The sequence below is a fragment of the Buteo buteo genome, chromosome 7 (assembly GCF_964188355.1).
Source record: "Buteo buteo chromosome 7, bButBut1.hap1.1, whole genome shotgun sequence".
Taxonomy (NCBI): domain Eukaryota; kingdom Metazoa; phylum Chordata; class Aves; order Accipitriformes; family Accipitridae; genus Buteo; species Buteo buteo.
Window position 1 is genome coordinate 19794574 of NC_134177.1, and position 128240 is coordinate 19922813.

Genomic DNA, 128240 nt, shown 5'->3' on the forward strand with positions numbered 1-128240 from the left:
AACCTGCTGGGAAGTTTTTCTTAAAACCCTGATTCTCTGAATTCCACCATAAATATATTTTTGACTAGTTAATAAGGGGGGGGGGGAGCCAGGCTGTCCCCTTGCCTGTATTGTATTTCAGCTGAAATCCCTTCCTATTATTTATTTGCTCAAGTAAAAGGAATTTGCTCACTTTCTCTTCTACTGATATGTTTTTAGGAGAACTTCAAATCTGGCAGAGGTGGTTCTGGGATCAGGGATAGCTTTTGCTGTTCCTTCAAGAACATTGACTTAGTATGAATTTGATCAAAGTTAAATATCCAAACATTTTGGTTCAGAATTGCTCAGTAGAAGCAGATGACTTCACCTAAGGTTGAGTGCTGCCTTAAGCATCACCCCAGGGCATCCAGGTGCTGTGCTCGTTCTCCTTGTGATCACCTCTCCTGGCTGTGCAGATGTGGGACAGCATATCAGATAGAATTATGGTGCAGAGAGGATAAGAAATGAGCAGAACTGGGGGGACAAAGGTGAGGAGACCAGGATTAAGGTCTGTGCAAGGTAGGAAGAAGCTGAGACTGGATGAGGCAAGCTCATTTCTGATGAGGTGACGTTGAGACTGCAGTGATGGTAGGAGCTAAACTGGAAGAAAAGGACATGGTCAGGAAGACAGAATGAAGGATAAATGAGAACAAATAAGGAGTTAGAGAGCTGGGGTGGAAGTTGATTAGCTGCAAATGGTGGAGACAAGAGCTTGGATAGATGGAGTGGCACCTGGGTCAAGAAGAAGGCAGGAACTATGACAAGATACTGGGAGTGATCATATGTTGTGGTTTAACCCCAGCCAGCAACTAAGCACCACACAGCCGCTTGCTCACTCCCCCACACGCCCAGTGGGATGGGGGAAAAAATTGGGAAAAGAAGCGAAACTCGTGGGTTGAGATAAGGACGGTTTAATAGAACAGAAAAGAAGAAACTAATAATGATAACACTAATAAAATGACAACAGTGATAATAGAAGGATTGGAATGTGCAAATAATGCACAATGCAATTGCTCACCATCTGCCGATCGACACCCAGTTAGTCCCCGAGCAGCAATTCCCCCACCCCCATTCCCTCCCAGTTTATGTACTGGGCATGACGTCCCATGGTATGGAAAACCCCTTTGGCCAGTTTGGGTCAGCTGCCCTGGCTGTGTCCCCTCCCAACTTCTTGGGCCCCTCCAGCTTTCTCGCTGGCTGGGCATGAGAAGCTGAAAAATCCTTGACTTTAGTCTAAACACTACTTAGCAACAACAGAAAACATCAGTGTTGTCAACAGTCTTCTCATACTGAACTCAAAACATAGCACTGTACCAGCTACTAGGAAGACAGTTAACTCTATCCCAGCTGAAACCAGGACATCATAGAAAAGTCATGTCTTGCAAGGGTGATATCCAGTGTTCCTGAGAATTAAATTTGTTCTTTTCATCATAAAAATTTTGAAATCCATTGTCAAAGCACTTGTAGTATCTTCCCTCCAGTGGCTGGCCAATATAGAAGATGACCAACATACTACTGATTTATAGGCTGTGCTTTCACTGTACTTGGCTCAGTGTAGTGCTCATGTGGTTCAGTCACCCTGCTTTTGGAACTGCATGATAGTTTCTGTTGTTGTTTCTTTCATTCTTTCATGTAAACTTGCTTCCTGGGCAATCTAATTAAAGGCATTTTCTACCTTTTGGTAGAGTGACTTTGCAGATGTGACATGGTTAACATAATCTGTAATAAATCAGATTTGTACATTCTTTAGCAATCAGTGGTGACATTAGTTTACCACTGGGTGGTATTTCTCCTGCGTCAAATCTTGAACTGTCACTGTTTGCCAGGACTACTGTGTGCTTCACTGCTACACAACAAAAAGGCAGCTCACTCCTCTGAGAGTTTAGGACAAGTCTAAAATAATTGTTGAAAATGAGCCTGAGCTGACTCTGTTTGCATGAATGTGGAAGTGGAGGGGAATGACAGCACTGGTAGAGTAGTTAATGTTCCAGGTCAGGGTGTGCTGCATTTCAGCAGTAAAGGGCTCTTTAACTATAGGCCCTGCTGAGATTCCTGGGTTAGACTAATCCAAACTGGATTGGATTGGATTGGACCTGTGCTGTTAAGTCTTCCTGACATGACAGATTGTGTTATGTCATGTGAGTTCACTAGTGGGACTCTATACAATATCAGACAGCTTGGTACTACACTCTTATTTCTATGTATTCACCTACATTTAAGTATGTAGCCTAAATTCTGCTCTTAGTTAAAGTCAGCTCAATGCTGAGGAAGTTAACTGAGTAAATAAGGGTAGCATTTGCTGTAACTGTCTTAGAATTTGGCTTCATATTGCTAACTCTGTTTTTCTCCAATGTACTTATTATTTTAGAAAACACTTCAAGTATGTCAGCTAGCCCAAAGGCTACAGCTGCAGTCTGATCATAAATACAAGCTAATGAACAGAATTTCACTATCTGTAGTGCATCTCTCTATTCCAATAGAACATAAACACCTACTAAATAGGGCATAGGATCTAATTTTCTACACTAAGTGCTCCAATTTAGTGGCTTCCTGAGGAACTAACAAAAATGCTCCAAGTCCACAGGGAACTTGTTTGCTCTTAGAAGCACCTCAGAAAACACTAATGTGAGTAGTAGAATACCACAAAAAATTGATAGAATTGCTGTATAAGTGAAAAGTATCAGCATAACATCTTTTAGGAAAAGCAGTTTTAGTATTCAACAGTGAAAGAGTGTTAATGTTCTTTGGGAAGTTGCCCTTAATGGCAGTAGAGAATGAGCATGCTTTGCATCTCATAACAGGACACTTCTGAAAATATAAGCACCTCTAATGCGTTTCTGAAAGTCAGTTGTTGGAAACCAGAATGTAAATAAATGTAGTTGCCAACAGGCAGGCTTAGTGACCTTTAATGTTCCAGTTCTTAGAATAATTAGATTTATAATAATTGTTTTGGTCTTGACTAATATTATTATGAAGGTTCAAAAATACTTGCACAACATTTCAACAGATAATTCTTTCAGCAATAAAATAATAAATATATTACATTACAGTGAAATTATTAAATGTCAAACTTGCTGAATAATATATTTAACAAATATCTCTTACAGTATTCCACCAGGTCTGACTATCACCTGAATTTTGAGTTTGCAGTTTCATATTGTGTTTGTGTTATTTTTGCTGCTGCAAATATATGCCTGGTTTGATAATATGTTGACAATTCAAGGCTTAAATTGTAAATTCCCAAGGGACTAGAGCCGCTCTTAAGTGTGTAAAATACTAAGCAGCAAAAATGCTTCCTACACTATATTCCTATACTCCCTGTGGGGTTGTCACAAGCACAACTGCTTAAAAGCTAATATCAACTCTTTGGAAAGCCTGTATGAAAGTTTTGCTATCCCCTCTCAACTAAAACCTCCTCTGATGCTGTGTTTGAGGCTGTCTTTGAAACAAGAATGAGTACTCTGGGTTACCAAAAATGGTTCCTGAAGAGCAGTGACTGAGCCCAAAGCTATTCTGGCTGTGGCTCTGGGATGGAGTTGTTGATTTGTGATAAGTAATCCTCTGAGGTTTTTGTGGTGCAGACAGCTATGTGTGTTTCTCAGAAAACTTGCTTGTTTCCTATGGGATATATAAGGCTCAGTCGCACCCTGACTTCTGACACGCTGAACTTCGCTTCACTGGTTGCTCTGATGCTTGCCAGGATCCCCTGCAGAAAGAGCCTGCGCTGACTCTTGGGGGCAGTGGCTGGGCTCTGTTTCTCCTTGTGTGAGACAGGTGAGCACAGTGTGGGCCAAACAGCCTCGCAGCTTGCTACTGCGTCTCTGGAGCCTGACATGTCCCTGCTAAACCCCGTAACTAATACTGTGCAATGCATCTGAACCAGTTGAAAAGCCAAAGTTGGAAGGCTTCCAAAGATCAACAGAAACATGCTATTTCTGCTTCCTCCTCTTTTTCCCCAAAGACTTTTCAGGTGTTATTTGAGGCAGAGGAGCTCATGAGCTCATTGTCTCATTGCCTGCTTTTTGCCTCCTGCAGGTTACAACTTCCCAGTGCAGGGGGATCCCAGTGGTTTCCCCTCGAGAAGGGGGGGGGAGGAATTTAAAAGGACTTGGTTGGCAAACAGAAATGTTAGCTAATGGCTGGCAGTTCTAGTATTTGATAGGGCATATTTCTGTGAACTCCTCAGCACCCTTAATCTGTCGATAAAAGCCAGCAGGCTCTCCAGGTTGTTCAGCAGTACTGAAAGATGTGAGGCCAAGAATGCATAACTATTTGAGGGACGGATGTTGCCGTGAAGTGGAGCAGAATACACAGAGATGTCGCTGTCACATCACCCTCAGTATATCGCTCTTGGATGATGCTTACAGAGAGGATACTGCCCCTTACCTGGTCTCTGTCTTCATCTTAGCCTACGTGATGCAATTGCCCAGAAAACAAACAGCAGACCAGAGTTCATTGCTAAAGAAACACTAGAAGGAGAACCACTCAAAACAGCTCATAGGAAAAGAAGCCATGGCCACTGCATTCCTTATCCATATCTCTGGTCATAACGAAATCCAGGCTGTTGGTGCATACCAAAAAGAATGTGAGTCTCATTCATCACTTCCTATTTGTCTTAAAGTGAATGCTGTAGATGGGATCCAATTACCATGGCACAAACCCCTTTTGTGTTATTTTGTGGTGGGACAATTTTGCGCCAAGATTGTATGGATCCTGTTTTCCCAAGAGGTGCCTGTGGCAGCTGGGATTTCAAAAGCCTTAGGATACTTTCCAGCACAAATGGTGTGTCCCTCAGCAGCCCTGCAGCTCCCATGATCCAGGGAGCAGTGGGAGACCAGAGCCAGCTGTGGAAAAGCCTCTCCTCAGCTGAGGCGGCAGGGTGTGCCCTGGTAGCGGGAAGAGGTGGCAGAGCTAATTCCTCTCTATTGCATGCTCTTTTTACTAAAGCAGGTTGAAGAACTGGTAGTAGTGTGTTTAGCAGCTAGTTTTTGCTATTTTTCTGTACATCCAACTTTCTGTGAGTAACTTTGTTGTTTTGTATGTGTTTACAGATCAATTTGGGGAAATAAGTTTCCAAATTGTTACTTACATTGGCTGCATGCTTCATTCACTGTTCATTATGTGTAGTGTGTGGTTGGTCACAGAAATCCTAGGCTGTTATTTGCTTCATAAACAAAATTCTTTTACAAGAAGAATAATGAACACCAAGTAGCACACAATGAATAACCATAAATGCTCTTATTTATGCATGAATTATCTTTCCAGCATTCTAATATGGGCAGTGGTATGAAAAGGAGTGATTCCTACAATATTCTGAACCAAAACTTTTGAACAGATATTTGTCTGTTGAATATGATGAGAATACTTTAAACATCTGGTATTTGAATAGTTGTACACGCTTGCTTTTGGTATTTCATCAGAGAGAGCTCAGAGGGTGATTTTCAAAGGCATAAGGGCATTGAAAACAGAAGAACTAGCTGAGACTCAGAAGTTTTATGATGGGGAGGGGTGTTGGAGGAGACATGAATTCCAGTATGTTTTTGTACTGAATTGGAACAAAAAATGACATTTCAAAATTTTCCACTCAAAGGAAAATGGGACAATTTTCAGTTCAGGAAAATCAAAAAATGTGGTTTGAGTTTTCCTAAATGAAACAATCAACAGCTGTCATAACTTCTGACTCCTGGCTCTGTCATGGCTCCCTGGGGCACCCTGGGAAGCTCCCGTCCTGTTGGAAGCAGCTTGGGAAGCTCCCTGAAGTTTAAAGCATTGCTCAGGTGGGAGCCATGATGGCTGTCAGGCTCCAAAATGTGTGGCAGGAAATTGGGAAGCCCTGGATATGCCAGCTGTGATTTGAGGGCTTCCAAGAACTATCCTGCTGGTTTGCTCTGGCAGTCATCGTGGCAAGGTTGTTGTCCGATGCAGAATCTGGGAAGGTGGGTTTGCAGCAGTGGATCGGATGAGGTGGAAGAAAACCAGTTTTGTTTCCAACAGGAATCTGCCTGTCTTGGGAAGATGTCACACCACTTCCATGAGATATTAATACATCAGTAATGCCCATGGGAAAGCTTTTTCACCAAGAAATTCACAAGCAACTGTTGGAAAGGCAATGAGTTTTGGATACCAAATTGTTACGATGTTTTGGAAAATGTCACTTGAAGTTAAAAATGACTACATTAACAATCATTTCACGTAAACACAGCCCTCCCCACCCTGCCCCATCACCTCACTGGGAAGTACAGCAATTGGGCTTGATTCAGTTTGCATTTTTGCTTTGCAGCTTATCTATCCTCACTCCTGTACTTTATATACCCATAAACTTTAAGACATTATAGCTTTTGCCTGTGAAAACATTTGGAAAATGATTTTCAAAAAGCTATGCTAGTTTGTACCAATTGGGGGTCTGCTTACTTGCTCATTAGGGGATAATTGCAGCCTTGTGAAGTGTTAGCAGTATTAAGGGGCAGTTAAAAGATACATGATAGGCAAAATTTAGATAATCTGTAATCTTTTTTTTTTTTTTTTTTCCAAAATGCATGCGGAAAATTATTTTATGACATTGTGTGTCATGGGGAACCAACTTGTCCATTGGGCAATGGTTTAAAAAGTGGAAAACCAGGCTCTTGTATTTGAAGAGAAAAATGTATCTCTTGCAGAAAAATGGGGAGGGCAGGTGAGGGTTGAGCTGAAGAATGTACCAGCATGGTTCAGTTGAAAAAGGAGTCCGGGATGATTCTTCATGTAGGCAAAGAGACTTCTGACATTTATTTGTTTCTTTCAAGCATTTTACCTTGAAAACTGGAGCTATTTTTCATCTTTATTTTCTCATAAAATAAGCCAAACATTCAGAAGAGGAGAGTTGGTGGACTTGTTTTAATAACGAACATATGCCTGCATGTGTGTGATTTCTTTTCTATGCTTTATAATTGACATAAAGTCCTCAAGTGACAAGTCTTCAACTTTAACTAATGAACTTATGCCGGCACCAAAAGTCATTGTGGAATTTCAGACCTTTGAAGTTTAGTTTAACAGAGGAGCTGATGGCTGCTAAGGAGTACAGGAACAAACAGATTTTCTAGGTCTCATCACACATAACTTATTTTCTGCTCATTTCTGACATTCAAAGTTGCACAAATGTTCTTCGTGGTGCCTAGTTGTATGTGCTTTTGCTGTTTCTGATGTTCAGAATGAGAATTTGGCCTAGAAAAAAAAAATCTTTATAGAGGTAGAAAAATTAATTTAGGATATTAAAACCAGCTAAAACCCCCCAAGAGTTCACAATGTTTTGTAGTGACTTTATAGATATTTAGTCTTTTTTTAGTCTTGCATATCATATTTTGCTTAAATTGTATCTTTCTGACCCCTTAAGTGCTCGTGGATGTGTACTCAGTTGCTTTTCCTAATATTAATGTATTATCGCTACAGAAAAGAGTTTAAAAAAAAAACCCAACAACCCACCAACAGACCCAATTCCTCCCCCCCCCCAAAAAAAAACCCCAACCAACCCCAAAACAAACCCCCAAACCAACAAACAAACCATATGTGCTATTTGAAGGCATGCACCTAGGTTTGCTCTCACTTTTTCCTCCCATTTATCTCTCAGTAATCCAGATTGCTATTTTGGTGCAAGTCCAAGCAGAATCCAACACCTAAGAGGAAAGTGTGTGCCTCCAATATATGTGGCACTAGCTACGGGGTAGCTCTGTAGAGTGCATAAACTATTCTTGAAGTAGCACAGGTAGGGAAGATGAATTAGAGATGGCAAAGGAGGTGAAATTGCAAAAAGGAGGAAAAAAATACAATGGCTAAAGAATGAGGATGAAAGATAAAAGGGGAATGAAAGAGGAAAAAAGAGAAGAATGGGAGAGAAGACAAGGAAACATGTACAGAACTGCGCTTGTCTTGCTTAGGCTGCTGTTTAAGTTGCTCTGCAAAACAGTGACATACTGGGTGGATCCAGCTGCTTTTGTGTAGCAGAGTTTGCAAGCAGAAATTCTGCCGGGTTCAAATGACCTTTTGCAGAAACAAAAAGCCATAAAAAACTGAACAAAAGAATAAAAGAGAGTTTGCTGTTAGTCTAGAATCTGCTTCAGAGGATGATCCCCCTCCACGCTGTGGCTCTTGAGTGGATTTGCCAGGAAAGGCCAGCTTAGCATTGCACATGAGGCCCCAGTGCCTCATGGGATCTGAAACCCAGCCTGTGTATGAGCCTCCGGAGAGAGCTCCAGCCATACTGTCAGAAAGCAGTCAGGATGCCTGTTACTCTGTGTGCTGATCCGCTCTGTGCATACAGTCTGCTGACCCAGTCCATGAACTTTCTCTGCTCACGAATGCAGGCGTGTCTGCTTAGTTTCTTTTCCCTTACCTTTGTACAGGCATGGATTGTTTCTGCCAAATACAGCACTAAGCACCTTAGGAGATTTCTGTGCTTGTGCGTATTTAAGTAAGAGGATTAAAGACAATAGTTCAGTGTCTGGGACACTCCCAGAATGGTGTCCTTATTTAGCTTCTTGCTGAGGTGTGAATATTTTTTTGATGATGGAAAGTCATTTTCATCAGTCTTTCTAAGAGGTTTTCAGGCTGAGACATGATTGTCTGGACTTTTCTGAGTAAGGAATATGAGGACACATTCTTGCTGCTTAATATGAGATATACAGTGCGTGCACTGGTTTATTTCTTTAGCAAGTAGCCATCGCTGCATAGCATCTTGAAGGCTTTATTCTCCAAGCAGCATCTGCAATCTGCTTGATTCTCTTGACTGCTAGTATTTGTGTTTGGCTTTAACAGATCTGTAAGTGCATGAACTGTCCTGTGTTTCCAGCAACAACTGCTGATTATCATCCTATCTGCAGAGACTACTGAACAGCAGTTAATTGAGCTGATGGAAATTTTCTGCTAGATAGAGCCCTCATTTTCACAGCTGTTATGGTAATAGTATCTGTATCAGCAGTGTGATGGTTCAAAGATATTCCGCCCCGTCCCCCAGCCTGCCCAAGTCATTTCATGAAGAATCCATAAATGCAGATATGTTGCCCTTCTTGGGAGACACAGAAATACGTGAACAGGGTTCAATTCATCAATTTCAGATAAAACGGTTTATTCTTTGCTTATCTTGGCTCATCCCCCTGAGCATCATAGACACATGAAGCCTACAGTCTGAATCCAAGTTATTCTCTGGAACAACAGGCAGTATTTTCAATCGATTCTGCAATAAACTCAGCAATACAGATGTTTCAGACAGAATGTAGCTCCCTGAGGACAAAAGTCCACAAAAGGATTTAAGAAGGTCCGTAACCACCATGCAAGGGCTTGGAGCAGCAGCAAGTAGGGTTTTCCAGAGTTCAAAGACCCACCCTAAAATAGGTGGCCCATCAGGGAGAATAACACCTGGAGGAATGATGTGTGGTCAGCTGCAATAACCAGGTATTCACTGACAGCTGAATCAACTGGGATTAGACTTTCAGGTGAACAAACCTTGAGCAAAGCTTTGAGCAAAGCTTTTGGGTCCACAGCAAGACACTTTGCCTCTCCGTCACTAAGCATAGTGTCTCTAATTTAGTCCAAGTGGTAGGTGGAAATGCCTACAGAATAGCTTCAGAAAAAGGAGGTGGAAGAGACACAACAAACAGTTATAGCCTGGTGGTAAGGATGCATGTCTGACAGGACAAATAGATGAGTGTGAATTCTTTTTGGTATAAGCAGGGTAAATCAGCTCAGGTGGAACAAGTACACTAGAATGGCTAGGTCACTTCTGGTTCATTTAGGACTATTTTACAAAGTAAGGGCTTAAGTTTCCACTAACAATGGCTTGAAGGGTATGCATACCTTTGAACACCAATTTAAGTTCCTAAACCACAAACTGTAATTCTCAAAACCCCATTCTACTTCCAGTGCATGAGGGAAGTGCCTAACTCGAATCCTCGCTGACACTAACTGTTCTGCTACTGCATCATATTGAGCTCTGCTGCTGCCAGGTAGCCAGAAATCTGTCTGGTGCTTCTGTTTTGACAGAACTGAAACACCTGGTGATCTGTGAAAGCCTGGATCACCAGCAAGCTGAAAACTCAGCAAACTGAAGGTTCTGCACAACACACAGTGGGTTTGTAAATCCTACCCTGCAATGTTACCTCTGTAATTGCAATAGGAAAGATGCAGTCTCAGTGACACGTGTGAGGGGAAACAAACTGCACAGCTATTGCAAGCTCCAAAGGCAAGTGGGGAAAGCAGTAGTAAGGAGATAGCTTGTTTAGCTTTACTTGTAAATCTGTCCTGAATGGAGCTCTTGCCCTGTGTTGCAAACTGTGAAATCGGATCCTATGTATGGTTCAAAGGGTGTTCCCTCATCTGCTTTGTCCAGCAGGCTCTAACCTATTTTGGTACAGGGAGGTTGAGGATTAGCAGTCTCTTTCCTCCCCTCTTTTCAAGAACTGTTCTGCTTCATATTCCTCAAGTCAGAGAGAAATAGTGACTCTTATTCTATTCTCCTCCAGATATTCTGTATATTTACATAGGAAGAGGGAGATCTGTTGCTCCAGAAACAATTTGTGCATTTTTGCTACTGGGTAGTGTAGAATACAAAAATTGCCTTTAAAGCATGAACTGAAATCTAGGGATTCTTTTCCACCAAACCAGAGACTACTTCCTCTAGTATACTCTTTCCCTCTTTTGGGCTGTAGAGAGAGTATGATGTTGTGTTGATTTATATTTCCAGGGATATTATGCTTTTGTGATCATCCATAACAGGGCAAGTACTACCCCAGTCTGCGAAGTCATTAATCATAAAATGTAACTAAAGCAGGCTCCCCTTTTTATTAAAGGGAAGGATTTGAGCTCTTGGACTTCATTTTATTTTTCTCACAATGAGTAATTAATACTTCTACCTGCTGTTCAGATTCTTTTATGAACTAAATCAGCAGCTGGTTTAAATCATCACTATTCTCTTGAAGCCTGGCAGAATGATGCCAGTGTAAACCATTGAACAACTTGGCCCCATTTAACTTTTTCAAGTATTAAAAAAAATAATTGTATTACTCTTACTAAAAAATAAACTAACAAGAGCCATAGAGCATATCCTTGAGGAGTCTACCCATAATAAATCAGGTTCATAAACAAGTGACATGGGGAGCAGGACTGAAAAGTTGGCAGGAAACAGATTTTTCTCCAAGCTTACAACTGCTCATAAGGCAAACTGAGAAACAAACATTTAAAAAACATTAAATATGTGTGGTGTGTGTTGTCTTTATCAAATCAGAGACAACACTGTTAATAGAATCATCTGAACATGCTCATCACATAGCACCAGGAAATTAATTAAAATTTGCTAGGACACTTTTTGCAGGTAAAACCCATTAAAAGAAATGTACACATACAGAATGCTACTACAGCAAGAATGATAAATGCTAGAACATTTCAGTTGCTAAAGATTTTATTTTGCTTATGGTAAGGCATTCCTTTCCAGTTGGCCAACGTCTGTTGCTGTACATGGCAAGATTAAAGTTTGTACTGTGGGGCATGATCCAGTTTAGTACATGGGCCATGAATGTGCACAGTCCCATTTGCTCTGTACCTCCAGACCCCTTGTATCATTACATGCTTATTGTAACTGACTTATTTATTAAACATTGGCTCTAAGTAAAAAACAAAGAGCTTACTAAAGCAATGATTGCATGCTTTCTTATTCCTGATTGTTCATATTTCACTTATTCTGACACTCAAAAAAGCCTGGACCTTCCTTTGTAGAAGATATTTGTCATTTACCTTTACCTAAGCACAGTGTACAATGAAGCCAGTAATCTGTATCTTCACTGCTACGGCTAATGGATCATGACATGAAGGGGTTTTCAGGGAGTTGGGATGCAGTTAATGATACCATCCATGATCCTTTTTCTCTTAAGCACTTAGCATTTTGAGTCTTGAAGCTATATTTGAGTGTGTACAAGCTAATCAAGACTGAGGAGATAAGTTACACATCTTTAATTTTTACATTAGTGGTCAGGGTGGGAGTTATAAGTTGCATACAGCAGAGAGCATGTAACTGTGTTGTACTTAGAGTAGCTAGAAACCAATTTATACCACTAAGAAAAGGTGTATCTCAAGTATGACAGCCTTCATATTTGTCACTCTCGATCCCTCTTTCTTCCTACATGCAAGTAAAGGAAGCTGATCTGCCATTGATATTCCTGATGATGCTTTTCTTTACTAGACAAACAAAGACTTAAAGTTGCCATGGAAATACCCAAATCTCTCAGTTCATGCATTTATCAAAGAAGGATCATCATCATCAGATAATATTGATAGAGTGCATGCTGCCTCTCTTTAGATGTTTGTCACAAGACTCTTGATGTCAAAAGAAAGAAAAAGAAAAATGAGGTGCACTATTTCATTAATGTCATGTCCATCGATCAGTGTCTAAATGACCCATTTCTTATTTTAATGATGTTTGAAGTGAAAATCACGCTCCCCAAACCCCAAATATGCAGGTATTATTTCAGTGTGCCTTCATTTAAGAAACGTGATGATTTTGAAAATCTCAGCTTTCCAGAAAGACAACTCATGACAGAATCTAATGTCTGAGCTTTTTATGGTTTTGCATGTTTACTTTTACTAATGGACATTTCTCTGATTGAATTTGATTTTAGTCCCTATCCTTCTCCCTCTGTAAACATAGAAAAGGGGGCTAATAATTTGTTTTCTATCCTCATTTGAGATGCAGTAGTTCTTTGCACCAGCTGTGTAGTACTGCTGTAGAACCTTCTAATGTCTTTAGTCTTCCTAACTGTTTTCTACGTTTGGATCCCCTTTGATCCATAGAGGCTGCTGGAGCAAATGGGTACGTTTAAACTATAAACTAGCTTCCACAGTTTGTAAGTGTGAGTGCTGATGAACTAAAGCCCACCAACTTTCTGTGTTTCTGTAAAGTGGATATAGACATGTCATCATCCCTTGTCTTGGTTCCAGTTTTCAGATTTATTTCTGAATGGCTTTTACATGAGCTTTTTGTTGCATATTTCAATTTCACAGATTACCGTCACCATCGGAGCAAATCATCTGAGCACTAAATGTGTAAGCAAAACTGAGATATCCAACATTTGTGTAAAGGCAGATACATTTTTAAAAAGCATCAAAATGAGCAAATCCCCAGAAGAAACTATTGAGTTTATAGCCTTGAAGAAAAGGAAAAAAAAAAAAGGCAAAACCAAAAATAGTTGTGAATTTGCAACATAGGAATGGCACCAATCCAAAAATGTATTGGGATATTTTGGTAGTGGAGTTTTTAGTGCTGTAATTTCAAATGTTTTTTTTGCTTCATAGTGCTGTATTTTCATTGGCATTTAATGAATCTCTGAAGCTTCTGACTTTGTGATGTGGTCAGAACCCCAAACCCCTGGTTTTCAGGTGAATATTCAAGTTGCCTAGGTTTGCAGGGATGAACTGAAAAGCTTGAAACATGAATAGAGTGAGAATTTTAGCAGCAGGTGAATCCAGATGCTTCTTTGTAGTCTGGTTTCCTGAGGAAACAAGGCTTGCATGATTGTAATTTGTGGTTAATTTCAGTTTCCCAGGGATGAGATATCAGAAAAACATTAAGTCTCCAAAAAGTTTGAGTAGTAGATGAGAGGAGTATACATAAAAGAGATCCCATAATTACATCCTGTAAGTTTTCTAGCAAAGTAAAAGGCTACATGCTGAACTTATATGTTATTTGGCATTGGTGTCCATATTGGAGAAATACTTTATAAATGTCCTAAATTCTGAAAAAATCTTCTGTCGGAGTTTGCAGAACCCAGTTGCAGAAGTGCAATTTTACTAGTTCTGATGTCATGGCACCATTTGCTTGTTCTTGTTTGTGTGTTTCCCTCATCTGTAGAGAAAGTTTTCAGTAAGTAGGTGGTCAGTCTTAAAGAAAAGTCAAGCCAGTTTCCAACATCTCATATGAAAGTATTGTAGTTAACTGCATTTCATTCTGGCAAGAATTAAATCATGGTATAACTTGCTTCATGTTAATCAGTTAAATAGGACTGAGGCATGATATATTGTACATTGGCTAATAACAGCAGATCTAATTTCCATCAGATACATTTCTCATCATTACTGTACTTCCTTGCAGTCTGCTCTGGGGGTAGCAAGTGGAAACACAATTGCTAGCCTTGGGTATAGTATTTTCTTTCTTATTCTTAAAATGTTGTTATTGATCCATAATATCTGTACTTAACACTTAGTTTCCAGGGCCAGTGAAGAAGACATGCACTATTTGTAGATTCAGTGTGTATTCTTTGACAAGGATTTCTGTTTTCTGTACCCTTTTTAGCCAAAGTGTGTTGTCTGTTCTTTGGCAGTGTAGTGGTTGGCCTGGATAGTGGTTGGACAGACTGGTGAGGATACAATTTCTTATAATTAAAAGGCAAGATCTAATTTCATTGTACAACTCAGCTACTTGTTATCGCAATTGTCTTTCCTTAATTAATTGTATTTCAGGGTAGGCACATTATAAACTAATCAGTCTATTGTCACATGCCTGTTAATTTTGTAATTAATTATCATGGCTAGAGCTGAGTGAATAATTTCTAAAAAATAACTTATTTGGTGACTTTTGCAACTCTTCTGTTCATTAATCCTGTGCAAACATCATGATTTTCTGAAATTGGCTTGTTATTTCACTGTTATTCATTGAGTTATTCTTGGTCAGTAAATACTCAACACACACTTTGTTACAGTCCTTTAAAGCCTGAAATAAGATGAATTTTGATCACATTCAAATGTTCACATGGTCACATGTTACTTATCAAACCCCTTTTGTAACACTGTGTTTCTTGGAGTTGGGTTTTTTTGAAAAATTGTTATAATCAATAATCTGACGTTTACTTTGTATTAGCATTCTTCTACCATTTAATTATTGTTCTTTTTTTATTTGGAACGTTCTTGCCTGCTAACTTGTTTGGTAGAACATCAAAAGGTAAGGCAAATGCAGGAGGAGCCTGGAGAGATTTCTTTTGAAAGGCTGTAAGATGTGCAGTTTTGCTGCTGGGCACTGTACCTAGTTAAATAGTTTGTGGAAGCAGTTGATGCTAATTCAGCTGTGCTATATCCTGATATGAATTCAATATCTTTGCCCAACCAGTATCTTCATGATTTGAAGAGTATTTATAGGCTTGCTTAGCACTACTTCTGTTGTGGCAGTAATGGTGTGTTATAGACATGTCCTTTCGTTTAGCTGTGCTTATCCACTGTCAGTTCATCCCTCTTTAATTGCTGTTCTGCTTTCTCGGCAGAGTAAAATAACTGGGAAGTTGGGCCCCACTCGAGCCAGGTTTGCATTCTGTGTTTGGCTTGGGCCTGAATCAATGTTTATGTCGCCGTTTACCAACCATCCACGCTGTTAAATAAATAGTGTCATTGCCCTCAGTCTGGTCAGTGACACTGAGGTTTCTCTTCTGAGAAGCAAAGATCCAGCCTTCCTGGACTTGAGGTGCACTCAGATGCTTTGATGCAATGTCAACACAGAAATTAGCATTAAGAGCAGAAAGCAGCAGCTGAGAGGTGGTACGGCCCAGCTTCTCGGTGCCTCTCAGCTCTACCTAATGGAAGGTAAGCACTCCCTCTGCCCTGCTGTGGGCCACAGGGATTTGGGCTAACCCATACTGACTTTGCATTGGAGCTTAGGAGGAGCACTCATACACTTGGAGTCCAAACTCAGCTGAGAAGTGGGTTAAGGAGTTGTTCCTTACTGCCTCTCGGCTCTCAGTTGCCTCCTCTCAGCAGGGAGGCATGCTGGTTGTGTGCTAATTTGGACTCTAACAGCAATCAGTCAGGAGATTGGCCAGGCCAAAGCCCCTAAGCTCAGGCTTCAGGCCAAATATGCAATGTAGACGTGCCCTAAGAGACGGGAGTGAAACTGTAAGCCTGAATTTCACTGGCAGAACCCACAGAGTGATTTCAGCCCCCTGTATGCAATAACTCATTTTGGACAAAACTGCTTCCCCGTTGGCCTGTGTGTGTCATTACAGTGTGACATTCCTGGTGAGTCCCCAGCTCACACCCTTGGGCTCTGTTGCCATAGCTCTGTTTTGCTGCTGTTTGCCATTCCTAGCTAGATAACCTTCTGAGGTTCCCATTACTTCACACTCTCCATGGGTGCCCAGAATTCAGTTCAATTGTTTCCCAACTTTTTTGGTACGTGTTTACAGTCCCTGAGCTCTCCTGCTGCCTTGTCAGATGACACTCTACCTCAGTGGCTCCCTGGAGGCTCTTCAGTTTCCAGGCTACCTATGGTATTTGTTTTTCTTGGTCTCCTCATTCCCAGACAGGCAGAACTTTTATGGAATCGACTTGTCTCACAGCAAGACCAAACCATTTGAATTTTATTTTTCTCATCTCTAATGAGCTGTTCAGGGGTGCAATAAGATTGTTATGTTAGGGCACAGTGTTTCTTACAAACATCTTTAGCAACCATCCAATGGCACCAGATGTGGCGGTGTGTGCATTGCAATATTTTACAGATAGCACTTGCTTTTTAGAATGACAATTGCTTTCTGACAAAATAGCTGTGGTTTTCAGCAAGTTGGAACCAGTACAACTGCATTGGATGTGGCTAGGGAAGACATGAAATGGGGAGCCTCTACCACCTCCTGAAGCCCATGGTGAAACTATCAGACCAGTTCTGCATGAGCATTGGGGTAGGTTTGGATAACCAGGACATGGATCTGAAAGTATTCTGGACAGAAAGACTGCAGGTGAAACCCTTGGTTACTTTATTTCACTGCAGGGACAAGCTGTCAGCCAACCTAGAGGGAAGGATTCTGTCTCTCCTTGGGAAATGGGTGGTGGACTTGGGAACGTCCAGGCAGGATTTCGCCTTTGCTGAGTAATTTTGCAGTGGTGCTGAGGTGAAATTTTATTCACAGATTTCTGTCTTTCAAGTCTACATTTTCTCCTGTAATGTATGCCCACAGTATTTCTTTACAGTTTTTATATTTAAAGGAGTTTCTTTTCCATACTTTTTGAAGTAATCAGTGTTGCGTGGGTCTGGAGTTCTTCTAACATCAACTTCACACTAGTGTATCACAACTTATTACAGTGGAGTCCAGACTGCTTTTCGCTAGATAATCCATTTGTTTCCTAACAGCAATTTCTTAGCATTAAGCTCCTTCTTTTTACCATATGCCATCCTTATAGTAACTTCTATTTTGCCATTGATATTTTCACATGAATGGAGGCTGGCTTTTCTAGAAGTATTTGTCTATTTGTTAGCTATAATTTAGCTAGGCATTCCTGAAATAGGACTCTTCTATATGTTTTGTTCTTACGCTGTATTAGTAGGAGCTTGCTTCTTCAATATTGTGAAATAAAGTGTCCCATCTCAGAGGCACAAGGGGACATATTTCCTCCTATATTTACACCCCCCAGCTGTCTGTGCTTTACCCTGTGCCTCCAGTCAATCCCTGTCTCGCTCCAGGGTCTTCCAGCCACTACTGACACCTTAGTGCTTTCCCTCCAAGATTCTCAGGGTTTTTCACCTCCTTGTATTGGAAAGCAGCAGCGCCAGGTAGGTTTTGAGTGGATTAGATGCTATTTCATACCCTTCCATGGTTACAGCTTTTGTGGGCTCAGTGATGGCTTCTGGGGCTAAATATTAGGTGTGTTCTCCTACATGAATAGCTGGTAATAGTAACATTTCTTCCTAGCAGTCCAGAGTAAAGCCATAACAGGCAGTCAGAGGGTCAGGCAGAATTGTCTTTTAGGCCATCATAAACCATTACTCTTATTTTGCTCTAAAAATAATGTTCTGAAACTCAGGCTTGGCTCTTTCCTTTTTGTGTTATGCTATAATAAGCTCTTCAAATACTTCAACAGAAAGTTGTGTTAGACTTGAGCCAAACTACGATCTGGATAGAACACCAATGCAGGTTTACAATTTGTAAATCAAGATAATGGATTTGAAATAGCATGGCGTTGCATTTTTCAAATTTATTCATATTTATAACTCATATCTATTTCAGTATTATTCATGAGTGTTACGGGATTATGGGATATTTCTGTTTGGTTTCTGGCCTGGAAATGTTTTGAGTTGACTTGAAACATTTAATTTGTCATGAAACTAAATATTTCATTCCATCTTCTTATTGCTTTACCCTTTTGAAACTTTTAAGAAAGGTCATTTGAAACAAAAATCCTAAATTTATTTTGTTTATTTTGTATTCCTTTTTTACAGTTGGAAAAATTTGCTAAATTGATCTTGTATTTAAAAACTATTTTTTGCAGTATACTATTTGCCAAAATAATCACACTAGTCCCTCTGGATTAATCCTTTACTTACATTTGTATCTGTGAAAATTTTATGATTGCATTTGCACATGGCAGATTTGCCATATGACCTTTGCAATTAAAAGAAGTGATATACTTTCTTAAAAAAAAAAAAAAAAGGCTTCAATATGCTATTTAACATTGCATCTATTCGGGGACTATTATAGATACATATTTAATAATAGTCTTCTCTGTGGTAGATGACCGTGACACTCAGAAACCTGACTGTGACATACTGACAAGCTAAACCTGGAGTAGCTTTGTGTCACTTTGGGTAAAATTTGCCCCATAAATAATGAACAACTAAAAGTTGTTTACAGTGATGTGCTAATCCCATAGCAGCTGCTACGGACTCTGTGAGCAATCAAAACTTTCTCTTCTTATGAAAGTAGCAACAAAAGAAAGTGATTAAATGTAAACAAAAAGCTCTGATAGGACTGTTGGGCTGATTAACAAAATCTTGATGGCTAGGACGTTAGCATCCTGCAGGTTGGCTCCTGGACTAGGATGCAGGTGTCATCTCAAATCCTCACAGCTGGCAATGTTTGCAGTTCCTCCCGGAAGCAGGATGGGCTGAGCAGGAGGCACAATAGCTGCTTCCAGTGTGCTGGGCCTGGCTTTTGTCACATTCATCTTTAGCTTCATGCTAATTTAGGTTCAGGTATCTAATTTCATTTTTTTTAGGATTTCATGTTTATCTGGTAACCCTTGCCAAAGTCATCACACACATGTTTTCACATTCATGATACATGACATGCATACACATATTTTATAATAAACAGAAAATGTTGGAGGACTGTATTAAGAAGTCTTTTATTTTAAAAATGTATTGAGTTACCGTCTATATCAAAAGCAGGTATTGAAGTCTGGTGAGAAAAACACCTGATGGCAGCTGCACAGATTCTGCCTTGAAGGTGGGCGGTTAGATCCAGGTTTGCTTTAGTCAACAGGAGCTTTTCAGTTGCCACCAGTTAGGAGATAGTGCCCTATAGCTGGCTATGTGGATGGGACAAGCTACATCGAAGAGCTCACTATGTTATAACCTGTCTGCTGGCCCAAGCAATATGAATACCACTGCCCAAGTCAAAGAAACAGGGTTGTGGTGTAGAGAGTGAATGGGTGGATTAATGGACAACAGGAAATTCATATTGAGACTGACACATGTGGTAGCATCGGCTCAGTGTTGGTTGCACCTGGCTGATAATGTGCATAGCTAAACCAGATTGTACTACTCAGCTTACACAGCCTCATTACTTGTGCCAGGATTTGTTATTGAGCTTTAGCCCCGTGTCTGTCATATTGCACCTGCCACTCCTAGGAATGGGCACACTGGAATGGAGTTGTGGTTTTTGGTTTTTTTTTTTTTTTTTTTTTTTTTTATGTGTATGGAAAATATTTGTTTAGATGACGCCAAGTGCTTCCATCTTTACCATAGATCTAATCATATGCAAACAGATACAGATGCATACACTTGCACACACATCTGTTTACATAATACAGGCCGCAGAAAATATATTTTTTTTATCAATGAAAGTGTTTACTTGCTGCTTTTTCACAGCTGGGAGATTTGAAAAAGGAATATGGAGTACCTGTGAAAACAGACACTGGCTTAGAACTCTGTGTTTTAACTGAAGCTGAAAATACTTCTGTGCTAATGTGTGTTACCCATTATATAGGGTTATAAAGATGAACCTGAGTTCTTTGCAACGACTGATTAAAAGTAATAGCTTCAAAATTATTTAAATGCTTTTACTACAGTCTAAAAAGAAAGCTTTGTTTCACAAAGACAAATAGGGGATCTTACACCATTTATTGAACTTGTGTTTCTTAACAAATTGCCTTTTGATTTTTTTCAAGGATTCATGGCTAAAGCCGTGAACTCCTTGGTGTGTATGGAGCCTGCGCCTAACACAGCAGGCTCCCTATCCAGAGGGGAGTCACTGCATTTTGGCACATCATTGTTGTTGTGGCATCTCTATCAGGACTGCACAATCGTCTCCGTTGATAAAGTGGCCTGGCATGAGTGGTAACACAATGTGAGCCACTGCCTCTGTAGACATTTCCTCACTTGTATTAATATTTTAGCAATAAAATGTTAGATATTTAAAAGTAGGAACTATGTTCACCGGAGATTTCCAATAGTGCCTGAGCATTTCCTCATACAGGTAAAAATGTATCATTGATAAGATTTAGCAGGTTCCTTCTAGGGCTGAACTTCCTCACAGGCAGGGAATTCAATACTGTTTCCTTCCAAGGGGTGGAAGAATGATAAGCTGGAGCTTCTGGGGTCTCCTCCATCATAATCTTAAATAAAATCAGAGGGAGCCTTGTGGCAGTGGGTTCACAGGGCCCCATTCCCCAGACACCAGCAAGCAGGGCAGCATGGCTGGTAGCCACAGGGCACGAGAGCAGCCTCTTGTCCCTTCCCTGGGTCAGAAATGGAGCTGCCTCCATCCATGCCTGAGACACCAGTGGTATAAGCCAGGTACAAAAGCTCAAGACGAGAGCTGTATTGGGTCTGGCTGAGATGGAGTTAATACTCCCCACAGCAGCCCTCATAGCACTGTGCCCTGCATCAGTAGCTAGAAAGGTGTTGATAGCACACCAGTGTTTTGGCTACTGCTGAGCAGTGCTGGCACAGCATCAAGGCTGTCTCCCCAACATTTTTGCCCTCCCCTCAATGGCAGGCTGGGGCAGGGCAAGATCTTGGGAGGGGACACAATCAGGACAGCTGACCTGAACTAACCAAACAGATATTCCATACCATATGACGTCAGCTCAGATATAAAAGCTAAGTAAAGGGAGACAGAGGGGGGGGCATTTTTGTCTTCCAGAGCAACCACTACGCGTACTGAAGCCCTGCTTCCCGAGAAGTGGCTAGACATCGCCTGCTGATGGGAAGTAGAGAATAACATCATCTGTTTTTTTCTTTGCTTTCGCACGCGCGACCTTTGCTATCACTGTATTAAACTGTCCTTATCTTGACCCACGAGCCTTCTGTTATATTTTCTTCCCCCCCAGCTGAGGAGGGGGAGTGATAGAGCGGCTTTGGTGGGCACCTGGCATCCAACCAGGGTCAACCCACCACAAGAGCACAGACAACTAAAGGCAGAGAATTAAAGACACAGTAGTTACTTCTGGTCTAGATGAGCTTTTCTTTTTCAAAGGCTTTTTCTAGCATGTATTTTTATGTATCTTTTTTCTACAAGGTGGCTTTTTTTAGCTTGAAAGTTATGCTTGTTTTTCATGGTATTTTAAAATAGCTCTAATTTCTTTGGAATCTGACTGCTATGTAATTTAGTTACCACTGGTACAGCATCACTTTGGTTTTGAAAAGGTGTTACGTGTGAATACATTGTACCATGGCTGCTACCAGAAGGGCTTCCCTGCATTTTTATAAGGTAGTCAGAATTCTGTTCGTTCTGGTGGTATTATCTTATGGTTCATATATATGTTCATGTTCACATATAAGTGTATATATTTGTGTATATATGTATATTCATAAATACATACGAACACATACTTATGAACACAAATATATATGTGTATATTGATTTTTGAATGTCACTCTTGGGGATGTGGAGAAGTGTATCTAGAAAGGAAATATGGACATTTCAGTTTCAGGTGTGAAGACAGGAAGATCCTTTAAGTTCCAAACTAGGAACTGATTTGTGCAAAAGAAGATACAGATTTTTATACGGACTGGCAGACATGGGGATCAAGATGTTCTCAGTGCTTTTATCGTTTCACCAAACCTTATCATTATTTTGCATCAAATGCAAAGAGATAGCTTTTTGAAAAACAATTCCAATGTAAGATAGTTTCCACTTAAATGTTCCTGTAAGAATCTGTATGATTAGTTTGTACATGTTTCTGAACTGGATTAAGCCTTTTGAGGTTTAACAAGCTAAACATCAAGGAGCAACAAGAGATGCATAGCCATGCTCTGCAGTATGTGATAGTGTTCCTTGTTTGTATAAGAGGTTTCTGTATCAAATAACAGGATTAGAAAGATCTTGTATACCATCAGTTGTTCAGGATCATAGAGTTAGTTGATTCTGAGACATTTATCATGAAACTCAGTGGGAATAAGGCTGAACCTGATGAGAAGCCTGATGAGCAACATTTTGAAATCTGCACAGCTAATTTGAAAGGTATGAGTCTAACCAAGTAATCTGATTTTCAGAGGTAAGCAGCAGTGTCAGTTCACAGTAAATGTAATGGGATCTCCACATGAATTGGTACTTTAAAAATCTTTTACTTCAGTGACTAAACATAGATGCAGGTGTTTAACAACAGCAGCCCTGAAGTTTGAAAATGATGATGTGCAATAGATATCGGTTTGGGATTTATGTGTTTTTGCTGTCTGATGACACTGGTTTATGAGAAAGATGTTTGATAATCCCAGGATTATCAAGATCTCTTAGTAATAGAGATAATAATTCTTTCTGAGATTTTAATGCTTCTAATATTCTTTAGATATTTTCCATTTTGCTTGCCCATAACTGCTTCAGTCCAGCTCAGGAATCCTGAGTTTCCTTTCTCCACTGTGATCCATTTTCACCGTATGGGCTGTTTCAGTGCATGTGCCTCTGTCCATCTTCACTTAAAACCTGCTGGCCTGAGCACTGTGCTGTTAGGTAGCAAATGTGGATTTCTCCCTCCTTGGCTGAATTCAAGTCGATGATAGAAAAAAGGTTTTGAATAAAGGAGGCACGGCTTCTTCCAGTGGCAGAAAATTGTGTTTAAATAGGGCCACTTTTTCCTTATAAATTATCTGAAAGGACTGATGCTAGCACCCATGGGCAAATCTTCAATCTGTGGATCATGGTAACGGGGAAATGATTCCTTTATAGTCTAGAGTCAGGTGCGTCAGCTTTTGCAAGGAGCAGTCGTATCCTAATCAGTGAGTGGGATTTTTTTTGTCAGCTTCTGTTGTGGCATCTCACTTTTTACATGCACAATTTAACGATTGCACTCGCTTTATGCATCAATCTGGATTGAATTTTGGACTAGGGCCTGAAAGGTAATGGGTGATAACTGACATGGAGGCATTGATTTCTATTATCAGTTCTAGCCCTTCAGATGCACCTTGACACATCATTATAGCTGCATGGCAGTCTAACAGACTTACATCTCTGATGTAAAATTTTAGGGATTTTATTAATGCTCAGCTATTTGCACCCATGGAACATAACTCCGTGGAAGTAAAATCATAGCTACAACTTTATAGCCTAGTTTGACATCCCCTTGAAATACTGACTCTGAAGCTGTAATTGATAACCTAACCTTCTTACACTTGAGATTTTTTATTTTTTTTTTAGAGACTCTTTGGAATAATGAACCTCTACAGACATGTAGCCTAGGGCAGTAGGTGCTCATTGGAATAATCTAATTGAGAAAAAGGAAAAGTCTAAGCACACATGGTGAACACATCACGCGTTAGTCTGGCGTAAGATTTCTGGCACATGCCTTGTACTACAGTGCCCTGGCTTGAGATAGGCAGTTGAGCCCATGTCAGAGAAGCTGGCAACTGATAAAGAAATGGCTAATGTGAGGACCAGTTGTATCTCAGATCCAAATTTGTGAGGCAAGCATTCATATTGAGTTTGCTTGGAATCAAATGCTTTTGCAGCAGGTTTAGTTGACTCATACACCCCAAATATCCATTTGGCTACAGCAGTCTCCATCCACACGGTTCAGAAAGCCCAGAAACAGAAGTTATTGATATGCAGTTTATACTGCTCAGTAAGCCTAATTAGCTGAGGCTGTCTGAAGTGTATTTGCCAAGAGAAGAGGGCGAAAAATGTTTGTTGGTCTTGGGCTTTCAAGGTCTGTTGTTAGAAATGTGATCATTAGGAAATAATGCAAATGGCAACTTAATCTCATTGCGTTGTTGAAACTCTGAGGTTTTTTTCAAGTTTATTTGGAATCGGAAGATCTAGTGCTGGCACTTCTCCTCACAATCATCAGTCCTTTATTCTGTCAGTGATGCCCAGTTAAAATACATGATATAATCTTGAGGACAATAATACCTTCTAGTCTACAAAGTTTTTCTCTATGAAAATGGACCTCATGGAATAGAGGTCCATGTGGTCTCAAAGCCAAGGTTCTTTATTCTTCTTTACATTCTGTTCTTAGTTGTTGCATTACCTTGCTGTTGTGGTTTAATCCCAGCCAGCAACTAAGCACCACACAGCTGCTCACTCACTCCCCCACCCACCCAGTGGAATGGGGGAGAGAGTCAGAAAAAAATAGTAAAACTTGTGGGTTGAGATAAGAACAGTTTAATAGAACAGAAAGGAAGAAAATAATAATGATAATAATAATTAAATTACAACAATAATAATAAATGGATTGGAATATACAAGTGATGCACAGTGCAATTGCTCACCACCTGCTTACAGATGCTCAGTTAGTTCCTGAGCAGTGATCCCCCCAGCCCCACTCCCCCCAGTTTACATACTGGGCATGACATCACATGGTATGGAATATCCCTTTGGCCAGTTTGGGTCAGCTGCCCTGGCTGTGTCCCCTCCCAGCTTCTTGGGCCCCTCCAGCCTTTTTGCTGGCTGGGCATCAGAAGCTGAAAAATCCTTGACTTAGTATAACCACTACTTAGCCACAACTAAAAACATCAGTGTGTTATCAACATTCTTCTCATATTGAACCCAAAACATAGCACTATGCCAGCTGCTAGGAAGACAATTAACTCTATCCCAGCTGAAACCAGGATACTTACTAAACTGCTGTGACATCTAGCTACAAAACTAGGGCAGGAAGAAGACTGAGACAAAATCAGCCAAATCATTAAAGATAACAGAAGTCAGAATTATTAAGGGTAAACTCCTTTTTACTATATTTACTGATGTATTGTACCTCCAAGGGACCTCAGGCACTGGAAATAGTCAATCCAAATCCAGCCACAAACTTAAGCACTTGGATTTGTAATATCTATATTGTAAGTAAAACTTGAGAGTCCATTACTTTTAGAAGATGTATTTTGGTCACATCTACAAAGAAAAATTGGTTCATATGCTGAAAACTTGTTATGTAAAAGTTCTAAGTGTAGTCCAGCAGGACAGGAAAGAAAGCCTGTGCAGAATCCTCGACACTGTTACACAGTATCCCAAGAAAAACAAATTGCTGGTCCTGTTCAGGGCTCTTTTTGGCACCTGATACTGAAGAAAAAAAAAAAAAAAATTAAACAAATCTCTATCCATGGTTAAATATATTGTAAATCGCAGTTGAAAGAAAACATCATATCTCTTCCTTCTGAACACAAAACCAACGTGACCAAGATGAAGTAACTAATGCAGTTCCAAACATTTTATTTATTCAGTCAGAAATATTTCTAAAACCACTCATTTTTATTTGTTCCAAGGTCATCTGTTTCAGAAATGCTCTTCATGGAGTCACATCCATGCATAGGTCATGCAAATGAGACCAGATGCAAAACTTTAGTGAGACATGATTAATTTAAAACATTTTATGGTGTATAAGCTGCTACTTAGCAAGATTTTTTTTAGCTTTCAGAACTTTGTCAAGTTCATATTCATAGGAATAATCTGTAGTCTTGTTGACATGACCACCAGGAAATATCGTTATGGTGCTAATGGAAGGTGAGGTATGCTGAATAGAAAATTCAGCCTAGAAAAATGTGATTTTCTGGTTTAGGAAAGACTGTTATTACAAAAGCCCTGAATTTACACTCCAGTATTCTTATCAGATTGTGATTGCAGTCACTGTGTATGTCACTGAAAGCTGAAGTGATGGGGTCTGGAGAGTAATGTTAACATGATTCAGAAGAAATTAATCAACATTAGTCAGCACTTGTCTGTCATGTACGTGGGGTCATGGTCTGTTCTAAACTAACTTATTTTCTTCCTATTCAGTGATGCAGGAAGGAAGATTTAAAACCACCAGTAGGGTAGTAATAGTGTGACAGGAAGAAAAAGGTCACTGGGAACAATATGAAAGCTGATTAATAGGATCATCCTTATAGGTGAATTAGAATTCTGCAAATGACTTTTTTATTTCTCATTCTTTCCCTATTGCAAAGCAGTTTTATTCTGGAACAATGCATCTGAACAGGTGCACCTGAAAAATAAGTCTTAAAGGCTACAAGATTTTTTTTCCATTGAATTTCCTTTGTATTTTTCTTTGAGCTTTATTGTGCACTAAGCCAAAGAGAGTTCCAAGCTGTGTATAGATTTTGAAGAAGAAACCACCAGTGTACCCCCCGCCAAACCCCCAACCAACCAACCAACCAAACAAAAAAAAGCAACCCAAAACCCTCATGGCCAGTGGCCAGCAATGTGTGGGGATCCAATACAATAAAAACTGTTCCTGCTGTTCACAGGCAATGAAAAATGAGTCTCGTTATTAAGCAACAGCATTTCCTGTATCATGCTCTTCATGATATGCTTGATCTCAATTATCTAAGCTTTGGGACTCTAAAGTTTTGTCATAGTGGGTATGTCTGGGGGATAATGTAATGCTAATAAAGTAAATGGATATAAGCCATGAACCTGTGATGCAGTGCTGTTGCAAATAAGGTCTTTGGAAGGTTCTGAAGGTGGGATTTCTCTTTGCTACCTTTAACCATCTAAAAGCTGGTGATCTGGGTTTCTTCTACACAAAGTTGAAACAGAAAAGCACCTACGAGGAGGTGTTTCTGCATTAAAGTTGCCTTCTTGAGGGATAAGTCCACTGGTTTCAGAGGTAAAGCTCAGATGCAAACGTACTCCCTGGGGCTAGGCAATGGGAAAATGTTCAGCTTCCTGCTCTGATACCCAATCTCTCCTGTCAGTGCAGAGCCAGAGGTGCTTTCTAATGCTTTCTGGTGAACCTGCAACCTTGCCAGCACTTCCTATCAGTTTACTATGTATTATTCAACTACAACTTTTGATTTGAAGTCCTTCTTGTATGTCCTGGGAGAATGTGTTGTGAACATGACTTAACCTGTAAACTGGAGGATTAAAAGCATAGAGCGCCTCTTTGATATTTTAGAACTCTGTTGCTGATTCCTCTAAGGAAGCGAAGTAGGCACCAGTGAACTGTACTGTGAATTTGATAAAGTTTTTCTGTTTGTGACTGATCTGTAAGGCTGTGGTTAGTTTGTTCCTTATTTAACAAGTCTGTTCTGCAGACATATTGCAGTGTATTAGTTGCTTATGAGCTACTTTCTTGAGCTGTTCATTTAAGTTTTCAGTTAGATCTCTTTTCGTGCTGTGTTTGATTAGTCCCCTTTGTTGTGTCCTCCTTTTTTCTTCTCCTTGGCTGCTATCTCCCAAACAGGCTAAGGACTTGCCAGATTCCTATAGGCAGATACAGAGGTTCCATGGCAGGTACATAGCTATATGTAAGCACAAATTTATAAGTTCAAATAGGGTTTTCAAGCCTTCTGTTTATTTTTTGTGGGCAAATTGTACTCTTAAGTGCAAAGCGAACATAAGGACCAATACCACTTAGGCTATGGTATTGTTTTGTCCAAATACTATTCAGTAATTGCCAGGGTATAAATCAAGTTTGGTCACATCCACCCTATAGTTTTTTTCAGTAATGTTGTACAAGGAAGTGCAAATACAAAGTTCCATTAAAATGCAAAGTTTGAGTAAGGATGAATTTTATTTAAGTAATTACTAAAACCAGACCCTTGTAGAAAAGGTAAGGGAATAAACTTAGATCCTTCATGCCGTAATTCCACATTCTGACTTAAGCTGAAGTTTGGCTCTGACATGTCTTCTCAATCCTGTTCACTTGCTCACTTTGGATGAGGTATATTAGGCCTAGCAATTTGCATGGGGTCTTGAGGTTCCTGTCATGTGAAAGTCCTCTCCTACAGTATAAATATTCACAATATATGACAACTGCTATCTGCCACTGTGAAGAGCTGAAATGCCTATGGTCTGAGGTTTCAAAAAGAGTTTAACTTTTTACTTCTTTCTTGGTGGTAATAAATTAATTAGCCTTAAAAGCACAAATCAAATGATTGGATTTGTTTAGGTAATTTTTAGTTATTTAAATAACTGATCAAACCCAGTACACGCAAAGGATGCATTACATCAATATACAGAGAGGTCTGTATTCATTAGGAGGTGGCAATTCTGCTGTCAAAATAGTGAACTAGTTTCTGAAAAATTAAACAAGGACAATATTAATTGTAGGAAGAAAAGATGAACACACAATGAGACAGCACCTCTCTTTAAATGGTGTAAAGAAGGGGTTGGGGAGATTAAATCCTTATTCCATGAATTGAGCTTACAGCAGGCCTGCTGCATTGCTGCTCAGCTGCTTACTGGAGCTAGGAATTGATGCTGGAGCTGGAACCAGCATCAGAACATCAGCACAACTTATCCAGAGCCAATCCACATCTTGTTCATGTCTTGCGAGCTGACCAAACAGGCAATGTACAGAGAATGCAGCTGCCATGATTGGGTTGGTTCATTATGTAGCTTTTCTGCATGGGCTGTCTCTGACTGCCTTTGGAGTAAATCTGCCCCCAAATGAATTAATTCTGAATTTAGACATAGAAAAATGGGACTCCTAGTCAAAATTGACATAGTGTCCTGGTTTCAGCTGGGATAGAGTTAATTGTCTTTCTAGTAGCTGGTACAGTGCTATGTTTTGAGTTCAGTGTGCGAAGAATGTTGATAACACTGATGTTTTCTGTTGTTGCTAAGTAGTGTTTAGACTAAAGTCAAGGGTTTTTCAGCTTCTCATGCCCAGCCAGCAAGAAAGCTGGAGGGGCACAAGAAGTTGGAGGGGATGCAGCCAGGGCACCTGACCCAAACTGGCCAAAGGGGTATTCCATACCATTTGACATCATGCCCAGTATATAAACTGGGAGGGAATGGGGGTGGGGGAATTGCCGCTCAGGGACTAACTGGGTGTCACTCAACAAGTGGGGAGCAATTGCACTGTGCATCATTTGTACATTCCAATTCTTTTATTATCACTGTTGTCATTTTATTAGTGTTATCATTATCATTATTAGTTTCTTCTTTTCTGTTCTATTAAACTGTTCTTATGTCAACCCACGAGTTTTGCTTCTTTTCCCGATTTTCTCCCCCATCCCACTGGGTGTGTGGGGGAGTGAGTGAGCGGCTGCATGGTGCTTAGTTGCTGGCTGGGGTTACACCATGACACATAGACACCACAGTGCCAGAAAACAAAGCATAAAGACACCTAGTGAAATATTTTGTGGAAAGATATTGTTTTCTTTTGCAAGTTCAGTTTCCTCTCCCTGTCTTCTATGATTTTTCACAATTAATAATTTTAGTTTTGAGTTTTGCAAAATTTCCAGTTTTCACTTTCCACAGTTAAATGGAAAATTCTTATTTGAAATGCTTATTAGAAGAACGTGGTTCCATATCAAGGTATGAATTTAAGGTATTCATTATCTTCAGTGCTATCTACTTCCTTGAAAAAAGAGAAAAAATCATCACTGCTGCTTACCAGAAACAAGGAACTACTTAGCCTAAAAAGCAGCACTGGTACGAGTATATGGATTGATCATGAATACATTTAGGCTGCAAATAAGAAAAAATATTTCTATGCAATCTTGAGCACTTTTCTGGCAAGAGTTATGGGGGCAGAAAATGTGATTGCCCATAAAAGATTAATTTCTTTTTTTATGAGAAGAGTCGTAAGATGTGGTGACTGCAATGGAAGATAACTGGAGACGTTGACCCTGGGAAGGTTTGTAGCTCATCTTTGGGGAACAGGCATGCCTGAAAACAAAAAATGTCTCTCTCATGTTATGTCAAATACACACACCCGTCTACCACTGTCCCTGTTTTCCCCACACACCTGCCTAACACTGGAGTGAGCTCTGTGACAGTCTAGGTACTGTGTCACAGCAAAGTGCACCATATGTTACCCATTGAAAAATTATCCTAGCTTCCTATAAAATATACATAGCAATTAACTGCTGCTACCTTGATTTCCGCTGGGAGTTCTGTATAAACATTGTATGCCCACAAGGCAGTAGTAACTTATGCTCTGTAGTTTGCAGGCCTCACGGATGCACCTGCACACAATTCATCTGTGTTAGGTGCACTGGGTGGAGTTTAGGTTTGCATGGTAAGTCTATGCATACAGAAATAAACGTTTCAATGAACTGTGATGCTAGATTTTGCTACCTCTTCCATAGAATCATTTAGGTTGGAAAAGACCTTTAAGATCATCAAGTCCAACCGTCAACCATGGCCACTAAACCATGTCCTGAAGTGCCTTGTCTATGCGCTTTTTGAATACCTCCAGGGATGGTGACTCAACCACTTCCCTGGGCAGCCTGTTCCAATGCCTGACAAACCCTTTCAGTAAAGAAATTTTTCCTAATATCCAATCTAAACCTCCCCTGCTGCAACTCGAGGCCATTTCCTCTCATCCTATTACTAGTTACTTGATAGAAGAGACCAACACCCACCTCACTGCAATCTTCCATCTGTGGTGGCCAACGTGCACAATGGCCCTCGATATGACACAGTTTCTCAAATATGTAGTTATAAGCTGACTAATGAGATCTCAAAGTTGTAACCAGCTTTGCAGGAAATAGGTGAGTGTTGTAAAACTCAATATGAATTTTATTTTGCCAATGTACCGGGGAGGAGACTCTCAGGTATAACTGTGATGCTAAGGAAGGCATGCGGAGAAGGCCTTTGGAAAGTAGGAAGAATCATAGAATCATTTAGGTTGGAAAAGACCTTCAAGATCATAGAGTCCAACCATCATCCATGCCCACTAAACCATGTTATGAAGTACCCCGTCTACGTGCTTTTTGAATACCTCCAAGGGATGGTGACTCAACCACTTCCCTGGGCAGCCTGTTCCAATGCCTGACAAGCCTCTAAGTAAAGAAATTTTTCCTAATATCTAACCTAAATCTCCCTTGCCTCAACTTGAGGCCATTTCCTCTCGTCCTATCTCCAGCCACCTGACAAAAGAGACCAGCACCCACCTCACTACAACATCCTTTCAGGTAGTTGTAGAGAGCGATAAGGTCTCCCCTCAGCCTCCTCTTCTCCAGACTAAACAACCCCGCTTGCCTCAGCCGCTCCTCATAAGACTTGTGCTCCAGGCCCCTCAACAGCTTTGTTGCCCTTCTCTGGACACGCTCCAGCACCTCCATGTCTTTCCTGTAGTGAGGGGCCCAAAACTGAACACAGGACTCGAGGTGCAGCCTCACCAGGGCCCAGTACAGGGGAACAATCACCTCCCTGCTGCTGCTGACCACACTATTTCTGAAGCAAGCCAGGATGCCGTTGGCCTTCTTGGCCACCTGGGCACACTGCTGGCTCATATTCAGCCGGCTGTCAACCAGCACCCCCAGGTCTTTTTCTGCCAGGCAGCTTTCCAGCCACTCTTCCCCAAGCCTGTAGAAGAAGCATTCTGAAAATTGGCCTTTTGAACAGGAAGGTGCAATAGGGACTAAATACCCTGAATTGTTTTTGGTTTTTTGAGTCCTGGTCTCCATGGCAAAGCAGCAGCACAGCTAAGCTCTTCTGAGATAACTGGGCGTACTGGTTGTTGCTGGATAGAGTTAATTTTCTTCACAGTAGCTAGTATGGGACTATGCTTTGGATTTGTGCTGAAAACAGTGTTGATAACACAGGGATGTTTTCATTATTGCTGAGCAGTGCTCACACAGAGCCAAGGCCTTTTCTGCTTCTCACCCCACCCCACCAGCAAGTAGGCTGGGGAGGCACAAGAAGTCAGGAGGGGACACAGCTGGGACAGCTGACCCCAACTGACCAAAGGGATAGTCCAGACCGTATGATGTCGTGCTCAGCATGTAAAGCTGGGGGAAGAAGGAGGAAGATGGGGGATGTTTGGAGCGATGGCATTTTTATTCTCAAGTAACAGTTACGTGTGGTGGAGCCCTGCTTTCCTGGAGATGGCTGAACACCTGCCTGCCCATGGGAAGTGGTGAATGAATTCCTTGGTTTGCTTTGCTTGTGTGTGCAGTTTATGCTTTACCTGTTAAACTGTCTTTATCTCAATCCATGAGTTTTCTCACTTTACCCTTCTGATTCTCTCCCCCATCCCACTGTGAGGGGAGTGAGTGAGTGGCTGCGTAGTGCTTAGTTGCCAGCGTAGGGCAATTTCCTACGACGCTGGTAAATCTCTGAGTGTTCCAAATAAATTCCCAGCTAACAGCTTGTTCCATGACACTCATTCCAGAGAAGACTGGAAAGTTGCACATCAGCCTAGAAAGGACATGGTGAGTGAGTAACAAACCTGTAGATGTATATATAGGAGTTTGAGAGATAAATATATATATATATATGTTTTGATATATATATTTGGAATTGGGAATAGACCTGTAACGTATATAGAAGCAGAAGGACAGCCCCTGCCTGTTTTCTGAACTTAACTGTGGAATCATCCCCTAGATTCAGAACCTGAATTTTATTTTTTAAGATCAGTTTTCAATTCATCAGAACATCTCCATGTAGCCTATTCTTATGACACCTGATATCTCAGTGTAAAGTCAGAGCGTGCAAGGTAGTTGTGCGTTTGGTCAGCTGGTAATGCTGTATATGTCAAATTCTTTACTGGCATTCAGGCTGTTCTAGAGGATGAAATTTCATCACCCGTGCCTCTGCATTCAAAGCTACAAATGGCATAGCTTTCATAGAAGGGACCGTGGAACCATTTTGCAAAACTGAAGGGAGATTCACACTGGTGTCCCACTGAAGTTCCGGTGTGGGGCATAGGGCTGTCATTTTAGTTCATCTCTGAAATGCAAGTTGTACATAGCACTAGGCAACCATCAAAACTTCGTTTGCTGAAGAAAAATCATGTATGGGTACATATTTTTGCAAGACAAGAGAAGGGGAGTTTTCTTAAATGCATTTCCTGTTTGTTTTGGTTAGAAGAAACAAGGCTGTCAAATCTGTGTAAACAATTTCTGTATTCCTCTGCAACATTAAAAATGGTGCTATCTCTCTAGCAAACCCTGTATGAACTGGGGAAGGAAATCTAGTGGGTTTTCCATTATGATTAGGAAAGCAGCTTGCTGCATATTCTTGCTCTTTGATGATGTTGAGAGACTTGTGATGAGCCCGGGTGTGCTGTCTGCACTCATTCTTCTGATTAACTCTGATGGTAAGTGATTGTGTAACAACATTTCTCTGGGGCTGGTCAAGTAATAGTAATGCTGTGCTTCCCTTAACCTCTTCTCTGTTCCTTGGTCCATGTAGAAATCTTGGAACTCGGGTGAATACGGTAAAGAAAGGACTTTTGAGACAGCTGGACAGGTAGGCAGCATGCGTAGGAGACATGTCTAGGTACATATGGCAGTCAGTGTCCTGTAAATTGCACCATGTGCTGGGCTTTGTATCTCTTCTGGAATGTCCCATGGAAGAGGAGTTCAGTCTAGTTAAGTGTGGCATTCTCCTCAACACCACTTCTACAAAAACCAATACATAACTAATAAAGGATACTTCTTAATTATCTCTAAATGCCCACATAGCATATTCTTGCTGGCAGGGACAAACTCCACTGTCACAAAGAATTTCCTTCTGTTTGCAATTGATAAGGGAACACACGATGCATAATGCATTCACCTTCTTAGCATGTAGTGCAAACTATGACTCCTTGCTTGCTCCATGTACACATAATACAACATAGACTTTGTCTGAGCACCCATACCAATACAGCTTGTTGATGATGCTGAAACTTTGCTTAGAGTTTACATTCTGATTTTTCCTGCATCTAGAATCAAGAGCACTCTTACATATTTACTTGTGTTTGCAATTTTGTGTGTAGAAAATGTGCCAATCTTATGTGGCGTGTGAAGACCCAGCACTGTTATAAAGATGAGTTTACTTGAATGGCTGTGGCTGTTGCAACTTCTATCACTGAGCTGTTGCTTAATAATTTAACAAAAATTTTACCAGCTTCTGGTTGCGCTATGACTTTTCTCTGAGGTAGTATCATGAGACAGTATCTTTAGCTTATATTTGTATTGCAGTGCATGATGGAGGTAGATCTTTTTGCATAGAGGTCTCACTATATTCCCTGAATCTATTAACATGCAGTCAGATTCTTGTAACCAGTTAACCTAGTTAACTTAGATTAGCAGGTACTCAGGTGTTTGTGGAAGGATGAAAACTTTCAGAAATTTGATGTCACTGGAGACCTGTTAAAGCCCATACTTTGGTTTCCCTGTGTGCTAATCCTGTACTAAGGGGTTCATCAAGACAATGACTTTGTAGTTGCCGGAAATTTGGAGAGTTCAAAATCTAGTTTAATCCTAAATGGGTATGGAAAATTTTCTTTGTAATATTCCAATTAGATCTGAACAATTTGCTTTGTATTACAAATGCAGAAGGTTACAACCGAAATGAAATGTGTGGGGCTTGTTAGTGGGAGGCTGTTAATATTGATGTTTCCTTGGAGTGTTATCTGCACACTTCTGAAACCAAGTTGGGTTCTCTGCGGTTGGAGTCCTCTGCTTATACTGAGGGGGTTGCAGCTATAATACTTTATAGTAAGTTTTATGTTTGATTAATAATTCACATGGGGAATATTGAACATTGGAAGAAACCTAGCTTCAGTAGGAAGTCCTGAGAGCACCTGCCCTGAGATACCCAAAGGTCCTCTGAGTAGAGCCTTCTCTTGATGTGTCTGTAGCATGGGGGAAGATGAGAGTTTTGGTTCTCTTGCAGAACTGTTTTCTGTTGGTCATCTGGATCCCGCCTGAGTATATGGACTGTTAGGTCAAAGGTAGTGATAGACTAGAAAAGGCTAACTTTCTGAATGCTGATATGTCTGATAAATAAGAAAGGAACATAGCTATAGCCATGTCAAAACTTACAAGACTTGGATCATAGGTGGAAGCAATTAGTAGTAAAAGCTAGTGTTTGCAGGAGAACTGGGTGCTTTCAGGGTGAGGTAGTAGTTAAGCAGAAGATACTAGGTTCTGAAATCTGAGCTGAATTTTTAGACTTACTAAAAGATGTAGGTACCTACTTAGTACTTGAGAGATCTATTGTCTGGCTCATGACTTTTTTAGTCCTAAATGTGACTGCCTCCAGGAAAAGATTAAGGAGCAGTGTGTGTATAGGCCTCTTACAAAAAACTTTGTCTTAGAATAAAAGTATGTAAGTCTTGTGTACAGCTTGTCATTAGGAAAATGTAATCTGTAGTCTGCTTCTACTCTTAAATGGATTTGAAGAGAAGCAGGTTGTATTGATGTAGAAAAAGTGCTATTGATATTTTGTTTGGTGTTTTATAATATTTTTAAGCTGTTCTGTGTGAAAGTTCCCACTTAATCTGGATGGATGGAAATTTCTTGGCTAAACACTTTTGGGAGGAAATGCAAAGACAACCTGTTTTTTTCAGCAGTGGGTCAACTTCTAGAAAATTGAAAAAAGTTGACAGAAAATCTCTACATGGTGTTTGGAACCACTGTTGCTTTTGAAATTGAAGTTAAGAGTAGTAAAAAATAATAATAAAAAAAATTAAAATTCCTTCAATACTGAATTGAAGCATTTTCAAACTTGAAGTACAAATGTTTTGATTGACCCAAACTAAATACTTAATGTTTGAGGATGGAATAGAAGAAAGAAATGAAAGGTGTTTCAGTTAAAGAAAGAGTTTGATGTTGTAACTCTTTGGCACAATTTACTTAGGGAAACCTTTATGAAAGCTCAAAAATCTTGGCTGATGTGAATTCAGTTTCTAATTCCTAATCTTTATGCAAATGTTATTAGAGGAAGCACTTGATTTAATCAAATGTGGTGTGAAACTGTAAACATTACTAAAACTTGCCACGTTGGATGTACCGAATCTTTGGTCAAGTCTACAACCTCATCCTGTGGTTAAATATCTTAAAGCATCCTGGTAGATAATCAGAAATTGATTCTTTGGGGGTATCTTTATGTGTTAAAAATGTTAAGGGTTCTGCTGTGATATGAGGTAAGGTTCTTGACTCACTAAAAGAAATTAAAACAACTAGTTCATCTCTATGTGGTTTTGTAGAATATTTGTTGTTTCTGGGACTTGTTCAGGGAATCATTTAAAAATGGCTAAAAATCAAGTAGACCTGAACTGTAAAGTAATGTTGTGTGGTAACCTCTTCAAAATCTGAGGAACAGATCCCCAGTTAGTTTAACTTGTCATATCTCTGTGTAAGCTGATGGCTCTATAGGCCATCAACATGCTTTTTATGGAAAAAGTCACGCTATACAGGGATATGCTATGCATCTGACTAATTGTGGTTTCCTGCTCATCAATATCTGTATTTATTCATCCTTCCATAGACCTAAATATTTTTGCAAATGTTGATGTATCTAACTGTACATTGATATACATGTGAGAAAATTTCTGCTATAATACAGAAGACAAAACTGAGAAACAAAGAATGTAAATGACTGGATTAAAACTATGCAGGACCTGAACTGAAGGCTGAAAAAGTATGCAATTCTGACCATTAGTTTTGTCTAATAGTTGCAACATCTTCATTCCCTAGTCCTTGTTCTCCATATCCTTCATAAGTTATCTTGTAAATATTTAAAAGCTCTCTGGGCTATTTTTAGTTGCTTGCTTTTTAATACAATAATTTAATATTATATGCAATTTTTACTATTTACTCCTTGTGTTGTTATATAAAGATTTTATAGTCCTCTTGCATTCATTTGTATGATTTATTTAGGCCTTCTACCACTAGTGTGAAATCTTTTCAGGTATGCCAAGTATTCTTAATTATCCTTTATAGACTTGTTATGTACTGCTTCACTTGTCTCCAAGCCTTTCCAAGCTTTTTTTCATTTAAATCTGTTGTCCAGTTTTAAGACTTGACAAACTAAAGTGTACTCTTCTTTTGATTTGAGCACACATCAGTTATTAATGCTAATGGAAATTAGGTGTATGCTGAGACTAGAACAGACATGGTAGAGGCTATTATGAAGTACTAAAAGAAAAAAAATATCTTTTTTTTTTGACTGAGGAAAGATAAAGATACATATACATCTTCCTTTCTTTTTTATATTTCTTTCCCTTCCTTTCCTGTTTTTCTTTCTTCTATAATGTAACCTTCCCTTCTCTTAGTTTAAATCAAGAAATTCTGGAAATAGTGACAGTAAGAGACAAAAGTGAAAAGGATGAATATACTGAGCTTCACTTCTCTTCTTTTCATTATAATTTATCTCTGTATTATTCCAATAACAATGTAAGAAATCTAGTATTTTCATTTTTTGTGTTAGTTTCCATTAAGTTCCTTGAAGAACAACAGAAGGGGATAGCAGCATACACCAGGATTTGTCAGGGGTTTGTTTTGTTTTGTTTTTCATTTTTTGTGTGCAGTGATTTCTGGGGTAAATAGCAATAGATTACTTAATAAATATGGCAATTATTAGGTTTTTACTGTTCACCAGTGACCAGTTTGGGTCCAAAGATTGCATGTCTCATTTCTTAATAGCAACAAATTCTTGATTTGCTCTCAAATATCTGGCAGTGTGTTTTAGTAGGCTGAGCATGTACAAGTTGTTTTGTTTCCTTTGCATAAGAATGGTTACACTCAGATTTACTGCTAAATTTGCTTAATGCTGTGATATCTGCTATATTTTGAAACTAGGACTTTTTTAATAAGATTTTTTACCTTCATATATATGCAGACATGTTTTTGTGGTTAAAATTTTCAAGTTTTTGATGGGTAAGGATATGTCCATTTGTTTTATATCGAAATCTATTTCCCTGATGAGGTCCTGCAAAATACTGAGCACGACCCCTTCAAAAATCAGACCCGTATCTCAAAATGTATGTTCAAAAGAAGACACTTTTGAATGTTATGAGTAACAGCAGAATAAAAAATACAGTAGCATACTTAAAGAATTCGCTTGAAAGCAGAAAACTGAAGAAATCCTGGACTCGCACGTTTTTGTGATTTACAGCATGGGTCCCAACTCCGAGGCAGAATTCTTCCTATCCAATGTTGAGGTGGTCTTGTCCTTCTCACCCCAAATTCAGATACCTGTATAAATGGTACTCACCCTCTTAAAGTCAGTGAAAGTGGAGGCGCTGGTCTTAGACCCAGGCTAGCAGAGCATTGCTGGCAGACTTCCTTGCACATGAGCTTTACAGTTTTCATCTGCAGAAAACATTCCCATGCAGAACTGCACAGAGCCATTCTGTCCTGGCTGGATGCAAAGCTCTGGACAAGGTTTCAGCACTGAGCAGGGAGTCTCAGATCTTCAGTGCCGTTTGTGAGGTTAGGGAGATGTGGCTGAGGATCTGATTTTGGTGCCTAATGCATGGCAGAAGACTTTGAAAAGTTAACCTTTATAATTGGAACAAGAAATTTTCTCCTGTGGCTTACACTCTTGAATCCCAGGCTAACTAATAGCCCATGATACTCTGTTATGGGACCATTCACTGGTTTTCCCCCACTAGAGGAATTGTAGGGATTTTCTATATCCAAGGAGCTCTGACATTGTTACAGCTGTTGTAGAGAGGAAAAAGTATTTTATCATAGGCTGGGCCACATGTTTGCACAGCTGGCGCTCCATCTGACTGTTGAGATGCTATCGCACTTTCAGCTTCTACTTTGGTGGAGCTGTATAGCGTGGGGAAAATGCTACTGATTTTCGCATCTGTGGTGGACCTCGTGCGAGCTGAAGTCAGTGATTGTTTGGAGGACTTGCTGGTAGCACTGTCAACAGTGGATCCTCATAGTATTGAGGCAAGCAAGTTGTATTAGAGGAACAGTGGGTAACAGTGTTGTAATGGGAGTTAATTTAAAAATACGATACGTTGTTTACACTAGCATTGCTTTTAATAAATGCTTAGTAAAGGGAAGGAAACAGGAAGAGATGCAGTAAATGAAGGCAAGATATTGCATTTAGATAAATAGATGTCATTTTAGGGCAGATACTGACCATATTCATTATGTTTCACTGGTCTTGTTCCTCAATCATATAATTTGTGCTAATTGACTCAAATATATTTCCTGTAAGTTTACTCAGAAAATATTTGTCATGGCTAAGTTCATGGTAACATACACAACAGTTGGTAGGAATAGCAGCTTAATGACTTCCACTTTGATAATGCTGTTATTTTGCAGAGATATTTAATTAGAGCACTTTGGTTCCTATCAAAAACCAATTTAGCAGATTTATTAGTTTGAAGAAGGATGTTAAATAATTATATAAAATTGTTCAGTACAGATCGCTCGGAGGCCATGTAGAATTCTCTCCTAGCACTGATAGCAACATGAAGTATCACACATTGTTTTGAACAAGTGTTAAAATTCCCGGAAAATTCTGTGAATCTTTGGGTGAAGCAGTAAAAATATCTCATATCTGTTAATCTTGTTCCCTCACTTAGCCTGCTGTAGCAAACTGTCGAAGGTTATATAAGAACAGGGAAACTTTCCTTAAAAAACCAGAACTTTCAGTGAACATACTGAAGATCAGAGCTTGACTACTGAATCAGCTCTTCCATTCAGGTTTGACAGTCTGTGCTTTTTCTTCTTGTTATTTATTGACTCCAGGGAAAAAAATGAAGGGGAGGCAGTATCACCTCCTTCTAGTGCTGCGTTGCTTCACAGGTTGCAAGATCCTGCCTGTTTCTGGACAGTTTAGTTTATTTTCTGGTTGCTCCTGCACCAGCTTTGAAAATGAAAGGCTTATCAGCACCACTGTTGTAAACCTCCAGGTCAAACAGCCAAACTGCAGATATGTTGCTACATTTTGAGATACCAAAAGTTTCTAATCACAACAGAACTGTGTTTTTTCTGGTTTATTAGTGCAACTCTGCACAACCCACCAGGGGGCCCAGACAGGGGGAAAAAATGGATTTATTTGTACTCTTGCACTTGTAAAAAGTCCAGTGGGCTAGAAGCCACCACTGTATATCCACTTGCCTGGGCTACCTCATTCCAGAAAAGAGCAAAAGACAAGGGAACTTTTGTGCACATAAAGTGTGGCAGGTTACAGTCATGTTTTCCTTGTGTGCGTTTGGAGCTGAGATGAGCTGATTATCCACAAATCTCATTTTACCTTGTCTCAGAAGATACCAAGAGCCTTCTAAAACGATTACAAGGACTTTGGTCTGTCTTCTGTGCTGAGTCCTGACCATGTGGTATTGCCACACAGCAAGAGGGATAGAGGAAGCCCCTGTGCCTGGCACAGCACGTGCTCTGGCCTGTCTGTCTGGCAGTGTTGCTTTTACTTATCTTAGATAACACTCTATTGGCAGATTTTTGTCAGATGACTTTTGTGTTAGCCGAGCTCTTTCTTTCACTATAAAAAACAATTTCAATAACTTACCTAAAAGGAAACTAAAGTTGTTTTCCAGAGGAAACCGTGCAGTTTTAAGTACCAGTTAAGCAATCTAGATCAAGTATATAGTAAAATCTTCATCTAGCAAAGGCTATGGCAATTGCATTGAACATTCCCTGGAGCAACATAAATCCTTTCATCCCCAGTAGACTTTAACTTGCCCTGTGTAAAAATCAGACTTTGTTCTCTCCATAAAACCTTTAACATGCGTTAGTCAGCGTCTGGTAATGAAAGTTTCCTGTCACCATAACTACACATCCTTGTCCAGACCAGAACCCACTTAGTTCTTGTCAGGTAGGGATGAGAAAGAGAGATGCAATCTTGGAGATCCAACACAGCGCATGAAAGATAACCAAGCATCTGTGCAGAACATAAGAAAAATATGTCTAGGAAATTACTGAACTTAAAGGACTTTAGTAAAGAAAGTTTGAAATTAGAAAAGTATTAATGAATACTAAATGTACGAGAAATAAAAGGAAACTTAAGGGAAAATTGCCTGATGGTCAGCAGTACTTAAAAACTTAGCTTTGGAGTGAAATGGTGTAAAGACATGCTCTGGAGAGGATATACATGCAACAGACAGATTATCTAGTTTTAGCCAAAGCAGCCACTGCTTCTGCAGCAGTATCACATATTTGGGATGTCATGGTAAGATTCAGGCCTGTACTTGACCAGAGGCACAGCCCAAGGTTAGCATCCCATTACTAGATGTAAAGAGATGACTGTGTACTCTAAGCTGTGTGTGTGCATGCACGCTCTAATGCTGTACTCATTCTTTACCTTACCCGGGTTACTTATGTTATCCCAGTTAGCCCTGGGATCTGCAGTACAGCAGCCTGGGGTGATCCTAGGGGTACAACACTACACCCGTATCTTCCTGATGATTCAGTGCAATGTCCCACCAGTCCCCAGCATGCCAATTCTCCCACCCAGGACTTCTGTGATGTGTGGGCTTGTGAGGAGTAGGGGTGGGAAAAGAGCTTAACATCCATCCCAGGGATTTCTTTTGTGGAAATCCTGTGTGGTTCAGGACCTTTTTTCATACCTCTAAGCTTTTATAAGTTGGAATGAGCCAGGAGATGGTTGAAGAAGTTCTCACTTAGATCATGTCAGTAAATTGAAAGATTGTTTTGAAGCAATCAAAATCCAGGTAAAACGTTTTTGAAAAAAGAAGGGGGAAAACATGAAATCTCTTGTTTATTAAGTGCCAGTGGTTTTTATTTAGTTAGTACTATTTCATCAATCCTTTAATTTTCCTTTACAATGCTACATCATTTCTAGCTTTTTATTATTTAATTTTTATTCACCTGGTTTCTAGCCAAGGACATCAAGAAGTCTCAAGACCTTGACCCTATGGGTATTTCTCTAAATCATCTTATAATTGTGGATGATTTCCAGAACTGATGTTAGATCGGTCCTGTAGAAATCTTGGAAGTGTTTTACTCTTTTCAAGCAGTGGCGAGTAAAATGAGAATTTAATGTCTCTGCTATCTTGACCTTATAATTAAAGATCCAATTTTTCATTGATGTAAATTAGGTATTTCCACTTCCTTCATTGAAACCTCACTACAGATGGGAATCTGGAGTCAAGTCTTTAGAAGGTCCCACTGTAAAACTTTCATTAGTGGCTGATTTTAAGGTTCTCCAGGGAATTTAACATTTTTTATCTTTCACCTGTTCTGTGCTAGAGAAAATATTGTTCACATCCAAATATGTTAAATGATGGTAATCCTATCTTTATGTACTGTGTTGAGCCCACAGTTGCTGTGGTTTCATGTACAAACCACAACTTTTAACTTTTAGCAGCTTAAAAATTTCTAGCTATTTTCTAGAAGTTAGCTCAATATTTATCAGAGAGAAAATCTAGCACTAAATAGACAGGCTGGGCTGCCACATGAACTAGGAATGCATTAAAATCCAATATATTTTAAAAGTTCCAAGCACTATGCTCTTACGCTTCTACTTCACTGCATTTCTTGAGGAATTCAACGTGAACACTAGCCTTAAAGAATACGAAAAGTTAGTGTTTCTGCTAGAGGGACATTTTATTAGGCTTTGCTGTTTTGCCTATCATGTCATTAGCATATTAATAGCTATGTATTTTAAGAACAGTAAAATACATGTCTCTGTACAGTACAAGATAATGTGAGAAATTAAAACAGTGGATTCTCTGTCTTCCTTTCTAGCTCCAGCTGTAGCATGTGACCTCATTTTTGGTCCATGGCTATAAAAATACCCCATCCTTTAAACATAGAGGTTACCTTGAATAACCTATCCCTACACAGAGTTATATTGCTAGCTTTCCAAATCATACAAATTACTCTGAAGTGAAAACCACAATGGAAACAGTCCAAAATCACATTCTTGGCTCGGCTCATCATACCCTACGTTATTTGCCAGTTCCCTATTCCTTGAGCTTTTGGGGTAGTTTATAAAAATGTTTCTGTGTATCACATTGAACACTGAAACCAATGTTATTTTCTTCACATTCATTACTTGCTGCTATCAAGATAGTATCAAGAAGGAACAAATTAATCTGAATCGAATAGCACATCTATATAGCTCAAGCTTATTTATTATGTTAAACAGATGACTGGTTTTACTGTGTTTGTATGCTCCTTGTAGTAAATGTTATAATTCAATACTTGGAAAATAAATATTGGAATCAAGAGATGGAAAATGTCTTTGTGATGTGCCATAAGGTGTCTTGTGGTTGCTCAGAGCTTCAACCAATCGCTCACAAATTTCTCTGTCATTAAAGTGCCTTTGAGAGGGTGTTTCTTGGAAAGGGATTCCAATGCAAGGTAACATATAAATAATCAGAATATCTGATCTGCATTAAGTATATCTCAGGAGAAGAAATTTCAGGGAAAAAAGAAAGGTAGCCCAAAATTTCTACCTACATGTAGCATTGGTAGGTGGTAATTCTGCAGCATAAATACTGTAGTTTATATTGTTCTGTACAGTGCCACATTAAAGAAAATTTATAGCTCCATGACAGCTTGGTTATGAGAATCTAGTCTTAACATCTGCTATTTAATAGATGAAGGCCGAGATGGAGAAAAATTACTCTATAAACAGGAGAGGTAGGGAATATCTATAAAAAAAGCCTGAATATCAAGGAGCAATTTTCTGGTATGTTCAAGTGAGAGGGACAAGTAGGATCCATACTGCTTAAGACATTTAGAAGAAGCTAAGGATCAGATTATGATACCTTTCTGTAGCTGGCATGTCCCATGAGTCCTCAAACAAATCTATTAAAAGCCAGTTAGATTAGGAAAAGAGGACATTAATCTATAAAGGTAAGTGTTAAGGTCACTATTTAATGGTAAAGTCTCTGAAGGATTTCTCCTAGAGTACTTTGGAACAGATATGTTATTACTATTGTTAACCATAACAGACTGTAGTAGGGCTGAATTATAAAGGCAACTACTTCCCCCTGTAGAGGCAGACAATATAATTCCAGATCCTGAAAAATGAACCAGTTACATGTTTAATCTCAGGGTTTGTTTTCCTCTTTACTCATGGGAAGGACAGATTAATTTGTGATTTCAACATTCAGTATATCAGTTTGCAATGCAGTCTGTTCTGAGACTACTTTTGCTTCAGACTAATGATCCATGCAGTAGCTTCTTGTTGGGACCGAACCTACACTTGAAAGCACTGCTTGGGATTCTGAACACCTCAGACTTATGGTATCAACAGCTCATGGATATTTGTACTGCCATAAACATTTGGATAATGGCTGTTCTTCACATTGTTTTAGTCTCACGTGAATAAGTTCATTCATGTATAAAAATTGTTTACTATTAAACTACTAATTAAAGGATTTCATATATTTAGTCTGGAAGCAAAAAAAAAAATCTGTATGACATGAATGGCCAGTTGCACAGCATAAATAAGAAGTGGAAAACAGTCCAAGTGAATATTTCACATATTCTTTGGGTAAAGTTTGTTCATCTACAGCCCTTTCCCATAGCCCAGTGAAGCTGATGAGAGTTTGGGGCTTTGGCTCAGGCACTTCAATTGTCTGTTCTACAGTTACAATAACAAACACAACTGTAGTCTGTTTGCAAACAGCTGGTAATTGGAAAAAGGGCTGAAGTTGTCAGCAAATGTATTTGTCAGCACTGATTTTACCAGTTGTACACATTACCTTAAATGACATTTCTTTCCTTCCATGAGAAATTGTAGTCTATGCCTAACTAGTTTCCTTGGTAGCTGTCATGCAGCGGACATAGAATTCATTCTGTGGCGTGTATCCATTGCATGTTAAATATGCTCCAGCACTTGCTGTTTATTATCCAGTAGAAATAAGCTGTTTTCCAAATACCTTATCAAAAAACAGTTCTGGTAGCATAGTAGACATATTTGTGACAAGTGGAGTTAGGCAGCTCTGCCCAACTTAAGGTTTGCCTATTGATAACAGGAGATGCTAAGTATTCTCTCTTGGCAGGAGAATGATGACACTTTAAGAAGCAAAAGATATCTTCATCCAAGCTATGGTTGTTTGGGGTGTCTTTACTTAGGTTAAAAAGTATTTGTATTAGGGATCCTAGTGCACAGTTCCCTAAGACAGATCAAGCTTGTGTAATAGTCACCAAAGCTCACAGAGGAGTTGATTGAATTCCTATGCTTTTTTTATATCCTGTTTACAGGTTCAAATATCTCCTGATTTCATCTGCATTTCTAAAGGTCTGTCTGCCCATGAACTGTGCTGAATCCTTGGCTACAGTAGTGCCCTCCAGTGTGACAGCACAGACACTTTTGCCTGTGCGATTTAAGTACTGCTGTTCTTGCACTTTCTCAGGTTTCCCTTTTGAGGCAGCAAGTGCCAGCAGCTATCACATCAGCTCATGGCCATTGTCCTGTTTCCCACATTCTGTGTGTGTGCATACCTTTTTTTTTTTTTTTTTGAGAAAATGGATGAAAAACACAACCTGTAGTCATCGGTCACGTTTGTAAGCTGAGCTGTGACATTGTCAAGTCGTGATTCTTTTTCTGGTCTGAGGCTTGTATGTTCACTGTTCTTTATCTTTTGTGGTCCACAGGCTCCGATAGCAAATATTCATGGATGACCTGTTAGTCGCTTCTTGGCTTTTGTATTTTTGTGGGTTTTTTTTTGTCTTCACAGTCTCCCCCCTCCCTCCTCCCGTGTTGTTTTTTCTTCTTTTCCTTCCCACTTGCTGCATTCATCCCTGAGCAGGTGCCTCTACAGCCTGGACATCCTGTAATAAAAAAATATATGTTGGCATCCTGTTCTTTCTAAAATTGCCTGTTTCTTTATGTGGCCTACAGATAGAAGTGAAAGGAATTACTGGTGGGTATGTCTCAGCCCTGGCCCACGTGTCTCATGCTTCTGTTATTTGGGCGGTTGTAAAACCAGGAAATACTATGGTAGGGTCATTGACATATGAAGAAAAAGCAAAGCATAAAGGTGGATTAATAAAGTCTTTTGTGAAACAAAACAAAAAACCTGGAATGATACGAAACCAGTTTTGCTGCAAATTATTTTTGTTCCCTGTAGCAATGGGACCTGTTATTTCCTGCCATGAGATGCAGAGAGCAGAAAGCTCTTATTTCTTCTAGTTTCCTACAAACCTATTCAAATCCAGATTTGGATTTCAACAGTCAGACGGGAAAAGAATGGGATGGAGAGAAGCTGTGAATCTCACTACTCTCCACTGTGCTACTAGGGTGAAAAGATACATAACAGGTTCTGCGTGAGTGAAATCCTCTCCTGTATTTCATATTTGTGCTATTGTCACTTCTTGACTGTAGTAGTTACCACAGTTTATTGCATATCCTGGGTGCTATAGTTTCCTTTCCATGACTTTTCAGATTGTGGCTGTTCCTGTACACTTTGTCATGGGATTTTGCCTTTACAGTACACCCAGAACAGGCTGTATTCCACTCATTAATCTGCAAGTACTCAAGGAAGTGAATGTCCAACATTAACGTATAGGCAAGGGGTCTTTGACACTACTGGTTTTTCAAGCATCAATTTTGCAGTCCTTGGGTTAAGCAGCAGTGGATGGAATTAAATGCTGAATTGCTAAAATATTAGCACTTCATTATGATGCTTAACAATCAGGAAAAAATCCAGTGTGATGCATATTTGATAATTTGTGATGATGGCACTGTTGATGATACATTAGCTGTCTAGTGGAAGTGAATGTATATTCTCCCTCTTATGTGTCTTTTTCTTTATACTAACATTGTGAGTGTCTTTCATGCTCTTTTTCTTGTTGCTTAGTAGACTTCCCTTTGGGCTATTAAAGATGATGTTTTACATTGGCAAACTTTTCAGTATCTTCAGTCAACAAACTGTGATCTAATGGATGGACAGTGTGCAGCATGGCTCATCACAAAGATGCACTCTTACTGTGATACTTAAAAGGTAAACCCTAAAGTGAGTAACGGAAAACCTGAAGTCAAAATGATCTCATCTGTACATGCTCCATTATCACAAATGGAAGCTGGCTGAATATTTGCCTGTCACAATTTTTCTACCAGTAATTATTATGTCAAGACTGAAAATATTCTATCCACAGGGAGCTAGTGGATACTATGCTTTTTAAAATATTTTATATGCATGATAAGACTTCCTTCTCTGTTAGCTTGCTTATCATTTTGACTATTTCTTTTGAAGTAAGAAACAGATGGCAGCATTCACTGTAATAAGTGCAGAAAAACATGCCAGCAAATTAGGGAGGTTTCAACTGACTGAAAAACTGGATCCTTTTCCAATATTGTGGTGATCCCACCCCCCCCCCACCCCCGACCCATGTCTAGAGGAAATTTTTATTTATCATTTGTTTAATAGAATCATAAAATTAGAGATTAAAGGAATCTTCAGTCATTAAATCTCTAGCAACAAACCTGAAAACAAAGAGCTGAAATACAGCTTATGGATCTTTTTTTTCCAAAAGATCATTATTGTCTGCCTTAAAATAAGAAACTCCAAAAAAGCAAATAGCCTTGTTTATGTGAATCCTGTCCCTCACTTGAATGGGCCAGTATGAACTGTATCTTTGTAAGATCTTAAAATACTTACTAATTCATCAAACTCTACTTTATCCCGTAGGTCCCTTTTCAAACATCACAGAATTTTAAATAACTTTCTTAAATCCTTAATGTCTTGTCAGGTTCCTGAAATTGTGAAAATGTTATTCAAATAGTTCACTTCTCAACCATGTTTTGGCCCCCACTCACTTCCTCATCAGGGAAGGTTACTGTTCTCTCATTTCCTACCAAAATCAGGGAGAATTTAAGATACTTTAGATCCCTCAGAAAAAAAAATTCTTCTTTGTTTCACCTTATGAAACTAAAATTAGAGATCACTGCATGTCATTACTGATATGGTCCTTATGCACCTGTACATGTCTTTATCCCTTTCTAGCAGTCAGTATTACTGAGACTCTGAAAAAAAGGGTATTTTGGCTTCTAATATATGATTTTATTCCCTGGCTGTGTAGTGCTTTGATAATTTTTATGAGATATTCTGCAGTCCTGTTCTCACTGTTCCACTGTTTCATTTCAGAGGTAGAACTATGCAGGTTTCACTGCTTTAGGATTTTCAGCTCAACTTTTATTTTTTATTCTACTGCTTTCTGCCACAACCTTTCTTTGCTATTCTTAAGATTATACTCTCTAAACATCTACTGTGATAACATTATGTATATTTCGCTACTAACCTTTTGGTATCGCTCTTCTTGAATGACTATTCAATTGTAGTCAATGAGCTTCTAAGGATGTAACCTAAAGCAAAACTGGTGCCACTTACTAGCATAAATTTAGTCTATGAAAGATGAAATTCTGCTTTGAGCACTAAAGCAATTTTCAGAGTACCATATCAGCTTTTATCAGGGTTGGTCTGTTCTTCCTAAATGAAGATATTTTGTCCTTTTATGGGTGACTGTGGTCACTCTGGGAAGCATTTGGTGGTAGTTAAGGGTAAAATAGTGATTGTTCTTCAAAATTAGAAACAACTGGTAGCTCTGCAGTGATGATGTAAATTTCTTTTTAAAATTCTTTCAAACCACAAAGCTGTGTGTTGTTCAGTGATTGAATGCATTTGGACTTACGGAACTTTTCATTTAGTGCTGTTCTCCATTGGTTTTGGCTGAAGCCCAAGCCTTACATCTTCTAGTTGCAGGATTCCGTTCTGCAAACTCCATCCTTTGCTGAAGGCTCAGTGTAACATGAGACCATCCCTGTTTCCCAGCAGGCAACACATTAAAGGTCTGCCTGTTGACCAGCTCCAAAGACAGGTGTTATTCTCCTTTTCTTTTTTCTTCTCCCTTTACTTGGTCTTGTAACTTCCCTAACATACTGCCAAGTCCTGAATGAAATGAATGAGTAAACTTTATAAGCTTGGAAAAAGCTAATTCAGATGGTGTGGAGCTAGGGATTTTGGTCTAAAGTTGAATGCTCTTAACAGCTTGTTTCCCAGATTTTTGTTGGGCCTCCAAGAGACTGAGCCAAACTGGAAATCCAGCTTATAAGGATAACTGCAGAGATCACAAACAATGAGCATGTATCTCTCCAGGCCACTTAGCACTGACAGCACAGTATTGCAGATGCTGAAGAAGCCTCAAGGTTTGGATATGGCACACTTGTACTGTGCTTTTCTACCATAAAAGAATTGCACACAAGTGAATAGGTGTAAAAATGTGTGAACTATCAGTGCACCGCTCACCTGTATCTACTTTGCATACATGTTGTCTCTGTGTTGGGTCTAACTCACTGCAGTCATAAGGCTATGTGAATCAGAGAGTATTTCTGTTGTTGTGTTCAGGGATCTGTAAGAAGAATAAGTAAGGCCTCAGAAGGAAGCACAGTGAGACCCAGTCCAAAACTCAGTCTAGTTTCTTGAATAATTATTCATGAAGTGCATCTCTTCCTCATTCTTCCATCACTATCACATGCTTTCAATATTCTGTTCAATTTAAACCATAACTTTCTCTGCCATGATAATTTTCTCATACTTGCCTGTACAATATCGTGTACACCTTGGTAACATGGAATAACGCATTTTAGGAGCAGATTATTTCTCAGAGGGAGGCAACTTCTCTAACAAAAAAGAAATGACAAATGGAACTTAAACCGATCCAGAGTTTTAACTTCCTTTCTAGCCAGTGATGATGGCTCAGTCTAGTAATGGTCTATCCATCAGTTAACATAATTTTGAGAAAGATTTACCAGTCTACGTCAACTGTATGGGCCTGTATTAACAACTCAACCCATAACTGGTATTATAGCCTGTATGTCTCACTCTATCATCTTGAAATTATCATGGGGAAAAATAAAACTGAGACCCTTGGAAAAATATTTTGTTAATTTTTGCAGTGGTTATGACAGTGCAGCCTGGCCTTATTATGTGCTACAACAGGTTACATTGTCTATTAGTAGCTAATGATGATGGTCAGCACAGGGTGCAAAAGCTATGCAGACATTTTGAAAACCTTTCTCTGACTTGCCTTTTTTTTAAATGCATTAACAAGTCAGAGAACTGATATTCTGTAGCTTCAGTTAAGTTACAGTTTAGTGATTTATTTCATCTTTCTATTATTAATTTGTTAACATAATAAACACTTTATACTGGATATTTGGATATTCTGTTGTACTAATTTTGAGTGAAACAAATTATGGCAATATTTCTTTAACAAGGATGTATTGCAAGGAAGAAATTAACATTCAAATACTATGAGGTGGCAGTGACCACACCCACTAAAATAATTAAAAGTACTAAAGACACAAACATTAGCCATCCATAAAACTTTAACCACCTCTACTTTTCTGCTTTTCATTGCATAGTCAAAAAGCATTAAGTGAGCTATAAAATATGTGAAAAATTAACTTGGCTGATGGGCCAATAATTTCCATCCATCAACTAGTAAAACTATCCAGTTCATACCAACCTTACTCTGCTCTAGCAGAGTTTAGGCAACCTTCTGAATGTTTAATAGCAATTTTATTAAGTTTTAAAAATTAAAGTGAATTAGAACATATAAAACTGCTGATAATGCTAGATTTTATTCCTTTTTTCCTTTGTCTGTCTTAGGTAAAACCCCAGTGATGCTCACTGGGATTTTCCTTAAGGATTGAGTAGATTTGAATAAGTGAGATCTTATTCAAGCTATTTAAAGCAAATGGCCATGCTCACAAAACTGTATCAGGATATCTCATTTACTGGACATGAATAGTAATAATGTCATTGTGGCCACTCTGCTTTGATATTTCTGCTGCCCCTGGCCAAAATGTTGTCCTTGACTTAGAAAAATATTATACATAATTTACTGCCTAAAATTGTATTAAACTGTAGATTTTAGTCAATGGCAGAACTCCTGCTGGTGTCAATGGAAGAAAGTGCAGTAGTTGTTGTTGACAGTTGCTTTAGATGCTTCATAGTATTTACTTTAAAACAGAATTGCATCTGGAGCTTTTTTTGCTTAAGGCAAAATATATTACTTGGAGATTACTCTTACTAAGGTCAGTGATTGACAAGCTTACATTTTTGAGTATGTCAGTCATGATATTGCTGGACAGAACTATTCCTTTAAATCTTTCAAGATTATTTACCTTTGGTAATGTGTAAAATAGTATAGCCTTATAGATCATATTTACTGGAAGTTGCCTTCACAGGAAAATAGTGACCTCGTAATAAAAGCTGATTGTGTTTCCTCTTTCTCTGCTGTCTTCATTTGGTATAGCTGAACTTCCATAGACAACACAAACCAAGCTGCAATGAGATATGACTATAGAACTGTGGTAGTCTGCACTTTCAGTTCAGCCCTTGCTTTAAATGGAGACCACTGCTCTTCTGTTTCCATAGCCATCTCTGCTCGGGCAAAGCAGATGAGAAATCTTTCTCATAAAAAAGTTTTATATCCACATTGCCTAGGTAAAATGACAGTATGATGCCTGAGTCAGGCAAGAATCAGATCCTGAATTTCAGTCGTGAAAATGTGGGTACTTGATTGTGATTGCGTGAAGTGAGTGAATGTTATTAAAATCAACACATTTGTTCGTATTTCAGAGAATGTTACAGGGTATTATAGATAGCTATATTTAGCTTGCATGCCAGCTAATAAACTCTTGTATGCTGAGAAGGAAAAACTGCTGACAAGGAAAAACTGTACTGACACTTACTGTTGGAATATGACTCTTCAGTCAAAAGTCCTGCACTTTTACACTTCTAAAGTCACTTTCCAAAGCTTTGATTGGTACTGCTTTGTGGATAGTCTGTTTCCACCATTCTTAGAGGCTTTATGATGTTTGAATGCAGGTTCAAACTATTTCCAGGTCTGGGGACATGTGATTAAATCTGATTAATTTAACAAATACTGTAGTTGCCTCTAAGAATAATGCAGTGCAGGAATGGTCAGGAAATTTTCAATCATATATTTTCTGCTGAGCCTGCAAGACTGAACTGTGTTGCAAATACAGTCCGGTTTTATCTAAATGGACAAAAGGCTGAGGGTTTCTGGAACCCCACCTGCCGTCTGCCTGTTCACCTGCCAGGCTTATGGCTGATTCCCTGCAGAGGCTGCTGGGGAACACAAGCCCTGGTTCAACGGTCCCCAGTTCTGTAGCAGCCATTGCATTATCTTTAGCGTAGGAAAAAGTCCAGAGCTTCCTGACTCTCTGCTTTTACATCAGCTAGCCAGTGACTTAGGTTTCACTAATAAGGAAATCTCTTGCCTTGGGAGGTCGTCAAAATAGTATTTGCAAATATTACTGTTGATGTAGTTTTCCAAAGTAGTTTATTAAAAAAAGTCAATGATTATGTTCAATCAAAATCATGTTAAAGTGGCATTAAAAGATGGAGTGAAACTTCTAAAGCAACAAGGATTTTTTTAGAATTAATATTTAGATGCTTTAAACTGCACCTGCTGTGGCTAAGTTTTACAAAGGTCTAAACTGTTGGTATTCTTATCAGATGAGTATTTCCCTCTGAGTTGAAATAACTTACTCAGAATTCCTATGTGTCCGTATTTTTCCAAGTGATATCACAAAACCCTTTGGATGTGCTGACAGCTGTGGAGTTGATTCTTCACAGCCTCTAATTATAGCACGGTTGAGTTCTGCAATAGTGCATTGCACAAAATATTTGTCTTATCGGGAAAAGCCTGATATTTGGAGAGGAGTAATTATTTTCTCCCCAGCTTATAATGATCTTCAGATACCAGGGAAAAAGCAAACCTAGTGAGGATAAGTGACTTCTAGCATTTCTGAACATCTACCTAAAGACCAGGTGTCCCTCAGATGCTCTATTGTCATTTTCTCATAGTTGCCTTCTGTTCTGAGGAAACCTTACTCTTTTTTGCCCTCAGACAGCAGGGCTAAGTGGATGGGTATTAAACAGTTCCTTCTGGTTTCAGAAGGAATTGTTGAGCTGAAGGACTTCAGAATTTGGCTAAGCATTAGGTTAACCCCCTTACAGTGGGTTAAGTTAGCTGCATACAAAAAATGCATGAATGTACAGTGTTTTGTTTTATGTTCCTTGCAAATCAAGGGTTGATTTTGGATATTTTGGCTACAGCTAGTGTTTGAGGCTTTTCCACCTCTGGTCTCAGGATTTAATATTTTGATTCAGGGGCTGGAAGTTTCTTGGCATTGTTGATGCTGACATTGGGATGAGGATTTACACTGTCCCCCAGCAATTGTACTAGCAAGAATTGAGTCATACCTCCTCTCTGTGACCGTGTGTGGAAGCTGGCCCACAGTAGGGTTATATTATCTCCAAGCCCAAACAGCTGTTGATCTTAGGCTTAATGTGCAGGAATGTGTTCTTGTATACCAAGATTTAATTTTGACTCTCATTTATCTTGATATGCTATTGATTTCAGTGATGTTTCACCCAATATTTCTTTGCCTGTTGCATGGAGAATCAGGCTCTGATAGACAGGAGAAAGGTCCTAACATGTAGGGCCTGACATCCTGTACTGAAGAACAGACAGTGAGAGAGGGTGAAACTTTTGAAACATATTCTAATAATGTCTATACCCTTCTTCCCCTCAGTGGGAAGTCCTTGAAGAGTGCACTCAGCTGTAGAATAAGCCAATGCAGCCTTGAGTGGACTGGTAGAGATCTGTGTAAACAGATTTGCCAGAAAGGAAGAAAGTTGTTCCATAGCTTGTGACTTATGGAAGATAGGGAAAACACTATAAAATTTCAAGTGTGTATGGCCATGCTCTCTGTTAATACAACAAACCCTATGAACTTCTTGCTCTGCTGTGTTGAGAACCGCCAGCAATGCCAATCTTAAGGCTCAGTTTTCAGCTACTGCCTTCTTTCAGGCTTCTGATAGCATGAGAACACATGCATGATCAAGAAGCCCTGAGGCTGGTAGATTCACATGTTCCCTGTAGGCGTATCCTGTACTGGGCCTACTGCAATCTTGAGTTCTGCACTAAAAAGGACCACTTTTTGTTACAGATGCAAAGGTATTTACAGGTAAATTGGAACAGCCTTGTCCCTGAAAGAGGAATAAAATAAGTGATCTTCTCCAAAGTACCATCACAGAATGCATTAGCCAGCAAAGGGAGCACTGTCAGAAATAACAACAGAAAATAGATAGTTTATGAGAAAGTGAAATGTGTTTAAGTTCTCTCACTAATAAGGGATTTGCTTTTAGCTTTGTGGGAAATAAAAGACTCATTAAACATCAGATATGAGCTGAAGCTACAATAGAATCTGTTTGCATTTCTAGATTTGGATTTCAAACAAAATTCCAGAGACTTTGTGTCTACAGGCTTCTGTCATCTTGTTGTAAATGTATGACACCTATATATAAACACAAGATCAGAAATTGAACTAAAAAATGCATTTAGGTAATGCAGCATCACAAGATATCTTGCATCATCCAAGTTATGACATTCATTTCTGTATGTTGTTAAGTAGCACTAAAGACAACGTAATGCATGTTGGATAATCCCCTTCAATAGCTGCCTAAGTTAAATTGAATTAAACTTGCAGTAGGCCTGTGAATTCATCCAGACAGTTACCATGGCTCAGCTGATTTGCAGTAACTTGAATTCCTTGCATCATCTGAGCATGTGTAAGCTTTTGTTTTGGATAGGAGGAAACTATTGGCCGCACAAATCTCAGATATCTGAATTTTCACAGACTAATTGTGACTCTGGGCCCCTCTACAAAAGGTAGAATGTGGTATTATTTCATGGAGGCTTTGGTTTATAAAGATATAGCTGTAGAAATAACACTTATACTTTATGGTTAAAAGGGCCCAGTTCTGCAAATCATCTTCTGTTAGGACTTTTCACAGATAGTTCATTGACATTGCTTGTAGGCTTATTCCACATAAACAACTAATGTTAATCTAAATCAACCCTGTACTGCGTAAAACTGTGCATTGAGCTGGCACCTATTTCTCTTGAAAGCATTTGTAATTTCATTTTTGGACTGTGAGGAGCTCTGTTGATTGATCCAAAAAAATGCCAGCTTCTCAAAAATCCAGTTCTCACCACAGTACAATGACTATAATCCCAGCATTGGATTTATCGTGTTTTTCTTTGACCAGATATGTCAGTAGTTTAGAGGGTTTTGCACTAATAAATTGCTTTAGGTTAATGTGAGGTAACTTCAAATCATTGGAGATTTCATTGTGGAAAATACTTTGCAAAGCTGCATATTCTAAATGGCTGCACTCCAAAGTCTGGAATTCAAATCTCATTTACCGTAAATGACTGGCAACCAGAAGATGTATAAGGGTTTTTTTAACATACTTAATAGAATATAGGGGGAAGGGGGCTGATTTTTCAATTCCCATATCATGCACATGGGCTTATTCAAGAAATTAACCATGAATAAAAGGAAATACTTCTCAGATAGTAATTAGAATAATATGCATTACGTTTGAAAGTGATACTGTGATATTTGATATGTCCTCAAGTAGTGGATATAGAGACCTTTTTGTTGCTTCTGTGTCATATGGTGATCTCAGTTCAGGTGAGACTGCAGAAGGGCTTAGCGCTGGTCTTGTTCTACCTCAAGTTCCTAGTGCCTAATGGCAAGAGAGGAAGAGTTAGGATGGATGGTGAGTGCTTTTCAAAATCCCACATACAGAACCCTAATGCAAGCAATATGGATGTGAGTGGGCTTTAAACTAGGAGCCTAATGTTAAGCTGGTACATCTATGCTCATTATCCGTGGTCCTCCATACCCTACCCTGCCACCTGGGAATCAAGCAAGTGCCTAAAAAAGATATTTTGGGTCTTAAATATGGGCTCTTATTTTCAAGACTCTGTATTGACTTACATAAAATCTCACGTCTGAGTGGACTACTACTCTTCATATTGCTGTGAGTAATAGCTTCATTTAGCTCTACTTGTTTTCAGTACACAATTAAAAAATACAGTAGCTTCCATCCTAATTTTGATAAGTGACAGTTACAATTATGAACATTGAGATGGATAATAGTTTGCATTAAAAGGATCTATTTTTTATTGATCTGGGGGAGTTACCTATCTGCTTCATCCCATAGCAGTTGTCACCTCCCCCACTCATGTGAAGGAGCTCCTTCCAGTTTCCTTCACAGAAAAAGTTTCCATTCTGAGGAGAAAGAAGGCAAGCAAATAGAGCAGAGTACAAATAGTGTCCCTAAATATTAGTGAAGGACTTTAAGTAGGTCTTGCCAGAGATGGTGGACTAATCAGGCTCTTGATGGGCCACATAGTTCCCATTGCCACATCTAGTAGACTAAGAAACTTGGATCCTATTTTTGGCTTTGCCATTGACTAGCTGGTGTAACCCTCTGCCAGACATTTAATTCTTTTGTGTTTCTGTTTTCCCTCTTGCACATAGCCTGTCTTGTCTGTTTAGTTTGTAAGCATGCCTGGACAAGGATTGTCCCTTGCGGTGTTTGTAGAATGCCAAGTTAGCAGGGCTTCAGTCTTGGTTGGAGCTTTGAGGTGCTACCTGGGTATAAAATTATTATCATGTTAGTACAGTTATCAGTTATCCCAGTTTATGTCGCACTGACAGTTTGCTTCATTGACTCTTAGTAGTGCAGATTAAATCAGAGTGGGTTCCCATGTATTCCTGCAGCGGGCATTGTTGAACTACAGAAATAAAAATAATCATAACAAAGAATGTGTTGGAGCCTTCTGTGCAATCCTGGCACCATTTGGGTTGTTGTAACAACTCTTTCTTTCTTTGGGCTGAATCAGGTTTGGTATAGGGTTTGTAATGCTTTGAATGGAAGCCACAGTCTCTGCAAGACACCAAGTGAACTGTAGCAGGTTACATCACTTGGGTTAAACACCTCTTTTCACAACCGCTATGCTTGCTGGCATGCTCAGCAGAGATGTCACGGGCTGTATGTGCTTAGAGACTGAATTACCCAGTGTCTTACCCAGCTCCCCTCTGAGCAGGAGAGGAGTCCCACTTCCTTTTGATGGGAATGTAAAGGGGGTAGAGATGAACTACATTATCTGTAGCTAATCTAGCAGTCTGACAAGATTTTTTTTATATCAAAACCACTCCAGACAATTTTCTGAATACAAATAAAGTCAGAGAAATAATCCTGGAAAGTATCATTCTAATGTGCTTAACTGTGTTCTAAATAGCTTTTTCAATATGCCTTTCAACTTTTCAAATGTTGCCGTACATGTGATTGCTTTCAGAGGCCCTGTGAAATCAGCCCTGCTGGGAGTCACTTGTACATACTGCTGCTATCCAGAGTGGCAACAGAGCATGAGACAATCTTTTTGGGCTGTGATCAGGAGGTTTTGTTCTATGCCCTGAGCCATGGACAGGTGGATCTATTGGCCCACACTATATTTTAAGGTGTGTCTTTGAAGGCTTTCAGAAAGGGGATAGGAATAAAACTAAACCAATAAATGGAAAAAACAGAATCTTAGCTCAGGAAAAGTTAGCACTGCTCAATAATAAAAGATTGTAGGGAGTGACTTTAGAGATTGAAGCAACGTCCGTGACACACTTTTCAACAAGGTGAGTGGTAAGCTATGCTGGCTGTAGAAGAAGCAATTTCACAATACTCCTGCAATAAGAATAGGACTGGAGGGAACAGTGTTAGCAGGTAAGAAAAATCACCTGATTTTAGAAGATTTAATTCCCCTGATAAAAGCTAAGCTTTGTTCTTGAAGAGTCAAGCAAAATCCTGCTTGTAGCAAAAATTCTGTTCTCCTTTTGCATGCCTGCTGCTTTCTTAGGTTAATCAGCACTGCTGTTATTATAAGAGTCTCTCAGGAGCTGTGCAAACACATAGTACTATTTCACCCATGCTGAAGAACGTAAAATCCCACTAGCCAAGGAAAGGGTTCTAGTGGCTTGTCCTGAGACACTAGCAATGCTGGGACTTGAACTTGTGTTTCTTACTTCCAAACTTAGTATGTGAATCCCAACATCACTACAGAGTCCGCCTTAGTTGTCTCCTGGCAGAGAAAAGTGATCTTTGGGTCTTCCAAAACTGGCTTTTTGTAATAGTAAGAACCATGGTAAAGTGTTAGAAGTACAGTACTCTAAATGCTCAAGATAAGTTACTGAAACAGGAGTAGAGAAAACAAACAGAAGGTTCAAAAGATGCCTCCATGTCCAACTACAACAGTGTCACGACCCAGACTGGAGAGACCAGGGAGTCCTGTTTAATTGGAAATTCCCTCAGGCTAAATTAAGGTGAAAGGACACCAAAGGATCAGTTAAAGATTTTATTCATGACAGAAGCAAACTGAACTGGGGAGGTGTGGTAGTAGGTGGCAGGGTTTCTCACAACAGGAACTGGCATAAGAGTACTTCTGTAAACCATGTAACCGTATACATCAATTCAGGGAATAAGGAGATCCCTCCCGTTGAGTCACGAGGTTCAGAGCAGACCCCCTTGATTTCTAGACTCCTCCTCAGAGAAGGGCCCAGGGGCGGCTGGATCTACTCTTAGTCTCAGACTTGGTCAACAGTTTATATTTTGAAATGGATGAGGTGTAGGGATTGCAGAAAAGGAAAAGGAAAGAGAGAAGAAGACAGAGAGAAAAAAAGGAAGAGAGAAAGAATTCACCAGTGCTGGGTCCAGCGTTGGTTCGGTCAGCCGAGGGGTCCAGTTCCAGTGGGCTTGTGCACCCGGAGCTTCAGTTTGTGTCCTTTTATCATCCTTGCCCCTCCTTCGGGTGGGCACCTGAACTCATCAGGTTAATGAGCAGTTTGCGAGCCTTTGGGCTTGGGGGTCCTTTGTGGAGTAACTTCTTCCCTGCAGACATGGCCATTGTTTGATCTTTGTATCAGAACAAGGAGCTGCACACCCTCCAGCATGCCCTCCCACTCCTGTTGCTGATGTCTGAGCTGATGGGCTTTTCACCTTGGTTCCTTGCTGTGCAGGGTTTGTCTTTAAGCAGAACGTGCCCCACCACAATGTTTGAGACATTAACTCTTTCAGTCTCTCACAAACGGGTGCAATATTCTCTGTGCAGGACTTGGTCTGACTTGGACGAGTTTGGTGAGAATACATGTGCCTCTAATGTGTGTACATAGGTCCTAGCCTTACAATGTTGTTGAGCAAAAGATCCTCTATGGCCTGTTCTGTGAACTGTACCATATATTACATCCTTTAAATGCAATAGTTCCATGTTTTCCTATCAGTACAAAAACGCTGATTGTCCTTACTGCAGTTGTGGGTGGTTTAAATGGGCCACCTCTATGAAAAGGCTGTGGAAATAGCAGACACCAAATGTTGTGAGGAGATGGGAAGGGTGAGTGGAGTTGTGCTTGATCAGTTTGGAAAAGAAGGAGCAAGTATGTTGCTTTGCAGTTCGCTCCTGCTGGAAATAATTTGTTATCTGAATGGGGAGAATGTACCATATCTGCATACAGTAAATCAGGAGGAGGGGTCTTCACAGTAACACAAAATACTGACCAAACTCATGTCAGTAGGGATATTGACTTGGAAAGCTGCAGAGGTAAGGTATCTTGTTCTCCCTGGCTGGTGCAGCCCTGCACTGGCTCCCACTTAGGGCAGTTTCCTAAAAGACACAAAGCTTTGTTATCTCCTAGTATTCAGGAAAACCAAAAAAATTCTGTGTCTCCCTCTTCTTAGTGGAGTGAGTTTAAATGTATGACCAAGGAGACAGAAAAATCTCTTTTTCTCCATTCTGTTGATTCTTGCATGAACCCTGGGAAGGCCTTGATGAAAGCAAATACTGAAGCGAACATCCTGGGCAGCAAGGGGGGACAGGGAAGGTGCTGAGCACTGAAACATGCTGCAAATTAATAGCGAGAACTGACTTTTCACTGTGTCTTCCTACTGGCCACAAGTACCACAGCATCTTCTTAATGACTGTCCATGAGCTGAGGAAAGTGTGCTATCCTGTCCACTAGGAGCACATTCACACTTGCTCTATTTGAGTAATTTGTCTTTAATTACTCTTTTCCATATTACCGTCATTTTATTTCTAAGTAAGTCTCATTTTTCCTTCAGTATTACCATCAAAGATTTCACATCGGGTCTTAATTTCTCATTTGCTATTGACGTGTCATCCCACAAAGTTAAATGAGGATTCACGATTGCTGTATCTTCTTGAGCAGCTCAGGTCCTACATATTAAATGAATTATGATGATCAGTTTGGCATGTTTCAGAAAACAGTTACCATGCACTGTTGATAAGAACAGTTGTAATCTGCGGAGTCACGGATTTTGTCTGAATAACAGATTCTTCTGGGCACCTCATGGGAATATGTAAAATCAGGAATTCTTAGAAAATGCTAATTCTTTCATACTGTTACAAATGGCAGCTTTTGCTAAGTATGAGGCAATTCCTGTCACTGAAACATGTATTTATACTTGAAGGTTTTCTACAGCAATATGGAGAATTGAATCTCTTCTGGATTATATTTACTTAAATGGAATGAATTTAGGTAAAGAATATAGACTTTGACTTGTTCTGTAACAATTTGAAACACCTTGAAGCACCCAATGAAATCCAGCACCTAAGCATAACGCTTTCTCATTAACTCACCACCGTGTAACTGCCAAGGACCAGAGTCTATGATTACCTGTTTGCTTATGACATTATCTGTTTTGGCTCTTCTTGGACCTGTGTACAAAATAGGTCTTTGAGGTGGGATCATCTCTGTGTTCTGTGTTTGTACAGCACCTAGAATAATTGTTTCAGGACTGGACCTCTGACGAGCTCCTACCATGCAAATAAAGGGAGTGCAGGAAAGAAAAGATTACTTCGTTGCTGGATTTTGTGTGGCCTTCAGTGCAAACATACACTAAATTGAACTTGGACAGAAATTTGGTTCTTTGGTCTTGCTGTTAATTTCCAAATGTGCCAGGACAAACTGTTTAGGGCTTGACCCCGCAAGGTGCTGAGCACATTTAGGATCTGGAGAGGTTGCTCAATACCAAACACGGGTTCTTTTGTCTTAATGAAACTGTTGCACTTTAGACACTGGCAGCTTGGAGTTCTCTGAAATGGCAAACATTTTGGAAGAGACATTACCATCGGCTTTTGCAACAGTCAGGTCTTTGGAAACATTCCCCTTGAATAATGTTAAAAGTAATTCCACTTTCTGTAATTTAAATCATCCCTATCATCAGCACCAATAACCGAAACTTCTACAGATTCCAGGCTTACCAGGACCTTGCCAAGAGCTGGCATTATACTCTGAGCCAAGTAACTTACAAACAAGGAGTATTGAGCTCAAGTGTGTATGTTCTTGCAGGGTGTTCATGTGTGTGCTTAGCTGGCACCAGTGGTGAAAAGCTTTAGATCCTGCTGTTACATTCGCAATTATATCTATCAGAATTGCTACTAAACTTGTACTTGGCAGATAAAATCATATAGTATTTAAAAGGTTGCCCAGGTGTGATCTATTAACAGATATAGAGAGTCAAGGAATTATTTCATGTTTTAGCTTAAGGGTTGTGAAAGTACCAGGTTATTGTATTCTTTTGGTCTCTGTATGTGCACCATGTTCTGCAGTGCTACTGTGTACCCTTAGAAGAATCACCTTCCTGTTACTGGCATGTCAAAAAATTGGGGCGTGAAGAGAACTATGGTTTTCTAAGAACCTCAGGCTTTGCTGCATTTCCATAGGAATAATTTGTGTATTCCATGGTGGCAGGAGTGAAAGGCTAGGTGCTCAATTGGTATAACTGAGTATAACGAAAACGACTTCAGTGGCACCATGCATTGTCTGGTTCCAACACTCAGGGACACAATCATCAAAAGAGCTGTGCTTTGTTGCAGAAAGGGATATTAGAGCAGGCGGAATATGAGGCCCTCTGACTCCTTCCTCTTCCAGTGTCTCCCAGGTTCACTTCCACTGTCTTTGTGCCAGGAGAGACTGTTGCAAGGTGTGACACAAAATAAGGCCCTTCTGTGCTTTTAGTCTCACATGCAAATTATGCAGTTTAATAAGTAAATAGCCTTGATATAGTTGTTAGTAGCACAGTTTGTGGGTAATAGATCCTATTAGCTTTTCTACTTTCAGACTAAACTTTCAGACACAGATCCTCAGAAACCTTTTGCTTTTTCCCTTTTTTAATGAAACTGGGTTTCTTCATTCCCCACTTCAGTACAGCTCCCACGGGAGAGTGATGAAACTTCCAGTCTTGCCCGAGACCTTTTATCTGCAGTTTTCCAAAGGCCAGAAGCCTGCTGACCCGCTGAGCATGACAAATGTAGAGAAACACTTGGTGTCTCTGATCTATTCGCTTTGGATAATGGAAGATGATCTTTTATTACCTCTTTATTTAGCCCTTTTGTCCTTGTTTTCTGTAGCAACAAAGAATTTTGTCTCTTTTCCCTATCAGGATCTGTTCAGGACATTTATTTTGTTGGTTCTTCTTTCACTATAATTTCCAGACCAATAAGCTAGCACAGCCCCTGCTTTGGTTTGGGCTCTTTCAACTTAATCTTGTACTCTTACTAAACTTCTGTGTTCCTATGGCAGACTTCCTATCCATTTTTTCAGTCCCCTTGCTCTTCCAAAATATGTTTCACCTCCATCACAACAGTGGTATGAGATGCCTTTAGCTTCCCTTTCTTGATGGAGGATACACCTGAGACACACTTTGTAAAAAGACTGCATTTTACTTATTTATTCCCAGTGCTTTTTCATTCTCATAATTGAAACCTGCTGGCTTTTACACCAGTGTCCAACTTGAAAGGAGCAAATGTGCCATCTGCTTTCAGGCTGATAGCACATTCATCTTCTGTAGCAGAGATGTCCGCTGGCCCTATGACTGTGCCCACTCTGCTGGCAAGTACAAACTCTTCTCAAGTGACACCATTCCCAATCTGGCCTTGTCCTGGCCTGTGCTTGTATTTGCACCTGCAGTCCAAGCACGTGCCTGGAGGGCTGTTCTCCTTCCTCTCTGTCCTATGTTGTCTTTAAGTACTCTTTGTCACATCCTTAGTGGCACACTCCTGTGCACTCTTCATAGCTTTGGCCCAGGCGGGGGGACTAGCATCTGTCAAATTGTGATAGTGTATCAAGAGTTAATTTGGGGTCCTTTTGTTCTTTCTCTCTGAGTGTCTTTTCCTAGATCCCAGTCACCAGTTCATCTCTTATACTGAGACTCACTGTTCAGCTTTAGTTGAAGATGGCTCTTCTGCTTCCTTGTTCTTTTGTTTAAAAAACAGAGCTTTTTTTATGTTTCATTTTTGTGCAGCGAGCAATACTCAGATGCCTGTAATCCCACTGCCTAATTAACAGCAAATTACCAAGAACATTACAGTGCTTCTGAATCAACCATTTCCCTGCATAGGTCTGTCATCTGACTGGTTTCTGTTTGCTGACACCCACTGCTTGCAGCTAGAAGGTGAACATCACACAATTGTCTGAATTAAGGGCCTAAAGAGCTTAGGGGATAGTGGGAGCCATTAAAGAGGTATGTGAATATCCTTAAGGTGTAAACTCATACTCATTTTCTCATCTTCTGAAAGCTTCAGCTCCTGTGAAGCTTCAGAAGCTCTATTCTCCCAGTTAGAAGACAGACAATATAGCTTTTACTCTCAGTACCATGTGCTGTTCGGTGATGGTGTGTGACGTTTAAAACTTCTTCCAAGAGATCTGTCTTGGTCTGTGTCCAATTTCACTTAGTTGTGTGTAACAAAAACTTCCCTGCACCCTAACTAGATTTTTAGAGGCTGGAAAACTAGTTCCTTAAAGACAGAGCCATCTCTCGTACAGCTATGGAGAAGGAAAAGAAAGGTATCACAGCCTTTGTAATACCCATGTAGTATAAATTCAGCCTGCCTCAGAAAGGGGTCAAAATACACAAGTGAGACGGAGAGCAGAGATGCTTGTTCTGGGCTTTTAAGTTGATATTTGCCCTTTTTGCATGTTTGCAGGGTCACCATCTACATAATTGACTTGGCAAACACATAAAGCTGTAGTCAAAGCCTTTGTTTTATATTGCACAATGAGATATTGTATTTCATTTCTCCTGTAAGATACTTTATGCTTTTCCAGAGTGTCTTAGCCAGCTTTTGGCTCCAAGCAATTACTTTTAATAACTGAGACTGACCAAAAGGACGTTGTCTTCTGTAGTAGCTTAGGCGTGAGCTATGATAGATCACTTTGTTACTGTCAAAGAATGGATTTTTTCACTCTATTGGCAACATGTTTAATCCTGGGTCTTGTTACTCTACTCTGCCTCTGCTGCTATTCAGGTGGACAGAAACAGGAGAGGGAAGAGGAATTTTGCCTTTTAGTGTTCCGGTGAAGCCACTTAGTTCTATCGAGATGCAAAAAAATGTTGGTCCCATTTGGAAATTAACTCTGCAAATTGACTGACACGTTGCTGGAAGAATAAATAGTAAAATACAGCATTGCTTGTCTATATCTGACAATGTGGATTTCTTGTGAAAAATTGTTTGAAATGCTGGATAGCACCCAAATGTAAAATCTCGTGCTGGCTAAAAACTGAAATGTTCTTAAAATTGGCTTCTCTGATGTGTGTTACAAGTAGAGTTTTCAGCTGTAGGCTGAAAGGGCTAAAAATTCAGTCTCATTCAGACAATAATTTGGTGAGATTGCAACCCCTCACCTTTCTGGTGAAATCATCCTCTTCGATTAGGGCTTGATTATCTTTTCAAATCAGTTTTATGTAAGGGTAATACCACTGATTTCATCCAGTGAGTTACACCAGGGAAATGCCTTGATTCTCCTCTCTTTCCTGCTCCTGTGGGCAGGTTTTATGTGAGAAGCTTTTGGAAGGGCCTATGCTGAGTGTCCCTGCAGTGTCTAATTCACAGGGCTGGAGGGTTTTTGTCACTAGGTCCAGCTTTCCCTAAATACCTGTCACACAGAGGCATTTTGGTTCTGGGAGCAAAATGTCGATCGGTTGATGCCTCTGCTCCTCCCGTCCAGTCTGCTCTGCACAGCCCTGCCACACCAGGGGCCTGCAGCTACGTCAGGCAGCGCCCGCACCTCGCTCCAGACCTCTTGCTGCCATTGCCGTGATGCTGCTTTCTCAGGAAGGGTTTTCTCTGTTTTCACCCTGGCTGAAATATCCCAAACAATGTCTTTGGGAACATGGGGCTTGGGATGGTCATGAGTTTTTACTTGAATGCAAGAGGCCAGGTTATTTTTCAGGGTATGTGTCTTCTATGGCCAAAGATGTGATGGCAGCTGTGGGGGCGGAGCAGAGATGCACTAAACTGCCTGGTGTGGGTGATGACAGGGGTGTATTCAAGGCCACACCGCGATCACAAGGACTCTGCTGCCTTAGGACCCTCAGCTGTTAGACCCTCAGCTGGGTTTTTTTGCACCTTGGTGACTTCCGTGCTGTCACAGCTACAACATGATCTGTGCCTGTGTTAGCTGGGTGTGCTCCTGTCCCTGGGAGAGCTACAGCGGCCTCAGGCCATCAGAGCTCCCACCTGGAGAGGTGAGCTCTCAGGCCAGCAAGATGGGTGCTCACATGAGCAGGGCAGCACCCCATAGCTTCAGTTAGGCTATTGATTACCAAAATTCCCACTGTCAGGAAGGCTGAATGAGATTTCATGACAGGTTAGATCCAAGTAATTTTATTTAGGAGTAATGCAGTGCCGTATTTTGGTAATGATAGCCAGTTTCATGTAACTGTTTGGGAAGGATGGGCTTGTTCTGATGGCAGATGTCACCAGTTCCAGGAGCACCTGGAGTTCAAAGCCAGGCTTGCTCTGCATCTCTCAAGTTGCTGAAAAAGTCTCAGGTCCAAACATATCCTACAAAGACAGTGCTTGAAGACTAGCTTGTGAATTTTTCTGTTCCGGTCTATTGCTATCAAATTTTGTAAAAAATCCAGAGCAGAAGTTTCTATATATTTTTCCAGGTTCCTTTCAAACTGTACGCTTAGACTATGGAGCATGTCACTTTTTTAAATGGTAAGTTTATAATCCCACAATTTTTGGCTGTCGAAGCTACCTTCCGCTCTGTGCAACAGGATGATGGGCTCTTTTTGGTGTGTTGATATGCGCATATGGTGTATAGACAGTTGGAGAATTCTAAAGGAATGACCTTCAGGACTGACATTCTTCTACATTTTCATGTTTTTATCATGCTGTGGTGGGTTTGTTCATTCCTCTTTCATCTCCTCTGAGTGAAAAACTCTGCAGTCTTCCAGACAGCGTGTCTCTCTCTCTCTCTCAGTCAGACCATCTGTTCCCAGATTACAGATTTCTCTGCATGAGTACCAGGTAACAGACGTGACTTTGCCCAATAACTACAGCAAAAAAGGCTTTCACACACTCTCCACAATCTGTGAACATATGATCAGTCTAGGATAATGTGTCGTGCCAAACACACACCAGAGAAATTTATATTCAGTAACAGAATGAACCCTGAAATCAGGTACTTGGCAACCCTGAACCTGGCTTTTCCTTTACGTGTTTCAAAAAGAGGCTTCTGTGACTGCAAGGAAGTCTGAGTTCCTTCCCTGCTGCCTTTTCTCAGGGCATGGCATAAAATGCTTCTCTCAGGTTTTGCTTAAAGTGAAGCTTGGTAGCATCACCGCCCCATGTCAGCCCTTGAGGTTGGCGTGGGGACGAGGTCTCTGTTCTCTGCTGGCAGCTCAATAATGAGCATTTGCCAAGTGATGGGAGACACCAGAAAGGCCATTTTTTCCATCTTTTATCATCTTCACTGGATTCTGCCCATTTAGTGTGTAGGATGTAGAGATAGACTGATATCCTATACACAAGTATGGGTATATAATATATCTATAAAAATATATCTAAGCTCTTTTATCCCCTTTCCCATTGTCACATCAGTCCTCAAAGGACCATAATTATACTGAAAATTAAAGTGTTTGTGGGGTTGACTGGAGGGAGCTGCTGCTCACTCTAATGACCATTGAGCACTTGCCTCAAGCCTGTACTGCTCTTTTTTCTGTAATGGTTGAAAAGTTAGGAAGCTGGCTTGAAGCTGAGGGACCACGTGTGGGTACCAAAGACAGATAAGGTACAAAGCAACAGTTTGTTGAACTATCCTGTGATCTGTGGGCCAAGGTTAGTCTTTATCTCTGCTGCAGGGTACGTACTGCAACATATTCCAACAAACTGGTAATATATTTATTTTTTGATAAGTGGATATGTGTGTTAAATGTCTCGTGTTAGTCTTGTGTTCCCCAGTGACTTAAATAGAAATAATAAGAAAAAAAGTCTTATATGGATTAGTACCCAAGAGAAACTACTACAGAGATTGGAAGGGAATTTACTGGAAAATTTTACTTTTAGATGTCTTTCACAGTATTTTTTACTATCCCTTGGATTTCTGATGGGAAAAGGAATTGGTCATCTGCTACATAGCACTACATGAAAAAATACTGTGAGCAACTTAAAACCTGAGTGCAAAGTTTTTTCACAAAGGTAGGAGAACCCCAATACACTGTATCTGTGTGTGCACTAGTTACTACAGAAATAAAACAAAATAATGTTCAGAGAATCAGGATGCATTTATGTATTCATTTATTATTAACCTGCCTCATATGGCCCTGACTGGGTCTTGGTTCCCAAGAGCCAACATCCATTGTCATGGTTACAATATGAAAAACAAAAGTGGTAGAACAGTATTTTGAGATGTCTTGGAAAAAGCCTGCTTCCTTGTAAACATGGTGCAAATCTGGGACAAAAAGATGATCTGTGTGTCTGATTGGTATGATCTAAGACAAAAGACAGTAAGCGTGTACAACTGGTAAGCTGTAAGTGTGTGAGCTATTGTTGGGTGCATAACTGCTTGTCTGGAAATCCATACTTACTGGTTTATGCTTAATTAAGGAGCATGCTGGTTTTGGGGTGAGCATGCACTTCTTCTGAATGTTTACAAACGAATATACTCATTTAACAGGCACGGTCATTTACTGTGCTTTTTTGTGTCTCAAGTGCACAAATCTAATAAGGCATTGTTGGTGTAAAGACTCTATATTTCATAGTATAGACAACTCTTACCACCGTACTATTCGTACATGTCGACAGCAAGCTTACAGCTAAAATATTACATTGGTCTGATATTTGAGAGACATTCAATGCACTGAAACAGTTCCTTTTGTGATTTTGTCCTGTTTACAGAGCAGTTGGTTTTTGTGATGATTAACAGCTCCTACTAGATCCTAAAGAAGATTACATAGGTAGGGGAGCAGTAGGGCAATTAAGTGGATAGGTTGACCTCATGTTCCCTCGTGCTGTTACGACGTTTTAGCCAGTCAGTACTGCTCAGGCTTCACTGAGAAATTGGAGAAGGGTTTTCTTAGAGCTGGGGCAGAGGCCCTGAGTCGTAGGTGTGGGGCTGTGTGCTCGGTGTGTGTTTGTGTATTGGGTGTGCAAATGTGCAGGGCTGAGCCTGTGGGACATGGGAATGCCCATTGTCTCATGGGCAAATGCTAAAGGAGGGGCTTCTTCCACCTACCTCTCTCCAAAACAGGGATCATTTTCCCAGGGAGTTCGGAATTGTTTTTTGAGCCAAGGGGTAAAAATGCAACATACAGTATGTTCCTGGTGCGCAGGGCAGGAGAACTTGTATATTCTGGCTTTCAGTGAAGGTAATTCACTTGTGCACTCACAGCAGCAGACAGTTGCTGAGCACACAGACACGGTCAAATGTTTGAGTGAAATGTGGTTAAGGCTAATAAAAATGAGAAGATTTTGACTGTAAACAATTTATTCATTGCTATTCTTTCCTGAAAGATTAGCTCCCAATATGGAACAAATCTCCCTTTATCTAAGGCCCCCTCCTCTCTCTGTTTTTGGACAAAACAGGAAAAATGATCATTTAAGCTATGGAGTGGTAATATTTTGCTAGAAGAATTGCTTTGTTCTGAAAATCAAAATGATCTGGGTGTGATTACCTCTGTGTAGAGATTTATGTTTTCAGCATTAGGCAGAAGGTGTTAAATAAATGTTGACTCAGGCTTCTGCATTTTCTCTCTAATTTCCCACATCTTAATTTACTTTGTGCAACTGCTTCTGAAACTTGCAACTAAATCTTCATTTTAATGTTCTTTTTGTGTTTCTTTCACTGCTTCATCCACATCTTTCTGCTTTTATGCTACAATAGTGTGTTGGAGGATTAGTTACACTGATTAAAAAAATTTAAAAATAGAGCAAGAATTAATTAATCTAAAAGCCAGACACCTTCATTAAGCCAAGTAGGGAGAATAATATATATAATTAGCAAGACTTGTGCTTACTGTATGCTCTAATGTAATATATTAGCCATCAAATTATTTTAAAATATTATTAATTGCCATGAAATTGTTAGCTACTGTTGTTAATAGCCAATTAGGGCTACTCTTAAAAGGGAGGTATTTGCTGATAATAATAAAATTTTAGAAAATCAGGGTATTTAGCCACTTTTGCTTTCATGCTTCTTTTTGTTTATTCCTTTTCATAATCCTTAAAGGAATTTACCCCCCTGTAAAACAGAAGGGCAAAGAGAGACAAACCCACATTCTATAAAAGGTATTTACATTGGTAAAAATAGAGCAAAAGACTTTTTTTCTCCTTTTTGATTATATGAGCGTGCAAATACTCAGTAAAATTTGCAGTGGAGTGGAAGCCCATCTGTTTACTGCTCTGCACAGTGCTCTTTGCATTGTACCTGTATTCCACAGCAAGGGAGCATGATTGATACCAGCACAGCCTCTGACTTATTCCTAGAAGTATTTTTTCCATTTAATGTTCATGTTCTCAGAATAGTGAATTACAGATATCATATTCCTGCTCACTAAGCTCCTGTTCTGCAAGATCTGTTCTCCTGTTTCTCTCTTACTTAAACTTTTGCATCTATTTTCTTCCATTTTATTATAAATTAACATATGCATCATTGCATGGCAGAGGCGGGGAGGGCTAGAAAAAGCTAATTTTTTTCTTTGGCATTTATTTCACAATAGAGAAGGGAATATACAGAAATGCCCAATTGTGACTGAAAGCTCTTTCAGCTATGAAGACTGGAGGTTACTTTTTCTTCTTCCTTGTCATGGCTGGATGTTTACAGAACTTACAGAGAGGACAGTGGCAAATATTCCTTGAATAACAGAAGTATGGGTTGTTCTGTCATTTTTGCCCTTGCTAGTGTGCTTGTTGTGAGCAGCAGGTTATGACATCTCCCTGAAACAATGACATGATGGATGTAGGAAATCCAGCACATGTCAGTGTGTGATCCCAATTTAGTATCTCCTATCTATAACTAATCCGGTTGAGATTTCTAGGGAAACTTAGGGAATTAGGGGTTGCTAATGAGCTTCTAACCCTCTTTAGGCCCTTTTTGGCACCCTAGCTTTCATTTTCAATGATAGTTACTCTCACACAGTAAGCTGTAGCTCTCAGGGTCCCTATGGCCATGCCTACAGATTCCTAGCGAGCAAATCAGATTCAGCAGAAACCCATAAGCAGTTGGGACTTCAATGGTCCAGTCTTGTCTTGATTGAAATAAGCACAATCTGTTAAATAAGTAGAGATGCTTCCACTTACATTTAGGCTGATTGTGATCCATTAACTGTTGTCTGATTATATTGACTAAAATTAAAAGGAAAATTTGAATGAAAACTATTCATACCATTACTAACTTTGATGTGACATAAACTATGCATTACAAAGCTATTGGAGGTCGTTGAAGGGTTTGATAAGGAAGTGAATAAGGGTAAGCTAGTTGCTATACTTGTATTTTTGAAAGGCTTTTGATGAAGTCCTGTGCCAAAGACTTTAAAGGGAAACCAAGAAAATACACAATGGATCTCATTAATGGAGTTCTGCAGAATCTGTGCTGGAGTCTGTCCTGGTAAACATACCATAAACTGCTGGGACAAACAGATGAACAGAGAGGTGAGAAAGTTTGAGGATGATAGCAAGTTAGTTATTCAGAGTAGTAAACACGAAGACCACCTGTAAGGAAACACAAAAGTACCTCAGGAGACTGTAAGGGCAAGTGAAATTTAGTACACATAAATCTAAACTGACGCATGTGGGAAAAAGCAATCCTAAATTCACATACAAAATTATAGGCTCTGAGCCTGACCATTACGATTCAGGACCACAGTTTTGGGATTATAATAGATAGTTCCATGAAAAAATTGTCTCAGTGCTGAGTAGCAGCCAAAAAGTTAACCAAATGTTAAGTGAGAAAAAAGACTAGAGGACAACTCTATGAATCAGTGTTCACCCACGTGTTGAATAGTGTATGCAGTTCCACTCCTTTCATCTCAAATAGGACTCAATCAATCCTCAATCTCAAATAGGACATAGTACAACTGGGACATGTCTACAGAATTGCAAGGGTGGAATGAATTCCATACCAGGAATGGGCAGCATATGCTGGGACCATTCAGTTTAGAAGGGATGTGATAGACTTACAAACTCACGAGCAGAATGGACAAAGTGGGTAAGAATTGGCTCTTCACTGTCTCTTCCGATGCAAAAATGAAGGACCATCAGATGAAGCTCGTAGGAGCTAAGTTCAGAAGAAACGAAAGGAAGTTTGGTTTCTTCATGCAACAGGCAGTAGATGTGTAACCTTTTCCAAAGGACATGGGGGCTGCTGGAAGCTTACATGGGTTCAAGGAGAGATTGCACAATTCTATGGGTGAGAAATTCATTAAGAACTATTAAATTGCAGAAACTGCATTCACTCAGAAAATCCCTGCTGCTTAAAAATAGTTGTTATGTGGGAGAACCTGTGGGGACTGTCATACATACATGCCCTCTTTCTGCTTTTCCCTGCTCAGCTCCTTATGAACTTTGCTGGAGACAAATCCTGGGCTCCATGGACATTTGGCATAATCCACTATGGCTCTTTTCATATTCTAACACCACTCTGGTCTTGTGCCTCAGTGGTGTCAGGAGAGATTTGGGCTGTGTACTAATGGCTGTTGGAGTGAGAAACTTCTCTTTCTTTCCCATTCTTGGATGCTATGATACATATCTGTTGATTAAGCAACAGATGACCACCTGGTCCTTACTTGAGCACACCTGCCTTGCTAGATAAAGCACAATTTTAAACTATGCTCTAAAAATGAGATGTCTCCGCAGTATTGGGGAAACCTGCAGCAAGCAACTATAACAGCTGACAGACCTGTGAGACCCAGAGTCTTACCTATCCCAGAACAAATCAAAAACATCTTTTGCATTGCCCAGGAGGAAAAGCTATCAGAAATTGTGATAGTATTTCCTTCATTGTGAATTTATTTCTAGTAGCTCTTAGATAGACAAAAGAAGAATAGAAATCTAGCTTCTGCATAAATGATGTTACAAAGTAAGTTACAAAAGGCTGTAGGAAGATCAGCTCTGATGCTCACTGGTGACTTCCTAATTTACAGCAATATACTGCTGTAGCAGAATGAAAATTTACTTTACTAAGCTTGTACTTCAAAGCACAAATCTAAAGGAAGGACAGTGTGTAAACTGTACTACTGGTCCAGGAAATGTGCTGGCAGTGATGGGAGCAGTGTTGCTATTGCAGCTCAGAAGAAACAGCCCACACATGACTCTTCTGTTTCTCTCACTGCAGATGTACATTAGCAGCAAATTAAAACTCATTATTGCTAGCTCAGCTGCTTGGACCCATGAGCTCCCTTGTCCTAGTGAGTGGCTGAGTGGTGTTTTATGATCAAAATTTATCTTTTCTCTACCCTTTTTTGAGTCCTTCCCTGTTGCTCCAGAGAAAAAACACAATAACAGATACCTCCACTTGCTCCCAAGTTTCTGATAGTCTGGAGGTGGAGGGATATGTTTATACTGCCAAAGCTCGGTTCTCCTATACTCGTATTATTTTGGACTGTAGTTTTAGTCACATCGTTGTCCCAGTAAAAGAGGATTATTTTCTGAGATCAAATGTGTGATCTGTAAACACTGCCTTTCAAGTAAATCCATTTTAAAATGTTCTAGCAGAAGGACTTTCAATTATATGTGCAAATATATCATAGCTAGATCAATGTATATTAAATAATTTTGTATCAGCCTAGAAAGGTTTTACTGTAATGTACTGATTTAACAAATACAAAAAAGGATCTAGAATTTCACATCAGTAGATTCAAAAAGCTAATGCTTTCACTTTATTCTCTTATTATTAATTATACTGTGTTAATTTCAGAACTCATTTCGGTATTACCTAACATGGATTTTTTTTTAAGTTTCTATGCTGAAGGACATTTTGAAATTTGTGGTCCAATTCTGATTTAGAATGAAAGAAAATTTCAAAATGTTGCAATTTTTCCCTGGAAAAGAAATGCAGGAATTTCATCAGCTGTATTTGAGCCGTTATAGAGCAGATGGATTTATGCTTTTTCTTTGTTTCTCTGTACAATCCCATCTCTTTTCTTGGATGTGGCATTTATATAGATATACTTATGCATGTACATGATTGTCCATTTTTTGTAGAAGCAACCTTCTTTTTATTCTGTATTCATAATTTTTTAGCTTCACCAGTATTGTAGCCAGTGAAAACTACATCATTTCACCTGAAGAAAGAGGAAATGCATTTTGAATGTGTGTCATGGAGGAATTACTTTTTAATTAATCCCTTTAGCTTCAAAATTATTCACAGACTGAAGAGTTAGACTGAGCAGAATTCAATCTTACCTTATTTTACTGCATATACAGATTTTTTTCTCGTTGTATGTTCTAAGGAGATGAAAAATAAGAATTTGTGCTTTTTTTAATTGATATTAGAATCCAGAATGCTAATTGGTTGGTGTGAAATAACATGAAAAATGTAGCTCATTCTATCCTATTATGTTCCATTCCATCATTAAATTGCTTCAGAAGATTTGGGTTTGACTAGGTAACACAGAATTCATGTTTGTTAAATTCTGCATTTTTAGTGGTTTAAAATCTCAACGTTGAAAATTTTAGTTATGTTACAAATGTAAAGGTCTATGGATAGAAACAAGGAAAGGTTTATTGGAAGAAGTGCTGGGTTTTATGTGGTAAGCTGAAAAAATGGTTTGGAAAAAATGGACACTTGAATCATAAAAACCCACAATCAACAGATAGAATTAATTGATTTGAATTTCTAAGTGTGATTCCTTACATCTTGAAAATGGAAATGTGTCAAAAACTCACCCAGTTGAAGAAAAAAAAAATCCTCTAAAATAATTAAATTACACAAAAGAAGGAAAAGCAATATGACTCATGACACTCCAGTTGGAAACTCTGTGTCCTGAGGGAAAACATGTCTGCCTTGATACAAAATACATTATTAGAGGGGGTGTTCTTTAAGAAGAGACAGAGGGAACTTCCATTAGGTTTTGACTGTCATTGACATCTTAGGAAAATTACAGACTACTGAGATGTTTCATTAAAAAGAATTCCACCACTTGAAACATGATTTCTTGGCTAGCATAGGGTTGTTTAGCTTTTAAGACCAGAAGAGACGACTGTAATCATTTGCTCTGACCCTGTGAATAAAATGGGCCACAGCAATTCACAAAAATTATTCAAGCCACAAGCTGGAGTGTAGCTTTTGGAAAAGTGCCCAGTCTTGAAAAGGAAAAAGTGTCTCAAAACACCAGCAAAATGAAATGTCTGGACAATATTTGACACTTGTATTTCAAGTGTCAAGGAGAAGCTAAAAGATCTTTAAAAGGCCCAATCCATTGTTGTTTTTTATTTTTTTAAATGGTGACGTCAGTTTGCTGTAGTTGATGCCAGTAAAGTGTTACTGTAAAAGAGAAGCACAGGGAACATGCTAACCACCTTCCCAAGGATATTCCACATACCCCCCCCCCCCCCCCCCCCGCCCTGGTATAGTATTACCTGAAGTAGTCGCCTTGGCCCTGACTTTTACCTCTTCTCTGAAATGTGCTCATTTCCTTTTCTTAAGTCCAGAGACCCACTGGAGAATTAACCTCAGACACTGCATCCCAAGCTTGAAATAAGTTGTAGTGAAAGTTGAGGCTCCTGCATGCTTCACTACTTTAATTCAGAAGTCAAGAATGGATTTATCTAACTTAATAAACATGTGTTAAGGAAACCTAAATAGCATAGAGCTCTTATGAAACTATTAAACAAAGGTTTACAAACTGTCTCCATAGAGATATGACTGAGGCTGGCACTATAATCTTATGGGAGTTTGTTTATGAAATGGCTAAAGGGGTAAAGCTGTAAAAACAAATAACAAACTTCTTCCACCCGAGCCCAAATTCCCATGAGAAAAGATGCACCAATAATTACAGTTCCTTCTTTGTTCTGATGGTATTTATCTTGTCTGTTTTATTATTTCTTCCCCTATAAAGTTTAATTTGGATACTAGTCTGCTTTATGAAAATAAATCCTGTAGCTGTTATGCCACCTCACAGGACAAATATCTATGCATATAAAGAGTAACCATCTTAAATTTCTTTGCTGTGTACTTCTGAGTAGATAGGTAAGGATTATTCTAGAGTTTGATCCTGTAGTGGACTGTCTCCTGCCTTCCAGGCTTCTAAACTTCAGTATGACATTTAGGTTTTCTTTCTCTCCTTCCCTTCTTTAGTACCCACTCTACTAACTCACTCTGCAACATGTGCTAGGAAACAGGGATATCAATATACTAACAAAGTACTTTGAGAAAGACAAATTTCAAACTAAGAAAACCGGCATTCCCCTAACTACCTGTATTCAATGAAACCAGTGATGTATTACAGAATTAGAACTGTGGAAACCAGAAAACATTTCAGTTCCCGTTCAGCTCCAGTCCACAAACATGTAGCTTATTGCAAGTTCTCAAGTGACTATAGCTTATTCTCTTTTCCTTTTACACATAGGAAAACCCAGTTAGTATTGTACCTATTCTTAACTACTGAAATTAATAACATTTCTGACTATTTTCACTGGTAAGAATAATTGATACAATTTGTATGTCCTCCCATTAGATAGAAATACCTTTGCAGGAATCTGCCTGCCTATAATTAAAAAAGACTGCTGGTGCCCAGCTGGAGATAACAAGCATAATAATGACATGTTACTTTGTGCTGAACTGAGGCTATGTGACATTGTCACAGAGCACACAAAAACCTAAAACATGATGGAGTCACACAGCTCCCTTCTATTACCTTTTAATGCTAGTTGTTAATTGTACAGAGCTCCTTGGTCCAAAGTGAGAGTAAACAGTATCTTAAAAGTAGTCATCATCCCAGTGCACCTCTGAAATGTACGTAAAGCAAAGCACCACAACTGTAGAGAGATCGCTATTTGCTGGTGTTTCCACAGATCTGATCTCCTACCTTAAAGTGTTTCCAGTATTTGTGGTTTGCAGGAACTCACTGATGAGCACATTTGTATGGTTTGCAAAGCATAGGTGGTATAGGTACACAGGTAATTGCTTTGTTTTCCATGTGTGGCAGAGACATGGTGCAGGTGGCTAGAGTGCGACTCTCACAAACACACACCACCCACTCCGCCATCCCCCCCAAAAGCCCAGACATGTCATTTTCTTGTGTATTTGTGATATACAATGGTGAACAGTGCAGTGGTAGAAGACTATTATGTAGCTCTTTCAGTTTTAACTTAGCAATTCAAGTTCTCTGAAGGCCTCTGTGAATTACATGAGAACAGATCTTTTTAGGATATTATAGATATCAGGCAAGTTAACCTGATTTATACTGAAATAAGTGATTTCTCGTCTTCACAGTGTGCTGAGTTTGATTTTAATCTGCACTGAGTTAAAAATCCTTTCAGTAAGTCAGTCTTGCCTAGAGAATATATGTCTTTGCTTTTGAGCTGTTGTTGCACAACTCGTTTTGCTGAACCATTACAGAAAAATAAATGTTTTTTCTAAGAACTTAGCACTTGCCATCCTTCAATTAAGAACTGACAGATCTCTCACCTACACATTTCTTAGTCACTCCAAAAGTCTTGTTTTGCTTTGTATTTCCAAACAAGTCAAAAAAGGGAAATAAAATGTAAGTTGTATATGTTATACATCTATAAACATCCACACACACAAATACGTAAGCCCTTCAGCCCACCAGAAAGTAAGGACAACCTTCCTGAAGAACTGAAGCAGCATTGTTTGCTGTCTGGTATGGTGTGCTGTGGAAATGTTGTCCTAGGCATGACCCTGGACGCCAACCGCTATCATTCTTATGAATAATTACAGTCAAGTCAGTAGAGAGCTATGTGTAGGGAGCGGACATTTTCATGAGTCAGACTTGAGCAAGTAAGTGCTGCGTTTTTGCAGCAGGCTTCTAGATTTGGTTGGGAGGAAATGTTACAAATTGCTGCATATGTTGTCCATCCAAATGTCACTGCATAGCTGAAGCTGAATGTTTAAGTTGGTTATATGTATTGTCGCCTCACCCTGTGGCAACTGTTGCTGTAGTGAGAGGCTGAAAGGCCTGTCATGGGGATGGAAAGATAAACCTCTGCACAGACTGCATCCAAAGAGATGATGTATTATCTGCTTCCAAAGGTATACCTTCTTCTCCTGATGCTTAAGATTGGTTAAGTCTATGTCCAAAGTGTGCTGTTGGTCACCTAAAATGATATTCTACATGGCTTTCAATCCTGTTACTAGGCTTAAAAATGACAAATGATGTTTCCAGCATCTAGTGCATCATTACAATGTTTTTGTCAGTGAATAAAGCAAATATGTTTCAAGTTAGCGTCAAAGACATGATTTTGAGATACGAAACAGTTTTCTTGTGGTCCTGCTGATGCAATGGATCACATTTAACCCGTGTAAAGATTAATATAGATATCATGTGACATCTCTCTGACTCTGACCACTACACAAGCACAGTACTTTGTAGTGTTATCCTGCACGCATCTGTCAACTGTACCTCAATGATTAGGCTGCTGTAACATTTTTATTCTGCACATGAAGTTCCCTCCTCAGCAATTTGTCCCTCCCCAAATGTACATTCATCATTAATTACAAAATCAATGAGAGAGATGGTCTGGACACATACAATTGATAGCTTCCCTTTTCAGATTAGCATAACATGCCAATTCATTATGTGGAGTGAATAATACAGTTGCTGCCACTGTGAAAAGGGACAGGTCACTTGTAAATTCCTTAAAAAAATGTGGTGTCATGCCGTTTCATTCACCAAGTGTTTACTGTGTCTTCGGAGGGATCCATCTTCTTTCTGAGCCCAGATTTGTCTCCTATCTCTTGGCAAAGCAACAATCATAAATTCAGACAACTAGATGCTTAAATGTTGAAAGACTGAGGGGTTCCTCCTGAAAGCCGCAGTGATTAAACTGAGCGCTGCATAGTGCTGAGACTGCAACTATGAATAAGATATTAAAAAAAAAAAGAAAGGATCAAAAAAATTTGGTCCTTTTAAACCCAGTTATGTTTCTTGCATGAGAAAGGTGATTGGAATTTAGGCCACAGTGTGCATGCTTTCCTGTGTTTTAGCACATTAAATCAGTGAACTCTCCCAGATACTTCTTTCACTCTGTACTGTATTAGGATTAGAGTCTTCCACTTCCTTTTTCTCAAAGAAATAAGCTTTCGGTCACATTTTCCAAAATAGCTTCTGTGGTCTTTCAGTAGCTATGCACTTACAACTTCACAAGCCAGGTCAATTATGAAAAAGATACAACATTTCCTGTACAACTCAAGAACTCAGCTGGCATTAAATAAGTATTCCTTTAATAGATGGATAGAAGAATACACCCCCCTCCTTTTTTTTTTAATGGCAGTCAAGGATCAGATTCTGATATCGTTGTCCATGTTGACCTTACTCCAGCAGTTTCACTGAAATTAATGGGACGCCTTGGGGGAGTGAGGAGGTGGACAACAGGACTAATGTTTAGACTCTTCCTGTTAGTGCCAAGACACTGGAAAACTTATCACAAACTACACTTATATATATATCAGGAATCTTTATCTTAAATTCTAAGATATGAAAGATGACTTAGCCACTTAAATAAAGGGAATGCATACTTACAATTCCCATAAACATTAATGGAGATTTTATTGGAGTTTTAAGGGGAGTAAAAAAATCATTCCCGATTAATTGACTGCAAGGGAGCCATTCACCTCAGCAGGATTTGGACCAGGTTTCAAGTGATTGTTGGTGACTTTAATGGACTTTGTTCTAGGGATTATAAAAGCATGCCCTGTAATGTTTAAATTGGGGTTATAAAGCTAAGGGTATGAACTGAACTGAAGCTACAGTACCATTATTAGAAAATTGTAATTTATAATAAATGAATTAGGGAGAATACATGAAGCAGGGCTAGTACTAGTATTTACAATAAAATTCAAGCCTGACTATGAAAAAGAGTAATGATAGTTGCCTTCCTTGTTATTAAATTGTAGTACAATTATCTATGTGTCAGAGGTCAAAAGAATATACAGATAGTTACAAACATGCCTTAAATCAAAGATGTCTTTATCTAGTTTGGTATTAAGAGAAATTTATCATCTCATTTTATTAGCACCTCTGGATTGCCCCTTTAGCTAATTTTGCAATACTCCCAATGTGATTACCACTCATGGTTTTTATTTAGACCCCGGTGAAGAAAATTACGGCAATCTCTTGCCCTTCATATGTACACTCTGAGTCAGATATTCCTCTCCAGAAAACCTTCCAAAACAATTCATTGGTGAAGATCCAATTGCAAAATCAAAGTCTTAGGCTACTTAGTCTACTGGTGTCCTTCAGCACAGAAAATAAGTGCAAAGTGCATGTAAGTATTAAATCCATACTGCTAGCAGTACTTCCCTGTCAAATGTATTTTTCTATTATTTGCTTCAGTATTATTTCTCGTGTTCTAAATCATGGGGTTTTCCCGTGTTTGTCAGCTCCTCAGTCATCTGGCAGGATTTCCTGGTTGTTATTTTCCAGTAGTAATAATTTTATGATATTACTGCAATCCTTGCCAGAACCCCTTTGTCTCACTTTAAATAATTCTTCCACAGTCTTATAGTGTGCTCTGCAAACCTCAGTAGCCATCTATCATATCTTTCCTGTCTTAGCCAAACTATATATACAACTCTTTCATTACCACGACACATGGAAAAAAGAAAGATGGATGAACCAGATCTGATTATTTCTGCATGAATAAGGTTTTCTTAGCTAAACAGAGGCCCTTTTCATGTGAAAAAAACTTGCAATTATTGGCCTGTGTAACTACATTTATGAAGTTTTCTAAGAGCACATTATTGATTTATTTGTCTGTGATACAACTTTGTTACATTTTATCATGTAAATATGTACTTAGGAGCCTTTATAAAATGCAGATTATTGACCCAGTCCTAATAATATTAACTCACAGTTTTAAAACTCAAATTATTTGACCTGATTGTGTAACTATTCATTCTTTAAAAAGAAAATGCTACTGTAGTATATCTATATTTGGAATTTTAAAACAAAGTTTAGAATTATCCTGTTAAGCTGTTAACAGTATTTTTGGAGTAATTTCAAACTCTACATGTTGTGTCTTTCTCTTATAGCCTAATGGCTTGAAAAATTTTGTTTTTAAAATACAAATTTTTTTTTAATTATAGGAAGAAAAAAAAATTAAGTATGTTTCAGTTCTATAACTTGTTTGCCAAGTTTCAGCCCAGAGCAAAATTTTTATGGTTGAGTTACAAACCTCTGAAAATAGGGGTTTATAACGGAAACACTGACACTGCTTTAACTATAGCGGCACTCGCAGTGCAGAGTAATATACACTAGAAATAGAAAACAAGATTAGAGATGACATTTAGGACATGAGGCCTTCTCCAGGCTGTGGGAAAAATAACTGTGTTCTCTTTTTTTCCACAGCCTGAAAAAGGCCTCCTGGTCTAAGTGTCACGTCTAATCTTATTTTCTATTTTTACTGTATATTTAATTAACCCATTTTTAAAATTATTATTGACAGCAATTTGTCGCAGTTTTAAGTACCAACTCATATCCAAATTGTGGCTTCCCTAGCTAGTGTATGTCAAGGTGGTGGGGAAAGTACCAATGACACCCAGTACTTTGTTAATGTTTCTGTATCAAAGAATCATATTCCCGCAGATGCCTGGATCCTGTCGCTACCAGCTGTGCTAGCTGATCAGTCAGGCAGGGGAGAGTCCCTCACACCTGCACCAGACCAGGGAACTGCAGCACTGTGCATACATGCAAGCTACTTTTTCTAAAGGTAAAGTAAAAGTTGTCAATCAAATACACTTACCCTGGAACCTCTGGGAGCAGTAACCAGGATAGGCAGTTACTCGGGTGCAATGACTTCTGCCACCGCTTCTGGAGCAGGCCATGTCTTCCACCACAATTCAGCCTTGAGCCAGGGTCCTGAGTACTGTAAAGTGAGAATGTTGCTGAACACTAAGAAATAATTTGGTAATATATGACTCTGGGCTGGGTTGCCTTTACCACAAAGCCCTGGTGTTAGCATTGTCAGGAAGATCGCTCTATCACTGTGGCCCTCCATCAAAGGAGGGACTTGGTATTGTCTCAGAAATGTAGCTAAGCTCAAGAGGTAAGTTTTAGATTTCTCCACATTGAACTCTTTTTCCTTCCTTAGCTGCCTTGCAACTAGTAGCTACTTCACTTTACCATTCACTGAACTACATGATAATTGCCTGTATACTTATATGGCCTTTTAATGCCTACTGTGGTGCAACAGCATTGTTTTGCTGTGATCTTGCAAGCTCCATTCTCAGTGAGGGGTAAAAAGGAGCAATAAGCAAAGAAACTATCATTACAGAACAAATGCAGTTGTAATTAATTCTTGCACCCACCAGGCTGATACCAGTAGGAGATCCATATCCTTAGGGTGGTCAGACAGACAGAATACATCTATCCTGTCTGTATTGGTAGAATGGTCAAGGTAGAAACTTGTAGTACCTTTGAGCTGCATTTTCAGTACTCATCTGATCAATTCTTTTTATTGCTGCACTCACAGTAGACATACTGGAAGCTTCTGTCCATTCTCTAAGAAATGTACCCTGCAAAGTCAGTACTAGTGGCAAATTTATTGCTGAAGCAATTGCCTAGTGAAGATGCTTTGTTCCAGCACTGTGAAAGCTGATATACTTATTAATGTAGGGATAAACATGACCTATTCCGTTCTGTATATGTAAGTAGATGTATATAATACTGTATATTTTGTTTGTATGCACCATGTCGTCTTGACAGGTAGTCTGCAGCCAGCAATTGCCAGCTGCTAAACGTTCAAGGAAACATGATTTGAATTGCTCTCCACACTGTGGGACAGTGGCCAGGAAAACAATTCACATTTAATATAAACAATGGATTCAGTTCCTGTAGCAAAGATATAGGAAAACTTGTTTACCTGTGTACATCTTTTGGATTTTAATTTTCAGAAATAGAGGTGAATAACAATTATTCTCTATTGCACAAATGATACATCCTAAAGCCTAGGCTGTTTCCCACAGAAAATCTGGAATATGAATGATTTGATAAAGTTGAGCTTTCGTGTTCATTTTTCAACAAGATTTTGACATGGTTATCAGCACAATATCTTATTCAACTTCGTGTTGTTTATAGATACAGGAAAATGTCATATACTTTCTTTAATTCTTAGGAAATATAAGCATTCTTTAAAAAATGTTCTTTCCAGTGGTTACATGTCTCACTGAACAGTATTTTTTGCACAAGCCAAATCCATGATACAGTCATTTGACAAAAAATGGCACGATGGTTTGAAATGCCATTAGTTACTGAAACTGCTGTAGCAGGCTGGTAACTGCAACACTTGTTCATAGGCAACTGCTGGGAAACAGAACATTCGTCCAAAAGCACCTTCTTGGTCATACAGGGCTGTGAGTGTGCGATATGAAGAACAGGTGGAACAAAAGTCTATGTTGGGAAAGCAGAATCCTCCACTTCAGGCTATAGCTGTGCTAATCACTGCACATGGAGTGCTAAATTATTCCAGGAGACATGCTGAACCTACCTAACACTCACGTCAGAACACTGCATTACACCAGCCACTGTGTCTCACTTGTGACAGTCTCCACTCACATTTCTGCCTGCAGGGCCAGAACAGGAGTTTCCGAGGAAAGGTTCTCTACACATAGAAGCTGCAAGGAGTTAATCTGAGAGATCTGTTAAAACAGTGCAATGGAGTGAGTGGTCGTTGATGGTAATTTCACCTGATCCAGCCCCAGTGTGATCCAACATGACTCTGGTTTAAATGACTACATGGGTTTCGATGCAAAAAAACTATTTAACTAAACATGTAGTATCGCACCTTCTGTTACCCTGGCACAGTGCTGTGTACAGGTGATTCTATCCTACCCAACCTGAAACAATAACATGGCCTGTTGTTTGGTAGATGGGAGGAATGTATTTACAAAGCAAAGCTCATGGCTGGCAGGCATGGATCTGCAGCTTTCAAGATCCCACCAACCATGCAAGTCCTTCAGAAAAAATCTATTCTCTCTCTAGGCACAGGTAAATGATGTTGGAAGTGCTGTGGCAGTAGGTAATATTAAGTTGGCACTAGGTCTTTTTCCTTGTTTGCTCTTGAAACATTTTGTGTGATGATTCTGAGCATAAATGATACTACTGTTCCCCTACACTGTCAGAGACAGCAAGAGTTTAACTGTGCTGATAATGTGCAAGGGAAAAGTGGACATGGCAAAATTTGCCTAGGTTCAGCACTAGCTCTGATCTTCCAACACACAAATCTGAAATTCATTGGTGGGAAATCAAGCAAAGCAAACCAGCCTACTGGCAAAATTTGCTGAAGCATAGGTAAACTAAAGCTGTGAGCTTCACACAGCTCTAGGTCTAGCTTATCCAATTCTAGCAAAACTTCATGGCTTCATGCTGCATTTCTTCCTCTGAAAGTCAATGTTACTATTTCCTGGTGGTTTATTTCCTTCTTGTGTACCATGCAAAAGCTCGGTTTCAGCATGCATGCACAGCATTTGAGTTATCTCATTCCAACAGCAGGCCCTGTTCTGCATCACATCATTCATAGGGGCAACTGGAAGAACATTACAATGCTAAATTGTGAAGATTTACAGCAACAGTTTTCTGTGATAACCTTATATTTATGCTAATCAAAAGCTACTTGAAATATCATCCTGATATTATAGTACCAGCACAAATAATCTAGAAACTATTCACTGTATTTCTCCCCACATTCGTTTTACAGCTTGGTAGGCATTTGGGTGGAGTTGACTGAACAGATTTGCACTAGGTGATGAAGTCTTTTTCCTCTAGACTCACCTTGGTTGCTTCCCCTCCTTGATGAACCTTTTCCTTTAAGTCACCTTGGGAAGCAGTACTACTGGGAAGCAGCAGGAATCCTCCTGCAAGAGATGAGAATGCAGGTCAGCACGACACTGCTGAGGATTTACAGTATGTCTACACAGATAACTCTGTCCTCCTGTTGTTTGTGGTCCCTTTGGATCAGGCTTTGTGTACGTATGATCTAGCAGGTGACATTTCTTTCCCCAAACTGCCAAATTCCGTTCTAGTTCCCACACAGTGTCCTTCTTAATGGCAAAGGGGCAAGAAGAAATGCAAGCAAACCATTTCTAGATGCATTCTGGCACCAGAAAGCCCAAACAGGCAGTCTATGCAAGTCAGGCTGACCGTCAGCTAACTAACTTCTAGGTGCCCTGACTCAAGCTGAAGCTTCCGAGTGGCTGGAGTTGGCCCTTCACTACTTTACCTCTCTGTCATTTTCTGTGCCCTAGACATTCTCCACTCCACTCTGGAACAGGATTTGAATCACAGTTTCCCAGGTTCTAGGGAGTGCCTTAGCCACTACCAAATAGGTTGGCAATGCTTCTTTAGCTGGTTTAGTGACTCTTTTGCTATTCAGACGAGGTTGAAATGCCCTAGCAGGAAGATAGCCTGTGTTTTGGTCCAGGACAGCCAGTTACCAGGTGCTTGAGGCACTCAGCTGGTAAGGAAATTCTTGCTCTGGCTGAGAAGAAGCTGCTGATTATTCTGAAATCCTCTCCCACCACATCAGACATGTGACTCCATGAGAAAGTTCATGTCTGAGAACTTCCCCTGGGGAAAGAAATACACAGGTGCCTAAGCCCAGCTCCATCCATTGGCATCTCATTTCTTAGCTATTCCCTTTGGTAGCCTTTTCTAGAAATCTAATTCTCTGCATAGGTTCTTGGGGAAACCTGTCTTTAGCAAAGACATCTAACCGGCCAGATTCTGTGATGCTGATTCTAAATATGTTTTTGCAACTGTTGCTAATAAGCTTTCTTTTCTTCTCTCTATGCTGCTTATTACAAATGGGAGGGGTTTTCTCTTTGGTTTTAAGAAAATGCCTCTCTGATTTGCAAGTTAAAGTATTAAAAATTAAAATAAAGCTTGGCACATTGTGTCTGACAAAAATCCTTAACTGCATCATGATTTTGCAATACTTTGATCAGAAACAGGTTATAAATTCTTACAGTGAAACTGCTATATTACATGGACAGAATTACTGGGAAATGCCAAATCCTGCAGTCTGGTCTTAGTCTCCCTTAGAACATTTGTTAGGGAAAATCTGTAAAATTGATTAATTTATTAAGTATAGTAATAGCAGTAATATTATACTGTAGTGAAGGTTATTTTGTGTAACTTTAAAATATTTGCAGAAGGTTCAACATTTGGTGTCTTAATAAGGATATATTTTCACAGTAACAATTAGCAGTTTTGTGGTGTCTGCTGTAGCAACTGCTACAGTGGTAAGGGTCTTCTTGCCATGTTTTTCAATGCAGGAGGTAGTGTGTAGAGCAACCACCTTGGTTGGGGTCAATCTCAGGGTGTTGGCTGAATAGTTTAGAGCTCAGCTGTGACAAGTGGACAAGCAGTGTGACAGTCTCCATGCTAATGTGTCTGCAGGAATTTGCACAGGGGAAACAGGGCACTGGTGAGAGTAGCAGAATAAATCAAAGTGTGAAAGCAACCACAGTCAAATGTCACACCCAAGCAGTCAGTGACTTGGCGTGCTGTTTGGAAATTGGTTGGGTTACCTGTCAACATAGCATTTTCTTTCTGTTGCTAGAGAATAATGTTATCTGAGGATAAAACCTAAGGAGCACAGATGGTTATTATACAGACTTGATCCTCTAAACCCTTATCATAGCAAATTATTCCATTGACGTAAATGGGACCACTCCTATGAAAAAGATCTCAGTTATATTCTCTAATTCTTTTATTATTGAAGTGATCTATTAAGTACAGTTTTGTTGCTTTGTATGTGTGTGTATATCTAAAAATCTTTAACAAAATAGCATCATTTAAGGGGCAAATTCTGTCATAGCTTAACAGTCACTGGGATCAAAGTCATTGTTTAAGACTAGGATAGAAATTCTCACTTGGAAACATTATCTCTGCACTTTCTAAATGAAAAGATAGAGACTCTGATTTGACTTTGTTATTTTCTTTGGTTGGCGACCACCAGCCCAGAGTCCTACACCTGTCTAAGGTCTAATGCTTCCCCTTGGTTTTTACATAGGTATTGAAGACTTGTGGTTGTGGAGCAAGAAGAGTTTAGACTGTAAACAAGAGTAAAACAAAGAAAATGGATTAAAATTTAGAATCAATCCTTATTTGTTTTTACCTATTCTAAATTAGTTGATGTATTGTGATGCAAATCTCTTAGCATTTCCAGAAATATTGGTTGTTTGAGTGTAAATAATTTTTACAGCTGCTATTTCTGTTGTGAGGCAAGCCTCTACGCTCTGTGAAACTTTCATGAGCAGAAGGCTGCACAGTTCATGTTGTTTCCCTTACCCCATGCACTGTCTTAGGAAATAGTGCTGCTGGCTTCAGGAACATAGAAATCAGAATAAGAGTAAGTTGCCTTCAGATGGAAATCTTGCAGCCAAGAAGCTGACTCAACTGCTTAACTTTATAATGTACCTTGCTATGTCACTGCACAGTTTTGGCAAGGTAGCTTTATGCAACTTTGTTAGAAAACACTTTCTTTCTCCTCACGTCTTTTTGTCTGTTTTATTGCTTGTTTAGAGCTGAAGCCAAACTCTTGGAAATCCATTTTACCTAACCAAGGATTAAGAGAAAATATTGAATCCCTGCTGCCCTTCAGTTTTGAGGAAAAAAATTACAATTCTTTGCATATAAGCCATGCAGTTGAGCTCTGAGCCTGCACTTTCCTCCAATGGAGGTGTTTGTAGTGGTTTGAACCATTATTTAGACCTTCTCATTTACATTCTACTAAATTTTTATTTTGAGGATTCCTTCTGCCCAGGAAAACCTGCAAAGTTGGAGTTGAAGCTATCCCCTGCTTGGGGGTTTCAGGCCCTGGGCCACAGGCTCACCTTTAATGCTTAACTCCTGCTGGCACTAGTGGACCAGGCAGTGGCAGACTGGTTACACAGAAATGTCCCATGATTTTTGAAAACTGGAGTCCCTCTAATTAAAAACACATTATAAATTCTCTGACAGGAAAAAAAAAATCATAGCATTGCTGATTTTTATTATAGCTGTCACTGTCACACCATGGATTCAGCTAGCTGAACCATTTGTTATGAATAACATTTAGTTTGAATTCTGGAATTTTTAATTGAGTAACTATGAGTATTTTGTCATTATTTTACCAGAGATGGATTACAATGAATCTGCCTGCAATGTTTCTGGCCCATATTTTATTTAAAAATGGAACCAATGTGATGACCTGCAAATATTTTGCTTACTTTGGTGCCATTTACTCCAGCATTCTCCTCCAGTAGGAACATATTTCTTCATTAAGGGCTGAAAAGAATATTGGGTTTTTGGTTTTTGTTTGGTTTTTTTTTTTTTTTCACAAAAACATCTTTGCCTCTGGCATAGCAGAGCATTCATCACTGCCCTTTATCTAAAGAAGCCAATCTATAGAAATTGTTTAGAACCAATTTTCTGGAGTTCCATCCGAATCTCAGTGCATGTCTGTGTAACTCAGTAACTCATCTGCTGATGGAGAGGTATGTATGTCTAAATGGACAGGCCTAACACCATAGATTTTAATACAACAGTGACAATGAAGCACAGTGCAAGCCAATTCTGACATTCATTTCTGAAGCTATAATTTAATTCAGTCATAAATGAGCTTGGTACAAGTATTAATTTGAAGTAATTTTTATTTCTTATCTGCTGGCTAAAGCTTGCAAACAATAGGGTAAAGGTCTTACTATACTGCTACAAATGAGTAAACAATCTTTTCTGCCAAGAAGACTACAGTGTAAACACAGAGTCAGGGAATAATTTTTGACTAATTTATCCTGCATATGGATACTTGGAAACTACAGATGCTACACAACTATCTCTATCCACAAATATTTCCCAAAGGGAAAGAGAACTTCAATTGCACCTAGTTTATAATAAATCATTGCCATGGACTGCTGTTAGCCCACATTAGAGAAACACTGTGGACAGGGCGAGGTGTAGGCAGTCCAGCTCAGCATTAGGAGCACAATCCCCATGTGAGGGCAAAGCAAGGCAAGTTCAAAAGTTGGGAAGAGGACAATAAGATGATACAGAAGAGACTGAAAGCCTCAATCTACCAGAAAGCAGCTGCAAGAGCTTTCCTAAATACACCTGCTGTTCTCTGATGAGGTTGCAAGCTTATCTGCACCATGGCCAGCTAGCCAGACTAATTTGTCCATTTAGAGCTAAGAAGGAGCTAAAGGAGAACTGGATGGAAGCTTTGATTGAAGGCTGACATGTGGACTTAAAAGCCAGGTTGTTTACTTCCCTTCTTTTCCCTTACTGTGCCTCACATAGTGGCACAGCAATAGGAGCAGCATGGCACATAGGTCCCAGTTCTGGCTTTCTAACAGTGAGTAATAACTTCTGTGGTGCTTATGCTTGCCTGATTCTTTTCTTTTCACTCCAGGTCTCCCACCTGTGCTGTTGTCATTACCCATGTATCTCTAGACATAGAGATAATTCATCTTTCCCATTTTATTTACCACATCTCCACAAGAATCACTCCCCTTTCTGACTTACTGCCGTCACCTTTGAACACTGCCATCGCCACAACACCCCATTGTCTATTTATTCTACCAAAAATTAACCTGCCCTCCAGTTCTCATAATTTCTCCACAACTCTTTCACTGCCTTTCCTTCTCTCTTCCTCCCCCCAGTTCGGTTGACTTCATGCTTCTGCCTGTTCCTGGGGCTCTTTTCCTCCTCTTCCATTACTCTGTACACACCACCAACTCTTAGCCCTGGGATAGTGGGAATGCAAGGAAAACAAGGCTGTAAAATGAACTCACTGTCTCTCTCTGTATTTACATTGGTTTCCAGCTCATGCTATGAACAGGCATATGGTGTTAATCCAAACTGTCCAACACATTAGTGGGAGGCAAGTAGCACCCAGAGGATTATTACAACATTTTACCTGGCAGATGCCATCATATTTATTGATATGAAAACTTCCTCCCTTCATATCAGCCACTGAAACCTCCCGCTGTGAAGTTCTCTTGTATTTAGGCATAGCTCTATTAAAATATTTTGTTAAACTCAGTAAGTTTTACTGTGGCTAGAGTCGATGTTCTTTATTCAGAAAAAGTTATCACTAAAGTCAATAGAATTTTAAAGTAATGAATTATGTGTTTATTGTATTTGGCTAGTTGAACACGTATTACATTTTTATGATTAATTTCTGTGGGCTACATATACATATGTATACATCTGTACATATATGTATACATAAGTATATATATGTATGCATATGTGTACATATTTGATTTTGATCTCCAAACCATCTATTTTATATCAAATATTCCTAAAGAGAACACTTAAAATCAATTCATACTGACACATCAAAATACTAAAAAGTAAAGAAAACAATTACTTGAATTAATTTTCAGATAATCCTGGAATGTGTAAGAATGTCAAGCCAAATCTGGAAAGCATTTATAAAAAGGCAGGAGATACTTGAAAAAAATTAAAAAAATCAAAGTTTCCTTATTTGTCTTTTAAAAATAATCTTTTAAATTAGATTTCCTACAGTTTTAATCAAATAACCAGAGCCAATATAAATACAAAGAAAAAGGGTCAAAGACAATTTAAAAACCATCCCTTGGAAGGGCAGAAGCTTTCTGTTTGGTTTTACTTTTACAGAGAAAAACTACATTCAATTCAGTCAAGCACTGCATTTTCAAAAATTTTGTGGTTCTGGCTTAAGTCCACAAAAGAGAAAAACTTCAAAGTTAAGGATCAAGCCTCCAGTATTTGGTCACAAGATGACACAGTTGGGTAAAATTAAGGATGGTAACCCATTGTGATAGACAGTGGGGAGGGGGTGATCTCTGACCCTGAATTTCCTTCCTTTTGCTGATTAAATCATAACAAATCCCAAACATAGTTAGATTAATTTCTTTTGCTATTATGATAATATGTCTTTGCTTTTTATTTTGGAAGCAAATAAATTCTAGAATGTCTGCACATGTGTACTGGTAATAAAATATTTTATTCCTCTAAGATAGCTACAAGACCTGACTCCCCTTTCCTGGTGACCTGTTCTGTGTTCTTTGTGCCTACAGGTCCTTGCAAGCACCCTTTTTTTTCCACTGGCCAACATGGGAACATGATCATAATATCCAGGGGGATGCAATACAGTAGTATGTTGTTCTACTTCTAATGGGATTGGTATATGAGAAAAATCAAGGTCCACACATGGAAACATCTTTAATAAATCCATTGATAGAGCTTGGGAAAGCGGGCAATGTTTTGGGCTCAGAGCCAGTGACATTTAGTGCAATTTTCTGTAGCAAGTCAAGTCAATGGATATGCAGAAAAGACTGTTTGGGCAAAAAAAAAATCACATACCTTGCTACATCTTATAGGTTAAAATTTTTCTATCTTCATCTGTTCCTTGAAGGGAAAACTGGATTTTGTGAGAATATTTTTTTCCACAAAAAAGTATCTACTTTCTGTAGAAAATTAGAGCTGTTCATTAGAAAGCCAAACACCTGCAAGCCAAATATTTCTGGCTGAGAGTATTGATTTGGAGTACTGCTGCCACACCTCTTGGGAGGATGGCAGTTTGGTGCTTCACTTCCATGCTTTTTGTTAGGGGGCTCACAACCACCACATCTTTAATGCCTTACATGGCTGAGCTCAAGTGGCGACAGGAGCTTATGCAGCCAAATGGCTGCAGCACGTGACAGCAATGCTGCCTGTGAAGTAGAATTTGGATGTGAGCTGATTTCTTCCCCCACTTCTCCTGCAAGTCTAGGGCCTGACTGCAAGTAAGCTGGGGCAGTAGGGATGCTCAGGGACCCTGGGCTGAACATGAGCTCTGGGATCAGGCTAAGCAGGATGCTAATATTGATACAGGCCATAGAGAACAGCAATGTCTTCAAGCACCTAAATCTGCCATTTGCATGGCTAGAGAAGTGTTTCTGACTGGCAGTTTTCATATAGAACCTTTGTTGTTTCACCATTATAAAAAGAAATCTCTTCAGCTTTTCCAATTAAAAATAAATCAATAAGCTTGAATAGTTTTTGGAAAGTAATGGGCTTGACTCTGCTCTGTTAAACATAAACAGGCATTAATTGGGCAGAAGATTACCTAGAACTGAAGCTTAGTAGTGCATGAATTTTTAGTCAATGGTTCTATCTAACAACTTTTTTTTTTTCTTTCAGAATTGTATTTTAGTTTTGGCCAAATCAAGCTTTTAAAAAATGTTGGCAAAATAAAAAATAATCAGGAAAAGTATAATTTTTGTTCAGCCCAAAATATTTAGTTCAGCTTCAAAGGAATGGCTTCATTTTTGGTCTTGGGCTGTTTCACACATTTAAAAGCTTTTTTTCTTTTTAAATTTAGGCCAATTTTAAAATGGACAGCTAAAAAGCTTTGTTTTGAAAGTTTTTGGAAGTTCTAGAATTAAACACTCCATTTTGAAAATACTAAAATGAAGTATTTTGACATTTTATTTTTTTCCTCTGCATTGTTTCATCTGGGACTATTTGCTAAATTCCATTCAAACTCAGGAAGAGTCTCACTCCCTCTGAAATTTGTGTGGTATATTTATTATTTGTCAAAAAGCAGTGATTCATTAAGCTCTGTCTCAGTTCAACCTTAAATAATGGGAGAATGCTTAATAGAGAATTGGTTGTATATGGCTACATTTCTCACTCATCTTATAATTACTACCCTAATGGAGAGCACCCAGCTGTGCGGAGCTGCTGCAGGAAGGAGGCAGCCTTCACCTGTCTGGGAGAAGAGGTGGCAGACAGACCCCAGCACCCTGAACCCGTGCTGCTTCCTCCTCTCCATCAAAGAGGACAGTCTTCCTCCTCAAGTGCCCATTTAAATCTTAGGGCTTGCACCAGTGTTTCTGTAGACTTCTGCTAAGCTCTGCCTTTTTGCCACTGCCTGTATCAATGCTTCTGCTATTGAAGGAATAAGCTTTGCTGTTCATGTTAGTATCTGTGGTCATTTGCACTTATGTTTTATTGCCTGTCTTCTTTCTTTCCTTTTTCCCATTAATGAAGATTGGGTTGAGGATACTCCAACTGGTTTAAATATTTCTAAAAGCCATTCACCTGCATTAGAAGTAAACAGCTGGCATACCAACATTTTTGTCTTTTCTGGCTGCTCAGTTTCACCAGGGCTATTCACAGCTTGCACTTTACTAAGGTCATCAGTATAACTGTTACACATTTCCTGTATTACATAAGGATCGGGTTCCAGTAGTTAACAAGCCAACAAATATTCCTGGGAGTGGGAGAGAAATTAGGTAGATAAGTGTGTGCCACATGTCAGCTTTATTTCTCGAATTGCTGGCTTCATCCTTGTGAGAAATAATTGTGATCAAACATAGGCCTGAAACGTGGTACCCCAAACCACACAGAAATGCTTTTGTAGTCCGCACTCTGAATGTTCCAGTCCTCCTAGGCCAAAGTATGATGGGACCTCAACTGCTGGCTCCTGCTCAGTGCATGGACTCTAAATAGTCACTGGGCCAAAATTTGCACTACTGTGATTAGGAATAGCTCCAATAAAATCAGTATCTCCACATTTATTCTCTTGAAATTTGAAGCCAGATGTGGCCCACTATGTGGACAGAGCCTGACTGAAAGGTAGGGCAAGTTTCTGCTCTGACTTACGAGAGAGTAGAAGAGAATTCTCTATTGCAGTTAATCGGGCTCAATCGTCATGTGTCTCACACTGATATAACTGTTCTGACCTTAGTGGAATTGATCCTAATTTATGCCACTGTAACTGAGATTGCAGCGTGCATTGTTTAAATTCTGTTGGGTGCGCCTTCTTCCAGGATGGAAACTATTTGCAAACTATAACAGCCTCTTTCCTAACACTGAGGCTTGCCATATCTGAAATTTTTTGGTGGGGCAGGGGTGTGGAGAAAACGATATAAAGCCAACTTTGTGCTTAGTGCTACCTCATATACTTTGAGTCCTGCAGTGTTCTGTTAAATTATTAGTGCTTAATTAGGGGACTAGAAGATTCCTCTCATTCTAATATAGAGAATGTGTTCCAAGATCACCCAAAAGGTAGGAGAAGGTAACTTTAGGAAATTCAAAATGGCAACATAGTGATTCTGTGCAGGCCTTTTTCCATATATGGGCTTTTCTGCTAATTGATTTTTCTTGCCTCTGTAGCTTCTGTTTTTTCCAGCTTTACATATTATGTTTCTGAAGCATATGATGAATGCGATGCTGTGCAGCTGAAAGATCACACGTCTCAAATGGCTCACTTGGCGTTCTCATACTGAACTGACTGGCCGAGTTGCAGCTCTCTCACAAAGGGAATGGTTGCTTTTCTCTCAGAACACTATAAGTCTTAAATGCAACATAAAGAAGCCTTTACTTAGCAAGATATTATACATATATATGTATATGAGTGTGTGTCTCTCTCTCTCTCTCTATACACGCACATGTATATGTGTGTGTGTATACATTTTTGGAGTAAAAAGCAGCTTTGTCTTTCTTTGCTTGCACTGGAAATGTTCAGTTTTTGAGGCTGACTTTTTCCCATTAGCAGTGAAATTTGGACAGGAGTCCCAGCACACCATAAGAAATCAAGCCGTGACCACATTAAGCATGAATGGCAGGGCAAGGTTATAGCATGTAACACTATGCTGTGGTGATCTGTTACAGAGTTAGAGGCTGGGAGGTGTGAGGCTGGGTCAGATAACTATTGCAAGTGAAGCACACAGTGAAGCTCAAAGCTGCTTTGGCTGTTTACTCTTTCAAGAGGCATGTAATGAGGATTTTTTATTTTGAAAGCATATTGTGAAAACTTCAGCTGCAGGGCTTGTAGCCAACTTTCTAGAATCAAACCAGAATATTTCTTAGTTTTACCTACAAGTACACTCATGGCATATTCCTACTTATTCTGCAATGACTTGAAAAGCTTTCCTAAAACCTCATGTACAAAGTGGCTGCTGATAAAGACAGAGATGTTCAGCTGCAGTGAAATAAAGCGCTGTATCACCCAACCAGTAACAGGAGCAGGCTGGTGGATCTCTCCTGTGATCAGGTCTAGAGCTGTTCTGCTCAGCAGGAAGTTAGGCATTCTCTTAAAGAAGAAAAAAGAGAGATACCAGGGGATTTTTTTTTTACATTACCTATGAACATTGTTCCCCAAATCTTTCTTTTGTCTCTTGAAATACTGAATTGAATGCAGATGGAAAAAACATAGACACTTTTGATTTTGAGGCTTTCTTATCCATTTGTCTTTGCTTTCTTTTTTGGTAATTTTTAATTTCACTTATTTACTAGACTCAGTAGCCCGAGAGGTAGCACCATTTTAATCTAGATCTGAAAGGAATTTGGCTGTGTTGTAAAGCAGGCTAGGGAAAAGCCTGGTCTTTAAAAATAGACACAAGGCACAGTGCATGAATCAGCTTCCAGGATCACACTGAAGCACAATGTGACCTTTGCTTTGTGGAGTGGCATACTTGAAGAGCACAATGAAAACTTTCAAGACAACTAGAACCAGGGCTGCAAAAGATCTGCAGCATCCCACACTTTTTTACAGTGGCAAATAATAGGTTCTAGTGAAGATCATGCATCTACACCAGCTTTGCCTCGGTCTAAGACATGTGCAGGACAAGCAGGGGATCAGGCCCAGTCAGCCTGGGTTCATGAAAGGCAGGTCCTGCTTGACCAACCTGATCTCCTTCTATGACCAGGTGACCCACCTAGTGAATGAGGGAAAGGCTGTGGATGTTGTCTCCCTAGATTTTAGTAAAGCCTTTGACACTGTCTCTCATGCCATACTCCTTGAGAAGTTGGCATCTCATAGCTTGGACAAGTGTACTCTTTGCTGGGTAAAAAAACTGGCTGGCTGGCTGAGCCCAGAAGGTTGTGGTGAATGGAGTTAAATCCAGTTGGTGGCGGGGGGGCGGGTCACAAGTGGTGTTCCCCAGGGCTCAGTGTTGGGGCCTGTTCTGCTTAATATCTTTATTAATGATCTGGATGAGGGGATTGAGTGCACCCTCAGTAAGTTAGCAGATGACACCAAGCTGGGAGGGAGGGTTGATCTGCTCAAGGGTAGGGAGGCTCGACAGAGAGATCTGGACAGGGTGGATAGATGGGCCAAGGCCAACTGTATGAGGTTCAACAAGGCCAAGTGCTGGGTCCTGCACTTTGGTCACAGCAACCCCATGCAGCGCCACAGGCTTGGGGCTGGAAAACTGCCCAGCAGAAAAAGACCTGGGGGTGCTGGCTGACAGCCGGCTGAATATAAGCCAGCAGTGTGCCCAGGTGGCCAAGAAGGCCAACGGCATCCTGGCCTGTATCAGAAATAGTGTGGCCAGCAGCAGCAGGGAGGTGATTGTTCCCCTGTACTGGGCACTGGTGAGGCCGCGAGTCCTGTGTTCAGTTTTGGGCCCCTCACTACAGGAGAGACATGGAGGTGCTGGAGCGTGTCCAGAGAAGGGCAACCAAGCTGGTGAGGGGCCTGGAGCACAAGTCTTATGAGGAGCGGCTGAGGGAGCTGGGGCTGTTTAGTCTGGAGAAGAGGAAGAGAGGGGAGACCTTATCGCTCTCTACAACTACCTGAAAGGGGGGTTGTGGTGAAGTGGGTGCTGGTCTCTTCTACCAAGAAACTAGTGATAGGACAAGAGGAAATGGCCTCAAGTTGCAGCAGGGGAGGTTTAGGTTGGATATTAGGAAAAATTTCTTTGCTGAAAGGGTTTGTCAGGCATTGGAACAGGCTGCCCAGGGAAGTGGTTGAGTCACCATCCCTTGGAGGTATTCAAAAGAGCATGTAGACAAGGCAACTCAGGACATGGTTTAGTGGGCATGGTTGATGGTTGGATTCAATGACCTTAAAGGTCTTTTCCAACCCAAAAGATTCTATGATTCTAAGACTGCAAACCTTTGTATGGAATCACTTGTGAGTTATCTTTCTGTGAGGAGAGGGCAATTGAGCTTTCTCACTCCTCAGTCAGTTGGGAAGTACTTCAATTTTTGTTGAAGATATCACTGAAGCCAATAGAAGAATAACTTTTGGTATTTAAAAGTTCTGGCTCACACATCGTGGGTAAGGTCTAAGTATAATTAAGATTTAGGTGTTTAAAAGGTTAGTACTACAGCCTTGCTTAATAGTATAATCCAGAGCTGTATGCTGGGCATAGGTATCAGGCAGCAGCACACTGGCCAAGGAAGCACCTCAATTTAGCATACTTGTTAGGGAGCTGTGTATTGTCCCAACAGAAGTACCACCTCTCCCTAGGGTGCAGAGCAGCAGGGAATTACTGAATGCCAGTTCTTGAAAGAACTTCTAGATTAACAGGAGTTTGGAGCACTTTCTGCATCCTAGAAGGCTTAAAATGCTGAGAACATAAGAGATCATTTAAGGACTGCACCAGGGTAGGCCCAGCCGCATCCGTTTCATTTCTGATTGATATTAGTCCAGCCTGTTCTTAAAACCTCTGTGATGGACCACCTCCATAGTTTCCCCAGAAGCAAGCTGTTTCTGAGCTGGTTCTTAGCATTAGAAGGCTTTTCCTAATGTCCAGTATGAGTCTTTCTTGCCACCAATTATGTTGTTCTCACTTTTCTACCTATCTGCTAAGCACATTTCTTCATTTTTATACCAGCCTTTTCTGTGTGTGCAGACCATTATCCCAGTCACCTCTTCTGCAACACTAATTACCTTCAATTATTCAATCTTACCTTTTAAGTTGTATATTCTAGATTTTTTGGTTCCTCTTAGAGCTCTCATCTAATAGCACTCTCTCCTGTCACTTAACAACTTTCTGGAAGTCATCTGCTCATCACTGGACCTGATACTTAAGTTGAAGCCTTATCAGTGCTCAGTACCTTGTCACATGGCTGATTTATGGTTCTTTCGGTCCCTCTGGTAGGACCACTTTCACCAGGGATGCCAATGTCTGCTTTCAACATTTAATTAAAAGCAAAGAGGATAAACTGATGCTAAGAGAAGCCAGACATTCAGCTGGCATAAATTGAATCAGCGTCTTAATGTCTATAAACTATACTGCCTTACATTATCTAAGCATGGTGAACCTACCAGGTTTACAAATGCCCTGGCATTAAAATATCCAAGCCTCCTCATCTGTCTCACTACAAGTGCTGCTTTTGCCAACTGCATCTGTGTCTAAATCTCAACCTGCTTCACTGTTGTGATGGACATAAAACCTTGGTGTATGAATAATTCGTGCTTGCATAATTAATACCAATTATTTAACTAGAATCAATTGCTGCATGAAGTATTAAAATCATATTACATCCAAATACTGCTGTATTTTTTGGTTTATGGATACTAGTATTTAAAACTCAGTAATCAAAAGATTATAATTGATTATTTCAATTCTATCAAAATGTACCAACAGTGCATTATAGTCAAAGAGCCACCAGCTCCGATCAACTCTAAAATAAAAAAACTTGTCTCACTGATTTGAGACGTCACAAAATGATCATAAAGCTGTCCCAATTAACAATGTAATTAAGATTTACAGGTTGCATAATTTATTTCACACATATAGCAATTGAAATTTAACTAATGAAACCTGAGTAAATAGTGCTAATTTGCAGTATTTCAGAAGCAAAAATGTTTCGGCAATCAAATTTGGATACTATTATGTTTTTTCCTTTCTTACTATTCTTTGCTGGATTGTTATTCTTCTCCCACATTTGCAGATTTCCTGATCTTCTTTTTGGTTGTACTTGACTGTGGGGGAAGAGAATGAGGAGTTATTTTATAGCTGAAAATCTTTAGTTGATAAATCATATTATTCCATTGTAAATTGTTCTTATTTTATCCAGCATGGCCCTCAGACTTGCTGCTGCATGTTTTTATCTACACCTTGGTCATATATTAATTTAATTCATTGTACAGCAGAAATAGCATATTATAATCACGGCATTGAAAGATATAAGAGGTTTTGAGACTGATTGCTATAGTCTCATTTTTTGATAGCTTAACTTAGTTGCAGGCTCAGCTGAAGCCTTTCAAACTGGAATGGATCAAGGAATAATTATTCTTATTGCAGTATGTTTTACTGAAATCAGGCAACACACTTTTCTGTTACTACTATTTAACATTTATATAGTAGTAGCATCAGGAAGTAGAGCTCTATTGTTTTAATGATTATACCGGTTTGTTTAGCTGTACTAGTAAATCCCCTGCCTTGGTATGGTGATGAGAAAAGACAACCTGGATAGATAATTATTCACAGTAGAGATTAAAGGGCTTAAAATTTGGTCTGTCTGAAAGCTGACAGGGTAGATCATTCCATGTCATCAAAACTGATATGAAATTGCATTGATTACTGTAACTACTACATAGTCTCTCCTACCATTATACCCAAAGTCCTTCAGTAGAATCACTCTTCTGAACACTGTGACTACACTTGCTATTTGTACTGGCTTTGTTAATAGTACACAGTGCAAGAAAACAATACTGCAGGTGTCTTTCAATATTAGGATTTACTTATCTTCACATAACTTCTGAAGCTCACACCTCACTGTGGTGGGTGGTCTGAGGAAAGACTGGCAAAACAGGTTTATTTTTGTTGTTAAAGGGGCCTTTATGCTTAAATGGAGACAGCTTACAAGATTGGGCTATCAGAGCAGAAGCTCATGACTTGCATTATGTTATATTGATAATCTCTTGGCAAATGAGAGACTGACAAATTGTTTTGCAATGAAAGCATAAATTAGACAGAATATTGTGGAATGCAGACAATATAAGGAGACACCATCCAGTCCCCAAGGACTTTTATCACTTACAATATTTTTTCTAATTTCAGTGCTGATGCAGTGTTTCATTTGGGGAAGTGGTTATTTTTCCTTCTGCCTCATACAAAGCACCCACCAATACTCTGAGACCCACACCACTTGTGCTTGTCAAGTGAAGTAAAGAAAATGCAGGCTGCCGTGTTCCAGAGGCTAGAAGCTTGCTTGGGGGCTAACCTCAAAGACTGAAAGATTGATCCTGCAAAAATAATTGCATGGTAGGTATTCAAAGAGGTAATTTCAAGGAAGATTCAGGTTAAACTTTAGGTAAAGGTCTCTAGAAGTGAAGATGGGTACTTTTTATCAGGGAAGTTGTGGAATGCCCATCATGGTCTTAACAAAAAAATAAAATTAAAAATAATAAATAGAATAAAAATAAAATCTCCCACAAAACACAATCATCATTAAGCTAAAAGCAAAGACAACATGTAGATTTGACTCTTCACTGATGATTCACCAGAGGACCTCTCACAGCCCTTTCCAATGCTTTCAGGGTCAGTCTTGAACTGGTGCTCAATTCCTTGCATTTGGGTGGACTATACAGGGCTGTCCATTGGTACTGATTTGTGTTCACCTCACTTTGGTAGGAATAGGGCTTTAACTACTTGACAGTCCTGATACTCAGCATTACCCTGTCAATCTTGTGTTTATTAAAATTTCAGACAAAGTAATGTCTTTCAAATACACTTAGAGATGATAGATTATAAAAAAAAAATATTATTAGACATTGCCAAGTTTCAAAGTTTAGCTGTTCTGGAATTATGTGTTTAAAAAGACTAAGTGTGTGGCACCAGTTTACTGTGCAGAGAAAGATGAATTTTTTTCAACGTCTGTCTTTCAAAAACAAGCAGAGAACAGGAAAATGTTTTTTCTTTAGCTTGTTTGAAGCAGTAATTAAATAAGCTTTCAACTAAGATAACATATGGAAAACTCTGATTCCAAAGAGAAAATAAATCTAGAAAGGTATGAATTAGTGAAAAGGGAGATAAAGATGAAAGTAGCCTTATAAGTAAATGTTATAATATAAAACACAGTAACATAATACTATTCTTTCTGTCATATTTTTATATGGTAGCAAAGCCTTATTGCCTATTTTTGGTGGCCTACTCTTTCATGGGTTCTTCAGTATTCCCTGCTGCAATGAGCAGTCATTCGAAATACCTGTGGGACTGGCCTCTCCCAAGACACCCACTGTGGGTTGTTCCCTAACTACTGATTTCTAGTATTTTAATGGCACAAAGAATTCTGTGTTTTGACATGGAAATCCTTATCACTCTAAAAATGAATTACAGTATTCATCCAATCATAAAATGACATTATGAAAGCAGCTCTTTTGCTGATGTGGTGGCTATAGAGTTGCTTGACATTATTCTGGTAACACAATTTGACTGGATATGCATTTTGACATCCAGAAAACAGGGACACTGATGGAAACTGATGGACCCAATGTCAAAAGAAGAAAAACTGGCTGCAGGAGGACACCCAGAAAATTAATAGATGGATTGTAAAAAACGCCCATTCCCAAAGGGCAAAGCCAATAGACAGAGGACTGAAAAACAGAAAGAAAAGGCAAAGACAAACCAATTTTTATATTACTTTCTTATAAAAATAACAAAGAGGTACTGAGGGGAATTTTAGAGCTCAGTAGGTGCAGGCTGAAGAGTAGTTAGTTTTAACCCGAATAGTTGACATTCAATATTCATATTTCTGTTTCTGCCACAGTCTTCAAGAATAACTGTGTTGATATGTAGAGCACCTCATTATTAAGCATCCTTTATCTTGTTCACACTTTTAGTCCTTTTCTTAATTTCCACCATAAACATTTTCAAGAATACTGTGAACAAAATGCCATCCTCAGGAGGTAGCATTTGTAGACATTTTTTTCATGGACATTTCATTGCAGAAGCCAAGACCTTTTCTTACTTTCCTCAAGAGCCTTTGTAAACACTTCTGCTTTCACATTTATAAAGTGGGCTTTATGTAAAGTGTCCCAAGTCTCCAAAATAAAAAAAAAAATATCTGGTTTTGGAATCAGCTAGAAATATACCCTTTCACATATTTTGTCCATTCCAAACTGAGCATTTTTAGGTATCATAGATTGGTCACTTTTCCCTGTCACTGAGTGATAATATGTCATAGGTAAAGGACTTATGGCAGGCCTTAAGGCAGAACTGTGTTATATAATGCAGTGACAAGAATTCAGTATTAGCACAGTCAACAAACTCCTCTTCTCCAAGTAAATGATAACATTTACATATTTTGCCACCTGCTGACATCATGTCTCCATTTGCACTGACTCCAGTATCAGACTATTTCTAAAGGTAGTCAGAAAGACTTCATTAGTCTGATGGTTTTGAGCATGTCTGTGAAGTCCCTGAGCAGCACATTTTGGAAGCTGGTAGACTGGTGTAGATAATATCGTTATATACTTACTGTTTTCTTATATTCTTCTGTAGGCTTTTACTGCTGGCCACTATTGGATGCAGGATACATACTGCCAAAATGGATCTTTGGCTTGCTCCAGAATGGCCATTCCTCTTGTTCTATGCAATAAAACCCCTACGAACAAAATTCAATCAGTCAGTCATCCAAAATACTAAATAACAAGACACAATTTTGTTAACAAGAAATGATCCTGAAATCAAAATACTGAAAATCAGCAAAAAGGAAAAAAGTTTTTGTCAAAGTGACTTGGCTCCATTTTTCTTAGTTCTTGGCTAGAACATTTCCATTGATAGAGTTGCTAAGTGCATTCTATTTACAAATATAAACACTTGATTTTGATCAGCAAAAATGCATCAGCACACTTGAACAGTGTCAATGATGACATAATTACACTCACAATTTCCTCTCTGTAATGATTTCTAAATGTCAGCAGTCATTTTTTGCCTAATTGTAGCCTGCATGTCAGCACTTCCTCTTAAAACAGCATGTTCCTCTCTGCTGGAATTTCACACCTCCACTCACTCACTTCACCAGTGAAGATAATGAAGATGATACAGGGCTCCAGGATATTTTCACCCCTGTGCTGTTTTACCATTTAACATAAAGCAGGCAGAATGAGGACTAGGTTGGTTTTTGTTTCTTTTTAAATACAGAGTTTGATCAGTCTGGGTCTAAATAATTATTTGATTTTAATGAACAAATCAAAAAATACTCTTTGTTTTTCTGGTTCCCTCCTGGTACTTTACTCATAACCTGTTTAAAAGCATGGGCTCGTGATAAAAATATTCTCACACATCTATACTGTAAACCCACTCACTAGAAGAGAAGGCTTACCCTGTAATGCCAGAGAGTCTCTTCATCTGTTCAGTGTTTAACATGGTGCAAAAGCAGGTGACCCTTTCTCTGCAAACGCAGCCTGTTTAGAGATGTTATCACTACCATCTCATGCTATGACCTAGAAAGTGACTTTTGAAATGCTGTTTTGCATGATTCCAGGCCTCCAGAGCCCGCAGCATAATGAATAGGTGCATCTGGAGTTCATCTCAGAGCTCTCTTCCTCTTTCCATAGATCACAGACCACATCATCAAGTGTATAGAAGTGTATCACTTGTGCAATGAACTGGAAGCTCTGCATTGAGGTTAGCAGCAAACATTTTCTACTCATCTGAACATACACTGGAATTGGAAACAGGGGCCAAAGAGGCCTCCTTCAATCCAATTTGCTTACAACTCATCTTCAGCTCTCTGTTGATGCTTAACTCTAGGGTTTAGGAGATAAAGCTTATAAATTACTGGCCCATTTAGTACCCAAATAGGTGAAGAGCCATAAAGAATGCACACTGTGAAATCAAATCATGAAATAATCTTGAGATGTTTGATTAAAAAAGAATACAACTGAGTATCTCTGATTACAAATACACACACCCACACAGAGATATATCAACCCTCCTTACATGTCTGAATGGGTCCCCAAAAGATAGATGAATGAGTGAATAAATTAATAAATTAACAATGATGTGCAGGTGGGGGGTGGGAGTGTGTTTTCTAAAACCCATGATAATGTTTATTACGTGTCTCTGTGACAATACCACCACATGTGATACATATGCACACACAACTGTATATGTGGACATAGGTACACAGGTGATCATGCATATATTCATACAACACAAACACTGACCTGGTTCTTTTTGTGGTTTATGCTGCATTTTGTGTCCTACACTTTGCATTTTCCTTTTTGACTAAATTAGTGCCCCAGAAATTTTCTGGAGCTGTTGGTAAGGGCAAGACTTTTTTTGCCAATCGCATCCTGTGCACTTACGAGAGGTATGACTGAGTAGACACGATATGAAAAGAGATGCTTCTGGCTCACCCCAGTGCAGAGGGATGTCCCACAAGGACCATTTCATTAAGGAAATAAAGCAAACCAAAGAAACCATCAGCCCAGCAATCAAGAGGAAAAGAAACCCAAGTCTTTGAATACTTCTAGGAGAATATGAGCACTAAAGCCAGAGGAAGACCTGCCATGGGGAACACAGTGGATGCAGCTAGCTTGCCTGTGTCCACCCTTGAGAGAACAGGAGTCAAGACATAGAAATACTAAGAGCTGAAAGACTATGCAAGAGCTGAACTTCGAATACAGAGACACTGATCTAGAACTTGCCTTCCCCCCTACACTTTCCTTTCCCATTTTTATACCAAAAAGAAAAGTAGGAGATATTAAAATTAATTCTAAATTGGATGTAATAAGCTCATAGGGAAGAAGTCAGCTATACTGAAACTTTACCAAAAAGCTTCCTTTCCCTATGATCAGGCTCCACTTCTATGTACTGCACAACAAAAAAAGATCAACACCTCCTTGCCACATTGCTCAGCTAACACTAAACTGAGAAAAGAGAAAGCAAAGAAAGAGCCATTCCTGGAGTATTATGCTGTTCCAGGTGGCTTGTTGGAGGCAGTGCAGAGGATTTTCTTAAAGCTAATAAGGTAAGGAAGCTACTTTGAAGAGCAGGTTCATCTGTTTCCATAGAAAAGCAAAAAAGGACTTGCACGTCAGTTTGACTCTTTGGGTATACCTGCAGAGGACAATGCAAACACCACACAGAGTAACCTGAGCCAATTCTCAATTACCCTGGGTAGGAGTTTTTGAGTTTATTATTGAGTCTAGGTATTTTGGTTTGAACCTCAAGCTTTTTAATGAACTACAAAAGGCAAAATGCCTTTCGTCCCCCCTGCAACGTTTGAATGTGAGGAAATTTGCATAAGGAAAGGGGAAATGGAATTTTCCATTTCAGTGGACCAAAAGTATTGGATTATTGATGTTACACATAGGAATTAAGTTTATATTTTACAACATTACAGTCAAGCATTCCTATAGCTTCAGACAAATAAATAAATGCTGCTGAAAGAATGACATGTTGTTCATTTAGTGTCTAATGGTGGTAGGTTCAGCCTGTAGGAGTACAGAAACATTCCCTATACCAACTGAAACAGGTTTATAGCTTTTAAAATAAGACTGTTATGGACCATGCTGTCTGGCAGACTATTCATGACTCGGTCAATTCATACAAGGCATTGACTTCCGCTGCATCTGAAGGTGCCTGACATCTCTTAAAATCATGCCAGAAGTATTTCAAGTTGGCCTCTCAGAAAATGATGCACTTTAAATTAGAGAGCACATCTGAAAACTTCAGTTGAGTTGCTTCATGTGAACTTGAATTGAACCTCAACCTTACAAAACAGAGCATATTAAAACATAAAGACAGCTGAATGGTAACCATGACAACAGTACTTCCAAAAAAACCATAACTATAGCCAACACTTATATATATAGTGAGGGATAACACATTATTTTTTACACTTATTAACATCAGTTCATGCTGTGTACATTACTTTTCATCAGCAAAACTGTACGCTATGCAAGTCTTTCCAGGTACCCTATTAATTTCTCTTTGATTTTTTTTGCTACTCTGACAAGGTCCATACAAAATGAAGTTGGTCAAAATGTTCCAAGTTTTAGATTTGGGTACCATATGGTCTCAAAATATTATCTCAGTTTTAAAAGTCTTTCTCTTGGTAAAATTTGGTGCTGCAACCATAGGCTGTGTTCCATTGAGCCATAATATTGGTTATAACATTTTTACTTGTTTGTTTGCTTTTGTTTTGTTTTTTTTTTTAATTGTGACAAAAAGAGTGACACTTTTTCATTGATTTATTTTAGGAAGAGGGCTACCAATTTTTTTGAATAGCTTGTTATATTAAATGAGACTTTATTCTGGCTAGATGTCTGTTATTTTTCAGTCCTTAGACTAAAGGACCAGTCTTTAGTTTGGACCTTTGTCGGCACTGAAGTAAAAACATTTTATGCCTCATTTTTTACAACTCATTTCACCCCAACCAGGGTGCATTTTTAATCCCCTTTTCTCTAAGTTGAGAAATACAGCCCTTTCCATTACTTTGGACAGAAATATGTTTAGTTTATTTTGAAATACTCTGCCAAGGGGCATTTTCCTAAATGAGGATTTTCTAATCTTTAATTAGTATCACAAATACTTTTGCTGCCTGCACAATCCTCCAGTGAAAGGTTGTATAGAGCGAGTGACTGACTTCTGCATGTCCTGTGGGACTATGTGAGGAGCTACACACTCCCCTTTCACACAGTAAACAAAAGCCAAATTCTTGCTTCCTCCAACCCCCCGCCCCGGGTTTGAAGTGCTAAAGCTATAGGTGCAATACTGAGGGCTGAATACTGATGATCAGGCCTTCTTGGGTGGCATCAGGGTAAGGCTTGATGTAGCTCTATAATTCATCTGCTGTTTTTTTGTTTGCTATTACATTGCTTTCTGGCCTCTTATATATTTACTTAGTAGCACAGATAGATACAATGTTTACTATTTCTTTGGAGATCTAATGGATTGCAAATACAATGTCCTTTCCCCTAGCAAGACTAGAGTATAAATTGTTCAGGTACTATCAATAAGAAGCGCTACACATATATATAATTCTTATGGTTTTTTTTTGTGTATATATATATTTTTATATATATATAAAAAATGTAGTCCACTGCCAATACACCTCAGTTAACTAGTCTGACGTATGTCTTTGGGATCAGCCACTTTTATTATATAGCACATTTAAGTGATAGCTCAGGCAGCTTTAGAGTACAAAAATCTCTACTTTTGTGCTAGTAATGCATGTCATTCTTAGGTCCTCTGTTACAAGCTATGTTAAAGTGTCCCTAACTAGATCTGCAATCATACATTTTAATCCACTCTACGCTTTGGAAACTAGACCTGGCTTGCATCTGGCATCAATAGCTGTGCTTGCAGTCTCAGAATAGTGATTTAACTGAGGCTTACTCATCCTGCAGAGAGAAACCTTAAATGTGATCTGGTATTTAATTTGCCTTGACTTCCCCTATCTAGAGAACCTGGTTGGCTTCTCCCAGGCTAAAGCCAGAGTGTAAACTAACACATAAGTACTATGGCTAAAAAGGGTACCAGGATTTGACTGTAAACTGCTGTCCAAATTAGCAAAATTGTATAGATGCTACTATAACAAATTGCCTAAGGTTGTAAAGAGACTTGCAAAACTTGAATTTGTACAGCTTTCCTGACCTTAAACACAGGAGTCCATTTCTTGCCTTTTCAAAATAAAAAGCTTGAAAAAGGAAACTTTCCTTGCCCATTCCACTTACCTATTCCAGGGTATGTGTAGTTTAGGTTGGATTAATCTCAGATAAAGGACTGACATACGGGCAGCAGTTGTTAGGTGTATGAGTGACAGCTGACCTGATAGCAGCATCTGCCTTTTATTGATTTTTTTTCAGTGTAAATTATCCTTTCCTTAGTGTGTGGAACCCTGTTCTACTTTGGGGACAGCCGGAATATATAACCCAGTAAATCCTATTTCCATCTGGATGCCCCCCTCCTTTCTTTATCTGGCACTTATTGCATGAATGCTACTATAAAGTTACCATGAGACTGCACTAAGGGCACAAATGCACCTCATTAATTGTTCTAGCAATGAGAAATTAAAGAGCAGTGACACCCTGGAGGCTTTAATAGACAGAAGAATCATGGCATGAGCAATAAAAACCTGTCAAGCTGTCCTCTTGGTTTGACCCTCCCTGTGGCTTTTCATTCAGTCTGGGCACTGGCCTTGGGCTCTCTCTGGACATGTACTACCGTGATGGCAACAGTTTGTGCCTGCTGCTGGCACCGTGTATCCTGCAATCAGCTTCTGTAACCAAAGCCTATTCAAGCCGTTGGGCAGAAGTCCAGCCTGGAACTGGCCATAGCATTGCTACATCTTTGGGTGTCACCAACGCTAATTGAAACAGCAAGCAAGGCCCTTTCATAGCTATCTAGTGCCATCATACCCCTTCCATCTTAAATGCAGTTGGCCCAAGAAAACGTGACATTAAAAGCAATGTTAGCTAGGATTTGCGTTGCTGTGATGCTGTGAAATAGGATACGTAGAAACAGCAGCACATGCTAAGTTACCCTCTCTCTTCCCAAGCAAGACAATACCGCCACATTGCACAGAAAAAAACCTAAGAGTTACCAGCCCAATTGTGGAAGGTATCACCATCTGTGGCTCTGTGCCTGTGCTGGTCTGGGCACAGTGCCACACTGATGTGTCTAGGATCCACACTAGCTGGGTTAGGGCAAAATCCAAGCTCTCTGCAGTAAGATTTAAATTCTGGTTTGTAGAGAACAGGGAGAAGAGAGGTTCCTTGTCTTACAGGTCCTCTGTGAAAAGTTACTGCTTCCCCGACTGCTTAGGGTCTTTAGGAGACAAGCAACAAACTGATTTCTCCAGTAAATTGGGAAGACACATCCTTTACTGCTGCAGAGGTTCCTAAATGAAGCACAGCTGGATGGCTGCCAGAAAAGCCTTAGTATAGTAGTTGGCTAGGGAACAAGGATGCCCTGGCAACCAAGCGTTAGTGAGGATGCTGCATAATCTTTAACAAACTGTTGTGAGCTAAGGCTGAGGGTGGAGGGGGGGGTCTGCTTCCCAGAGATTTACATACTAGCTGCTGCAGAGGAAAAGGTGAGCACTCTCCATCGATGGAGAGCAATGCTGGAGTGATGGAGCCTTAGGTGTTTAAAGCTAAAGAGCCTTCAACAATTTTGCAGGTGTACTTACTCCTTCTTGTATCTGCTTGAAGCTACAAAATGCAACAAGGTGCCTCACCATCACAGGATGGAAGATCTAAGGGAAGATCATGCAGGCTCCTTTTGAAAATAACAAAAATTAAAGCTTACAGAGAGAAAGGGGAAAAAGCTGGGTTATGAACTGTAATTGCTTTAGACTGCACCAATGTCTGTTTGATCCCTGATTTACTTTTGTAGCTTCAATCTCTTCCTTTGTGTATGTAAGCATGCATCAGTGCACTAGCAGTTAAGGAATAGTTATAGTTTTATCATAGGTACTGATAGTTTCTCTTGCTTTCCTAAAAAGCTAGATAAGGTCACTTGTATGGTGAGGAAGCAAGGTAAGTCCTCTTCAGACAATCACTACACATCATTTGATGAGCCCACCCTAGGGTCCCTAGGGTAAAGGTTTTAATGCTTTCATAAACCTAAACTTCTGAGGAAGACAGCAGGGGACAGACCATTGTCTTAAATAAACCTGCAGAATACCATTGCTGTTGCAGCTGTTAACTGAGGCCTTGTGAGCATGTTCATGAATTCTGCCTATTAATGACAGCCCAAAATCTACACCAGCTCTTTTTGAGGTACAGCTGAGGACTAGTGATTTCTACCACCCTGCACATGCATTCAGCTGGACGTTCCTCTTCCAAACTTCTGTGCAATAGGAACGGCCACTGCTAAAGAGCAGATGTGCTTAACATCACAAGAAGCTGCAGTTTACTGAGCAGTGGAATAAACTTGGGGGCAGATCTCATGTATTTCACAACGATGGTGCACATATTATTTCATAGTATTAGTTAATATTTATGCAGTATTTTAAATTCCCAGAGTAATCATTATAAAGTTGCTATAGATATTGTTATTGCTATAACTGACAGGAACAATATTTTGTTTATAACCTACGCAAATGCTAATATTGTTTTGGTTTTTAAGAGTACTTACGTGCTTTATAGAATTTCTTGTGTATTCTTCTCTGTGTCCTCTGATCTACAGGAACTTTATAATGATATGAAACCTTGATGTTTTGGGATTGGTTTTTCCTGTCTTTTTTTCATGCAGACTTCTGTGAAGGGTTTCCTAATCGTACATGTGTGTGTTTGAATTAAACCCTTTAATGCTCAGGGAGATCAGTTTGACATGGAATTCAACTGCTGCTGGTTTTGTACAGAGAAAAGGCCCGCTGGATTTAAAAGTGTTTGAGTATATCTGGTTGACTGAACTGTTTCCTCAAGGAAGTATTCATTCAGTCAACATCCTGAAAGGTTAAGAAAACAGAAACCCATAGTTTTACTGATTTGTTGTTATGTACATTGCCAAGGGAGCTGTAGCTGGAATGCTTAAATATGTTGTTTCTCCCCAAACCTACAGGAGTGGAGCTTGAGTGTCTTGGTGTGCCCTAATCCTCGCAATTAGCTTCGGGGGGGGGGGTGGGTGGGTGGGGTGGGTGGTTTATAGGGTTGAATCAGACTAAATACTTGCTAGTGACACTACGAAACATCCCCGCCATGCTGGATGGAGTGAGTTGAGTGAGTTTAGCATCATACTCATTAATTATGTGAATCACAACTAAAAGCAGAAAAGGGAGTATACTAAAAGCCTCACTTATTGCTTCTCCCCAAACCCCATGGACTTCTTTTAGTAATACACATTATAGAAACTAATGATCTCCAAGGAGCTCTCCTTAAGATTTGGGTAAGAGAAATAATGAGGTTGATTGATCTTGACTCAGATCTTTAGTATCTGTATTGTCTTGCCTCACATGCGATTTAAATTAGCTTCACTGCTGTAAAACTGGAGGAAGTTGTATTGAAACTGACTGTTTCAACAGAGGAGGCAAATTTAGGCTTGTTTCAATTCTAATGGTTAGGCTCTTGCACTGCAAACAGATCTGCCTGCAGAAAGTCTAATCAAGCACTCCTCATTGCCAGATCAATTGCTGTAAGAAAAATACATATATACATATATCAGTAGAGGTCAACTGTGACTTAGATCTTTCAAGAAGCTGGGAAAACAACAAGGTCCAAGCCCTCCCAAAGCCTTCCATCATGCTGTAACTCTCAAACGTTGGGCCTATTGTACCACCCTGCTTTTTTCATGAGCAGCTGGCAACACCCAGCTGAGTCAAAACTAGCTGAGAGCACTCAACCCCTGGTTGAGTCAAACTTTTTTCCAGGCATAAACTGACCCACACTTTGACTGATTTATCTATTTCTCCTGGTACGTGGGAGGATCTGTATTCAGCAGAATGCTTTCAGTTTTGCATTTGTACCTCCTCCTATCACTCAACATAAGCTTTTTAATACAGTCCAAGATAACTCTGTCTTAATATAATTTGAGGCAATTCTTGTTCCAATGGACATGGAAAACACAGATTACCTCCTTCTTTGCAGCTGCCCTTCAAGCGCTTGAAATCCCAATGCTTTCCCAAGACATGGTTTCTAAACACCTGGTGATTCTTGTTGCCTTCTATGGCTCCTAAGCAGGGTCCACATCTTGAGCTATGACTCATGAGACAGATCAAACTCTCATCTTGTCAGTGCTGGGGCAGGTTACACACATTTTATCCATGAAAGTCCTGTGTATACATCCTACTGTGAAGATCCCATTTTTGTTCCTGCCTCAGTATGAAACCACTGACCAACAGGCTTGCTTTCTGCATCCAGATAAAACAGTAAGCTTACTCTTCAGCATGTCCTGGGGTCCTCATCCTCCAGTTGTCCAAACTGTGAGTCATCTGAACTGCAAAACGAGGAAAGAGACTGATTCACACTCGGCGCAATGATCTCAAAACCTCTTTCAAGCTCTTAGATTCATAAAAGGTAGGAAACCAGACCCATATGATCAGTGATAGTAAAATCCTGGGGATTCAGTGCTTCCATCAGTGGTCAGTGGCCAAGTGTCCTCTTTTCACTATGGTCAGAACACGTAGACAGTCCTGAAGCTTGGGCATGCTGACAGCTCACATTTCCCAGCTGTGGTGAATCTGATGATTTAAAATAAAAGAACAAAGAACTACAGGCCAGATCTCGATCAATTATTTCTGTGGCTTTTTTACCCCATGTCTTTTGATACTGTGATGCAAAGAAGGGCAACTAACAAAACTGCATTTTTTTGGTTTATTCTGTTACCTATTTTTGTGCTTCATGAAACTCCTGCACAGGTTAGTTTGACCAGGCATTTCTGCTCACTTCTGAAAGCGTAAGGTAGAGCTGGACCGAGATGCATGAATGATTGAGATGAACATGTCTTGCCTGCAATCTCCTTGGCTTAGGTTTGTACTTCATCACCCAGATTTATCTAAGTTTTTATTTAAAACAGTCTCTTAGAAGTCTCTTTAGATATCTGAAGTCTTCTAAAGTGAACACAAAACAGAAGCTCTGATATGAGCTGAGTCTGCTATGTAAAAGAGAACATAAAAAGCAGAGGGAAAGTGTAACCAAAGCCCCGCACTCCTCAGAAGAGTTCATCCTGCAATGGGTGCTAAACTCCAGAGCCCTAATGATACACAGGGCACTCCTTATTTTCTTTTTCTTGCCATTTGCAGCCACAAGGTAAGGATGAGCAAAAATCTGCCTTTTTCCTTTTATTAGGTACAGGAAACTCTTGTGTTTTGGCAGTGCTTCTTTTTGTCATTCACAAAGTTTGTTTTTCTCTTGAGTTTTTTGGGAGCTTTTTATTTCCTGTCAGAGTGCGGAGGAGAAAGCTGTTCTCGTCTGTAAGTTATGTGCCCCTTACAGTGCCCCTTAGTTACATAGCACAAGGAAAAGAGAAACAGAATCCATGGCATCGTGCAGAAATACTGCATTATATAGTTTGCCCTGGTTAAACATTCCCAGAAAGGGAATAACACAACACTGTGGAGCTCTTGAATGTCTTTTGGCCATTGTGCTGCAGAGGATGCAGGCATTTAGGGTTAAACTGAAACAGCGCTGTATTCTGGGCAAATTGGTTTTCAGATCTGAGCTACATAGATGAGAATTATTTCCTGTTTGTATTACTACAACACTATCTCCTCCATACCTGAAATAACTGGCATCTGGAGCCTTGAAAAGCAATACTTAGCAGCTATGAGAGAATTTCAGTTTGATTTAGCCACATGCCCCAATCTTTGTCCAAACAACTTAATGTATGCCTACAAAATAATGCTGAAAGTCTGGTATGTACAGATTTTTTGTAGTATGTAATTCTGTAATTTTTTTCCCCTGTGTTCCAGATATTGAAGGACATGTCAAACTGCTGGAAAGGAAAAATGGTAATTTAATCCCATTTTTCAAACCCTGAAAGAGGGAAGCATTGCATTTTTGGATCAAGTTTGGTATGGTCTCACTTTCTTCTCAGCACCCATCTTTAATTCACTTTGTCTTACTCTAAAATGTTTTGGTGAGGGAAGCTGAGCACTGAATCTAGTCAGCTCCTTACAGCTGCTGGGGTTTTCTGAATTATACCTCAGTGTATTCATGGCTAGTGGTCCCTAATCTAATGACAGAATGGATCAAACCACTGGATCTAAATAGCAGCTTACATGAAATTTGAATGTGCATCTGTAGTTTGTCACTCGTGTCAGCTACTTTTTCTTTGCTGCTAATATTTGAACCTTGCCCATTCCTATGCATATGCTTTAAAGATGCACCTTCAAAATCAAACACTTTATTTGCTCATAGCTATGCTTCTCCTTTAAAGCATCATGCAGTCTTTAAAGTTGCAAGGGCCTTTCAAAACTAACATGCCTGTCACAGGCAAAGTCCATGTAAAATGCTGGATGGCAGAGCAGGTTTTGGATGTGCATCAAATCATCTGCAACTGGGAGACAATGGAATTTAACAGTGTAAACAAGAAAAAAAAAAAAGCCCTATCCATTAAAAGTGCACATTAGAACTACATGGTAGCAGAGAACATGTTACCACAGCAAATGTACTATTAGTTAACAGAAAAGCCCTTTTCTGATTTGTAAGTAATATTATTGTAAACTATTAATTATGGTTTATCTGCTGTTCTGCCAATTAATAACTTTCTTTCCATTATGTTCAATTAATTAGTTATTGGAAATAACACAGAGGCAAGCATTTGTACAATGAAATCAAACCTTTCAGCACAGTCAGATGCTGGGGATGCTGGCATACATCTTCCCTTTCTGCCAGGCTGTAGCTATGTAGAACAACCACCACAGAAGAACCCATGGCTAACCAGTCCCTGCATTTTTACACTAGGATTTGTTCAGTTGATATAAAATGGTAACTCAGGCAGTCCAAGGCAACACTACAGGGGGCCTCTATAGGGGGAAACACAGACCCTAAACATGCTCCCCAGAGCCCCCCCAGTCAAGTTCAAAGAATACAGTTTTAACCATCCCTAAGATGAAAACCCCACCAACTTTTACAGAGGCCACCCTCTGCTCACAAAACCTAGTCCCTTCCCTGCAGGCATTCAGGATCTTTTGAAACGGAAAATTTATGCTGTACTGAAATAGTTCATACTATAATAAACAACTAGTGCCATCATTCTGCTGGTATTCAGAGTGCAATTAAGCCTGAACCTCATGTGAGTACTCCACTTTGTGTGGGCAGGTGGTGGTGGTGGGAGGACAGGCAGCTCACCCCCATATAGTCTATCCTAATGCAGCAGGTTTTACTACTTGCATTGCCCCTGCCCCGTGAAAAACCCCTTCTCCCCCCCCGCCATTTACATGGGGCATGGGGGCTTGTGGGTGATTATATAACTTATAGGTCAATTTGTTGTTTGGGCAGAAGCGCTGCAAGAATGTGGTATGTTGGCCGAAGCTGTTTGCTTAAGTTCTCAGAGTTCAATGAGGTCATTTTCTCATCTTCCCTGTGTTTTCTGTATTTTCCACAGACCTGCCAGCCTCAAACAACACCCTCTTTCTTCGCATTAGAAATGGAAACACGTCCTCTGCAGGAATTTTCCACTTAATAGCTCCTGCTTTCCTACCGGGGGCCTCAGTGCACCACCACTGCAATGCTGTATTTCTTTCCACTGCAGTTTGACATTTTGCAGCCAGAACAACGAGCAGCATTCACTCCATCCTGATTTTTGAAAAACGTATCTCTATAGGCACACAGAACGCACCCAGTGCAGCAATCACTAGGGGGAAATGGCAAAGGTATTTAAACATCATTACATGTCACTAAGGATATGACATTGTCTAGTAATAATGATCTTTTACACAGTTGTTTTTCCTTACTCCCCCCATTCCTCCCACCCCAACCCTTTATACACATACACGCAGACACCAAAGCTTCTGCCCTGCTCTCCCATTAGCAGCCAGTCTCATGTTCTGCACTCGATTGCCTTTGTTTGCCTTTGTGAATTATTTCCTTTGCATAATATTTGCAAACTGTGTATCAGGTCCTGACACTGTGAAGAGCAGAAATGCAGATTGCAGATAATATGAGCAGTAAACAAGGAGACTGCTTTAAAATGCGCAGAGTGACCTGTCTGAACGCAGCAATATTTGCAAACTGTTTACTGCTGAGATGCAGTGATGTCGTCTGAACTGCAGCAGCCTGAAGATTGGAGCAAAATGGGATCTCACACTTGGTCAAGCACAACCTGTAATTTTTTTATTTGTTGTTTGGGTTCTGCTTTTTTTAAAGTTAGAGCTGTATTATAAATTATTAAAAGCTAATTTCCAAAAATCCCTTTGCTGTGTCTGTGAAGTATTTTTTAATTCCTTTACAGGAAGATAAATGTATGGAAGTAAACATTGTTTATTGCTAGAAGGAAGGTTTCCCCTGTCTGCGCAGTGGTAGAGTCTCAGACAGCAAGGTCCCAGTAGGTCAGACTGGCACATTGAATTGCGTATCAAATGAAACTGGTATTCTGGAAAAAGGGTGGAAAGAGGAAGAGGGGTGTTAGTAAGGAGGTTGCTCAGGCCAGGAGGGTGGGCCACTGAAAAACAACAAGGAAAAAAATAGGATTGATGATTTGCAGGACACCTAGGGTATTTCTTTCAGCGGGTATTACTTCCACTTTTAACCAGGAACAAGAGCTGGTAGAAAAAAAAAGCGGCAGGAGCTGACAGCTTTGTGCTGATCAAAGGGACATGGCATTGAATGCCTGCCTTTGCTAGCTATTTATTAGAAAGAGAGAAGGGCTCCTTTGCCATTCTACTTGGGAGAGAAGGGATTAAAGATCAAAAAAAGAGGGGGACTGGCCTGACTTCTTTGTTCAGAAAATATTTCTCTTTGTGTGTGTGTGTGTGCCATGCTGTCCACTATAAGACAAAAACACCCTTTCTTTTTGTAACGTTGCTGCCTTTCTTTTCTCAATGAGCAAAATTTCTGGTGATGAACAATTCCAGTAGTATCTTTTTTTTTTTTTAATGTAAAGAAGGCCCCCTTTGGGAAACTTAGTTAACTGTCTTTTAGCCTGATTAACCTAGGAAATAAAGTTTAAATGCACTGCTGGGATTCTATTAGGATCATCAGTTCATATAGATAACAGCAAAAGGTGTTAAAATGCACTTCACTGGTGCAAGTGATCTCATGTTGTAAAAATGATTATCCCCAGCAGAACAGGGAAGGATTAAGGGGCCATGTCTACATCTGGGAAACTCTGTAAGTGTTTTATTAGCATTAATACATGTATTAATCACACACACAAAAAAGGCCCGTCAGGATGGTGGCAAATGGCACAGTGCATTAAACCTACTCTCTTAAGTCAGTGAAATGTGATCATCTTTATTCCTAGAATTGCAATAAAGCTGTTAAGCAGTCTCAATGAAATTGGAAAAAGCCTGCTTGTATGATGTGGATCATCGTGGATTACCTGTCATGTAAAAAGAAAGACTGATACCAAAATAAGATGCTCCCATTGCAGAGACTTTGAAGAAGCGTGGGGTAAATTTGGTATTCTAGCTCTAAATCAGTTGAACTACACTGCATATGAGTTAGATCACAGTGGCCTAAGTGCTCATTTATATTCTCATTTCTGTTAAGTGGATCAGAAAGTCTAACCACATCTCATGCTTTTGCTCCCTCCTCCACTCCTTAGTTCAGGTTGCTGCTTCCTAGCATGAGTGAGAGTAAGGCTAAACGGCTGTGCAAGCAAGGTCAAGGTAGACACTGATAAAAATAAATGCTGTTGAGCAGACACGTGAATAACTCAGCAAATGAATACTGTGGGCTTTCACATGAGCAGCATTTTCCACACTTCCATTTCATTTCCACTTGCAGGTCCTAAATTTTGTTTCAGCTTGAGAGCAACCACAAGTATCAAAATCAAACATTGCCAAATACATAGTGATTTTAAAGCAAGATTTTTTTATAAATTCTATTACCAGCATTAGGCTATCAAAACAAATACATGGTGACAATCTTTAGGGTTCTTTTTGATCTCCAACCTTCAGTACTACCAAAACAAATCTAAGTCCTTTAGTGGAGACTAGGCATGCAACACTTGGAAAAAAAAGTCCTCATATCTGTGCTGTAGTCTCCTTTCAGCTATGCTATGTTTGTTGACAATCACCATGCTAGAGTAGCATATAGGAAAGTCTTGGTAAAAACTACTTTAGCACCATGATAGATGTGACAGTGAGACAAATTATTGACTTTATTGCTAAAAATATTATAGTTATACATGTTCAAATCCTGTCAAGCAGTTGCCTTTTTCATTCCTGTATTAAACACTTCTCTTTCAGTGGATATTTGGAATATTGTATATGTCTATCACCACAGCAGTGACATTTGTTATTTTGCTCATCAAAATGTCACCTGCCTATCAAGCTATCTAGGATAAGCAGGACTGGGAAACTTCGTTGAATCATGCACAGGCTTTTTTCTGCCAGCACATGTATTACAAGAGGCACTTACGGTGATGTGGAATAGCAACAGAAGTCAGTTTTCCTGACTGCAAAGTTAAACGAATTAACATTTGCCTTGAAAGGATATTTTAGTAATTGCTTCACAACATTAAGGGGAAGGACAGACTGTTAAACCAGTCAGTCCCTGACAATGTAGGATTGTTCTTATTGTAACTAGTGTTTGCAAAGGACTTTGAAGATGAAGAGGACTCTGTAAATGTTAAGCATTGTAAGTACCGTAGTATTTTGAGCATGTTTAGCTAGGACACTCAGCTGCCCTAAAAGCCTGAAGAGGAACTTAACTGAGGGCCTAGTAAGTAGTCAGGTGACAAAAGAGACAGGAAATAGGGATGCTAGATAAGCAGAAAGCAAATTCTAAACAGGGAGGCAAAGAAGAAATGAAAAGCCAAGCCTATAAAAATACAGTGAGGTTTTTAGAAGTGACGCCATTATGACAAATGATCAACACTGTTTCAAATATACTGTATTTCTCCACCCATCCCTGAGTAGATCTTAAGTACCCTTCACCGCCTTGGAGTCAGATTTCATGCCAAAATGTCTGTGTTACTAGTTTTGCAAGTGCTACCACTAATTGAAACCACATAATGTTGCAGATCTGAAATAAGGCAGGCAGGGCATCCCTGCTGAAAAGCTACCCAGCAGGACAACCCCTTTGTTCTCTTTTAAAATGAACTAATTCAAGGGAAATGTTGTCTAAATCATTACTTCTAAATGTATGCAGAATTTCCTCCATGCAACGCCCCCCCCCCTTAATTTTTCTTGTTAGCTATCAAAGTACTTTGCTGTTCTTGTAAACTGCAAAAATGGTTTTAATATGCACACTTGTCATTTCTAGGTGTATAAATTTTGCTTTTGCAGGGATCTTACATGGCACATATTGTGATCACCTGTGGGTAGGTAGTTAATTAGCAGAGTCCAGGTCCTGTTTCATTTCATTTATACCAGAGTAATTTAAACTAGGAGAATGATCACAGCCACACTCATTAATTTAACTCCCTCCTTTCAAAGTGGTTTTAGTAATTATATTTTAGTTGAATGTTTTCAGGAAGCTTTTACACTGCTTGTTTTCCTGAACCATGCAAGCTCTCTCCCTTCCCAGCTCCCCTCAACCCTGGCTATTTGTCCTTCTGGGTAGCATTAGCTGCATTCCTTTAAGAAATTAGAAAGGATGCAGCTGTCATTATTTTGTCAATCATAAAATCTAAGACATGGAAAAAAGCCTTAGGAAGGCAGGGGATTCATATAATGTCTATCAAGAAAACAGGTTGTTCCCAATACTTTCACTTGACTTAAAATAAAATAGTATTTTATTATCAAGGCTTGGATTTCCAGGTGGATCACTGCGATGTGTGTACATAAACATCACTTGAAAAGTGGTCTGGAAACCCTCAAAAACCACCCTCAGCACTTTTTGGGGAATAACTCATTATATAATTTCATTCTGAGCCTCATCATGGTTAAAAGTTTTGGTGCTATAGCAATCATTTAGCATATGTTAACACCAGTGGAATAGATAATATGGCTGTGGCCCAGACCCAAAGTGTCCAGATCAAAGCATGTTCCTTGTCACAGTGAATGGCAAAACTGACGAGAGCACATAACTGGTAACATGCAAATAACTTGTTCACTTGCAGCTTGACAATGAAGGACTTACTCACTGTGTGCCCCTTTTAAATAGGTCCTTTTGGACAGTGACTTTGAGATTTAGGAAGACTTTCAGGGATGTTAGGACTTACAGAATCCTTTTTTGTCTTCTCTCTGAATAGATATGAGAAAAATAAGTTCATGGTAATGTCAAGATTCCAGAAAAAGATTGTGCAGTTTTGCTGTTGAAATTTGATTGCAAAGTAGCAGACAAATAGGTTAGCACTTGCTTTTCAGTACTGTAAAAGAGCTGGCCTTTACTGATGCTATTAGTATTCCCAGTTAACCATATTCTCATCATACATGAATTACGATTTAAAATGAAATAACCTCATAAATTCCTACCAGTTTCTGTATGTCTGCTACAGATTATACACCAAAGATCAAATTTTTAACATTTATTCATGCTGGCAAATATTTTTTGTATATGTGTTTTCTTGACTAAAAATTCTTATTTAAGTACGTCAAATAATTTAGTAGTTAAGAAAAACTCCTTCCTGACCATTGCTTATCTTGTTTGTGTGTATAGAAGCACAAATCTCAACAGTTACATCACTTTTAACTTAAACAGCTGGTGGCAGTCTAATTATTTATTTTCTTGAGTCCATGGCCTTCGGAGACACAGATTTCCAGTCACTGGTTAGTCTCTGAATAGTGGGAAACCTTTGTGAAATATGGGACTTCAGAGAAGGAGGGAGGGGTTTCCTTCAGAGTAAGAAAAGTGTCTGTGGATTTTGTTTGAAGACAATGTATGATTGATGATTCTCTATTCACTGGAAAACAGTAGCTCTCATTAAGTCAAATGAAAGTACACCAGGGTAAAATGCAGCCTAACTGAAAAAAAGACCTGACCCTAGGAAATCCAAGCATCAACATATTTTTTTCTGGGCACTGAAAAGCAAAATGTAGATGTATTAGGCTTAAATTTCCAGTGAAGAAGCCAGATATTTTGTTGCTTTCTATCTGCTATATAGAAGATGGGTCCTGAGTTCTGCCAAGGGTTGCATGTTGTTTGTCTGGGCTAATGAGTGAGTTATCAAAATACAAGATTTATGACAGCAGTCAAGGAATTAATGAGCAGAATTATGAGGGCTGAGGAAGCATTTGCAAATCCCCAAAATAGAGAGAAATCTCTGCTTGAATCATCTTCTGTTGTGAATTGGTATGGCATCTGCTGCTACAAGTCTAAAAGCGGAATGAATAGACAAAGAGTTTCAGATGTACAAGCTATGCTTAATCACCAAATAATAACAAATAGGAACTCCACAACAACCCTCTGTGAGATCACGCTCAAATTAGCTACACATTCAAGTTTTAGAGCAACAATTTCCTCACTTCTATTTATGGGAAAACTGTAGTATATATAACAGCCACAGAACTTCCTGCATCACATGACATGGATGATTTTCTAATTGACTCACCCTCTATATTGCTTCATGCATGGTCCCTTAGGAGCTTTTTTTTTCACTGCAGAGCTCAGTGAAGCTCACTGTAAACCTCTTCTCAAGAGCACCTCCTGTCCAACTTTTGGGTGTGAAGAACAAAAAAATTAGCAGAACGTTTCATCATGCCTAAGAAAAATGTTTTGTCTGTGAGACTTCATGTATTAATCCTAGCTATAACTATCTGCTTGCTGTATTTTCATGACAAACCGTGTCAAAAGAGCTGGAGAAGAGTTTGATTTTTATGTAGTGTTTTTTGTACTGAAATTATCCCAGTAAACATAGGCAAGTTATGAGTGTTGTCAGAGGCTGTTAAGTGTGCTTTCTGGGTAAGCAGAATAGAGCAGTCTAGTTGCGGTTAATGATAATTCACATAAAAAACAAGTTCTCATTGTCTATTGTGAGTGGGAGAGTAGGAAGAACTTGACCATAGACTCAGAGTATATATCCCTAACATTTTTCCTTTCCTTCTTTCCTCCCTCACCAAAATTCCCTCTTGGTTCTTGGAACTGAGAGAGTAACAACCCAAATTTTACTTTTCATCTGCTTCTTAATGTGCCTTTTTCTCATTCAGCCAGCCATAAAATATTTCAGTTTGCTGCCTAAAGGATGAAGTGGTTTAGGAGTAGATTTCAGAGGTATTAGACACCTAAACAATGCAGTTAGAATCACAGCACGATTTTTTCAAAGGTGAAAGCAGAAGGTACTCAGTGGGAATGACGAGCTCTTCTGCTTTTTTAGCTGCCTACAATTTAGCTGCCTACTTAAAAGAAACAAAATGAAAAAAAAATCCTGCTGTACTTCCTCTTGAGGGTCACTGGCCCAAGAGCCATTTCCAGAGGAGCAGGGCTGAATCATTTAGGTTAAGAGGAAACTAGAATAGTAATTGGAAGCAGTGGAGCTTCTTTTACTATTTCAGAAGAGGTACCGGGCCCGTTGGAGTTTTATATGGTTTACTACAGAGCAAGATGTATGTCCTGGCACTTTTGGTAGAACCCCTCCAGCGCATCTCAACAAGATTGCATCTGAGGCCCCCAGATAACATTGTGCTAGGGACCCACGTTTACATCCTGAGTATTAATAAAAATAAACTAAGGCTCCAAAAAACTCAGACCAGCAGCAATTAGTCTATTAACTCAAATAATGCTCTTTGAGTTGCTGCCTGAACTCTCTCTGCCAAACAGTTTGAGATTAATTAACACCATGCTATGGGTCTCTCCTGATGAAGCTATTCTATTTTGTATGGAGCTCTACCGTAACCATTGAGAAAAAGAGCATTTGGACATTTACCCAACGTGTGGAGCAACTGGGTGCCTGACTTCTTATCAGCATCAATACCAATACTTAGTCAGGCATTTAATACAGAGTCCTGGCCAGATACCTTGCTGCTCAGAATCACCCATACCCTAGGGGTTGAAAGTTTCTCAGAAAGTAAAAGGCTCAGAGTTCTCTTACAACATGGGAGAGTGATGTGGACATTCCTGGATCTTTCATTGCTGAGAAAGAAGATAACTTTTTCCAATTTCTTGCATATATAAATCATGCCCCTCTGCATTTCCACTACTTGGCTTTAAACAAACACAAACATAATATAAATTGATGCCTGAAAGGGAAAGAATATGCTTTTTAGAAGATTCAGTGAAAACAAATGTCAGTTTTGGGTCATCTGAAACATTTCATTCCACCCCAAAACAATTGTTCACACAAGTCTAAATAAAAGGTGCTAGAACCAAGCCAGAAAACCTATTGCCAGAAGCAGAGCTGAATCTGAGTTACTCAGTGCTCTGAGGCTGCCTGGCTAGCTGGTGTTCAGTCACTAGAGAAGAAATAGATATGTTTTCAATTGACAGGTATCCTTTTGCACTTCTCTTCCTTCCCCACCTCCACTGCAGGTGGCTTGTCCATGATATACTGTCCCAACCTCCCTCCCTGCTTTAAGCCACAATTAGCATATATTTTCATAATAAAAATAAGCCTCTCCCTCTGTCCTCCCAGCTGTGCTTTCCACCCAAATTCCCATTATGATTCAAGACAAGTACGCGTGTTTAAAATAACAAAAAATATGCCTGTCTTCCCTCCCCAGCCTTACTGCCTTTTTCCACCCATCACCTCAGCTTCACTGAAATATTTCCTGGAGGGGTCCAGAGTTTCTGCTGAGCTGAAGGCGCCTTGACCATCCAATACCCGCTTCAGTGTTTTCAGAGCAACATATGACCAGGGCACTGGTCAGGATATATGACAGGAGTCTCTGTCACACTTAAGACAGTCAGATGAAATAGGCACAAAAGGACAAGGCAAGCCGGATGGAGGCCCAAAGGGAGCACAGAGGAGTGAAAGCTGTACTTATCTTCGTGAATTTACAGGGGTTTACACTGCAGAGCTTAACTTACTGACAAACGGGCCACTGCAGGAGCACTCCCTGCTTTGAACAGGAGAGTAAGTATGGAGAGGAGGAAGAATATCCTAGCTGGGCAGGTTTGCATATATTGTGCTAGATAGATTAAAAAATATGTGCCAAGGAAACTTACACATGAAGGAGTCCCTCCAGTATTCTGGCAGGAAATGAGAGGTTGACATGGCATGGCCAGCAACTCTTCTCTGATATGGAAGTACATAGGCTGGTTGGAAATAAAATGACATGTTTTCCACTGTGAGAATGATAGTTACATTCAATATCCTTCTCCATGCCTCAGAGCAGTTCCTCTGGAATGCAATCAAGTCAGCACCTATTGAATACCTTAAGACACTCCAGAACAAGCTGATTTGTATTACAGGTTATCAGTAAAAATGCCAGAAATATTTGAATGATGTGTGTTTTCTGAGAGAGGTGTTCAGTGTTGCATGATTTCCAAGTCAAACACTATGGTACCACCTCTTGAAATCTGACCTAGGCTTTTTCAAACCAAAGTCTGCTTCATGCTTCTGAGCCTTTAACATCTGAGCTTTTATTCAGCCTTCAGCTCACTGCTCCATGTGATCAACTGAAACTGAGTTTTCAACCTTACTTCCCTCGGCCTTTTAATGGCAACTGGGGAGCTACCCTCAAGATCAATGACGTTCTAACCAAGTTAGTTGCAAGGTCCAAAACTGGCCTTGCTTGGGTGCTTCTCTGTAAAATTTTTCCCACAATGAAAAACACTGAGGGTGTTCCCATTTCAAGTAACTTCACAACCAACAACGACCACATTCTGCAAGAAGTTGCAGGGGTGCTGTTTGCTTTAAATGAGCTTGACAGACTGATGAAGAAAAAAGTTATTTTGTGCGCACCTAACCCAGAGGATTGCATTAATAAGCATTGGGCCATGGACATTGGCTCAGCTTATTGCTGACTGAAAAGGCATATTTTGTACAAAATTGTTAGTTTCATATTCTAGAGTTCCCTTTACCAAGCGTCTTACCTCCGTACACAGAATTTCAGGCCTGGCTGATGAACTTTCCAACGTACCAAGTGTGACCCTTGTTAGCAGAGCAACACATGTCCTGAACCCTGCCAAGCACTCTGAGACCTCAGGGTGAGTGGCCAAAGCAAGGGCCAGCTCACAGCTGCTGGGCACATGCTAAAATTGGATCCCCAGCCCTTGGGATGGGCACCCGCCTGGCTTGTTCTGCCTGCTGCATGTGCCCAAGTTGAGCACACATACTACAGGCAGGTGCATCAGACTTTCCTTTTTTAAAATAACAGGGCCTAGCTCAAAAAGATTTTCTGTCACTAGGAAGTATTCAGCTCAGTTCTTACCATTAATTACAAGTATTCATAAGGGCATTATCCAGCAAGCCAGAGGGGACATTTAAAGGACATATGGCTATCCTAGTATGTATATCACTATTCCATTGCCTATTTTCATTGCTCTGTGGATACTGTGGACAATTTGTATTTATTTGTTCAGGCTTCTACAGGCTGCAGAGGTGAGGGTCATAAGCTTGCCATAGGTAGGCACCACCTCTATACACTGAACAATTCATGACCTGTCTCCCAGTTTTCCATCACATGATCTCACAGCCTGCCCACCAGCTTTGATGCCTCCACATCTGCCGAAGAGTTCATTAGGACTACAAAGACAGTTTGATCCTTAAAGAAAGTGCAGTGGATGGTGTCTCTGCTAGGGATCTGCATTTCTTGTGTACAAGAAATGTGTTCATGCTCTAGAGGGGTGAATCTTGAGAATGTAGTTGTTCCCTTGAGGGCTCAGTCTCCTCCTCCAGCAGCCATTGATGGAGGTGGTCTAGCAGCCTTTGATGTAGAACAACATGCAGGTGTCTCCCCGGCAGAGCTCTCTCTGGCATGGGCCACAGCCAGTTTCAGAGCCAACCACTATGGATTTAGGTTTCCATCTAAAAACACTGCATCTTATCTGTTCATTAACAGAGGCCAGAATAGCTCTTCAGCCCACAGCATGGTCATTTTTTTCCTTCATTCCCAGTGCATGTTAAAACATGCTTTTATTCTTCCCAAAACACAGGCTGGTTCACCACAACTCTCCATCCCTGGAGGATGAGCTGTATCTGGGAGGATCGCCTGCCTTTCAGCTCAGGTTAGTCCCTGCCTTGGCTGTGCATGTCAGGCAGCTTGGAGACAGCAGTTATCAGCCAAATGGCAGCTGAGAGCAGAGGGGCAGCTTGGCAAGTGGCACGCGGCCCGTGCATGGGAAGCAAGGTGGATTTGAATGCAGAGGGGAAGGGATTGTGGGCTCTCTGTAGCAGTACAGGTACCATATGCTCAGGGTCAGCCCTGGATGGCATGGATGGTTTGGAGCAAGATGGTTAGTAGATCCTTTATCGCAGCCAATATTCTGTACTATTTGCACCAGAGTCGAACAGATCTTGTTCTCCTGCAGGTGCTTTGGAAAGAAACCCTGTCCTGACCTATGTCAGGCACAAGGTGATGCCCTTAAAGTAGGATGAGCATCTGCACAAACTATCTTCACCCTGATCTTGATGCTGTGAGGAACCTTTGGTGATGGGAGTGACCCAGCAAAGGGCGTGATAAGGGATCCTAGGATTCAAAGTACTTGGTTAGCATCTTCTGGGAGCAGGTATCTGCAAGTATTCCTGCCTTTCCACCAGCCTTCAGGCATGTTGGAGTGCAAAGACTTAGGTAAAACTTTTTGATAATCCTGTACACGAGGAGTGAACTGCACCAAATGATCACAAGGAAAACCACACCTCTTTATGCCATATTTATATCTGGTGAAAGTAATCAGAGAAGACACTTTTTTTTTTTCTTCTTTTTGATTAAGATTACAGTTTTCCACCACAAAATTAATTCTAAGTACAGATTGTACCCGGGGAAGTTAGAGTTTGAGGTAATAGATTGGGTTTTTTTCTATTTGCTTGTTAATTTATTATTTGGGCGATGCTGCAAACATGCTAAATGATGCACAAGCATGATCAGGCAAAAAAAAAAAAAGGTAAATTGAATCATTTACAGGGAACAGGCTGGTGCAGACTTTCTGCTGGGGTAGTCAGGCAGGGGAGAAAGGATTAATGTCTCTGCATTATTAAGCTTTGGTGTGCTTGTCATAACCTTCCACCAGCTTTTGCATTTACTCACTGAAACCTGGCTACCAGATGGCATTATTTGGCTTTGCCTGTGCTTCTGAGACACCCTAATATCATCCTGTATTCTATCCAGAACCCCTTGGTGTGTTGTTATACAGCAAGAACAGTGAGTCTGGCACCTTTCATTAGCAAACCATGCAATAAATAGCACAAGATCCCCAGGAACAAGCTGGTGCTGTTTTAATGCTCATTTAAGTCTACTATTTTTCTGGCCAATCTTCTCTAGATTTTAATCTATATCATAATTTCATATTTCTATTTTCATTTCTGAAAACTTGTTTTCTTTTTACCTTCCTGCATCAGGAAAAGCAGGCATAAAAGCTTCAATCAATTCATTTATCTCCCATTAGTTTTCTGTCTTTATAATTCTAACGCCAGTATTGATTGGAGTTTAACCCCTAAATTTGCTGGTATAAATAAAAAGCAAATTGGCCCAAATATATTTCCCATCATCTTCCAAGTGCTTATTTCCTGCAGTGTTTTTTGATACTCTGCCTCACCCCAGTGACGCCTGTTGATATTTTTGGCTTTTAACACACATTGTACAAAAATATTCAGCAAAACTAATTTCTGAAAACAGAATTTTCCCCCATTAAGTCTTTATTAAGCAACTCATGAGGTTAAGTTGTTATAGCATTTCATAATCAGTTGAGCAATCATCCTCACATACTACTGATAGCTAAATTTTAGTTCTATTTATATTCTTCTTGTATTTTCTATTCTGTTAAGTTTGGGGCAACCCTTTATAGCACTGACTGCTGCTGTGAGCTATGTCTTTCATCTCCCAGCTAGCTGAAGTACCTGTGGCAGCTACCTCCAGCCTTAGGCAATGCAGAACTGTGTTTTGTAGTCTACAGAGCTGTTTCTAACAGTTCCGGGGAACAATCACATCTATTAAAATTTCCAGAAGCTCTTCTAAAACAGGCAGCTAGTAAGCCCTTAACTATGAGGTTTTAGCTGTCAAGATTGGGTTAAAAATCCGTAGGTGCAAAAGGTTTGGCCCTTCAGCTTCTGTTCTCTTCAGGAAACCACTACAGACCCTGCAAGATGTGTGTCTCAGTGTAAGATTAACTGAAGGATGCCTTTAGACCTGATGTTCTCCAAGCACTCAGACTAGGCAGTGAATCGTGAGCTGCTTTTGGCTGTGGCCGTGCAGACAGGCCCTGGGCCCCAACTGCCTCTCCAGCTCTTCCCCACAAAGGTCAGTCCTTTGGAGTCAGACCAGGACTTTTGCAAATACTGGCTGCACTGACAAAGTGTGTGCATGGGGCATGGACTCTGCATTAGGAAAACCCCTCAGTAGGATCTGTTTAAGAAGATTTCATGACTGCTTGTTATTACCTAACATTAAAGGTATAAAAAGAAAATTCATGGTTGTTTGCCTGTATATGTGAGGGAGAACCTTGACATCTTGCTGCCATGAGTTATGTTGTCTCTTGCAGTAAACCTCTTCAGAGAGGGCCTGGTGCAAACTACAGAGCCTGTACACTTCCACACACGTTTGCCTCTGAGCTGAATTCCATCTACTGTAGCTAAAGCTTGAGGACCTCAAAGTATGGTTACAAAATTTTAGGACTCCACAGTTCTCTTTGGCTGTGCCTCCAAGTAACGGCTTTTGTTCTGTCAAGCTTGAAAGGTCTTGCAGTTAAATTGCATACAGATAACCGAAGACAAAGCAGTGAATACAGTGAGTATCCGTAGCCATTTGGTCACAGTATTTCCATAATGCAATTGCTTGCCCATTTAGTTAAACAATGTGTCTAAGCAAAATACATTTCTGCAGCAATAACATATTCTACATATTAAACTGTATTTGTCACCTACTTTTAGATCGTTCTAGTGATATTAGAGAAACTCCAGTGACATGAAGAGTAGGAATAAATATTTTTAACTTGGTCACATGTTCTCATTATTTCTATAGGACTGGGTTCTGCCACAAAGACATCATCTGTGCTTCAACATTTGCTTATTTTTCTCTCTTTGTAATCCAAAGTGGAACATAGGACAAAGGTAAATACCCTCTTGAAATGTACCATGGAACAAAGCCATTTCTTGTAATGAGGAGTCACAGATGTTGTCTTCTTTTTTGTCTCTCATCAGATAGTTCAGTGCCATCTTTTTTTTTCCCCCCCCAGTGAATGCATAATAAATTCTTCATCTGTTGCACTTTTTAGGTAATTTAGACCAACTTCTTACTGACACATGTAGGAATAGCCCAATGATGAATAAGAAAGATGTCAGATATTTATGTTGATGCACTAACCATATGAGAGGCTTCCTGCAGCTTTCAGATGTTAGCTTCTTCTCAAGGTAGGGTCTGCAGTTACAGACCTGTATATCACAGGTACATTTGCCTAATCCCTTGTCTTGCTTGCAGGGCAGTGTGTTTTAGGCAACAGGGTCTGGTGGGAAGACTAGCATTCACAGCTGAAACCAAGACACATTTGCTGAGTCTGAAGACCCTGCACTAGAGAAGAACTAGGCTTC

At 39.6% G+C, this 128240-nt stretch overlaps 1 long non-coding RNA gene across 5 annotated transcripts; it reads left to right on the top strand.

The window, feature by feature from the left end:
- Window positions 1-16393: 16393 nt before the first annotated feature.
- LOC142032772 (uncharacterized) lies at window positions 16394-114922 on the top strand. 5 transcript variants are annotated; one of them, XR_012650979.1, is made up of 4 exons: window positions 17449-17560; window positions 99177-99380; window positions 112483-112521; window positions 114120-114922. It is a non-coding gene; the product is annotated as an uncharacterized LOC142032772 (long non-coding RNA). The 5 variants fall into 5 exon arrangements; XR_012650980.1 differs by lacking the exon at window positions 17449-17560 and adding an exon at window positions 93157-93444; XR_012650983.1 differs by lacking the exons at window positions 17449-17560; window positions 99177-99380 and adding an exon at window positions 16394-16691.
- The last annotated feature ends 13318 nt before the right edge of the window (window positions 114923-128240 follow it).